The sequence below is a fragment of the Paramormyrops kingsleyae genome, chromosome 18 (assembly GCF_048594095.1).
Source record: "Paramormyrops kingsleyae isolate MSU_618 chromosome 18, PKINGS_0.4, whole genome shotgun sequence".
Taxonomy (NCBI): Eukaryota; Metazoa; Chordata; class Actinopteri; order Osteoglossiformes; family Mormyridae; genus Paramormyrops; species Paramormyrops kingsleyae.
In genome coordinates this window covers 20,287,758-20,431,936 of record NC_132814.1, presented here as the reverse complement: position 1 = coordinate 20,431,936, position 144,179 = coordinate 20,287,758, and the positions used below count along the sequence as shown (strand labels likewise).

At 39.5% G+C, this 144,179-nt stretch overlaps 9 protein-coding genes and 2 long non-coding RNA genes across 12 annotated transcripts in view; 2 read left to right on the top strand and 9 right to left on the bottom strand.

The window, feature by feature from the left end:
• Window positions 1-34,388: 34,388 nt before the first annotated feature.
• LOC111837138 (homeobox protein Hox-A3-like) lies at window positions 34,389-94,131 on the bottom strand. Of its 2 annotated transcripts, none has more exons than XM_072702263.1 (4): window positions 93,661-94,131; window positions 68,307-68,337; window positions 67,241-67,294; window positions 34,389-35,941 (listed from the first exon to the last, which is right to left on the bottom strand). In XM_072702263.1, the coding sequence occupies exons 1-4, from the start codon at window positions 93,751-93,753 to the stop codon at window positions 35,298-35,300; spliced, it is 822 nt and encodes a 273-aa protein (XP_072558364.1). In that variant the 5' UTR covers window positions 93,754-94,131; the 3' UTR covers window positions 34,389-35,297. The 2 variants fall into 2 exon arrangements, with proteins under 2 accessions (XP_072558364.1, XP_072558365.1); XM_072702264.1 differs by lacking the exon at window positions 93,661-94,131 and adding an exon at window positions 79,299-79,518.
• hoxc4a (homeobox C4a) lies at window positions 37,343-63,621 on the bottom strand. The gene is made up of 4 exons (XM_023798975.2): window positions 61,648-63,621; window positions 60,743-61,118; window positions 41,346-41,487; window positions 37,343-41,162 (listed from the first exon to the last, which is right to left on the bottom strand). Exons 1-3 carry the CDS (start codon window positions 62,078-62,080, stop codon window positions 41,421-41,423), a joined length of 876 nt encoding a protein of 291 aa, XP_023654743.1. The 5' UTR covers window positions 62,081-63,621; the 3' UTR covers window positions 37,343-41,162; window positions 41,346-41,420.
• On the top strand, window positions 79,517-102,709 carry LOC111837139 (uncharacterized). The gene is made up of 4 exons (XR_002836581.2): window positions 79,517-79,730; window positions 91,387-91,474; window positions 91,801-93,728; window positions 102,451-102,709. It is a non-coding gene; the product is annotated as an uncharacterized lncRNA (long non-coding RNA).
• On the bottom strand, window positions 82,629-84,625 carry hoxc5a (homeobox C5a). The gene is made up of 2 exons (XM_023798979.2): window positions 83,935-84,625; window positions 82,629-82,893 (listed from the first exon to the last, which is right to left on the bottom strand). Exons 1-2 carry the CDS (start codon window positions 84,473-84,475, stop codon window positions 82,679-82,681), a joined length of 756 nt encoding a protein of 251 aa, XP_023654747.1. The 5' UTR covers window positions 84,476-84,625; the 3' UTR covers window positions 82,629-82,678.
• Window positions 85,609-89,337, bottom strand: hoxc6a (homeobox C6a). The gene is made up of 2 exons (XM_023798981.2): window positions 87,782-89,337; window positions 85,609-87,215 (listed from the first exon to the last, which is right to left on the bottom strand). The coding sequence occupies exons 1-2, from the start codon at window positions 88,170-88,172 to the stop codon at window positions 86,911-86,913; spliced, it is 696 nt and encodes a 231-aa protein (XP_023654749.1). The 5' UTR covers window positions 88,173-89,337; the 3' UTR covers window positions 85,609-86,910.
• Window positions 99,820-104,514, bottom strand: LOC111837136 (homeobox protein Hox-C8a-like). Its single transcript, XM_023798980.2, has 2 exons — window positions 102,814-104,514; window positions 99,820-101,607 (listed from the first exon to the last, which is right to left on the bottom strand). The coding sequence occupies exons 1-2, from the start codon at window positions 103,247-103,249 to the stop codon at window positions 101,303-101,305; spliced, it is 741 nt and encodes a 246-aa protein (XP_023654748.1). The 5' UTR covers window positions 103,250-104,514; the 3' UTR covers window positions 99,820-101,302.
• Window positions 104,515-106,247: 1,733 nt separating this feature from the next.
• Window positions 106,248-108,808, bottom strand: hoxc9a (homeobox C9a). The gene is made up of 2 exons (XM_023798978.2): window positions 108,138-108,808; window positions 106,248-107,029 (listed from the first exon to the last, which is right to left on the bottom strand). The coding sequence occupies exons 1-2, from the start codon at window positions 108,706-108,708 to the stop codon at window positions 106,785-106,787; spliced, it is 816 nt and encodes a 271-aa protein (XP_023654746.1). The 5' UTR covers window positions 108,709-108,808; the 3' UTR covers window positions 106,248-106,784.
• A 139-nt stretch (window positions 108,809-108,947) lies between these two features.
• Window positions 108,948-121,380, top strand: LOC140579594 (uncharacterized). The gene is made up of 2 exons (XR_011983543.1): window positions 108,948-109,039; window positions 120,847-121,380. It is a non-coding gene; the product is annotated as an uncharacterized lncRNA (long non-coding RNA).
• Window positions 117,312-120,710, bottom strand: hoxc10a (homeobox C10a). Its single transcript, XM_023798972.2, is given in 3 exon segments — window positions 117,312-117,975; window positions 119,952-120,669; window positions 120,672-120,710. Coding segments are annotated over 3 exon segments (1,017 nt in total). The 5' UTR covers window positions 120,696-120,710; the 3' UTR covers window positions 117,312-117,700.
• Window positions 121,381-127,214: 5,834 nt separating the features above from the next.
• Window positions 127,215-130,594, bottom strand: hoxc11a (homeobox C11a). The gene is made up of 2 exons (XM_023798973.2): window positions 129,709-130,594; window positions 127,215-128,238 (listed from the first exon to the last, which is right to left on the bottom strand). The coding sequence occupies exons 1-2, from the start codon at window positions 130,394-130,396 to the stop codon at window positions 128,006-128,008; spliced, it is 921 nt and encodes a 306-aa protein (XP_023654741.1). The 5' UTR covers window positions 130,397-130,594; the 3' UTR covers window positions 127,215-128,005.
• An 11,781-nt stretch (window positions 130,595-142,375) lies between these two features.
• The window catches only part of hoxc12a (homeobox C12a), a 3,524-nt gene continuing 1,720 nt past the window's right edge, over window positions 142,376-144,179 (bottom strand). The window contains exon 2 of the mRNA XM_023798788.2: window positions 142,376-144,179. This exon is cut by the window's right edge and continues 214 nt beyond it. Coding sequence (XP_023654556.1) covers window positions 144,155-144,179 — 25 coding nt within the window. The 3' untranslated portion in view covers window positions 142,376-144,154.

Genomic DNA, 144,179 nt, shown 5'->3' with positions numbered 1-144,179 from the left:
AATTGGGGAAATTGCTTCCTGAATTTCAGTGGGTTAAAACTGAAATGATGATTTTGTTCCATGTAATAAATTTTTAAGGGTTTAATACAGTAAGATAATCTTTATCTGCAATGGAGGGAACGATCTCCTTGGAGACATTCTTATATTGGGTGATAAAATAGAACGTTGGGTCTGAGGCTTTTACATTTGACCAGAGGATGGCGTGAGGTGAAAAGACCAGCAGAGGGCGCCGTTCCATTTACTAGCACGTGGTCTGCAGCGACACTTTGACTCCCATGAGCGCTTCAGTGGTGCTCTGGCTGCCGCCCAGCTGTGATTAAATGAATTTTCATTAACTACATTTTCCAACTACTGTCAGATCAGCTGGGACAAATTATCGTGTCCAAATGCTACTCTAATATTTTATACCAGGACAGGTTTGTAGGGTGTCTAGCGTGGCGATTCGTACTTCCGCGTCGATCAGTTCTTATACCATCACTCACACGTCACAGGCAGCTTCTTCCCTCACCAGCCTTCCTCTGTATTTGCTAGACTTCTTTTATTCCGGTGTAAAAGTTTGGCTCAGAATTGTAAGCTCGTGTATAATGTAAAGTATTTCCTGTGACATTTTGATGAAATGGTGTCCTGTGGCTACTGGCACTGGGACAGAGTCGGACGAACACGACATCCAGCCTGATTTCCTCCCCACGTTTCAGCCGCATTGCACCTCTCATCATCTCAGTAATTAAATGTCAAATATGAAAAAAGACAAGCAAGTATGGTGGACAATCCAAGGCAGAACCAGGACTGCTGAGTGCTACATGAAACATACTACATACATGAGCACACGCCTGTCCTTCTGTTTACTGGCACCTCTGTACATGTGCCTGTCTGTCATCTGTAATCCTGGAGGCGGAAATCTATTGACAATAGAAACACTGAATTGACCAAAACTGTTTGACCTCTGGGTGGTGGGGGGGGGTCAAAGGTCAACTGAGTTGCCCTCTTCTCCATATGCTCACTTTGAGATAAACACTTTCACATAGACACATTTTGTCGCTGGCAGGTTTTGATGTGATTTCTCCCTGCTCTCACACACATGAAATAAATGATCTATCTCAGTGATGAAGCAGTTCTTCTAACACATGATCACACTCAGTCTCACTCTGCCTGTTTGCATTGTTGTTCTTGCCCATAGGCTGTCCGACAGCCCAGGTGCCCCCCTGCCCATGGGCAGGCCGGCAGTGTGGGTGTCCCCCTGCCCATGGGCAGGCCGGCAGTGTGGGTATCCCCATAGCCACGGGCAGGCTGGCAGTGTGGGTGCCCAACTGTCCATGGGCACGCCGGCAGTGTGGGTGCCCCCATGTCCACGAGCAGGCTTGCAGTGTGGGTGCCCCCATATCCACGGGCAGGCTGGCAGTGTAAGTGCCCCCATGCCCATGGGATGGCTGGCAGTGTAGGTGCCCCCATAGCCACGGGCAGGCTGGCAGTGTAAGTGCCCCCATGTCCCTGGGCAGGCTGGCAGTGTGGGTGTCCCCATAGCCACGGGTAGGAATGAAAATGTAAATGGTCAGCAGTGCAAGAGATTGACTGTGTCCACGTATTATGAGCCTTGAGTTAAAATGCTGACAATGTTGGAAGATGATGCCGTTGATAATGATTGAACTGGGCTTCGTTCTGTTATTTTTTATGTCTTCCTCCATCTGTGAGACACAGCTCCCTTTTGTCTCTCATTCTCTTCACCTCTCATCCTTCACTGTCTTTGTCCTGCTCCCAGCCATTGACCTTTGACCCCAGTCAGGTTCAGTGGTAGGTCAGCAGAATGGGAGAGTAGGGTGTTCACCGGCTCACTTCCTTGGCCGTTCATACAGCTGCTGCTGCCATGGCAACAGAATTAAAAAAAAACAGACCATGAGATCATCAGGACACCAACCCCAGCTAGTAACCCGGCTGTGTCTGTGCCTTCTGTGGGTGCCTCACTCTCCCGTCCATTTTCTTTATTCCTGTCTGTCTGTGCTCCTCTCTCCTGCCTGTTTTCTTTATTCCTGTCTGTCTGTGTCCCCTCTCCCACCTGTTTTCTTTATTCCTGTCTGTCAGTGTCCCCTCTCCCACCTGTTTTCTTTATTCCTGTCTGTCAGTGTCCCCTCTCCCACCTGTTTTCTTTATTCCTGTCTGTCAGTGTCCCCTCTCCCACCTGTTTTCTTTATTCCTGTCTGTCAGTGTCCCCTCTCCCACCTGTTTTCTTTATTCCTGTCTGTCTGTGTCCCCTCTCCCACCTGTTTTCTTTATTCCTGTCTGTCTGTGTCCCCTTTCCCACCTGTTTTCTTTATTCCTGTCTGTCTGTGTCCCCTCTCCCACCTGTTTTCTTTATTCCTTTCTTTCTCTTCTACCCACTTTCACTCCGTTCTCTCATTTAGTTTCTTCCTCCCTTTTACCCAATAGCTCACCTCCTTTTCTACATCTCTATGAATAACTTTCTAAGGCAGCACACAAGACAATATCTAATTTGCAGTACCAGTCAAAAGTGTAATATATAGCCTCGAGGCAATGAAGTAATACATTTCAAATTTCAAATTGCAATGACCAATAGAAGTGTTCAAAATCTCAACATTTCTTTCAAACTTTAGACTTTTAAAAATGGTCCCCTTTTTCGTCCATGACAGCCTTGCAATCTCTTGGTATTCTTATAACCAGTTTCCAGATGTAACCACCTGGAATGCTTCTCCAACAATCCAAAAGGGGTTTCCACTAGATGTGGGCACAAGCTGGCTACCTTCAGGGGTTAAAGGGTTAACCTCATGGTGCGCTTTGAGTCGTTATCTTGCTAAAAGACGAATTCCAATAGGCGTGTCCAGACTTTTGAGTCGTATTTACGAGTTTTTTTCAGCGTAGACATGTAGACACTGACAAAACAGCCGATGAGTCTGAGGATTATGTTAACAGACACAGTTTTCTGGGACATGCCCCTGTGGGGGGGGGGGTTCAGACTAAATGTTGACATTACAAAAGACCTCCCCTCACTAGCAAAAGAGCACAAGTGTATATTTGTGTGTTAATGTTAATGAAACACGCGTGTATGTATGCATGCTGACAGTCATGCTCTCCTTGTTTACACATATTCCCTGGTTTCCTGTTCTTTGTATCTAATCTTTGGGTTGGTATCTATGTTCCTTCACTCTGGGGTGTAACCACCATGCAACATGGCAAGGGCGTAGATTAGGGTATGGACTGGTGGGACATGTGCCTACCAATATTGTGGGAGTACCGTGTGTATTTTTGGGGTGGTCACTGCAATACGGAGTGGGGGGGGGGGGTTCTCCTTTAATCTTCTCCTGTAATCCGCATACAGACCCATAGGTGGTACCATCAAGAAAAAGCAGAGTAACAAACACAGAAGGGGGGCGGGGGCAGGAGAACAGTGAAAGTGTTTTATGCAACAATAAGAGATATAATAACCATATGATGCGGTGAACAGAGGATCATGTGATGCTGGTGACGTCACCCCCCCCCCCCCGGCAGGGTGACCCAGGGCACTGAAACTCAAAGCCTCATGGTGATTTGGCAGTAGCAGGGGGGGTCCATGTCAGTCACTAAAGTGGATAAATTAGTTATCTGCAGGGTAATGCCACCCACCAGAGTTTCTGAGACCTTGCTGGTCTTGTAGGAAGAGGGCAGTGGTCATGAACTATACAGTTAAGTTACATTTGAATTACTGCTTTTTGAATTAACATCTGCAGTGTTAATGCTACTTTCTCTAACATTATTGTTAATATGGTTGTCTTAGCCCTATCAAATGAAGACATGACTGTATAAGCTATTAGAAGGTCCTCACACAAGCCAATCTCCATGGATAGGCTGTTTGACACAGGCAGTGTTGCCATGTCTCTCAGACACAGGGTGTCTGTTTAACGCAGTGACACGTGCAGCCTCTTTAAACATGTGTGCCTTCCTGCTTCTGTGTCTGCAGGATGTTTTGGAGCAGGACGCCATGTCTGTGCCTCCCTCTAATGACTGCCATCCCTCTCTGTGCCGCGTTATTAATTAGCTCAATGAGCCTTGCCCATAGTCTGGGATGCTGGATTAGAGCATTGGCACACACCACACGTACCTATGGCTGCCCGCCTCACTTCGGCCTGCAAGGGGGTGGGCAATTAAGACCCCACAGAGAGGGCCCCATCTCCACCAGAGTGCAAGGGCGTGGCCTGTGCAGTGGGCGTGGCCATCCTACGTTAGCTGGCCAATCCTAAGCCTCAGGTGAGTTTCGCTTATGGGCCGGCTTGTGAACAGCTGGACTGGGGTCAGAGGTAAGAGTAGGTGGGTGGCTGCCCTGCCAAGCAGCTGCACTTCAAAGGGTTTAAATTCCCACCCACATCAGTCAGTACCCTTACATGCACATTTACATGCTACGGTTATAGCTCCACTAGGCCATATAATCGGACTAATGTTCTTATCCCAGGATTCATGCATGGGAGGGGAATCGATTTATTGACTGAAGTATGTCCGACTCTGCTACAATAGGTGGCGATATGGCTCCTTTCAGCTTGTTAGTATTTGGCTTTTTCCGGTTCACCTATTATGTCACAGACGTAAAAAAAATACTAAAATTGATAATAATGGGTGCATGGACAAATGAAGCAACACAAGCTTTAATTGCGATCTGGTCAGAAGAACAGATACTACAAGATCAGGATGGCAAAACAAGAAATAAAGTATGTTGTATAATATACTATGGCAGCACAGTATTGGCAATTTTTCAAATATTCCAGCTGTTGTAATAAATATTGGGGTATTTATGAAACAAAAAAGGAGTTCAACATAAATTTCTCACGAACCTGTCTAGGAGTGATTTAAACAGCAAGGGTGAAAATGATTACGATTGTCTCGAGGACCGCATGCAGCGCTCATGCAAAAGCAGCAGAGGTAAACTTTAAACTGATTTTTAAACATATACTAGATAATCTTCAAAAGGAATAATCATTTAAATTGCAAAACTTGCTAGGTTTTTTTTCCTATGACAGAGTAAAAATGTTTTAGTGAGACTTAAATTCCCTGCACTATAATAATTGTACCATATTTAAGGTAAGAAAAAGCCTGATCTAAATCTAACTGACTAGCGATGTAAGAATTGGATGTGCATTACATGAAATATTTGTATTAATATCGCACATCATCCTGTCCTACTGCAGCCATTTTTCAAATTCGGTACAAAATACCCTGTTTCGCATTGGGATGTCGTTTGGTGCCGGTACCAATTTTTACGTCAGTGGAAAACGAAAAAATATGGTACCGCCTTGAAGTACCATATTTTTGATACCTTCGTGAAGTACCAAAAGTACGGTACCTGGTGTGGTGGAAAAACGCTCTTTAGTTGAGTGGTGAATTGGACAGCTGGTGGATCTCTGTGGCCGCTACTGTGTGCTTCTCACCTGCTTCATAAACGCAGGTAGAAAGACTTCCTGTCTGAGAGAGCTTGTGCCTTTGTTGGCCTGGGGTCAGTCTGTGAGCTCTTGCTCATCTCCGGGTTTGTCTCTCTGAGAGAGCTTGTGCCTTTGCTGGCCTGGGGTCAGTCTGTGAGCTCTTGCTCATCTCCGGGTTTGTCTCTCTGAGAGAGCTTGTGCCTTTGCTGGCCTGGGGTCAGTCTGTGAGCTCTTGCTCATCTCCGGGTTTGTCTCTCCTAGAGAGCTTGTGCCTTTTCTGCCCTGTTGTCAGTCTGTGAGCCCCTGTGTGTGTGTGTGTGTGTGTGTGTGTTTGTGTCATTTGCGTCCATATTATCAGACACTCAGTGTTTGATTACACAGCCAGTGACCTCACTGTGACCCTGGCTCCGTGTGAGTAAAGGAGGAGTATGGGGGGGGTACATCTTGGTGTTTGTCAGGCTCTGTCAGGGTGCTGATGAATGGGGGGGCCTCTTATTAAAGCAGAATTAGAGCAGAGGGGGCCGATAAATGATGGCGCGCCTGGCTCTGCCACGGGGGCCGGGGAGCCGGATGGTGCACCATCAGTGTCATCAGTCTTTATTACCCCCCCGGGAGCCATGCTGGGGGGGTGCAGCTTGGACCCCAGGACGCATGGCCAGGGTCCCTACGCTGTCCCGTCTCATCCCCCCCACCTCCCCCACCTCCTCCACACTAACCTTCCTCGCTCTCCGCCTCTGCCTCCGTTTTCCTGTCTACAGTCGGGGGGGGTGGACCACAGCCGATTTATCATGGTGAAGTTGCAGAGCACAGCCATGCTCACCAGGCACGGACCAAAGATAGGCTGCTAAGTGGCGGGGGCGGGATGGGGGGGGGGCAGGAGGCGGGGCAGAGCCACAGTATGGGCAGACTGGGGGGGACAGCTGTGCCGCCACAGCCCCCACCCAACAGGGGTGTCACTGGGATACAGATGTGGCCCCTGATGTGGTCGAGCGACGCACTGTGCTAATCTCCTCCGCTCTCTTTCTAATTAGTGGCTTATTTATCGACACGGCAGTTAGCGTCCTGGTTCATCCTCGACTGTCTCCATCTTCATTACTTCATTATAGCAGAGATGCATGGGCTGTAGTCACAGGGCTCCATGGCACCTCCCACTGGCTGCTCCTCCCACCTCTGTCCTCAGCGTCTCCCAGCTGCTGCGCCATGTTGCTCACATCTGCTGTCCTCTCCTCAATGATTCAGACCCACACCCAGCTGTTCGCCAACTGTCCCTTTAAGGAGAGCTCCAGTGTGACCATACTGTTAGTGCAGTGTATTATTCTTCTGTCACTCCTTAGCCGAGTTCTTATACAAAGTAACCACCTCACCAATTCATGCAGCCGGAAATTCTCCAGTAGGAATTCTGATTAAGTGCCATACTGAATACGCCTGGAAATGCAGCCTTTGGCTCACAGGTCTGTGCATGTAATTGCAGTATTATTGCTGGCCCATCAGAAGGATCTGATTTAAAATGACTGGGGTGGGGGGGACGCTGGGGGGGGGTCTGCAGTCCTAGCTAATATGGTTAAATAGCAATAGCTGTACACTATGTGCAAACACCTCCCGGGGGGATGGAGAAGCCTGCTTAACTGTCTACTGGATTTGTGTTGCGCTCTCTCTGTGAGATGGTGGTACTCTATGACATGGTAATACTCTCTGTGAGATGGTGATGGCCGTACTCTCTGTGAGATGGTGATGGCCATACTTTCTGTGAGATGGTGGTACTCTATAACATGGTAATACTCTCTGTGAGATGGTGATGGCCGTACTCTCTGTGAGATGGTGATGGCCATACTCTCTGTGAGATGGTGGTACTCTATGACATGGTAATACTCTCTGTGAGATGGTGATGGTCGTACTCTCTGTGAGATGGTGATGGCCATACTCTCTGTGAGATGGTGGTACTCTATGACATGGTAATACTCTCTGTGAGATGGTGATGACCGCACTCTCTCTGTGAGATGGTGGTACTCTATGACATGGTAATACTCTCTGTGAGATGGTGATGGTGGTACTCTCTGTGAGATGATGATGACTGTACAGTCTGTGAGATGGTGATGGTGGTACTCTATGAGATGGTGATACTCTCTGTGAGATGGTGATGGCGGTACTCTCTGTGAGATGGTGATGTCCATACTCTCTGTAAGATGGTGGTGGCGGTACTCTTCGTGAGATGGTGATGGTGGTGCTCTATGAGATGGTGGTACTCTCTGTGAGATGGTGATGGTGGTGCTCTATGAGATGGTGATGGTGGTACTCTCTGTAAGATGGTGATGGTGGTACTCTGTGAGAGATGGTGATGATGGTACTCACTGTGAGATGGTGATGGGGTTACTCTTTGTGAGATGGTGATGGCGGTACTCTCTGTAAGATGGTGATGGTGGTACTCTCTGTATGATGGAGATGGTGGTACTCTCTGTATGATGGAGATGGTGGTACTCTCTGTATGATGGAGATGGTGGTACTCTGTGAGAGATGGTGATGGTGGTACTCACTGTGAGATGGTGATGGTGGTACTCTCTGTGAGATGGTGATGCCGGTACTCTCTGTGAGATGGTGATACTCTGTGAGAGATGGTGATGATGGTACTCACTGTGAGATGGTGATGATGGTACTCACTGTGAGATGCTGATGGCAGTATACTTTGTGAGAGAGTGATGGTGGTACTCTCTGTGAAAGATAGATGGTGGTACTCTGTGAGATGGTGATGGAAATACTTACTGTGAGATGGAGATAGCGGAATACTTTGTGAGATGGTGATGGTGGTACTCTCTGTATGAGAGAGATAGGGATACCCTCTGTGTGAGAGAGATGGTGGTACTCTGTGTGAGAGAGATAGTGATACTCTCTGTGTGAGAGAAATGGTGGTACTCTCTGTGTGAGAGAGATAGTGATACTCTCTGTGTGAGAGAGATGGTGGAACTCTGTGTGAGAGAGATGGTGATACTCTCTGTGTGAGAGAGATAGTGGTACTCTGTGTGAGAGAGATGATGATACTCTCTGTGTGAGAGAGATGGTGGTACTCTGTGTGAGAGAGATGATGATACTCTCTGTTTGAGAGAGATGGTGGTACTCTGTGTGAGAGAGATGGTGGTACTCTGTGTGAGAGAGATGATGATACTCTCTGTGTGAGAGAGATGGTGGTACTCTGTGTGTGAGAGAGATGGTGGTACTCTCTGTGTGAGAGAGATAGTGATACTCTGTGTGAGAGAGATGGTGGTACTCTGTGTGAGAGAGATGGTGATACTCTGTGTGTGAGAGAGATGGTGGTACTCTGTGTGAGAGAGATGATGATACTCTTTGTGTGAGAGAGATGGTGGTACTCTGTGTGAGAGAGATGATGATACTATCTGTTTGAGAGAGATGGTGGTACTCTGTGTGAGAGAGATGGTGGTACTCTGTGTGAGAGAGATGGTGATACTCTCTGTGTGAGAGAGATAGTGGTACTCTGTGTGAGAGAGATGATGATACTCTCTGTGTGAGAGAGATGGTGATACTCTCTGTGTGAGAGAGATGGTGATACTCTCTGTGTGAGAGAGATAGTGGTACTCTGTGTGAGAGAGATGGTGGTACTCTGTGTGAGAGAGATGATGATATTCTGTGTGAGTGAGATGGTGGTACTCTGTGTGAGAGAGATGGTGATACTCTGTGTGAGAGAGATAGTGGTACTCTGTGTGAGAGAGATGGTGATACTCTCTGTGTGAGAGAGATGGTGGTACTCTGTGTGAGAGAGCTGATGATACTCTCTGTGTGAGAGAGATGGTGGTACTCTCTGTGTGAGAGAGATGGTGATACTCTGTGTGAGAGAGATGGTGGTACTCTGTGTGAGAGAGATGGTGATACTCTCTATGTGAGAGAGATGGTGGTACTCTGTGTGAGAGAGATGGTGGTACTCTGTGTGAGAGAGATAGTGGTAGGCTCTCTTAGACAGTGGTAGTTCTATCCACAGTGCTGTGTGGCAACACAACACACACGTTGTGAAGCGTCTCATGGGGAGGATCTCACATTATCCACTGCCATGGAAACAGTTTTGCAGTACTCAGCACGTGCTCGTGCTCAGGCTCCTTCTGCAAGATTAAACTGGCTGCTGCAGGAAGCTTCGCTAATCGGTGCCACATCCGGCTTCCCTTGGATGATTTCTCACTTGCCTGGCTGGCAGAGCCTCCCAGTCTGCTATCTTCCCAAAACAGCTGCAGACACATCCTTCCAGTGGCTCCCAGCTCTGTCCTCTCCCCTCTCATTGGCTGGAACATGCCATCCGTAGATCAATGCTCCCAATGTATTTATATAAAAAACTTGGCTGTAGAGTTTATTGACTAAACATTAGGGGAGCATTATTCGGTGACAGGGGAGTTATTTACATGGGGGCCAGCCGGAGGTGAGTGGCAGGGACTTACTGGATGATACATAAGCTTGGATGATTTGCCACCGTCTCCCCATACAGGAGCTGTCCTGCATTTGTATGGATGCTTGAAAAAAGCTGTGAATTTATGTATGTAAATCAGTGCTTTTGATAACTTGGAATAGCATTTGGGACCTGTATAAACATCAACATTAGAGCCGTTGCTATGCGATGGCTCGGATCTGTCAAGCGGTATCAGAGTGTGCAAAACATATCAACCTTTATCTTTAAGCTGCAGCATGTAATATAAATATGGATCTGTTTGAGAGATAAATAAAAGGTTCAAGATGTTAAACAGATGGATGTACTTTGTACACTGGCATGCCCTGGACACGCATTCTGACATTATAACTATTACTGAACCTTTATGACCACTCGTTCACAGAGGAAAGTAACCAAAAACTTACAAAACTGACAAAACAAAACAGCACAAAAACAGCATTTGAGAACTTGCATAAGGGGCTTAATTTAGAAAAAATCTTGTTTGCTATAAATGTGGAACTCAACACTGCACTCATGCACACTGCAGTCGTCTTGGACACCGCAGTCATGTACACTGCAGTCACCTTGGACACTGCAGTCATGTACACTGCAGTCACCTTGGACACCGCAGTCTTGGACACCGCAGTCTTGTACACTGCAGTCATCTTGGACACTGCAGTCATGTACACTGCAGTCACCTTGGACACCGCAGTCATGTACACTGCAGTCACCTTGGACACCGCAGTCTTGGACACCGCAGTCTTGTACACTGCAGTCATCTTGGACACTGCAGTCATGTACACTGCAGTCACCTTGGACACCGCAGTCTTGTACACTGCAGTCATCTTGGACACTGCAGTCATGTACACTGCAGTCACCTTGGACACCGCAGTCATGTACACTGCAGTCGTCTTGGACACCGGAGTCATACACACTGCAGTCGTCTAGGACACTGAAGTCATACACACTGCAGTCATCTTGTACACTGCAGTCACCTTGGACACTGCAGTTGTCTCAGACACTGCAGTTGTCTCGGACACTGCAGTCTTCCAGACTTTACAATTATGGCCATCCACAGATTTTCTTGATGGGAAAAACTGAACTCTGGGTCAGTAGCACTCTGAGTTTTTTAAGGGAATAATTTTTCATAATCTGTCAAAAGGCAGAGAGTAATTTAAATGAGCCTGGTACAATCATACAGAGTTTACTAAAGCCACTATCCAGTTTTCATCATATGGAGTCTACTGCATCCAGCATGTAGCAGCCAGCTAGCCTATGGAGTTTACTAAAGCCAGCATGCGGTACCTGGCTACATACAGAGGTTACTAATGTTTGTTTGTGGTATCCAGTTATGGTTGGGGCATGATGAGAGTGTGGCAGGCGCTCAGGCAATCACACACACCTAACTGCTCTGCACCCCCACCCTTCCCAGCTCTCATTATGTCGGCCAGCTGCGCCGGTTCCTGGCTAATTACAGCGGCGCGGACGGCTTCATTCTAAACAGGTACTAAAACCGTCATTAATCTTCCTCACGTCGCTGGCGCTCACGGTCATGTGACTGCCACTGCCTCGGTTTGGAAAATGAGACGGGGGTGGGGGATCCGGTATCCCGAATGGCCGGCTGCAAGGGTCTTTGCGGAGGGCGGCCCAAGGGCTGGGATGACCTGCCGGTGACCTTGCATCACTTGACCCGCAAGTGCTTGAAGGTCACCAGAATATGGAGGTCGTGAGAACAGGAAGACAATGATACAGACCAGCAAAGGCGGGAATAATGGGACCAAAAGCGTACGATTCTGTACGATTCTGATCCATAGAATCCAGGGAGTAACATTATTAATTAATTCCATTTTAATTTACCCCTTAGAATTCCGTGACTTATAATTTCCCATCATTTTAAATGTCTAGCATGTTTTCCATAGTCAACAGGATTATTTCATCTGCAATAAATGTGGAGAATGCTGGAGCGGGACGTGACCCATTTCATCACGAATGTCGCTAAGCAAAACGTTTCCAGCGTGACGCTTTCCTGTCGCGAGCGAGGCTCGACGTCTCTCACTGCGCACGTTCGGTTCCCCGTGTGCGTTTGGCCTGTACATGAAGGGGGGAGATCCGCGTGAACGGTGTAGATCGACGTGTCAGCAGCAGCGATTGTCGTGACATGATTGGGGGGTAAAGTTCACTTCCATGGGGTGACAGAGAAAGAGGAACACAAAGGCAGCCACCTCGGGGGGGGGGGGGCGGGGGCTCACCCCACACCCCTTCTCTCCCCTCCCCTCTATATCCGTCTGCAAGCCTGTCGCTATGGCAACTGGGCACAGGGCTGAAGCGAGAGGGGCTGACATTGTGCGGTGCTGCCGGGTCCGTTTCATACCTATGGTCACGCAGTGGCGGCGAGCCCAAACGACAGAGCTCGGCCCATCCTCACGGCGTGTGCGTGAAGCAAGCTCGTTTATAGATAACACCAAACAGCCGAAACCAAACCATGCTGATTAAAAACACAGACAAAAGCAAATAGATAAAAGCTAATAGTCAGGTCGTCTCTGCTGAAACAGAAATACACTCCCTTTGTCTGAATGGCATGATGACCAGGCGAGATAGATCATGATTTGGGAATGAAGTGTAATGCAATCCTTACGTGGCACCCCGCTCTGCCTTGACATTCTGCTCCATGGTCCTAGCAGAAGGACATGGTGTCTCCTGAGGGTGAACATTGGTCGTCGAGGGGGGGGGTGTTTTGTGGGGTTCAGTCCGAAAGTGCTGATGTCACCCACGGTCTGCTCACTGCCGTCGATAAACCCTGAGAGGACAGTCAAACCTCACGCCATTATCATCCTGATCCTCTATTAGCTGCCATAATAAACTGGGGGGGGGGGGGGAGCTTACCAACCTCACCTAAACCAGACTCCCCAGGTGCCCCCTCCCCCCCCCCCATCCCCTGAGCAAGTCTCCCTCCGCAGCCCGAAGTGCTGAGTACAGCTGTTTGCTTAACACCCCGAAAATCGCTGAGGCTGTAAGATGTCCCCAAACATCTGCTCTCGTTGTGACAAAAAGAGATGGGGGGGGGGGGGGTTCTGTGTCTGTGTGTGTCTGCGTCTGCGCCTGTGCGTGTGCGTGTGCGTGGGTGTGAGCGACACCCTGACAGCCGGCGCTGAAATATGCTAAACAGGATAGCATCAGAGGTGCTGCAATCGCAGGGCCTGGAGACACCAGGCTTCTTACCAGGCAACAAAAACATCCTCTCCAAAGGTTCCACAGAAACTACTGGCAGCATGTGGAAGTAGAATTAAAAATGGTGGGTGAGAGCACTTCAAAAAGCAGGGGGGGGGGGGGGGTGGCGATGGGAGACGGACCCCTGGCCTGTGCTGTCCTCATAAACCTCAACAGCAGACCATCAGAGTTCATATCCATTCTTCAGAGCTGCTGTCAGTCCTGGATCTTAAACAGAGGAAACACTCCAGTGCAAAGGATCGTCACTGTGTAGTCAAAACACTTCTGAAAACAATAGCAGGCCGTGTCTGTTATTTACTCTGAAGTAATTATGCATGTAAACCTAATGGGAGAGAATTCACAGAGAAAGGACCCTCCTTCCAACTGCCTGACAGAAAGATTTTTATAATTAATTGCTTCATGCAAATAAATTATTCATGTCATCTTCTACACTAACATTCAACGGTTTATTAAAGGGTATTTCAGAAAAACAAGATAGTACAGAAAACATGACACAATGGGCTGTGGTCTGATATTCCAGATATTCATAATGTAGCCTTCTTAATCTTACCTGCGGTACAAAAGATAGACAATAAGGCAAAGCAACAATTTTCATTTAAAAAATGATTTGATAATCAGAGATCTAGCAGTTGCACAATGTCTCTACCCGGGCTTAAGTGTTTAGTGATTAGTTTGGGCTTTTATGACACTGAATCACCAACACATTTAAACCTACTTAAAGGTGTTTGATTCCAAATAAAAGAATCACCCATGAAGAATCATTCATTCCGTGGACAGAACACTTAATAAGCAAAATGGATTTCAGTTGTCTTAATTGAATTTTTGTGGTGTTGATTGAATCTGTTTTAGCATGATCGGTTGCCCCTCAATTCATTTGCTTGTAACTAGATGTATATTTCTGTCAGTTACATTATTGTCCGTTGAGTTGTGAAGTTGTTTAATTGTTTTGGGGAGATATGAAACAGAAATATTATACAAGAATGCAGATGCGTAATATACATATATATATATATAATAATTATTATTATTATTAGAAGAAGTAGAAGAAGAAGAAGAAGAAGAAGAAGAAGAAGAAGTAAACAAACACCGTTTATAAATGTAAATGTTTGTAAACACCCAAAACAGAATTGCCCAGCAGGATGTTTATTACTGTAACTTGCTCCTGAGGCATATTGTTTACATTTGCATTACAGGTCCTGCCGTGCAACACACGCCTCCAGAAGTTTCCATTCAGTCCCTCAATACAAGCGCCTTTACCCCGTCGATGCGCCACATCCTGGGCAGCGTGTAACGCAGAAGCGGTGGCCGGCCTGAGGCCAGGAATGGCGGGGGTTCCCCTTGGTGTGCTTCGCCCACAGGGGCTGAAAGTAAATTTTGAGGGGGCCTCATGCTCGTAATCTTATTAACTGGTTACGCTCCCTATCGGTAGCAAACAAAAAGGAGAGCTGAAGCGCGTTATTTAGCTACGCGGCTACGTGCCTGAGCGGCAGGAAATATCGGCAGTTTCACTCGCACGGAGATCCAGAGATCGGCTACAGCCATGGAGGGTCGCTCAGAAACGATTCATTAATAACTGCTAGATGAGCCTCCGGGACAAAACAGATGGAGGCGGGGTTTCAACTTCGGTGAAGTTGACACCTGGCTGACGTGAAGTCAGTGGGTCCCTTTCGGTTGTTATCAGTGTTCAGGGCTGTCTTTTAGTGCAGTTTGGAAGATCAGACTTGTTGTGGAGAACGCTGATGGAGATGCGCTGCGCTGCTGTGCACGCAGCAGCCGCTCAGACCTGCTAACTTAGAACGTGACACTCCCACCGTCGGGTTGGTTTTGTTTTCAATGAAGAGAAATTCATATGTTGTCCTTTCAGCTATTATCATACAATACAGTGAATGTACGACTACATCGGTAAAAAAAAGAAGAAAGAAATACGAAGTTACTTAACTTTCGGTGTCGCAAAATAATTGAAAATAGCATCCAAGAAAAAATATTTCCATCGTATGCATTTTTCGTGTAGCGCCGGTTGCACGCGCCGTTTCCAGGGGGCGCCCCCTGCTATAACCTTCTCTTCGTGACAACTACAGTAGGCTGTCCTTTTCTCTAAAAATGTGTTTTTAAGTTTTTATTCAACATTAAAAATGGTTCAGCCATGACGTATTAGGCCTATAATTTTGTAATGATATTAAAACCCATTAAAGCACAAACAGCTGCATGTAGCATGGTAATAACCTTACCTAGGTGACAAGATCTGAGCATAATGCTTTCTGCTTGATACTGTGGTTTTCATTCAGCACTGTGGGGTGTAACTGAAGATTTGGTTACAGTCGTTAAGTTTAGGACTGAGGAAACTGGTTTAAAGTTTAATGGTCACGCTGCCTGCGGATTTAAATAACAAAAACAGCGCCTTTGCATTACAATTAACTAACACATACGAATGGGTATTTTTCCAGAAAAAAAACTACGATTTTAAGCAAACGGAATCATTGTATAAATAATATATATATGTTGGTTCTATATGTTATATCATCATAATATATAACTTAATATAGTTGCTATAGTGTAGTGACCAGTCATCAACCTACAAAAAGAGGAATAGTAATAAGCAACAAATGAAATACTCCAAAATTCACCACTCTTGGTAATCATTTGGCGTATTAAAAGTGCTACAATCCTTAAAATTAATACAGACTTAATTCTCCGAGGCACTGACCGGGTCAGTTTTGTCCAGGCGTGTTAGGGGTCAAGAGGTGAAAGGTGAAGCGGAGGATAGCAGCATATTTTTCCGCGGTTTGCTTCGTGTGCTCGAGCTTCGTGCGAAAACCTAACGTGCAGTTTAAAGACAATAAGCGCTCACTGGCTGAATTAACTGCAGCCCCGCGTGGATGAAAATGAATGTCAGGCAAATCTGGAACACCTAGATGAGTAGATAAAAAGAGTGATTTTTTTCGTGTTTTTAACGCTTGTAACAACAATAGAGAAGATAAAACTCATTAATATACGTTTCTTATATGCCTTGTCCCATCCACAAAGTGTCAGTTTCTCATTATCACACGTAATGTCCAAACGATTAATTAAGCAAGTTCAAATTATTTAATTTTGCTTCAAGACCCTAAACAGATTCATCATTGTAAAATAGGCCTGCAACAATCTCAACAATTCATGTAGCTCAAATGAAATATAACAAAGAATTACGTATTACGAGAACAGTGCTACCAGACAAAAAAACTTACATGTTGATTTACGGAATAACACGGCAGCTGGGTCAGCAGTTGATTGTTCAACACGCTGAGCGCTCAAAGCGAACTAACAACGCAGCTGTAATTTACACTACTGAATTACACTGTATGATATTGCACTGTATGATAATGCACTGTTATGCACTTGAATTTAAGTCAAGAAACGCAAGCCTATAGTACGGGATATTAAAATAGCTAAAACTGCAATTCAGTATTAGGTATTTATAATATACATTGTGAAAGTAAGAACAAGTATACAACGTGGAATACTATAAACAGTTAATACAATAATAATCTAATTGTTGCCTCGTTACGATATCCTTTATAATGTGGGTAGGCTTGGCACCGAAACCACTATTCGCCATTTTTATTGCAGATATTTCTATTTTTATTATATTAAAATATATTCTATTAAGAACACGTTTCAAAATGAGTATCAGTTAAGCATACAGATATTGTAGGCTTTCTTATCCATATCAAATCATTAATTATTTAGCTACAACTGAAGTCGCCATCTCTCACCGAATAAATAAAACAGTAAATAACACAGGCTTCCGAAGCTCGTATATTTCCTGAAATATTCTAAAAGAACAAAGAAACTAAGAAATCATAGATAGATAGATAGATAGATAGATAGATAGATAGATAGATAGATAGATAGATAGATGACAGGGAGAGTAAAGAATCATCTCAATAACATTTGTTGTTCAACAAATCTATGGAAATATCCTGAAACGAGTATCACGCATATTTTAATTATTCTAAAGATGTATGTTATATAATACACCAGGTTTTCTTTATTTTACCTATATTAAGCTTATTATTATTATTATTATTAATAATAATAATAAATAATATATATAATAAATGTGTTCCCCTACTTCATTTAAAAATGTTCCAGTTTAAATTTTATCGGATTCAATTAGACTTCTTTACTCACTGAATATGTTTAGTGTTTACTCTTTTATACAAAAGTATTTAAAAACGTAAAAAAATGAAACCCCTGGAAATAAAGTTTAATATTTAATCCAGCGGATTTACACAATACACAGCTGTCAGTAATTTTCTGTTTGTTGTTGCTCAACCGTATTCCTACATTGAATCAATCAGATATATTTTATTACGTCTAATTTATTATGAAATTATTTATTGGTTATACAAATCTAGCCATCTTTGCTACTCTACTCTACTATACTATACTATGTTTAGTTGTTTTTTGCCATTGATAATTTATTTTATCTGGTTGTGAGTTTTATTAAAGTGTAGTTGAACACTCTTTCACGTTAACGTGTTGTTCACCCTACTTCTTCGGAAGAATTATGAACCGTCGATAAGTTTTTAATACTGTATCTCCAACACTGTCAATATTTATGACATAAATAAAAAATATATTAAATTAATTTTCGCTTGTAATAATTTTATAAATGAAATATTTTCACCGACGACAACTTATGAACCTGATATTAGAAAGCAGAATCGAAGTTAATTCGACAAGGTGACTTATTCGCAGAGGAAATCGTCGACTGTTACAGCCTATTTATGACAAAGTACCTGTGACTTCAACGGTAATAAACGTTTCCCATCTGGACGTACTGGGTGACATTGCATTCTTCACATATCACCTTCAATTAAAAAAACACATATAAACTCAAAGTTACACATTATCAAAGAAATTCAGATTCCCCAAGCTTTTCTAAAATTACACTGCGAAGAAACTATTTTTTAATCCATCCATACATTTTCTATACTTGCTTGTCCTCAGGAAATCCCTGGCAAAAATGTTCTCTCATGCTTTATTGTGTGATAAGCAAAGAAAACTTCTTGCCAATAACAGACCTATGAAATATGAAAGTGGACAGAAAATGCAACCGCAAACCAATTTAAAATCGCAGAATCCATCTCAAGGTTCAAGGAAACGAGTTAAGACTTATTGACTGCGGGGACACCTTCGCTAACCTCCCGGTGACCCGTCCGGCTCTCTCTTTTGGTTCAGCTGTTCCATTGAAACGGTTTCATTTGCCACTATATGGATGCTCTGTTGTATTTTGTAATTCGATTTCTTTTAGATTAAACTTGTTATTAATTTGAATATTTTTCTGATCTTGGTCACTGATAAATTCAACCTGTATGCGCGTGATGTATTGTCTAACTAAACAAAAGAATCTGCTAAATAAATGCATTATAAAACTATATAAAAATAGCAGATATAAAACAATATCAAAATAAAACACAATCTTTAGTTCTAAATAAAACGACAAGAGCATAATCGTTACAAAGATTTCGGGAATCCGTATGTCTTCATCTGAAAGACTGTTCTACTCTGTTGATCAGAACATAAATATTTCCTCTGACAAGGAGCTGGTGGCGCTGTTCGTTCTCAGTTTTATGTATGTGAGCTGCTCACGGACTCCATGCTCGGTTCTGTTTTAGGCCAACGCGCTGCAGCTTGAACCTAAATTCGCTGCTCTGTATGAAGCAGCGCCTGTCGTCGACCTTATCATCGAAAATAAAGCTGGCTGCCGTGCTGTTGAAAAGGGACTTTGGGCCTAATGAACACGTTTTCTCGTATGGAACTACTTAGCCGCAAAGACATTCGAACTGGAAATATGAGTGGACGCAAGAAAATGTATATAAATTCTCACATAGACAATACAATATGTAAATGTATAGGTTTTGCGAGGGAACGCAAAACTGCAAATAAATAAATTAATAAATCACAGCCCTGTCCCCTTAGGTGCCCCGTATTTTGAGGGACCCACAGCGATCCGTATTCCGTTGGTTCCCTTTTGCTGGCACTGTGGCTCTGGGGGTAGCACTGTTTTTTTACCGCCAGGCTTTTGGGTTCGAATCCCACCTCTGATGTGACGTGCAGTTCATCTTAAGGGTTTTTCCGTAATTTCCCCTCCAGACTCACCGAGACCTTTTATTGGTTGGGATATGAAGGGAAAATTGATTTTCATCGTCAAATGTTTCCAGGAATCCCTCCGTCCATTCATATCAGTAATTTCACTATCCTATTTATCAGTCATGTTTAAATTGAGTTGGATAATCTGATAGGAATATTCTGAACAGGCTTAAGGTGTTTCAGGGATATGGGGATTTTAAGGTAATAGAATTGCTCTATGCTCGAAATATTACTTTTTATAATCAGGTACGCAATTAATGTTAATCGCATAAGTACTGGTGGCTAATGTGGGAGGCAGAGCAGGGAAATGGGCTCACGCTGGACTGTGAATGTAATGTGAGACATGTATGAAGCTTTAAGCACGTACAGCGGCTGCTTTAACCTCGACTCTACCCGCAGTTTTCAGCTGTAACGCAACAGGCGGTGGCAGCGCTAGCTAGTTAGCTCGGCTGGGCGGGGCGCGATGTTAATAAGACCAAGGTCGCAGGTTCATGCCGTACTGGCTGCCCCTTTCCAAAATTTACAAACCAAAAAACAAGTTTCAGTGGAAGCAAGAACGTAATAGTTTAACATAAGCCTACACTAAACCAAAAGGTGAAATCTACCAAGGAGATTCCCCGTAACAAATCAGCACCAGGGCAGAATAAAAGTTGCCCTAATGTTCTTACACTCTGATGTGTGTGTTTTTTTAGGTATAAAAGGCAACGATATGGCGCGATTTATGCAGCGCTGCACATTGAAAATAACATTGTTGTTAAATGAAATTAGCTAGACAAATTTCCTTCTTAATCACGATCTGTCGCGAATATATCCTGGAATTCAGCAATCTTTAGTTGTCTTTCATTCTTATATTGCATTTCACATCTGTTTATAACATCCTCTAAAAGTAATAAATCGTAGCGACAGTGAATCCAACACCTGATGCACGTCTGAGACAGACATGAGCCCAAGGCTGACTGACTTTAAATAAGTTGCTTCAAGGCGTTGAGCATTTGAATTGCCTCCCGTTCTTCTCGAACTGCATAAACGCCTGGTTACAACTTCTGGATTTAGTTACTATTATGTTTGGCATACTACAAGGAAATGTCTCGCAGCCTACGCAGTCATAAGGTGAATCAGTGTCGATTACACTACGCGTTCATTACTTGCCTTGCTGTTGTTTTCATACTTACCTGCTCTAATTCTCACCTCAACTCATTTCCATTCATTTATATTGCCATGAGTGATACTTGTTTCTCTTCCTTAATCTGTCCGTTTGAGAGGGGTAACCCGTCATTGTTTCTTAGCCCATCCTCGGGACACGTGCAAACGAAAGGTTAAGCGTCCTGTGTCCGGTGTGTTACGCTCGGGTGTGACCCGGCTGGATAGCTTGGGTATCTGAAGGTTTCGAAAAGCAGTTCGATTAGTTGGGCTGTCATTGATTTTGTGAGAACGCAGTTCGTATGTGTCCTGGTTCCCTGCCAGGAAGGAGATGAAGGATTGTGGAGAGACAGGACACTATTTCTGGGGAGCCAGCTTCCGTGTTTTGGCTGCCTTCTGACCCCGAGTACACTGGAGGTTCCCCACCGCACATTAAGTATCGGTAGGAATTCCTTCATGGTGTCAACCACCCGATCCCGGTTGCCCAGGCACCATCATGCCATCACTGGGTGGGAATGCGCGCGACTGGGTAATCCGATCCGTGACCGAGGAGGTCACGTGACCCGTCAGCTTCAGCCAATCGCTAACTCCCGTCCTAATGCTGACGGATTGGACGCTTTGATTAACTAATGCGACCAAGTTGTAAAAACTCACTTGAGATTTCAAAGGGAATGAACTCCTAGACATCAAGGAAAGGTTAGTGATGATGATTGTATACTGACACATTACAGTGGTGTTACATTCAAGTAGCATAAGAACCTGTGTTTCAGATGCATGCAAAACTTAAAACTTAAATTATCGCAAATCTCGAAAATGTATACAAAAATATATGGACTTGTCTCCAGGTACAGTGACAGTCGGTAAGTGATTGTGATTTCCTCTAAAAAAAAAAAAGTAGCCAGTGTGCATACCTTTGGGCTGCCATTTTATAAAATTCAACAGTTTGGGCCGAGTATAAATTGCTATATAGGCCTACCACGTTTTTGCGTAATGAATCTGGAGTACTTTGTAACCAGGTTAGTTCGTTTATAATTTCGACATACCTTTGACATTAAAACATTGCTTAAATTAAGCAAATAACCGTATGAGATGACGGCTTGCTGTGCCTATACACAAACGTGCACGAACAAGCACGCACGAATAATTTGTCTTTCGACTTATGACCATTTCAGGTGAATATTTCAAATGTTCTTTTCAGTTAGAAAAGTAAAAACATGATTTGATAAAGTTAAAGATTTGTTTCCGAATTATACGTGAATTTCATGGGCAGTATATCACCCATTATACAGTATATAGTATATATATAAAAATAATATATTTTAATTTTCATCTTAACTTATACCCTACACACGTAGTAATCCACTTATTGTGAATTACATTTACATAAATATATTAGTTAAAGATATGTTCAAGCGACAGAACTTGCTAAAACGGAATTGGGGGGTGTCGATGCGTTTCTTCCTCTTTACATGATTGTAATTATTATTGCAAACAGTAATTATATTGTAGAATTATTTGCCATTGTTTGTGTTTGACAATAAACAGTGCAACAGTTTAACAGTGGTATAGGAAAAATCTCGGTCTGATAATAACTTGTTAAAACGGAATGTTCTTGGTGGATTTAATTTTTTATACACACAAGAGCTTCAAGTAAAGATTGGTACTTCCACCCACTATCTTTGCTAATGGTTTAGCAGGCTTCTATTTAAAGAAGTAGAATTCAGTGTAAATTGAATGGAAAATGTATGTCTTAGTGCAATGCGGCCTACGAAGGTTAGTCGCTATAGCCAAACAGGCCGGTTGGCATTAATGCGTAATAAAGAAACTACATCGCTGTTTGACTCCATAACGCAAACCACCAGTGTCCTGCCAGTGTGTTAATATACTTTTTCAAATTACACATCATTTGTAAGTAATCATTAATTCTCTAAAATTAAGTACCTATTTATAACAATTACATTTTCCTAAACAATTACATAGTAATTACGTAGAGAAATTACATTTCTCCAGTTTCCAGTATTCTAGGATACATGGTTTTCAATGTATACTTTAACTGTACGACCACATTAGGCAACTGTTTTTTAAATAGTGCAGTTGATGAATAAAGTGTATCGTGGGAACTAGTCATACATCTATAGATGCAGTAGATATTTAACACCAAGGCACGTGGTTGTTCTTCTCGTCTCTCCTACGAAAGTGTGACTGCAGCTTACAGCTGGTCTGGATTCAGGCTCCTTCACAGCTCAGCGCCCGTGAGCAACTTATGGTACCTAGTTTTAATGCATTATAACGATAACCGCGTGAGTCGCGGTATTGCCAGTGACAGCAAGGTGAACTTGTTTAGCATATTTAAGTCGCTGTTGCCAAGCTGGACTCGACTTCTGGTTCTCCATCTGTATAAATGCGACATTTATGATTCACTCACGTTAAAATGCAAAGAAAATAAAAAAACACACGTTCATTGCTGGAGACTTTTACTTGTTGTATGTTTGTTATATTTTATTTTAGATTGTGTCGTGTTTTAATGTAATTTTTTTTTCAATTATTATCCATTTTGTTATCCGCCTAAGAATGAGAAAGATTCCCGGTACATTCAGCAAGCAGCAGAATGACCTCATTGTTTTGCTGTTTCAGTGAAAGCCCATTCACCGCGTGCAAAGGCCATGGCGGCGGTTCAGCACGAGGTCAGGTTATAATTAGCCCTCCTGTGCACATTGGTCAGCCGATCCGTTGAGGCCAAGCGAGGGAAGCTGTTTTCACACAACCCAAATATACCCTTTTCACACGGAAATGGAAATATTCAAATGATATCAGACGTACTTCGAATGGGTTTGTTCTTATTAGTTACAAAAGAGGATTATTAAATGTTTTTAGTAGTTTAATTTTGTCCTTTTTAAAGAAATGGATATTAAGTAAGTGCACCAATGCCATTATCGACATGTGACAATACTTACAAATAGGAGAATATACTAAGAAAATGAGTTGGGCCGAGTGTGAACACTATTTTAGACTTCAATTAAAATGAGCCCGACACCAGGAGCAGCGAGACAAGATAAATATTTTTCTCATTTCCGCGATTTATTGATTAATTTCAGAAAGTGGTCGGGATTCTTGAAGTACGTGTACTATTTAAGTATTTCTGTTTTGTAAATTAAAAATTTATCGTTTTTTCCTCCTTTTTCATTTGAAGTTTGTTTTCACATGTAACACTGACTCCCCACAGTGAGTACTGTAATATTAAATCAAAGAAAAATTAATATTAATTTTGATTCGCACGAGTACCTTAAAAATAAAAATGCACTTCATTGAAGTAATGTAAATTAACAGAAAGGAGTGCATTAATAGAAAGCAAATTAGTCCTATTTAAAATGAACTTTTTTGGAAACCGACACCTTCTTTATTAAGTGTATTAAGCGACTAAATGCTAAAAAATTAAATTCTTAATCAATTAATTGGTGTCTTGATTGCGAAAATTACACATTAAAATTATTCTTTAAATATTTACGCAGTTTTTACCACTTAATGTCAATTCACAAAGAAACTGGCTAACCAATTTGAGTCATTCATAGTTATGTTGAGTTATTTGAACAAGAAATTCATAAATATCTCTGATATTTTACTAAACACATGCGCGCGGGGAAATCATTACTGATAATATGTTCAATGTTAATATGTAACATCACTTCGAAGCGGCAATATAACAGGCCCATATATGTTGAAGGCTGTTAATGTTTACATCGATATGTCTTTAATTGTATTTGAGAAATAACTCTGGTCTAATCAGCGATTGCACTGACAGCTACAATAAAGCAAATATTTATAGTTGTTTCTAAGCTTTTAAAACGCATAGGCTTGCCCTCTTCGGAAAAGAATTATCGCGTGTTTTGACTACAAAATAGTAAAAGTGCTGGTTATCGTTCCTTATTTTAAGATGAATTTCAAAGTTTTTTAAAGATGACCCTAGATCTCAGACTAGTGCCCATTTTTAATGTCAGCTGTCGATGACTGTTTTGAACGGCGCCGCGTCTGCCACTCGGCTGGGAGAAAGTCACTAACGTTACTGAAGTCATGTCATATTCTTGGGAAAGTCTGATGTGTATCGAATAGAAACAACAATAACAGTAATAATAATAACAGGAAAATAGTAATAGTAGTAATAAATGTAATGATGATAATAATAATAATAATAATAATAATAATAATAATAAAATTTTGTAAAATGTGTCCAGGATCAGCTTTAAAATACCAAAACCAGCGTCTTCAAAGCCAATCCACATTTTTCACTTCATTGTATGTCGTGCAATACCAACAAAGGCTATTATATTGTACTGTGTTACAGTGCGGTAGGTTTTTATTTTATCATTATACCGTATTCCTTATTTATGATCACCAGTGTCAGTTGCAGATAAAGTTATTTATCTAATGTAATTGTACCGTTGAAACCAAATCTACACACACACACATATATACGTGTGTGTGTGTGTGTGTATGTGTGTGTGTGTATATATATATATATATATATATATATATATATATATATATATATATATATATATATATATATATATATATGCGCATTCCCAAATAAACAAAAGCTGTGTATGGGCTCAGAAATATGGTCCCAGCTGGACGGCTAAATGGGATTCTACATGCAGTTTTGTGCCGAGTGACTGAGCGCGATATATCGCTTCCCTCCGAACATTTGCATGGTGCACGTATCCATCTTCCTGTCAGCTTTGGGGTCGCGTAGGGTTCACTTGCTTGCTTGTTTCTCTCGCTTAAGCTCAATAAATAAATCTCCGTGGCTTTCTGTTTACAGCCTGAATATAAATTCGTTAGCAGTCGATCGCGAGCCCGCATTGGACCATTGAAAATGTTTTTTTTTTCTTTCTTCCTGTAATGACTTGCATCTGGGCGAGGGGCAAATTCTTGGGAGAGAGAACAAGCCCCCCCCGCACTGCTTCTTGGTGTATGCAAATCTCTCACCCGTCAAATTAAATAATTGAAGGAAAGCCTTTAGCCCGAATTAAACCGATACGTAACATTTCTGACTTGTTAAAATATTGCTTATTGCCTTGCGACACGTTGAAGGTTTCTGTGAGCTGCCCGGCTCATAATGATCGCGGACTCTGAATGTTCACCTCACAGCACCGATGGCAACATATGTCTCACCCTAAACGTTTAAAGGGCGCGGAGCGCACACATTAAATAGCGGTAGGTGCGATATTAACAGGCTGACCTCAGAGGAGGTCACCCTTTCCAGCTGGCACCAGTCTGTACTAAACAGCTTGTATCACACCTCCAGACGTACTGGCCAAAACAGAGGATAGCGACCGACCAGGGCTGGTGCTCAGACTGAAGCAAAGGTGGCGTCATTCACTGAAAAAAACAGCCCCCAGCAACAGCATGTTGGGGGCTGTTAACATATTGGCAGAGACTACAGCAGTGGAGCAGGCAGCCTGTTGGGTCCTTTTGTACTTCGTTCAGTGGTCGTTGACACCAGGACCCCGCTCTCTGATGATACTATAAAAATGTTGTAATGGCGCACTGGTGAAGATTAAAAGGGCATATGTCCTTTAAATAGGTCTCGCAGTCTCCGAATCAGAGGCGGGAAACCGTAACAATCGCTTATGTTTGCTGCTTATCCCCGACACGTTGTGGCCACTGTGGGAATGGAGCTACGGGATCGCAATCGCGTTTCCCTCCCTCATCGGGAAAACCCTGAAATGACACCGCCGCCGCTGCCGCGTGGCCTTTACTTAACCCCGAAAGATTTGTTAGTGCTCATTATTTTTTCATCTCTCGACCCCAGGAGCGGCGGGAATGGACTGGCACTGACAGATGACTGTCAGCACCGATGAGGAGCCCCCCCCCCCCACCCCACTCCCGGCTCGCCGCAGTCACGTGACAGGGGTGTGCAGGCTGGGAGCGCTCCTCCCGTTTTACCGTGTCAAGGCGGGAGGGGGGAGACACATGACGAGCGACTCCTCCCCCCATTCTGCTGGCCTGAGCTCCCTCCGTCATACTCTCCAAGCATGCTCCATAAGGACAGGCCTGACCTTCAGCGGAGCCCGCTCCTGTAGGGGGAGCTGCAGGAATTGCCGTGTTTCGCAGAAGTGGTTCAAAACTGACAAATTACTGCCCGAGACCTTAAGTACACCTGTACTGTGTCTCAGTCTCATTTTGTGTGCTCTGTGTCATTCCCAGCAGGCTACTGGGAGCGTGTCCCTCTCTCTAATGACAGAAGGTATGTTAACGGCCCGCACTGGCTGCAAATCAGCAGGTGACGGCGGGCAAGCAGACTGCATGCAGTTTACATTCGGACCAAAACGTTGGCCAGGGAGGCCATGTTTGCTGTAGGGAGGTGATGCCACTGCCGGGCGGAAGGTCGCTGGGTTTTTAAAGGCAGGATCCCTAAGTCCTTTGGTAGTACAGACACAACTCTATTGTCATTGGCCAAGTACAGATAGAAGGCAAGGAAACGTAGTGCAGCATGTAAAAGGTGTGTGAATTACACAAAGTGCAAGATGAGCAGATGACAGGATGGCATTCAGTGGTTGGGGGTCACTGGGGTCGGAAGTGGGGGGGGGGGGGGGCGGTGTCAGGTATGAGTAAAGTGGAAAGTGGGGCTGAGTATAGTTAAATTGGGGGGGGGGGAGGTCCATGTGACAGAAAAACTGAATTGAATTGAAACAGACAAATAAGACTTTTGTATGACCCTGAAATAATTGTATCAATAACATGTCGACAAGCTGTTTAAAATGAAAGTATGGCAGACAGAAGGCAAGCACAACATACTCTGCTGCTGTTCTCAGAATGGAACAGCATCATATTCTATAAGCATGGGCAAGGATTTAGCTGTAATTCTACCATAAGCAAAAGGAACTGAAGATGTTATATTGAGAGGACCCAAGCGATGACCGGACAAGCTGCAGAGCTGTTGGCCTTAATGTGTCCAGGAATACATGTTGACATACATGGTTGTTTTGTTGCTAATGCTTAAATTATGCTGAGAATTTATTGGTCTCTTGAGTACTTGCTTCATGACAAACATGCTACGCATGTATGAGCAAATTCCCCATTCTTATGGCAAAGATGAACCGGGGGGAAATATGATCTCTAATCAGTATATATCTGTTATCAACAGAGCTGTACTTTTTCCCGCTGAACTGGACACAGCCAAAGGAGCGGATCAATTGAGCAGCTAGCCCAGGTCAATCTGCCATTTGTAGCATGTATTGCAAATGTGTCGTCCACAAGACATTTCAAATAAGCAAAAGGAAAATGTTTAAACAACATAATATCAGCCTTAAAATGTTTAATTTTCTTTTTTGCTACATTCATGTTGAATGAAATATTGCATCAAAATAAAGACAGACCTGAAAATTGAAATCTAAATGGGTGACTTTCTGAGATATTGGTATGTTGTATATATGTGCATTGTTCATTTCTATTCATAACATGATATGATACTATGCATTTTATATACAGTACTGTACAAAAGTCTTAAGCAGTCAAAAGAAATGTTTAAAGCTATTTGTCTGGGTAGTAAGTGCACTTTTGATCGGAACAAAAAACACAATTTAGCATTAGAACACATGCAAATTAAGAATAACACAATACAACTAAAAATAATTTCTTCTGTTCTCCAAGAAGTTACTGATGCCTTGTTGGACGGCTAGATGAACACGGCTTCGGTTCCCAAACCTCTTCAGGGGCACCTCAGCCATTCCATGTATTTATTACATTTCACCACCAGCTCACTTTACTTTAAGTATTTTATTTAGTTGAAATAGTCAATGTCGTACTGATTAGCTATAGGAGGCGAGCTAGAGGTCGAGTCAGAAACTACATGGGTGTGTTGGATGGGGGCTGCAAACATTGGGGTGACTTTAGCAGAGGGTTTGAAATGGCGAAGCTGACACACTTTGACAGGCATAATATCGCAGTTTTACACCAACATGAAGGTCATTTAAACATCATTATTATTTTTTGCTGCCTAAGACTTTTACACAATACTGTATGTTTTCCTCTTTTGAATGTACTTCCCCTGATTTTTGTATTATTAATATTATTATTATCATTATACTTGTTGTTGGTAATATTATTATTAGATATATGTTCACCAGCACAGAGCATTTGGAGCCCGGCAGCTTCATCAGTGTCGTCCTTTTTTATTGTCACCGATCACCGTTAACTGTGATGCATTTAAATGCCATTGATCTTGATAATGTGGGGCATTAATATGACAGTAACAGTTGTATGTGATACAGGAAGTCAAATCCGCCAGACTGATTACTCTGTTCAGATGAGTTATCACCCTCCCGCCTGAGTGCAGCTCCTGTGCTGTTCCATCCCATGAAGCTGCCAGATAAATAAAGGCTGTAAAGAGGACACTGAAATGGACATTCAGTCACCATGGTGACAGGAAGGGTAACAGTGGGCATGCAGGTGGACAAACAACAGAGGCAGTGAACACAAACGCATTAAACCAGATTTCAATTTATTTCATTGACCCAACAAACCTGATGCACATTTTCATTCTGAATATTTCCTTTGATTGCTCAATAATGACTGGTAAGTGAGTTAATAAAGGGGAAGAAAAGAGGACGTTGAGTACCCATAAAAATTACAACTTTCCTGTTCTAAATGGGATACAATGTCAGGACTAATGAAATGTGAAGTTATGTCTTTGATATACTGCTTACGTTTCTGTAGCATTTCAGACAGACATACAGAGACAGAGAGTGCCCAGGCAGACATTACTATCACAATACTTACATAAGATTCTGTTTATTTGCCATTTGTACAGGTACTCAGGAATTGTTCAGTCCTCCCATATCCCATCTTACTCTTTGGGACACACAGACACACATACAGATGTGAGAATGAGGCTTGGGGTCTACGCACATGATCAGTTATTTATCTCATATCCAGGACCTCTGGATCAGTTTTCAGCATTGAGGACATTTCCTGAGGGCACAACAATGATACGATTACTCTGGTAACTACAGGACACAAATCAGCGACCGGAGCACTGTTACTCAGAGGAGAAGAGAAACAAAAGTGCCAGAGCATGCAGCTCCATGGTTTCAGCCCTGGGGGGGGGGGAGGTGTATTGTGCATGTGTCATGTATTGTGAACTTGTGAACTTTGCTATCGTTACCATGTGAGCATGCATTGACCCAACAAACCTGATGCACATATTCATTCTGAATAATGATTGGGGCTGAGGGAACCTCGGTACTGGTACTGCCTAACGTCACAGTACACCTCACCTCACACCACCGTACTGCCTCATACCACGGTACACCTCACCCCACGTCACAGTACACTTCTCTGTGGATGGTATAACAAATATAGACAACTTGACTTTGCTACTGTAATGTGCAAGATATGATTTTAAAAAGTGGTAAAACATCACTATTCCCAGCATCTGACTGATAAGTCCTTCACTTTGTAGGATTTCCTCCTCCTGCCAGCACTACCACACTGATTCTGTTGTCTATCCATGTGAGGAAATAGCCCCCCCCCCCACCAAGAGGACACAAACATTTGTACACTTAAGAGTACTTACCAGGACAAGGAGTCTGATTGTGATTGTGCCCCGCAGTATGACTGCAGTATGACTGCAATATGACCACAGTATATCCATATAAAAACTTTCTGTCCTCATTTTGTAAGTGTACTAACTGTTGCCAAAAATGCATATAAGAGCATCCAGATGATTAGATAGATAGATAGATAGAGCATGAGAGTGAGAGTGAGAGTGAGAGAGTATCTTTATTAATCCCCAAGGATACTGCAGCAGTTACAGGCCAAATGCAGCTCAGCTGTAAGCTGATAGCGAGTGGTTTCTCTCAGCATAAACTGCAACATTAATCACTCCCTACACGCCTGTTCTGTGTTCTTCTGATATCCGGTTTGTTAATTAGATAGGGAGGATGAACATATTCGATATTTGCTAAGAATAAGAAAAACGGCATGTCATTACCTTAATCCCACCTTCTTTCCTTCTTTCTATGGTTCGACCTGTAAGTGTTTGAACTAACTCACTCTCAAATGAAATATATTGTTCCAAGAGAGTTGTACAAAAAAACTGATTTAACTGTGTTTTCTGTATACTGCTGTTATATCAGCGGGAACATGAATAGAGAAGCATTACACACACTAATTAAATATCTTTATTATTTACAATATATTATATTAATAAAACTGGTAAAGGCAATGCAGTTATAAATCAAGTGAATACAGTATATACAGTGTGTGTGTGTATTTGTGTGTGTGTGTGTGTATGGATTATGTTTATATTTCATTGTGCGGACCAAATGTTCCCCATAATGTGATAAAAACCCATTATTGATATATTGGCATATTATGTTTGGTTACTTACGGTTAAAGTTAGGGCTGCATAGGGGTTAAGGTCATCATGTTGGGATTAGAGTTTTCTCCATGGAAATGAATAGAGTCCCCACAAAGATATAATTACTAACATGTGTGTGTGTGTGTGTGTGTCTGTGTGTATGTGTGCTGCATTTTTAAATTGTGGTCTAATTGTGGTTCTATAAGCAAAAGGCTTTCTGATGCCAGAGATGGCTGTTACCTCATCCCACAGTTTCTCATGAATCGCAGAATGACCTCCAGACACACACCCATAAACTGAGAAATGACTGAAATAAAAAATTGTGCTGTGGTGTCTTGATTTTTTACACACACACACACACACACACACACGTAGGTATATGTATGTACATGTGTGTAACACACACGTATACAAACAGATCTGTCACTGTAAGCAGGGGAAGGCCTAGAAATTCTGGGCCCTTTGCCAAAATGTTACCTAACGTTACCTGCCCCCCTACCCTGTCCAATTTGACATGTCATTTTACATATTCAAGTGTTGGGACCCCTGAACCTTCCAGACTATCCATACCCCTCAGATGCCCCTGCCTATCAGACACGTTTCATTGACACACCAGCAGTTAAACTGCCTCACTTGCCATGTGCCACATAAACCATTAAACCTTCGGACACTTTCACTGATTTCATTAGGTCGACCTATATCCGAACTGAAATGAAATTCAGAAACTGTAAATCTTTTTACAGTAAAAGGTAATTCTATTATTAATTGTAATAATAGTGTGGAATATATGTATCCTGGGAGCGGCTCGCGCTATAAGTTGTAAAGGGCGCAGTCCGCGCGGTCCCAGGGACATGATTAATGACGCCCTGACACTAATGACGGGATTAGAATGCCGAGGCCAGGCCCAGGGCTCAGCGCGCGTCGGGGGCGCGCGGCGCGGACGCGCGCGGGAATGCTTTGCATTGAAAACGCGCCAGCGATTTGATTGATGTTAATTCAATGACAGTACCAATATACATAACAGCAGCAGCGTGCACCGTCCGCTTAGTGACATCGAGTGAAACCCAGCGTCCTCTCCTCCACGCCCCAAGCCTAATCACTTCTTGGAACATTTAATAGACGAATAGAATATTTTCATCATTATAAAGAGGAAAAGGTGCGTGACGAGACTGAAAAGAGGCACCCTCTCTGATTAAAGATACTGTGGCAAAACCAAACACGTTGTCCAATGTTCCAGCTTTATGCGAACAATACAAAAACGTGCTTTTTCTAAAGATGAAATTAATACAACGTTAGCCAGCCAGTCAGACAGGAGGCGAAAAATAGCCAGCGTGTGTTGGACTGAAGAGAAAGAAAAAAAGAAACACGTTTTGTTGTCTGCTTTAAGGAATGGTGCTGACGAGGCATCGCGGCAGCGAATTGTTACCTCTCAATGGAAATGACTCAATGCGGATTTGCATGTCTGCGTGTAGCGCCTGCAAAACGAGCGCCTCTGTCTCAGCTTCAGTAGAAAAAAAACAATCAGTGTAGACGTGTTCTCTACTATTTAACCAAAAGGCTTTGGAATTGATTTACCGAGCAAAGATTTGATTTTGTTCCGGGAATGGAAATGTAATTGGTTTAAACTGAAGTGATTTTCTACTGTAGAGAGAGGGAGACAGAGGGAGCCGGGGCCGGTTAGGGAGGAGAGTTAATTGACATGCAGAGTACTAAGTAAGAGGTTGGGGGGTTGCAGGGTACAGAAGGCAAGGGTGAGGGGTATCCGAGAGAAGGGCTGCAAGAGAGCGGCAAGACCGACAGCGAAATGTATTATTATTATTATTATTATCCGAAAAATTATAGTGGTGGCCATCAGGCCCGGCAATGCCTCCTCCCGCCCTCAGCGGCCATAACAAGTCAGAACAACATTTCATCTTCGACACAGACAGCACCGAACTTTCACTACGTTACCTGCACATACACCATCCATCCATCCATCCATCCATCCCTTTTCTGTAACCGCTTGTACCATTCAGGGTCGCGGGGGGTCCGGAGCCTCTGCACATACACCAGGTATTCATGTACTTATGTCTATTTACGCAGAATATTCTATTTTCATAGTGTGTACTGTTTGAAATATGTGTATTTGTTTTTTGTGGGTTACTGTCTTTGAACTTTGTTTTACAGTGTTTGTGTATCTGCTCGATGTATGCAAAACAATTCCCCCCTGGGACCAATAAAGTATATATTCAGGCGACTAGAGGGGCAGTGCCCCCCCCCCCCAAAAAAAGGGAAAACTCCGCCGATGGTTACGATAATAACTTGATCTCACAAATGGACTATTTTCAACCAACATTTAACTTTGTTAAATAATCGTCACAGAGAAACAATTCAATATGATCCAGTCGTATATACGCTTTAAGAATAACATTTAGAATCCTTCAATAAGGAAAACTGTTTCCTTTCACAACACGTAGCCTATTACCCAAAACACGGAGTATTTACGCCGATAAGCACGGATACCGTTTCATGGGACTATATTTCGACACGGAAAATAGTTTTCCGTGGTTATGAAAGTAAGCCACATAAGTAAAGTGAGAATTAACGTATTCAGTTTTACTATTCACCGTAAGCAATTTGAGTATTTATGATAAGTACTGAAGGTTTTTAAAAAACCCTGGTCAATCAATCACGGGCATTGCGTCTATAAATGGTCTTTAAGCTGAATATTTCGTTGGTAAAATGGCGCACTGACTCTTACTTGCGGCAAAAGGTTTCTAACCTGCTGGTTCCGGCCTGCTCTGATCCCAGTCGTCCATTAAAGGAGGTAGGAAGGGGCTGCAAGCGGTGCCCTGGCAGCTAAACTGTCACTGCGCCCAGCGGGCTCAGAGCCTGCGGCTCGACCGCTGGAGGAGAGCCCTGTCCGGATGATTTATGTCGGGAAGTGGGCGGGGGAGAAGGGGGGGTGGGACGGAGCAGAAATGCTTTGCTATAAAATAAAACACATTTAAAAAACCAAAATAAGGTTATTTCGTGACCAATGTACTGTCCTTACTGAAATTGTTTTTGTACTGTGATTATGTCGAGTCTATAGATTACGATGTAGCTTCAGTCATTTATCTTATTACTTAATAAAGATTGGGTCGCTTATAATTCATAACTAACATAACATAACAGACCTCTTACAAACGAAAAACATAATGCTGAAATATTTTAATAGTTATATTATGTGGTAATCTATTGGAATTGTATACACAATAGAAGGATGGATGGTTGGATGGATGGGGGCTATTTTTCCATATTGAGAAAAAGCCAGATTGTAAAATTAGAACGTTGCTGGTTTTAACGACATTAGGTGGTCAAATTTATCTAGTTAAAACGTCGTGTGTGAGAAAGACCTTTACATGATCATTTGGTGGATTTTTTCCTGGCTTGTTGTGGCATCCAAATGTATCATTGACTATTAACATAGTGAAGTATTGTTTTAGTTGCAATGAAATCAAGGGCATAGGTTTGGTTTCAGTGTTGTTAGAGACCAAATCAGTCCACAACATTTCCACAATACTCTCAGTGGGTAGTATTGCTGCCTGACACCTCCACTGCTGGGGGTTTGAATGCTGCCTCATCCGGCCTGTGAGTGAGAATATGTAGCTCTGTCTGATTCCCACTGTCCAGGGTCATCAGTTGCAAGATATACTAATATAAAATGGTAATAACAGATAGGGAGTTTTACTCCAAAACAAATCAATTTATTAGTAAAACACATGACAATGAGTTATAATTTATTTAATTTGTATATTATAAATTCGATAATATCAAGTAAAACAGACAAAATGCTAATTGCCTAAAAATGTTATTCTGTTCCATTAAAAATGTCAAAAGCTGCCAAAGATACTCCAAAGATGTCATTTGTATAATAATATATTACATTTGTCATAAAACAGATCTTTAAAAAATCAGGGAAAAAATGGCTCCATGCAAACTCAGCAATCTGCAAATGTTGTAAAGTACTTATGTGTATGTAACATTACTGTACTGTTTTTAAACTGTATCAGGGGTCAACAGCACTAATAGTGAAGGAGTAACAGTGGGAGTAATAGAAGGAGTAACAGAGGGAGTAACAGCACAGGTAATGGAGTGAGTGATGGAGGGAATAGAACAAGGCATTATGGTGGGCATAATGGAGGGGTAATGGAGTGAGCAATAAAAAGAGTGATGATGGAGTAACAATGGGGGTAACGAGAGTAATAGAGTGAATAATGGAAGAAGTAACAGAGGAAATTACAGAGGGAGTAGCAGTGGGGGTAACAGGGAGTAAGAGAGGGAGAAATGGAGGGAGTAACAGAGGGAGTAACAGTGATGGAGGGAGTAACAAAAATAGTACAGTGGTGATAAAGGAGAGAGTAACGGAGGGAGTAACAAAGGGAGTAATGGTGGGAGGTGCCAGAGAGAGGTTAGATACATAGAGAAAATACACATGCTACTTCACATGCCAAAAAGACGGGTTTTATGAGCTAAACCACCCTGCAAGCTGCATGCCAAATACCTCATGATGATGTTGCCATTTTAGGCCTAGTACTAAAGGATGGACAGCATACTTTTATCGGAAAAATTGACCAATCAGGTGAACGAGAGGTCAGAGGTCCTGAAGGTTGCAATAGGCGCTGAGGTCACTCAGGGGGAAGGTGTATGGCTCGCTGGGATGGGCGGAGCTGGTGGCTCCAACTCCCCTCTGCAAGAAGCAGGAAGTGGGTGTGTCTCGTGGAGCGGCTGCGGAGCGGGAGGGTGTGGGATCGCTGTAGCTGCCTGCACTCAGGCCTATAAAGTTAGTCTGAGGATAAGGCTGAATGCTGTTTGGTGGGGAGGGTAACAGAGTGCCTCGCTGTGGGGGAGGAGAGCCAGGGAAGCCCAGGACGTGCCCAGCAGCCGCTCCATAAGCGTGTCCAGGAGATCCATGCTGAAAGGGGCAGACGGTGGGGCTTTGGTGGGCCTTGCCGTTATGGGGACCAAATGAGCCACTGCCATGCAGGGCTTCAGCTGAAGCTTTCCACCGCAAGTCCTTCTTGAACTTCATGCGGCGGTTCTGAAACCAGATCTTCACCTGTCTGTCAGAGAGCCTGAGCAGTGAGGCGATCTCCAGGCGCCGCGGGCGGCAGACGTAACGCGTGAAGTGGAACTCCTTTTCCAGCTCCACCAGCTGGGACTCCGTGAAGGAGGTGCGCATGCTTTTCATCTCCAGACCCTGTCTGCTGCCTCTGGTGGGCACACTGCTGGCATCTCCTGGAAGACAATACAACAATTACTGGTGCAGCGTTGGCAAGACCAGGCATCACATGGCCAAAGAAATGGCCAGAGCGATGGAACAGCAGCAGTCATGGAGCATATAATCACCCATGCATCCATCCATCCATCCATCCATCCACCCATGCATCCATCCATCCATCCATCCACCCATGCATCCATCCATCCATCCATGCATGCATGCATCCATCCATCCAGCCATGCATGCATGCATCCAGCCATGCATGCATGCATCCATCCATCCATCCATCCATTTTCTGTCAGCTTACCCTGGTCAGTGTTGCAGGGATTCAAGTGGCAGTGTTATCATAAGAAGCAGGTCATTGTGGATATGATATACAGGATGTTATATATCTGAGTGTAACATGCAGAGAGATGTTCGTGTTGCATACCTGACAGGTGCTGCAAGCTCTTTTATCTCATGGACATGAAGTTTCTCAAATTCTGCATGAACCAGATTTGCAGCCCCAAAACACAGTGAGAATCTGCATTTTGGGCATTTTTACTGAATTTTCTTTTAATAAATTTAATTTGAGAAACAAACTGTTCTGATTTTCTATTGCAACTTAATTACCTGTCGCCTGCTTTAAAGCAAAGCCATAAGTCTTCAGAAAAAAAGCATATTTTTTAAATAAAATTAAACCCACAACCTCTTCTCTTCCTTTCCTCACACATGGCAAAATGAAGGTCATCTCACACAAAGGGGCAGCTCTGGTTCTCTCATTGTTGACCTTGCTTATATATATAACAGTTTTTTTAATAGGATATCCAAGATTTAAATAAACACTTATAGGAAGTATCCTATTATAGCTTCAGTGGGGCAGTGGGTTTGGACCTATTCAAATGTATCTTGAAGGTATTTAAGAAGTAGCTTTCATATATAGACTTTTTGCAAATAAGTTTCCATTAAGGTTTTGTGAGTTTCTGCCTGACTTTCAAATACCAACAAGGCAGGAAGATCAAGAGCAGCATATTCTTTAGTGACATGACCTTCATTTCAGTGAAACCTTCACATGGAATGAGCTTCAGCTCCACTGTCCTTCCAGGAGCTTCTCTGCCCCTGTACTTCACAGCAGGACCCCCTCATCAGTATCCCTTCTGAATGGATAGATGAAGCATCTCTAACATCTCAAAGTGGTTCTAGACGGTGGCCAAAGAACCATAAACCATAGTGTTCCTTTTATTTGGCAAATGGCAAAGCTGCTGTTTACTAGCGGACATCAGTGCTGACATGGCGAGGTTGCGACGTCTCACGTCTCCATAGCTGGAAATGTGGAAAAAGGTGCTCATGGATATTTGATGTTGGGAAGGTGGAGATTCCAGGGTTTGGTCATAAATACTTTTTGTGCTGCATTTTGGTGTTCTTCGTCCTGCAATGTATTGTCCTGCATTGCACTGCTCTTTGCCTTGCACTGTTTTGTCCTGCATTGCACTGCTCTTTGCCTTGCACTGTTTTGTCCTGCATGGCACTGCTCTTTGCCTTGCACTGTTTTGTCCTGCATTGCACTGCTCTTTGCCTTGCACTGTTTTGTCCTGCATTGCACTGCTCTTTGCCTTGCACTGTTTTGTCCTGCATTGCACTGCTCTTTGCCTTGCACTGTTTTGTCCTGCATTGCACTGCTCTTTGCCTTGCACTGTTTTGTCCTGCATTGCACTGCTCTTTGCCTTGCACTGTTTTGTCCTGCATTGCACTGCTCTTTGCCTTGCACTGTTTTGTCCTGCATTGCACTGCTCTTTGCCTTGCACTGTTTTGTCCTGCATTGCACTGCTCTTTGCCTTGCACTGTTTTGTCCTGCATTGCACTGCTCTTTGCCTTGCACTGTTTTGTCCTGCATTGCACTGCTCTTTGCCTTGCACTGTTTTGTCCTGCATTGCACTGCTCTTTGCCTTGCACTGTTTTGTCCTGCATTGCACTGCTCTTTGCCTTGCACTGTTTTGTCCTGCATTGCACTGCTCTTTGCCTTGCACTGTTTTGTCCTGCATTGCACTGCTCTTTGTCCTGCACTGTCTTGTCCTGCATTGCACTGCTTTTGTATTGAACTATCTTGTCCCGCATTGCACTTTGTCCTGCACTTCACCATTCATTATCCTGCACCGCTTTTGTCCTGCAATGCACTGCTCTTTGTCCTGTAATGTCTTCTGCTGCATTGTACTGCTCTTTCTCCTGTACTGCACTGTTTTTTCCCCTACACTCTCTTGTCCTAAATTGCACTGCACTTTGTCCAGTACTCTCTTGTCCTACATTGCACTGCTCTTTGTCTTGCACTGTCTTGTCCTGCATTGTACTGTTCTTTGTCCTGTACTGTTGTGTCCTGCTTTGCATCACTCTTTGTCCTGCAGTCTTGTCCTGCATCGCACTGCTCTTTGTCCTGCACTGACTTGCACCGCATTATTGTTTGTCCTACATCCCCACCAATGCCCTGCCCTGCACATGTAACAATAAAACTTGACAACGTAACATGAATGGAAGCATGTTTCCAAGAACAATCCGGTGATTAAGCGGGTCATGAACACCCTGATATTCACTGCCCCATGTGAAGCAGCTCAGGATGCAGAGTAACTATGCCCTAACCCCTAAACCTTAACTATAGCCATAACCCCTAACCCCCAAGACCTAACCAACACACAGGACATGTGAGGATTTCCTGTCGTTATTATGGAGGACCACAGCTTCTGTAATAAATTCAGTGTATTGACGGATTTTTACCCAAAACTATATAAATGGTGTATCGTGCTGTCAAAGTTTAAGTTACATGTGATTGGTAATTTCCTGTGAATAACCTCAGATGGTTCAGTTAAATCCCATAAACACAGGTGAATTATATGCCAAAATGGAGCCAGTTAAGGAACTAAATACAAACATATACAATCTTAAAAGTCAGTAATAAACCCTTCAAAGGGAAACCGACACCCATCAGACAGTGTTTCTCTTTTTATAACAAAAAAGAAAGTGATTAAAGGGTGGGTTTTAATGTGTGCTAAACAGAAGCTTTGGTGATGTTACAGAGGAATTTAATCTCCAGTTCAAGGTCCAATACTGCATGATGACTGGGTTTGGTTTGTTCCCATTACACTGTTTAGTTTTACTGTAATTTATACCCCTCAAATCTGTATTGGAGAGACAGTTTTACTAGAAGGATGGGTGGGTGGCTGAATGTAAATCCACAGCCTTTATTGCGCACGGTGGAACCTATGTCTCGGAGGAGGGGGGTAGAACGGCAGGACACACATGCTATTCGTTGCACTGTGGGTAATTTCAAAGACCACAGGCAGGCTCATTGCATGTTTTCGAACTGTGGAAAGAAAGCGGAGTAAACCTGCATAAGAGAACATATACGTGGCCGTCCAAGGGAACAAACTGTCCGACACGTGGACAGATATATTTTTATAACGGAAGCCCGTGCTAACAGGAGAAAGGCACATCTAAAGAAGGGAGACTGAGCCAGCACTGAAAAACTCATTCAAAAGGACTTTAAACAATCGTTAAAAATCGCTAAGATCCGTAAGATGAGTAAAACAATCGGTAACGCTTTACATGAACTGCACCTTCATGACACTTTTATAATGCATTCATAGAACATTTAGTGCACTTTCGTAACATATTCACAATGCATTCATAGAACATTCATAAGCAGCATTTGAAGAAAGAATGTTTTTTATTATTTTATTACTGTTATTGTTAGTGTAGGCTACTAGAAAATGCACGTTGAATACTTGGTTTTACTTTGGATTAAAGCAAAAGTTCTGGGTATTTTGTATGATGCTAGATTCTTACAGAATTCATATAATATGACATCCAAGCCCATAATGTGTGTCAATCAACCTCGTGTTGGGGCTGGAAGTGAACAGCATGTTTTTATAAATGAATAAACTATTCACTGTTATTGTTTTCTATGTGCCTGGTTTTAGTTGAGATCCTAAGGATTTATTTGCATGTATAGCTAGGTTACCATGATATCTGGGATATACAGAGCTGAATGAAAACTGGGCCAACCAAACAATAAGGAAAATTTACAACAGCATCATCCGAAATTTAATCGTAATACGAGTGAAGATGAGCCGGTTAATATGACTTTTAGAAACACCCACCTACGGCACTCGACACAAGATAGATGACTGCGTTTAGTACTCTGAGAGCTCTCTAGTTTGATCGCCTTTCTCCGTCACAATACACTAACAAAATGCTGAAAGAAAACAGCCAAATTACAATAACGTGTTTATCATTAAAACGGAGCAATCCTGCAGAAAACAATGCATTCTGGGCAATATTTATGGGCTACTTGCCGTTTCCCATAAATACAGCAATGTACTCTAATTTAGTACATGGTATTATTACTTAAGTAGATTAAAGTGGGATAACTGTAAAATTAACAGTGAATTACTGCCAGTATTTTACTGTTAATCTATATGACAATTCATTACGGTGTAGTTTTCTAGGATTCGATATTACGGTGAAGCCAAAACACCCGAAGGGGGTAAAAGCGAGGGGCGAAAAAGTTGGATTAAGAACACCTGGCGTATTGCAATTACACTCCAATTCTCCCAATTGTGTTTGGATTTTGTGCAAAGAAAAACGAATTGACTGAATGAATATAGCGTTAAAGACCGCAACGACCCCTTCAACAGATTAAACGAAACACCCTTATTCGCTGCAGTACAACACATTTAACTTGGAAGAATTTAATTTGCAGGAGATGTAACATTGTTCTTCCTGGAGAAGAAGTTGTATAATTTCTCTAAAATGTTGTTTATTTTCTGTATGAGCAGAAGAGAGTAACTGGTCGAGCAAAGAAAAGTCATGGTTAAAAAAAGCAAGAGAAAAAAAAGAAAACAAAATATCCGTATACAAAAGTAAATTAAAAGTTCAGGGCTGTAAAATGAACAAACAAACAGACATACAAATACTTTAGGATATACCTGATTTTTCGAGCGCTTGTTTTGCCATCCGTCGTGTCTCGTTCATCCATGGAAATATCTGTTTATGTATGTAATCAGGGGAAGATCTGCTTATGCCAACTGGTCTGATGCCGCGGTCCGCTGGATGTGAACCGTTCCAAAAAGAACTAATCCGACTCTGCGGGCAGTTCACATCAGGAGACGGGACGCAGGGAGGGGGGCAGAGAGGGAACTCCTGCAGTTCAGGTGTACTGCTGTCGTGCGACACCGGCCTGTCCCTGGAATCCGTCACCAATTTGTCCTCCTGTAGGTGACATTTTTGGAATTGGTTTCCCGCGGATACTGGGAGAAATTGCTGGAAGCCTGAGCCGGATTCTTGGCAACCCAAAGCCCCGAAGGGATCTTTATCTGCCAAATATAAGGGCTCCTGCATATGAACAGATTTATAGATTGTATAATTTTTTTGAGCATAAGACCTGAAATTCACCTTGAGATCACGTGGTGGAGTGTTCAAATGGCCACGGGTGTAAGAGGAGAGTGCTGTAGCAATCCGCGAAACAAATCAATAGGAGGCGGCGGCTCTTCCACTGTGCTGTATTCCGCTTTGAAATGTGAACAAACGTCTTAATCTACAGACAGAAATAAATTACGATGTTACGCAGCACCAAACAATTATCAATGTGCAATCAACAAAAGTGTGTGCGTGTGTGAGGGAGAGAGAGTGAGAGAGAAGGAAGCGACAGTGAGAGACTAAGAGAGAGAGAGAGAGAGAGAGAGAGAGAGAGAGGTGTAGAGAAGCGAGAGAGACTGAAAGAGCGGGAGCGAGCAGAGACGTTCCTGGCCTATTTTCCTTATTTATTCATACTTCGTGGATATTAACACATAACACTATAAGGGAGTTTTGGTGGAAAATCCCGGAATTTGAACACTAGTAACTTCTATTTCCGAGAACGTTTCGGGTAGGTTTTTTTGGTTTTGATTTGTTCTTAACGTTTTTTTGTTTATTTTTAAATACAGATGATTCATTAACATTATTTGACTTCAGGAAACACGAAGAATATTTATATGCTGTAAACATGTTCAAAAGAAACACTTCAGACATCCAGGACGTATATGAATGTTTGTGTTCATACTAATTACAGCAATAAACTACGTACAACATAATTTATTTAAAAGTTTTTGCTTGATGCATTTCACGTTTTACACTATTCGGAAACCAGTACAATATTCCGGGTTTTTTCTTAAAATTTTGTTATAGCGATTTTAATATTTTTGCATTAATGCGCTCAGTATATCCACATATGATTCCCCTTAAATTATTCACAGTATCTGAAGATTGCATTTCTATCTACTTTTTTATTATTTAATTAGCCGAAACAATGGGAGTGGTCAAACAAAGGCTTTGACAAACGTTACCATCCACAGACAATGCGAACATTTCTAAAGATCCCGTCGTTGTTATGATTAACTACCAACATACACTATGCCTTCCGATTAATGACTAAGAGTCGTTATTAATACAGGGAAAAGTTTTCTTTTCCGTACCATATAATTTAGCGAATATTTTTGTATGCAAAACAATAAAACAATGACGATGGGCCAAACAAAGAAACTAGGCAAATTTCAACTGTGAACGATTACAAAATTGAATATAGCAGCAGTGCCACAAAGAAGTTATCACATTCCACTGGATTCATTAAATTGGCGTCGTAACAAAGAAGAATTCGGGTATAAATCGATGTTAATGCGATGTTATGTTCGAGAAAGGCGGTGCGCTTTACGCCTAGGTCGAACAACTACAAAACCTGCTGTGGCAAAGTAACAAACATTTAACCGAACACCGACTTAGGGTTGCATATAGGTATTTCATATAACATAGTCGCAACATATTCACATCATTTTCAAAATGTTACAGGTTAAAACAAATAATGCTAATCGTGTTAAAAAGAATTTAAATCGAACTAATATCTGCCCACATACCGCAGTATTTTACTGAACTCAGGAGAGACGCCAGTGGGAGGGAATTTGATTTTGCGACCAGAATCTGTGAGATTTCAGGAAGGCAATTTTAAAAGTACCCCCCCCCCCTCCCACCAATGTTTGTCTCCAGTCATGATGGATGCTTCAGTGAGGAATGTAAACTCCCCGCGACCCTGCCTCCTCCCCAGATATCGGCCCCGTTTCATTTATCCTCCCAGATCCGCTTCAAAGAGAGGTCCACACCCAATCATTCGGGATTATATTTACACTTATTATATTACAATGACTGTATCATTACGATGAAAAGTTCATCGTTTATACGAGGACCTTCCTAAATTGTCTATAAACTGACCATTCCTCTATACATCACCTGTTTGATAAATCTGTGATTTGCCTTATAAAATGGTCTGGAGGTTTACCTTTTCATTTTATCGTAAAAAAAACCTTTGCCTGTTTGTTTATTTATTTATTTGTGGGAGAAGGTAAACAGCTAGACTGTCATCCGTTTAAGGACCTTAATTCCAGGCTTAACCACCTTAACAAGTGAACGTCCTGGGATGTTTCTAAATAATTGAAAGGTGATGTTCTGCGGGGGCCCGAGAATGTCACGTTGAGCGAGGCTGCTGAAATAGCAAATGGATGGATAAAGACAGACAGTTCCATTTTCTGCTAAGTAAAACAGCGAGACTGTACAACTATCCGAACAAGCTTCAGTTGTAAAACAGTCACTGCATTTGTTCCTCAGTGTTTAAAATCGAGATCGCATCGCTTGTCAAAATTAGGCCGTGTTTCGGAAGACGAATGCGAAAACTTAATGCTAAGTTTAAAAAGACTTGTTGAATTTTCCCTCATTGGTAGGGAATTGTATCACTGTCAGCGTCGAAACTAATATCGGTACAATTACCAATGTCTAATTTCTCTGGGTAAATACCGTAGACTTGCATAATATCCCAGTACTTATAAGCGCCCCGTAACGGCTGGCTTTTATAATCTGCACTGAAACATAAATTAATACATAAATGAACACATTATAATTTTAATTTTTGGAGAAAACTCCGTAAATGTATGTTTGTATGTAGGTTATTTATTAATTTAAATATATCGATAAAATATCCAGGACCGTGTCCGGGATTGGTGTTTGGAAGAGGAGTGGATGGAATCTATGAATTATAAAATGTCAACATTATAAGTGTGTAGAAATTACAACTATTCATGTGAAATTTAAGTAATATTTAAAATTGTTATATTCGCATTTCAGATTGGCAATGGTTTCTTAATATGTCGGTCTTTTCGTCGTTACACGCTAAAAATAACCCGGACAGGAATTTCATGACTGTGTGGCAAGACGACATTTTCGGCTCCTTCAGGAAGACCCAGAAATGTTCCCTGAACTCTGTTTGAACTACGACAGTAGCAATAAATCATTTTTCTCTCGTACAAAAGCGTGCAGTTTGGTCTCAGTGTCAACAATTCCTTCTTTCAGCGCCTTAGGAGATCCGCAGAAGGCATCGATAAAGCGCACAGACAGCAAATGCATGGTCACACACACTAATCTGTGCCCGATACTAAAGCATTCAACTTAAAGTAAAATCTGAGAGATAGTCCTGACTTAAGAACAATTTAGGTTTTTATTTTATTTATTGGACTACAAATTAATAATAATAATAATAATAATAATAATAATAGGCCTATATTTTATTTATAAAGCGCTTTTCAAGATCTCAAAGACTGTAAAATAATACAGTAGGCTAGACATTCCATTGGATTTTTTATGTTACTCTCATTCTGCATTACCGTTTAATACCTATATAATCGCCCCTTACGAGGCACCGAGAGACACCAAGTCAATCCGCAAGGCTCTGATTCCGGCCAGCTGTGCAGACAGAAACTGGAAAGTTACGCGGACCCGCTAATCCGAGAACTTCAACTTCGCGGAGAAACGCTAAATTTTCCGGCGGCATGACAAAACACAATATATTTACAAAGTGGTATTCAACTCACATTTGCACTTACTTAGTGATGCCAAGAAAAAAAACGTAAATGTAACATAGCCCTATACATGCGTAAAACTTAAATATTGACGTTTGAATGTAAACCACGTTCTATGTGTTATTAACGACTGTAGACTAAAAAGTATGAGGTGTCTCAACTTTAAATGGACATTTAAAGCTGTAATTAAATAAAAGTTGGGACCATATCGTGTCTGGAACCTAGACAGTCCAACGGACCTCGAGTACGACTGAGACCATAAAAATGAGAACTGTATCCAAAATAAATAAAATATTTCACATTTTATATTACTATTCGGTTGTAGGTTCGTTATTTCCTTAACTTAAAACCAGAGGATGCATGATCCGAGGAGAAACATTGGTTTATTTATGAACAGAGGTACCGAAACACCGGAAACCGAGAAATGGGCGTGACAGCTGTGACAAAAGCCCTAAATAGTGAATGTCGACTGCAAAAAAAAACAAGGCGATAAAATTTCCTAGGCTCGTCAATATTAAACGTAAACAGAAAACTTCCTCGAGCCTATACCTGTTGAACGCCTAACAACAGATAGTCCACAACTACAGTTAATTGCAGCAGCCCAAAACTGAAATCGGAATCAGTAATAAAGCAAAACCCAAATTAAAGTGAATTAAACTGCAAATTTTATTTAGTGCGGCGTAAAGCGCGTCCCCGGTTTTAATGGGAATTCATGAGTTATTTTGTATTTACATTGTTTGACTAGGTGCCCAACGGAACTTGCCCACGAGCGACTTATTCTAAATAAGCGATCCCATGAAGACATTTCCAGCCCATATTCCTCCCGACCCATCCTTAAGAGGATATTTCGCACTGCAAGGGCGATTGGGGTAAATATATGTTCGCCCTCGCCCAGGGCCGGCCCGCCCTGTAGGCGACGTAGGTGATCGCTTAGCCATTAGATCAGGGACCGCAAAAGGGCGAGCGAAAAAATCAGAAGAAATTCGTGATATTACAGTTATTTTTTACTACCTTTGATATTCCATTACCTTTCTTGTGAAACAAAAGCCACCTTAGTAGCCGCATACTCTGTGTTACTGAAATGTTTTCAATATAAATGAACTGACATTTTTTTTTTTTGCTGCTGTGGGGGTGTGTGGGGGGGATGGGAGTCACAACACCCAGCGTCGGGCCTGTCCTGACCACTGTTAAAGTTAAATACGTTTCCAGCACGATTTACAGCGACTAAACCCGGTCCAGTTCCGAGTCGCTTTAAAGAGATTCGCTTTAGCTTCGGACAAGCGGTTTGTTCCGAAAATACAGTTCATTAACACGAATACAGACAACACAAATTTTGATGAATAACTGCTCGATGTATAATTCGATCCCTCATTAACGTATTACAGCTGTTGGGCAAATTTAAATAGAATAAAGTAATTCATATTTATTGGATGCGCAAAGCATTTAATGAACAAGTGTCAGAGTCTCTTCATAAGTGTAGACCTAAATATTACTAATTATAACTTCCAGTTATACAACATCAGACACAATCTTTAATATAAAATTCAAATTATTAAGAAAAAGAGATCAAATAAGACAGTAAAATTATGTCTTCATTGTTTATGAATAATGTTATTAATGCTACTTGCGTTAAAAATTGGTGACATTTTCGTTTAATCAACACCACACAAATGTAGTGTAAATACGACGTTATATGGGATGAGATTATTTTCGGCGCGTTGTCACGCCTTCTAACCCGCCATCGACCTCGGGGACCCAGTTCAGAGGGACGCAGCCCAGGCGAAGCGGGGGCCGCTTAGGACACCCATCCTACATCTCGCCCCAGTTTTCTATGTGCACCATCTACTGGGAATGTTTTAAGATGGAATAAAGAAACGTACAAGACAACAAATGTATTATTATATTTTTTAGTTTGAATAGTTGAATATTTATTAATTACGACTACAAAAACATGCATAATGTAGCCTATATTTTTGTGTGAAAGTCTGACGTAGCACACTAGGAGGTACTGATTGTGATTATAACCTTCGCCGCATAGACATCCCTTAGACTTTCTTTGTTGACGAGACGATTTATGACCCAAATGAATGTCATTTTAAGGACCGGGGGACACTCACGCCACTTGAAACATATATCAAGATTATGACGGTTATTTCAAATGGCAAATTAAAGATATACATTACTGGTTTCAAACACTGAGACAACGACGTTTATGCCTCCTACTGGAGATCTTAAGAGACTGATTCACTGCTTTGTGGCTTTGGTTAAAAGCGTCATCTAATAAACACATGTAAATGTAGTTATGTCACTGATACCTAAACACAATCAGAAACGTCGAGAGTATGAGTATGGCTACTCTGCTGCGCCATTCAGCCGCTGCTTCTGCGCACGAATTACACAGGAATGCGCCTCCTTACTTATCAAAAGGCGTAATCAAAAGACTCAAGGTGTCATCAACAGGCTGCAACTGACTGAGGCAACTCCAAGCAGCAAACGGCGTAACGATCTTTCCCCTTGTGGGATTCTATCAAACTCTTAGGAGGAACTGTTCAGTTTTAAGGGTAAAATATTTATTTCAATTTTAATGATAAATTACTTATTTCAGTTCCTGATATTTGCTAAGCTATATACTTTAATCAGAAATAAATAAAACATGTAAAAGTGGTAAACCAGCACAGTGTAAACGCAGTAAAATACATCTTTATTAATTTCTAATATATTACATTTTCAGGAGGTGCCTCTAGCAGTGAACACACAACAACAAAACAGGTGCAAAAAAAGACAGCAGTTCTGCGCGTGGAAACACTCAGGCTTAAGAGCGCTTCAGGCTGAAAGCTCCGCAAGTGCTATAGCAATACGAGACGAGGATTAAGAAAAGGCTCACACAAATCAGACGGATCGCGACTCGGACGTGATGGTCCTGTCCGACACGGAAGAGAATCGTTAAGTTTGAACTACGATCTTCAAATGACCAGGAGAGAGTTAAACAGGCCGAATGAGCAGCCAGAGAAACCGCCCTGCATAAACAGATGGGCTCGTGTTAGAAAAGAGGGAATTTAATTACGTTCAATTATAAACTTATCGGAATAAATGACAATGTTCTCATGTACTAATCTGGCAAAAAGCATTGCTCCATTTTCAGCTGTCTTATTATTGCCAAATAAATAAGAGTTAATGAAATAATGGTGTGATTTTGACAACATGCAGTGATTACACTGCATTCTTATGATTCACACACACCTGCTGCTTTTCTGTAAAGGTTCAAATGCCCTGTGCTGCTCACACTGTATGTTACTGAGACAGAATGAGACCTCTTACTGTCATAGCGAGTACAGCTAAAGCCAATCTGCAGAGGCAGATGCAGACATACCAGTAGAGAGGTGAGAGTGAGGCCTGGGGTCAGTACTGGGCATAGCCGATTAGCCCCCCTAACCCTAACCCTAACCCCCCCCCCCCTGTTTTAAGGCAAAGTGAAATTGGCTGGCAAGTTGGCGTCCCCTCAGAAGCTGGTGCCCTATATTGTCGCCTATTGGACTGACCGGCCCTGAGTCAGCCACTTACCCTGGGCCCCTGAAACATTTTTCAGGGGGTTAAGGACCTAGTTTAAGGGCCTAAATGGAGATGCAAATACTCATGTGGAGCATGGGATTGGACACTGTGACCTTCTGTACACCAGCACAGAGTGTTAATCCAGAGAGCCATAAACCACTCCACGCCTGAGCTCTGATATTATATGTACACATTAAGCCTTTAATATCTTAGCAAACACATCCACGCTTCCAGAATTTCTCCTTTTCACATTTTTAATTAAACTTCCGTGATTGTGATACTGTCACTTACATAGTGTGACTATAATCCCCATCGACAGACTTACTATAGAAATATCATTCCATAAAATATATGCCTGTTAAACAAGCAGCACATAATCAACAATAGGAACATTGTAATTTTATTAAGTCATGTTCCATTTGAATACATTAAAGAAAATACAAATAAATCACAAATAATAATGAATATGTAATTAACTCCACTGACTATCTTCTAGAAACTACACACATAACAGACTCTCCGTTATTAACAATACACTCACCTGACTCTCCCCTATTAACTCCACACTCACCTGACTCTCCCCTATTAACACCACACACACCTGACTCTCTCCTATTAACCGCACACTGACATGACTCTCCCTTCACAACCCCGCACTCACATGACTCTCCCTTCACAACCCCACACTCACCTGACTCTCCCCTATTAACCCCACACCCACCTGACTCTCCCCTATTAACCCCACACCCACCTGACTCTCCCCTATTAACCCCACACCCACCTGACTCTGCCCTATTAACCCTACATTCACATGACTCTCCCTTCACAACCCCACACTCACCTGACTCTCCCCTATTAACCCCACACTCACGACTCTCCCCAATTAACCCTACACTCACACGACTCTCCCTTCACAACCCCACACTCTCCTGACTCTCCCCTATTAACCCCACAATCACCTGACTTTCCCTTGTTAACCCCACACTCATCTGACTCTGCCCTATTAACCCCACACCCACCTGACTCTGCCCTAGTAACCCCACAATCACCTGACTTTCCCTTGTTAACCCCACACTCATCTGACTCTCCCCTATTAACCCCACACTGACCTGACTCTGCCCTATTAACCCCACACTCACGACTCTCCCCTATTAAACCCACACTCACGACTCTCCCCTATTAAACCCACACTCCCCTGACTCTCCCCAATTAACCCCACACTCACCTGACTCTCCCCTAGTAACCCCACAATCACCTGACTCTCCCCTATTAACCCCACACTCATCTGACTCTCCCCTATTAACCCCACACCCACCTGACTCTCCCCTATTAACCCCACACCCACCAGACTCTGCCCTATTAACCGCACATTCACATGACTCTCCCTTCACAACCCCACACTCACCTGACTCTCCCCTATTAACCCCACACCCACCAGACTCTGCCCTATTAACCGCACATTCACATGACTCTCCCTTCACAACCCCACACTCATCTGACTCTCCCCTATTAACCCCACACTCATCTGACTCTCCCCTATTAACCCCACACTCACATGACTCTCCCTTCACAACCCCACACTCACATGACTCTCTCTTCACAACCCTACACTCACCTGACTCTCCGCTATTAACCCCACACCCACCTGACTCTCCCCTATTAACCCCACACCCACCAGACTCTGCCCTATTAACCGCACATTCACATGACTCTCCCTTCACAGCCCCACACTCACCTGACTCTCCCCTATTAACCCCACACTCATCTGACTCTCCCCTATTAACCCCACACTCACATGACTCTCCCCAATTAACCCTACACTCTCATGACTCTCCCTTCACAACCCCACACTCCCCTGACTCTCCCCTATTAACCCCACACTCATCTGACTCTCCCCAATTAACCCTACACTCTCATGACTCTCCCTTCACAACCCCACACTCCCCTGACTCTCCCCTATTAACCCCACACTCATCTGACTCTCCCCTATTAACCCTACACTCACATGACTCTCCCTTCACAACCCCACACTCACATGACTCTCCCTTCACAACCCCACACTCACGACTCTCCCTTCACAACCCCACACTCACCTGACTCTCCCCTATTTACCCCACACTCACCTGACCCTCCCCTAGTAACCCCACACTCACACGACTCTTCCTGCACAACCCCACACTCACGTGATTCTCCTCTAACTCCACACTAAGCCCACAGCCTCCCTTCATATCTTTAGTGCTTCTAATTCTAAAATCCCCAAACTCACCTGACTCTCCCCTATTAACCCCACACTCACCTGACTCTCTCCTACTTGCCCCAAACTCACTTGACTTTCCCATTTTGATCTCATACTTATACCTAACTTTCCCTTAGGAACCCCACACTTACCAGACTTTTCACTATTAACCCCACCACTCCCTTGACTCTCCACAGTAGCCTGACACACATCTGACTCTCGATATTAACCCGACATTCATACGATTCTCCCCTACTACCCCCACACACATAATTTTTTTCAAAATAATTTCCTTTTGTTCTTTTTCCAAACTTTTCTTTATCTCATATATTCTTCTCTTGCACTTTTGCCTACATAATTATTCTGAAGGATATTTCTTGCCCACATCCAAAACAAATGTCTTTGTTTCCCTATTTTATCCATTCTTATCCAGTCTAGTTATTTTTTCCTCTTTGTAAATTCATTAATTCTCTGCTCTAAGCTCTCGGGAGACTAAATCCAGTGCACTCTCCCCAACATTCCCTCTAATTTTAAAGCCTCTCATCAATCTTAAAGTAAATGCTTTTTTTCAACAGTCCACTTCTTACTCACCTTCTACCAGAAAGATCAACATTTCTGTAAAGAACAGCCACCTCTTGACCCACACACTGTTTCCTGGCTGTTTTTTAGGGGTCCAAGCAGCATTTGTATTTTTCTGTGTTCATTGTCTGTAAGCTTTAATCCGTCCTTCCGGTCCATGGGTCTTATGAATGTTCTGCATGCATTTTGCAGATGTTTACAATCTGGCCATGGAGCTCACTGGATGGCAGGTCTCCACTGCAATGTTCAAGCACTTCAGGATCAAAGTGAAACCTGCTTATCTCTTAAAATGACCACAATCCAATTAGGTGAGATAGGTAGCTGCCTAGGGTTCCATCTTTTCAGCGGGCTCTGACTTTGCCTGCTGATTTCACATTGTATCACATAGGGGGGTGCCAGTGCTTAACCAGCACTGCCACAACCCAAGTGCATATTTTGTGCGATTATGTGCCCCATAGAAACGCCAGTGCAGCACTGCTCATCACAGTGCCTGTGATCTCCTGGACAGCTGGGGGCCTCGGGTTCCCTACCAAAGCTTCTTGATTGCCCTGCCCACGTGTTTGGTTTTGGTTGCCCCATCTGCAGCCCTTAGGTCCATCTCAACAGCACCCCCCCTCCCCCCACCACTGCATTATAGATAACACACTTCGAAGACGACATGTACTGCCTACATTTATGTTATGAATTCATATTATTAGGGCAGCATTGCAACAGCAACAACAAAAAAACAACAACAACAATAATAATGATGAAAATGACGATGCGTTGCCCACGTAGCCGCATAATCCCAGGCAGCCACACTCGCACACATGGTTCAAAGATTTATGGGAAAGCGACCATCAGCCAATGAGCGGCCGCCGTGTCGCTGGTAAATAGAAGGCTGACCTTTGTTTCAACCCGTCTGCTGTCACTGCTGCAGAGTGTCGCCTTAAGACTACGATGCTCATGCTGAAAACAAAGGTGTCAAAAGAAGAAACGAAACTAAAACCAAAAAAATACACAAACAAGCCCGTCTCTTCATTAATTCACACGCATGAACCTGTGACCTAAAAGATATATCTTTACTTTTTGTATTGTTATAGCACATTTTAAAAACTGCTGCTCAATACGGACTTGTTTTTGCACATTGATAATTGGTTATTTGTATATTATGTTTTAAAATTTGGTTTCTCTTTTATTAAGTAACGCAGTTTGAGGGTAATTTCACACCTGCATAAATCAATAAAGGCTTGTTGGAGTGCAATGTTTGGCACGGATTCTGTTCGGACAGCACAAACTGCTTGGAAAAAATCGTTTCAACGTGAGAGTTTTGTTTATTTTAGTACTTGTACATTATATTTTGCTTTTCCGTATACATTCCCACCAGCAGCCATTTAACATCTTTAAGCAATAGCACATTTCTTGTTGTAATTGTTGTATTACGGTTATAATTATTGTTCATAAACAAAGTCACCTTTGATTATTCACCTTCAAAGCTATTCGGTTTTAGAGTTACCATCACAATTCGGGTGTAGGCCTACCTAGCTAGGAGCTGTATCTTTGTATATGTACATGCAGCACAACATGCTCACCTCACTTCATTAACAAACCCCGGAGACAAACGAGATGCGGTAATTGCTAATCCGATTGGTTAAGCTTTCCAGCAGGCGCTTTGACTCCGACTACGGCCCTTGTACGGATATTTCGCTTCGCGTCCCCTGACATCCTATATACACTGTAAATAAGGCACAGCACGACCGTGGGAGACCCGGAAAATGCCTGCTTCAGGCGCGATGGCGTAGTGTGTTATTTAAATCAATACTTAAACGTTCATCAAAACTAATTTACTTTATGAAGGTATTGAAATGAATTGCATCTTTTATAATAAAGTTATAGTATAAGTCGCAACTTTGTTTAGTATGGCAACCATTATCACAAAACTGAAATTATGGCAGTATAAAATGATTATAATGAAAAAAAAAGTCAAAATCAGATAATTTTGTAATGAGGTGATCTCAGGCTAAAGTTTGCATAGTTAAGGACGACGAAGCGCCGATCAGGACTGCCGGACTTGGAGGAAGCTTGAAATGGCCGGTGAGACGGGCGTTCTCACCCTTACGAACAGCCGATTAACAGGTACAGAAAAGTCTCATGGGACAATTAAAATGTGGTCAGCACTGCTGCACCGCAAGGACCGCCACGTCTATACGGCGTAGTGAAGCCTCTTTCTCTCAATGGTTTTCCGGTGTCGGTCGTGTAACCAAAACAGGTTTTAAGAACAACTGAGGAGAAACTGACAGAGAAACCGAATATAACATATACCACAGGCCGCGTAGAAAAATCGAATTGCAATTTCTTCTTGCTCTAACAAATTAAGGTCGTTCGTAGTCTATTATTTCGAAAAGCGAGGCCGGAGTTTCGATAAGCTTTTCTATTTGATTATCTCACTACTGAGTCCTATCTAGCATGGCTTTCGAAGTTCTACAGCTTTACCAAATTGATATTAATTTCTTTATATAAAACGGAAATATTAGTCCCACATCTAAATAAGTTTAGATTTGCAATATTTTTGTTAAAGTTCTGAACAGCGCAGTGCAGTTTTAAATGAACGGGTTTATAGACAAGCGCGAAGAGACACTTCTTGTCTTACACAAGGGGCCTTTTGATTTTGATTATATTCTAACATCTAAGCTTGGCTCTGAACTCCAGTTTTCTTCAACCATTAGGAATGAAAGACGGGGAAATCCACCTTTCACGAAACCCACATAAATCTTTACCGTATCTCACAGGCAAACGGCTTTTTACATGCGGTTTGCCCCCACATTCACGCAACTTTTCGACTTTGTGTTATGGTGAAAGTTACCTCCATTTATATGTGACATCTGTTTTGCTTACACTTTGATTTATGAGATGGTGAATTTTTATCTAAAATCGGATTACACTTCATAACAAGTAATGCGAAATGAATATTTGTTTAACCTCACAATATTACTAGCTTGTGCTTGTGTAAAAAAAGTTACAAAGTTACTTAGTTTATTGTTAATGCATAGCGAACATGATCATTTAAACACTTATAAAGGTTAAATCTTCGATATGAGCTGTATTAAAACACACGCATACAAACAGACTAAAAACTCCAGGATTGCTGAAAAATGCGAAACCAACAGTGGAGATCTCGGAGAAACAAATAGCTTTGGGTCTAAAAACGACACACGCAACACATACGATGTGAACGTCGCCTCCTTATAAACATTTCAATCTTTTATACTTAAAGTAAAACTATGTGTTATAGCAAATATGAACATGAAATAACATGTGCTGTTCATAATATAAAATATTACAGTTATTAAAGAAGAAAATGTAAGCTGTCTCATACAATGTTCATTAATTATTTCTGATTAAAACGTGTTTCAACTGGCTACCTTACTAGCCTAGCAGAAAACATAAAAATGGCAAGAAAATCATAAAAACATCAAATTGCATTGATCGCCTGTAAGTTTATAGTTTCAAAATGTAAACGCACTTTGAAACAGTAAAAAATCGTAACTTTCTGCATATTTCTGCGTATGTTTTACACAATAGGACACAGCAGTTAAAATACAACTTGTAATGCACATTTCATATTCACGGGAATATATATTTTTATGTAAGAGGCCTAGGTTTTAACGATTGCCAATACATACTTGCAAAAATTACATGAAAAACAGCGTTCAACAAGCGAAATATCACAACTGAATTCAAGGACAATGCCATATTTCCGAAATATTATGTTAATATAAAAACCAAAATCAAAGATTTTGCCAATATTAAACTTAACCAATGCTGTTCAATCAAGTACCTTCGTATTTATTTTGTCCGCATTTATTTTATAAATTTAAACCAATTCCGAATGGTGTTTCTGTTGTTTTATATATGTATTTAGAAGGATGTATATTCCGGACCTGAATGACCAGCCCTCCGACATGATTCCACGCTGCCCTCGTCACTCCAGCTCAGAGCCCTCCCGCCCTATAGGCGACATAGGCGATCGCCTATGGCGCCATTTGATTAAGGGGCGCAAAAACGCGAGTGAAAACAATCAGAAGAAATACCTCTGGTTGCATTCTGTAACTTTACAGGTACTCGTTGAAATTCACTACGTTTCTTGTGAATCAGACGCCAGCTAGCTAGTTAGCAGCCAGAGGCCCCGTGCTACAGACATTTTAAAAAATAAATGAACTGAGAAAATTTGTTTTCTGCTCTTCTGGGGGCTGGGAAGCTCGACAAAGTCTCGCCTATGGAGCGCCAGAATACCCAGGGCTGGCCCTGCTGCAGCCCGACGCTGGCCATCCCTTTTCATTTATTTTACAGCAACGAGCTAATCCTAAATATATGAAAATACGTCTGTTGTCACATTAGACAGCCCTGTTAAAGTATCTGTCAAATACCGGTGAGCATCTGTATATATGAGCAAATTCATAACCTTTGCTTTTGTATCCCTTACTCAAGTTCACATGCACGTTCAAGTGAATTAATTCGTTTGTGAGTGTGCCTGTATTGTGACAAGATAAAGGAAAAATAAAGATTATGTATTATTTTTATATTTTAATATACCGGACCATAATAAAAGCGACTATTAACTTGTGCATTGGTTACGAAACAGCTTGTAAATGGGCATGTTGCCACAGACATCCATGTCGATGATAATATAATTTCGGTGACACGTAATAATGTTCGGGAAAGCGTACAAGTATACTGCACCGTGAGGTCTCTGGAAGTTCACTACATGAAATATACAGTAGATGCTTTTGTATCTGTCTGGGTCTGTGTGTATGAGAAGGAGAGAGAGAGAGAGAGAGAGAGAGAGGAGGGAGGGAGAGATAGGGGGGAAGCTACAGGGAAGCCGTGTTGGTTGTTGTCATTTTCAAAGCCTAATCTCGAAAGTTTAAATGAACCGTTATCATCAGCACTACGTCAAACTCGAAGAAAACTGACTGACCACTTATGCATCTTTAAGGTTTTTGTCTACTGTGTTAAAATAACGATTGCGAGACACTTAAACGATAAAAAAAAAGGTTTCGTCAATATACTAAAATAAATAAAATAAATATTAAATAACATTTCATTAAAAGACAACATTTAATTCATATGTATGTATTTGTGTGTGTGTGTGTGTGTGTGTGTGTGTGTGTGTGTGTGTGGATTAGGTTTATATTACATTGACCAAATGTTCCAATGTAATAAAAACCTGTTATTGACGTTGTGGGGACCATTTTTCAGGTCCCGACAAAGATCTGTGATTGCAATCAAAAAGCTAAAAATGGCAAAAGTCTCGTATTTAGTTTGGTTATTTATGTTTAAGATTAGGGCTGAGTAGGGGTTAAGGTTGTCATGTTGTGATTAGAGTTTTCCCCCATAGAAATGAATGGAGAGTCCCACAAAGATATAATTACAAACCTGTTTGTGTGTGTGTGTTTGTGTGTGCGTGTGTGTGTGTCTGTGTGTGGACTAAATTCTACAAAGTAGAATTTTAATAAATGTATCCAAAGTTCCCTCAGTGAAAGACCGTTAAGCTTTTCTGTCGGAACATTATAAATCCTATTTAGGAAAAACACGATGTCCCTTAGCTAAAATTATTTTTGTAGTCTTCATAGTATTGCACCTTACAAAAGGGAATCTGAGAACCAACTGTCACTCTTAACCAAAGCTTATATCCAGAAATCACCAAGACATAAAGTTAGGTATTGTGGGTTTTTTTTTACGACGCAGAAGCCTGAGTAATAAAAACTAATCGAAGTCTAAAAAGACTGGATGTTGTGCTCGCGGGACACAGCGGGATACACGTAAAAGGTGGATATTAGCGCTTTTGATGATATGATGATGATGGACAGATTTATTTACCACTGAGTTCCCCACTTTTTAGAAATATGCAAATGTTAACTTTTTTACGTAACTTAGCATATGTACATATATAGGATCTTTCCACTCTAGAACTGACTATGAATTAAATATATTACGAATGAGAAGAAGTCCTGCACCTCCCTCTAAAACAGAGTCATGAATGCATCATATACTCACATGTGTCACAAGAGGACAGGGCAGTTTGCACATCACTGTTGTAAATCCTTCAAAATTATAGTATACCCTAGAATGGCTATGGGATTGATTCAAGCGGTGTATCCGAGGTTCACCATGTTCTACTCCTCCGTCTGTCTCTCTCTCCCTCTCTATCTCGGGTCAACGCAGCAACACTTTCCCGTGCCTCCTTTCCCCGGTCATTAATATGGTTAGAAAAAAACACCAAGAACACTGGCGAGGCCCATGCAAAACGGCGAGGGCTCTCACAGAAGATACACGTTGGGAGAATCTGCCAGGTCACGGGGTTGGAAAGGTCGGCCATCTCGGCTGAAATAAACCTAATGGGATAGAAAATGTGACCCTTGCGTGAACTCGGCCTTCTCGTCGTTACCCCCAAACTTCAATAAAGTACCTTTTCAGCTTCGCGCCGTGAAGGCGACAGGGACGAGAAAGAGATGGCGGGACGCTTCGTTTTTGGCGTGCACATCCATTTCTCTGCGCTGTCCAGCTACATAATGGCTGCGGGATGGCGGCCTGGGCCGCTGCTGAACGGCCCCCGAAAGTCACGTCCAAGTCAGGCAGATGCGTGCCGTTATCAGCACGTTATTTCGAAGACAACTTCCCGAACAATTCTTTATTTCAACACGTAATTTTAACCATGGAAATGTGTGGATATAAATATACAAATGTCAAAACCAGAATTTTACAAAGGCGATCACAAATAATTTCAGTCCCGGTCGAAAATGATTAATGGTCCGAAATACCTCAATCCTTTGTGCTTTTCAGCGCCCCACCTAGGACGCCGTTGTGTAATCTTCATTCAAGTCACACAGATTTATAATTTATCAAGCACTGTGAGGTTTTTCGTAGTGTTCGTCTTTGTTTTATTTTCTGCCAAATGTACGTGATTGGTCTTTGGAATCTACAATTCCAACAACAGTTAAAAGCCGCAGGGTTTATTAGTGTGCCGAAGAAATCCATAGTGCTGGGTAGTCGAAATACAGAAATATATTTTGAATAAAAGTTATTCTGTTATCGAAACTGGATTTGTAGAAAAGACGGGTCAAGTAAAACCTCACTATAGAAATAAATTGCTAATATATTTTAGATGTAATGTAATTATTGTGTTATGCCCGGTATTCACCTGCATTGAAGCATTCAGCATTGTTTACTTTCTCAGACGCTTTATGCTTATGTGAGAGAGCGGGATTACATCTTTGGAAGCCTCCAGTCGATGTTTGGATACGCTTATTAGGGATAAAATGACTGTGACGTAGCATCTCCGCATAACAGGCGCCACTTTCAAAAGATGAACTTCTCCGTCGGCTGTAGTTTAAATATTCTACTCCATCACAGTGTGAAGATTGTCCGGTGTGTAAAATCCTATTGTCCGTATTAAAACAATGATTGTATGCGGATTCGGTTTAACAACATTACACTTTGAGTCTTTATAATAACCTTCAGGTTTGCCTAGAGTTATTGGGCTATAATCTCGATACGTTTGTGTGGCGCCAGTCACTACTGTTACGCAATCGTTAAGGGAAATATAATTCTTAAAAATTATATTTAGAATAAGAAATAAGACTTTCTATAATCACCTACAGAAAAAAATAAGAGAACTTGATCTTTCGTTTTATATAGCCGTATACATTCATGGGCATTTCAGGAGATGTATAACAATGTATAATTACATAAACATTGCATTTTGGTTATTAAAGGACGCCTGTGGTTCTTTTAACTAATGGAAACGATAAAATGTAGAAATGTCATAACATTTTACGTAAAATCAGGGGCACAGAATGGCAACGGGCCTAATCATTGTAAGTAGGCTAAAAAGACCAACTCCTCTGTGATGTTTTGCAATTCATTTTGGTGTGGTATCGCTTGCTGCCCCGAAAACAAATTACACAGTGGCGTGAATACTCTTGATCTTAACAACACACAGCATTAATCATGTATGAATTGAGGTTAAAATCTATTTTAGAAAGCGCGTTCAGTTTTGTTGCTATGTCTGGAGCTTGCACTAAAGAATTAAAGCTTAAGGTCTTGAACTAGGCCTCCCCTCTTTACCAGGCACGTAAACTATAATTAATGGCATATTCTAGATACGCGATGGTTATGAATGTAGGTTGTGTAGGAGAGGCAAGCTCTTTGAATTATAATTATGCACACGAAGCGGTGCCAGCGAAAGCCAGTTACTTGCAAGGTAAAATACGTATTTATATTAACAACAACGCAGTTCATGTAATCTAAAAAAAGAAACCCCATCGATACGCAGTTTTTTTGCTTCTACAGCTTCCATACTTCGGAATTGACTTTTTGGTACGTCGTGTAAGGAGAAAGACGTCCACTGCAGTCAAGACCGGAAAGGTAGCCAAATGGGTCTAGTGTTCTAAAAAGGATTATAACTTTACTCAGTGAAGAGACGTAATTCGTTCCAAATATTACTTAATGAAGTTCTACACGGAATGCCACATAAACCAGCGCTGTCACGTTTTCTATAGGCCCAAGATCTAGGGGCGGGTTTAATAACTGATCACAACCCCTTCTGGCACGTAAATCGCTACAGTTTTTTTTAAATCCTGCAAATGTTAATATATCCCTTAAGTGGGACTGTGAGTTTATTTTTTAATCTTAGGCACAAACGGAATATGGCACTGGATAGTGGATCTCCTACAATCACTAGATTGCAACAATTAAAGAGAGTAATTTTTTACATATAAAGCTGCCACCGCCACATCACTTATTAAATTCAACGCCTCTGGATTTCAGGTGGACTCGTGGCAATTCTCCTATGTTTAATGCAATTATAAAACACAAAGATTTGAACCAGTAAAGATAAAATGAAAATCACGTATATGAAACTAATTGACACCCACTGTTTTATTGACCACTATGATTACCACAAATACACTAAAACTTCTTTATTGCATTTCACAACGATCTGCTTAAATCAGCCTAAGTCACAACGTTATCATCACAAAACTAAATAATGAGTTTAGTCTGATTTTCGCAATACGCCAAAAAAACCTCACAGCATTATCAATATTTTCAGATAAACAACTACGTTCAATGTCAGTAGCTTTGTATTTTCTGGTTTTCACATAAAAAACAAATGTCACTCCAGTCTTGTTTGTAAAATGAATTTTACAATTGTGCATTTAATAACCTAGACACGGAGACGACCGAGTTACCCACAACAACATTTTCTTAAAAATGTCCTTCTTTCACCTTCATCCAAAACATGTTTTTTTTTTTTCTTAAAAATCATTCTGGTATTTCAATTTCGAATAAATTAAAACCTGCGTAGCGTAAAAACCATCCTCTGGAATTCGCATTAATCCATGCTATATAACATGCATTTTATATAACTGTGGACTTAAAGGAAGACCTTTTGTTTATTTTTTTCCCCAGATTTTTACGCACAAGAAAACAACGAAGAACCAAAATATATTATATTCTATAAATAATCAGTCTCAATTCTCTCTCTTCTTGAAATAGTTATGTCTTATAACCTTGTAATATCCTCGACACGTTCGGCTCCGGACACCCGGGGGATTTCCTCGGACCCGGCCACGGGGTTAGAAGCTGCAGCAGCCGCGACAACGCCGGCTGATGTGGTTGTGTTGGACCCAGAGGGTACGCCTGTGGAAGATGAGGATCTGACTTTGGTGTTGGGTAGCCTATGGTCTTTTTTCCACTTCATCCTGCGGTTCTGAAACCAAATTTTGATCTGCCGTTCGGAGAGAACCAATGAATGAGCAATCTCGATGCGTCTTCGCCGAGTTAGGTAGCGATTATAGTGGAATTCCTTCTCCAATTCTAAGACCTGCTGGCGTGTATAAGCAGTTCTAGACCGCTTGGGTTCCGCTCCATTGTAATTGGGGTTCACTGGAAAGAGGAGAGGTAGAGAGAAAAAGAGAGGAAGAAAGGGAGTAAGGAGGGAAGGAGGGGTACACCAAAAGCGGCATGAATTGAGATGCGAATGGAAGTGATTGGGAAAGGGTAATGTTACGCCTAGTATATTTAGTTAAATTCACCTAAAATTCGTCACTTGTTTAATGGCTCCATATGGGGGATGGGGGCATTTATGTTGAAAGAGGCTCTAAATTATTTATGCAACATTAAAAATCCGGGATTTTTTTCCGTGTCCATTCTTCCTCTCTCCCCTCTCATACACATACATAACAGGAAAAGCCACATGGCAATACGGCTGCCCGGAGTGGCGCTCTGCTATAAAATTTATGGTGGGTGTAATTACCAACGCAAGTCGTAAATCCGCCTCAATTGTGCCATTTCAAAGGCTTCTCTCCTATCGTGGCAGGGGCTGGTTAGGAGATGTGGGCAAAATAAAGAGAGAGAGAAAGGAGGAGGAGAAGATAGCGCGAGACAGAGGAAGACAGACACACAAGTTTCCTACCGGTGCTGACATGAATTTTCTTCATCCAAGGGTACACTACGGGTTGCTTTGAAGAGGCTGTGCTGTTTGGATGCTCCGGTGTAGCTTGGCTGCAGGCGGTGGACGCAGTCGCTGGGGTAGAGGGGGACGCGGGTAACGGTGGGGGTTCACATGACGCTGCTTGTCCTTTCCCAACAAGCAGGTGCCCGGAATGGGGTAGCCCATGCCCTCGTTGAGTGTCAGGCTCGGGGATATTTGGACAGTTATACTGGCGCTCCTGGTAGCTCCCTCGCGGAGGATACAACTCCTGGTGATGCTGGTAACCAGTGTCCCTCGTGCGATTGTAGTATTCGGGGCTGTGGTCTGGAATGTAGCTGTTTTGCGAATATTCCTCGCAAGGAGGAAATTTCGGATCGATGTAGTTAGAGTCCATCAAATACGAGCTCATGATCATTAATTTCTGGAGTGGAAAATAATTTTTCTAGCTTTGTCGTTTTTCTGCTCCATAAAGCCCTCCTACTAGCGAGCGACCCTGTAAAGTTACTTTTACCACGTGATTGAGCCGCCCAATAGCAGAGGGAGAGGCAGTCCCCGGATAAGGAACCGATGCTCTGTCCAAGTGCGCCCACTCCTTTCGCCATCGTGCGCCTAATTGGCAGTGTATGGGCCTGCGCGTGTCCTGTGAAAGTGGGGCACAGACACTTCAATAATTGGGTTAACATGATGATTCAGAAATTGGTTCAATATAATGGAGTAAATGTACGTCTAGTTAGCTATGCTAAGCTGGACAGGCAGATCACTCAGAGTGGACGCATTGGACAGGTAACGGTAATCTGAGCAATAAAGCATAACATATAAGAAAGGAAAGTAAGTTAATTAAGTCTTGAAACAGAAACAATCACCTTCCTGTGAAGTATTCAGATTAATTGCAATGCACGTTCGATTAGGGTTTTTTTCTTCTGTGTGACATGTATATCAGACAACAGTTAAGGTGCGTGATTCTCCATGTGTATGACTGCATCCCCACATCCCTGCATCTCCAACAAGAATTATTTATTAAAATAATTTCATGTAATGAATCTAACCACATCCTGTTTTTTGACAGCTGAAATTGTGTGTAATTCCGGGGATGTGTAAATCAGTCAATAAGAATAAAAAGAAAAACACATCTATTAGTTACAACATCCAGACGTTTATCGTTTGCAGCGATTACCCGTGCACATACACAAACAGGCATTTATAGACAGAGAGAAGCGTCCATATAAAAGTCGCCACCTTCGTTTATGCGTCCACTGGCCTTTTAAGGGTCTTTAAGTGTAAATGTGATTCATATAAAACTGCCGTAGCCTACATTAAATGAATTGTCTGGAATTTTGCTGAATATTCTTTCATGTTGTTCTATTTTGTTTTGTTTTATTAGCCACGTTTACTTTTACATGGTTTACAAAGCAATGGCGACACCATTGTTTCCTTTAAACTTTGCAACTTCCAACGCTAGTACGGAAACCAGCAAGCGGAGAATAGGGAAGGACCAGTAGCAATGATTTAAATAATCGCTATCATCGCGTCATATTTTATTTCATTACTCATGATGCTAAAACGCCACATGCATTTAGCGGTTTATGGTTTGTTTATTAGAGTCATGCGTTTTGACAATTCCAGTCATTGTGTGAACATTTTCGCATTTTATTATGCCGTAAATGCAGTAAATCAATCACTTTAAAATGATCTTTGGCCTTCACATGATTTACTGGTTGCACGAAGCCTTGCTCATCACGATGTTACCATGAGTAAGATTATCAGTCAGTCTGTCTTTAGTAGTCTACTTTTGTTTCTTTGATGTTTCTTTGTTTACTCTTCAAAATTTTTAATATTGAACAAATATACATAAGCATGTCAATGAACGCCTCTTTACGTTTCTTACACATTTAATGACAAACGGGAAGCATGGATGAGTCGAAGAAGTCTAAGATGAATGAAGAATCGAGTATTGCTTTTGAATCGCCTATATATTCCTGTAGAGGCTCATTTGCGATTAGCAATTGTTCACACAAATTCGGTTCTACAGGGTATACATAGACGACTAATAACAGACGCGCACGTTCCAGATAAACAAAAACTGCTATTTATGAAAGAAATATTTCATGAGAAGGTTATCATGTGGAATAGTGTCCAAAAAATGTCCAACAAAGCTTCAATGAGGTGTTCCGCATATATTATTTAAGCACAATTAATTATTTGAGACTAATTGTTATCAGATACATTTGTAAATTAGGTTATTAGACATGACGGCATCCTTTTTGTTTAATCTGAAAGGCAGATCAATGCTAACTGAAATATGATTTGTCAGACTTATAGGTTATTTGTACAAACAAGACAAACATGAATATTCATTTCATTGTAATATTCTGAGGACTATGGATTTGTGAAATATACTAAATCAATTTAAGAACACATTTAGAATCGCGTGCTATTCCAAACAAAGAAGAGTAGCTGCGTTAGCATGCGGGAGACAGTGTACTTTCTAATATTTATAAAATACAAATTGTTGTAAGTCAAAAGTAACATAAGAGTGAATCCATCTTAATGAAAACTTAACTTATCATCAAAAAAAGAAAGAGACACGAGAAAGCGAAGTGTGCCGTAGTCTTTTTCTTTACTCAGGCTAAGGTCGAATGTTCGTACAAATTACATTTCAGATAAAGACCCGTCATTTCAGGACAGCATCATTCTAACCTCTCCCTTTCTGCTTTCGTTTAGGATAGCTGGCTTATCGATACTGGAGAATTGACATGCCTGGTTGAGGTGTGATTAGGACACAAGCGCACGCGCGTTCACACACACTCGAGGGCGCGCGCACACACACACACACACACTCTCTCTCTCACACACACACGCACGAACAATTTGTGTGACCGTGTATGATACAAAGCTCCCTCTTTCACTTTCAAATTCTATGTAATCCCAATCTTTGGTGTGGCCCCCACAGTATAAATATTCAGCCACGAACGCGGTATACACAAAGCGGTCGCGTGACAGAGGAGATGAAAAATAAGTTTCTATTGTTCCCAGGGGTTTTATTGTGCTAGCCATTACCATACTGACCGCTCGGTAACCTACCGGTTCTCCCGCCAGAATTATCAATCTGGCTCCTGCACAAAATAACGTTAAAGGGCACAAATAACGGATTTTATATTATAATCGATATGTAAACTCAACTTTGTAAAACGCATTTATCCAGTGTTACCAGAAACTGACGTAAAATGACAAACTAACATTATACTTTTGTTTATCAACTCAAAGACTGACAAAAATAATTTGGAATAATAATTTTAACAGTGATTCAAAAAGAAGGTAAATAACCGTGTTTTCAATCAACATAGGCAGTAATGTAATCTTAATGGAGCAGAGACCACAGCGCCGGACAAAACGTTTACTCGAATATCTAGTGCGCATTTGCAAATTTGAAGATGCAATTTTGACTTCTGTGCACCTTTACCAGTCTGAACACGACCCAAGAAGCCCCCACCCCCAGCCAAGCCCACCAGTGTCCTGGACGCATTTTAATAATACTTAGACAGCCTGACCCCCGTTTCACCTCCCGCGTTTGACTTGTTCCAATAGTTCACTGCCAAGGAGTTATTGATGAGGGAACACCAATGAAATCTGTCTCCACACAAATGGCTTTTAGATCTTGCACCTAGTTCAATAACTAGTTATAATGTAGAAATAGAAAAATGAAGCCCCGAGGCGAACTAATTTAATGTTTCATTTGTATGTTAGAAAAATCGTAAAGCTTTTTGTATCGTCTGTATTGCATGCGTTCACACACACATATATATATACATACGTACACACTCTCTCTCGCTCTCACTCCCCCCCCCCCCCCTACACACAAACACAGTCTATTTCCCTTTCCGCACTTCACGGCCTGTATGACTTCTGGAAACGAAATCAGCACGTCCTGAATTGCAGAACAATTTCCAGCGGATATGCGTTGGAAAGATTCCTCTCAGATTTGAATTTCGATTGCCAAAACTCGCCAAAGTCTGATCTCATGACATTTAAACAAAAGCGAATAACAACTCAAGTAGCATCTATAGCAATTTAATAGATAGATAGATAGATAGATAGATAGATAGATGATAGATAAACGTTAACATTATAGCACGTCGTAATCGTCTTTCAAGTTATTTTTACATGTAATTTCTTATCATATATATATATATATATATATATATATATATATATATATATATATATATATATATATACATACATATACTTTTTTTTTCATTCCGTAGGCCTACATATCAAGCGAATTGTGCAAGTGGCAAGTATTAAAACTTCATTCCCTCCACACATGCTTACTGTTTAACAGGCATGCAAATGCCCTTGGACATAAAAGAAACTAATACATTAAACATGCAAAATACAATAGTTATTTAGTGTCAGTGTTTTGTTACTTCACTGAGGCTTCTAAATATTCCTAAAACCTTTAAAGAAATCGCGAAAATGAAGATGAATAAAATGAAAAAATTGTATTACGCTTCTGATTCTTGTGCTAGTTCTGGACGCGCCAGCTGGGATTTGCCCTCGTCTTTCCTTTAAGTTACCGGCCCCTGCTTTTTTGGGTAATGCTGTAATGGTTCTTCAAACCTCCGGAACAAAACCAGCAAGAAGCTGTAGGTCCACGAAATCCTCATTTCGTATTCATTCTTGAAATAATGGATCTCTTTTCTGACATTATACATATTTTATATTTATTTATGTTTGTTTGGGGGTTTCAAGCATGTTTACCTAATTAAAATGTTCTTGCATATTAACCACGCAGCATCTTACAATAATAAGCGCAATAAGTGTAAAGTATTTGATATACTGCCTCGTTTATAGATGAATTTACAAACGAATGTTTTCCGGTTTCAGTGTTGAAATTTAAGTAAACGTCAACATTTCTCGGCAGTGATTGAAACAGCATTAACTGAGAATCGATGCGCGCCGTTTAAATAGTGGAATTAATTTAATTGTAAATTGGATCATGGGGCGCACTATCAACTCCAGAAAAAAATAAAATAAATAAACTTATTCATCTTACTAAAAACTGAAAATGACTTATTTGTTTATATGTGTGTGTGCGTGTTTGTGATTTGATTTTCAGCAGATGGGATTTTTCTACTAAACACCGACGAATAATTTCCTTTAGCTTAATAGCTAACGAGCCAGCTCTCGTTTATGCTAATGCATATTTTTAATCAATATTTAATCAATATTTTGTTTAGTTTGTTCGTTACAGTGAGGCACCGAAAAAATCGAATTGCATACATTTAATGAATGACAGGCGTTTTCTCATATTCCCCCATAAACTGTTAACCTGTGACAAATTATATTTTTATAGCACGATTCTCTGTGTTAGCATCTCCCCAACATCTACCTTTCGATTAATCAACACCGGAGGCTCGACTGCACCTTTACCCTAGATGCTGCTCATACGGTTCCTGAGTACTTTTCGCCTATAGTTAAAGGCTAAATACCACCCACAGCTCCAAGTTTAATGTAGCTTGTTAGCTATGAGGTCATTTCTTTGTAAGTTTTACTCCGGCGAAGTGATACCAACCTGTGTGATTCTCCAGCGCTGCTCTACGGCAGGGCGCACTTCCTACAGGATTTCCTGCAGGTGTTTGGCACCGAAATGGTGGGGATATTTTAGCTCAGCTATATTTTTAAAAATACCAGAAAAAAATTAATGCTTAACCTACACATTGGCTCCTGCAAACAACGGCATTGGGGAGAGGGGAAAGTCAATCGCACCAAAGAAAGTTTCAAACTCCGAGTTGAACAAACACGTCTACATCTACAAACTTTATTTTCATTTAGTAGAATTATATACAGGTTAAACCAATTCATAATCTCGTAACAAATTATATATCCAACATGATGCATTGATAAAATAGAAAGAAAATAACACAAATCAAACAATCCATGTCCTGAGTTAAATCAGGTCTATATAAATTGTTTTAATAGGCGAGGTTACGCTACCTGTAAACCAATATTATAAGACTTTACAGTGCAGGAAGGCACGTTTGGCCGCAGATTGAGATCAGAGCAGCCTCATATGGCTGCCTGACTTCCTCTTCCAGTAATTTCCATGGCTCTTCTTTGTTCGATAGCAAAGGCCAGCACGCCAGCTGCAGCATGATAAGCTGCTGTGACTTAGCTATTAAACGAATTGTCAACAAGAAGTAGCATAGTATAGTGTGTATAATGTGATTCCAATCCAGAGCCAATAGCCGGCCTATTCGCATCATTGGGAAGCTGCGGCCATTTAAGAGAAAATAAAACTATACACATCCCAGAGGTAAATTTGTAGCAAATGATATCAAAACACTCACTATAAAACCATGAAATATATCCCTGCTTTCATTGACTCTCCCGGTTTCATTCTTAAAAACTTGTAAAACAGCAGTAACACAGGCCTTGAGTCATTTCGTTAATCACGAGTACAGTTTGAAAATGAATTTTAAGCCCAGTGCACATTTAATAACACAATAATAAAATTTCCATTTGGTGTAAGTTTATGAGCGTGTTTTGATTATAACGTATTTTTTATGGCGACCAGCTTCAGTAAACCGCTCGAGACAGTGAGGAAGGAGGGACAGGTGCACGGGGCAGCTTCATCTTACCGGTGCCGATAGCAGCCTTGCTGCTCTGCATCTGTTAATAAAAAAAGAACCGAGTTAATTAACTTAAACATGTGCAACAGAAAAGTCGATCAAATCGAACAGATACCACGTGTTTGAGGCCCTGCACTGTCCGGAATATTTGCATTTCTTCTGGGAATCGGATATTTATGCACGAGGAATATCCCGTTAATTGCGTTTCAAAATAGGTCATTTTCACATTTTTATTACAGAAGGGATAATCTGAGGCAGTTATATTGCGGTGGGAAGGCATGGATTAAAAATAATATATTTTAATAAGAACATTTAATAGCAAGCTTATAAACTTTTAACAGTTCATAATGTTACGTAGGAATCCTCCAACATAATTACAGAATCACGTGGCTATTGGCTTCGTAAAGTATTATAGAATCGCGTGTATTTAGGATGATTTCATTCTGTCTTACATGTTATGTGATGGAAAACATTCTATCTTGACAGCTGAGGAAATTAATGTAATTAGTGTATATTGACTATTTCAGGATTATGCGCACTTTAGTTTACACAGGCTTGTTTTTAAATGAAGACATTTATAGATGACATTCTATATGAGCAGAATGTCTAAACTGATAACCTTAAAATGCTTTGAATGTTTAATGGACTCCCAGGCATATTTGCAGTGAGTTCAATGTTTTTTTTTTTAAATATCAGTGATATTTAAAAAGTCTGGTCTGAGGATATATAGTATCTACAGAAACTTTCATCTGATGCCATCATGAAGATGGAGGCTGCAGTCCTGACCTGTGTCTGCACAGTTTGTTGTGGTGTTATGGGGGCAGCGCTGGGGCACAGCGTCTTAGGACATCCTGCCTCTCATCGGAAGGTTGCTAGTCCAAATCCCAGGGACATCGCTGATGGGCCCTGAATCTAGGCTCTCTACTCTCTGACCCTGTCTTCTCAAACTTATGCGTTGCTTTAGATAAAAGCATCTGATAAATGTAAATAATGAATATCAGTGTTGTCCAAGGATACCTGCTGAAATGCCCATAAAGGTGACATTGCAGAGAGTGTCCCTGGGCACCTCTGTATAACCCATCTGAGTGTGCTGATGCCTTAAATCACAGCTTAAGAAGCAGCATGGAAAAATGTATTTCTGGCTATGGACTGTGTCACAACCAGTACTTATTTAATGAAAAAAACGTTTTTATTTGGGATAAACACAAAGATTCACAGTCTCTCACACTTTTTTTTTTTTTACCGCTAACTGGGAATAAAATAGTGCAGCCTGAATGCTCATAAGATCAACAGCTACCGATTCAAAAACTTAAACGGTGGAGGGTGAGGAACAGCACCCCCTATTGGGTGCTTTTTAGGAATTCATTCCAAAGAAGAGAAAGTAAACACCCCACAGCCTTTAAAGCAAACATTCCCTTTCAGGACACGAAATAAAAACGAGTCCAAACTATTTGAATTTAGTGTTTGTTTTTACAGTTTTTTTAGGGCTCTTTGCTATTTAGTTAAGCTATCAGTTGCCTCGTGTGTCACCAACATATCTGTAAGAGCACTTGCGCACAACAGCTACTGCACTTGAATATATTACTTCCATTCCTCTCTCCTTGCTTCCAATGTCTGTCAAATATATTAGAACCGTTCCTCACCTGGTCACCCTTAAACTATCCTGCACCAATAAGGATGTGAATCGAAACCTTGTTACTACTTGTTACATCTTGATAGTAAATATAGTGACTATACTGCAGGTGTAACATGTTGTTCAGCACTTTATAACTGAAAATATTAAATGTTTCTGAAGTTAAGGCAGGTAGACCAAAACAGTGATTGTGTGTGTGAGAATACATGATATTTTATTTAATTAGCAGATGAAGGCAGGAGAAGAGAGGGTAGACATTCCCTGGATTAGGGTGTTGCTCAAGCGCCCAACCAGTAAAATCCCAACCAGCCTTGGGATTTGAACCTATAACCTTTTTATGACCAGCACAGCATCCTGACCCGCTGAGCCACACACTGCCCAAGACAAAATGGCAAAGACACCAAACAACTAGCGGTTTGTAAAATGTTAACTGTTTTGTTCATCGCTTAAAGGAGCTAGCAGGGGACAGACTGGACCAGTGACAGTCACATCCCTCACTTCCATGGCAGCACATTGTCACCCGAAATCCTCACACATTTGCTCTGTTGTCATGGGAGCGAGTTCCCTCATCACAGACTTGTGCGCACTGCCCAGTCTGCAATGCCACCAACCCTATGCTCGCTAGCCTTGTTGCCGTCTAAAATGCATTTTTAGAAAGATTCAAAGATGAATGCTGAACCCAATTATCTGTTTATCAGCAGTACGCCGAGTACGGTCACCTCCATCATAAGTTGCATTTAAACACTCCATCACCTTTATTACTGAAAAGACCTGCACTCGAGAATGACCTGCTCAGGAAACAGGTAATAATCACAATATTTCAGCTGTCCTCCACGCACCCTAAGAAAGAGTCTCTGTGTGAAATGAAAATTAAACAATACTTTAATTTGCTCACATACAGGTACTTTCACATATCCCATCTCATTATCCTTTAAGGCACATTGACACATATACAGTTGAGAGTGAAGCCAGGATTCAAACCCACAACCATCCGATTACAGGCACAGTGCCCTAACCCGCAGACACTATAACAATATCCCAAAGGAACGGCACTGTCAAGAAGAACGATAACATGGCATTTAAATTACCATTGTGGGCAGTTTGGGACTTATTTGTGGTCTACAAATAAAACACAAAGAGCCTCAGAGGTCCGGAAAAGTAGAAGAGGAGGATGAGATTGACGAGCTATAAAATTTCTACACGACTTCATCACCTACTGTACAAGACATATGTGTATTTCGGGCTGTATTGTTTTTAAAACTGCAGCTTCTTTGAGTCCATGCTATACAATCCATTAATTGCATTTTATTTTATTACACACCATCTTTTAAATGCTTCTGGTTATGAATTTCATAACCTAATTCAAAGCTGCAGCAGACGAGATCACACTGACTTGTTTTAACCCGTCACACTACAGCTGATGGTTTGCTAATGGAAGTAAGCAGTAATCAAGAACAAGGAAAAGATCAAGTCAAACTGAATCTGCAAACTGAATAACAATTTTGTCAGCTTTGTTGTTTTATTTACAATTTAAATATCAAATTCTTCAGTTCCTCAGAGTCATAGATGTTTTTATTTACTAAATTTACTGTTTAATTTTCATAGAATGAAAAGTGGTTCATAGCCATTTGGTTAGTAATTAAGAGAGTAATTTTAACAGCTGTACTAAATTTGTTTTAAAAAGCATTACTCTGTGACATATATAAAAATCGCCCAAAGCATTACTCCACAGTGTCTATAAAAAGTCGCCCATGGTGTTACTCTGTGGCATGTGTAAAAATTCTCCCACAGCATTGCTGTGTATAAAATGTCTACTCCACCGTGTGTTAATAAAGTCACCTGCAACATTACGTGCATAGAAAGTCTCCAGTGGTGTTACTCCGCAACGTGTATAAAAAGTCTCAAGTGGTGTTACTGTGCGACGTGTAAAAAAAGTCTCAAGTGGTGTTACTCCGCGACGTACATAAAAAGTCTCCTGTGGTGTTATTCCGCGATGTGCATAAAAAGTCTCCCGTGGTGTTACTCGGTGACATGTTTAAAAAGTCTCAAGTGGTGTTACTCTGCGACGTACATAAAAAGTCTCCTGTGGTGTTACTCCGCAACATGTATAAAAAATCTCCTGTGGTGTTACTCCACAGTGTGTATAAAAAAGTCTCCAATGGTGTTACTCTGCGACGTGTATAAAAAGCCTCCCATGGTGTCACTCCGCGACGTGTATAAAAAGCCTCCCAAGGTGTCACTCCGCGACGTGTATAAAAAGCCTCCCATGGTGTCACTCTGCGACGTGTATAAAAAGCCTCCCATGGTGTTACTCTGCCGTGTGTATAAAAAGTCTCCCATGGTGTTACTCAGCGACGTGTATAAAAAGGCTCCCGTGGTGATACTCCACAGTGTATATGAAAAGTCTCCCATGGTGTTACTCCACAGTGTGTATAAAAAGTCTCCCGTGGTGTTACTCGGCGACGTGTATAAAAAGTCTCCAGTGGTGTTACTCCGCGACGTGTATAAAAAGTCTCCAGTGCTGTTACTCCGCGACGTGTATAAAAAGTCTCCCATGGTGTTACTCCGCCGACGTGTATAAAAGGCCCCCATGGTGTTACTCCGCCGTGTGTATAAAAAGTCTCCCATGGTGTTACTCCACAGTGTGTATGAAAAGTCTCCCATGGTGTTACTCCGCGATGTATGTAAAAAGTCTCCTGTGGAATTATTCGGCGACGTATATAAAAAGTCTCCTGTGGTGTTACTCAGCGACGTGTATAAAAAGTCTCCAGTGGTGTTACCCCGCAACGTGTATAAAAAGTCTCCAGTGGTGTTACTCCACAACGTGCGTAAAAAGTCTCCCATGGTGTTACTCCGCGACGTACATAAAAAGTCTCCAGTGGTGTTACTCCACGATGTGCATAGAAAGTCTCCCGTGGTGTTACTCGGTGACGTGTTTAAAAAGTCTTCCGTGGTGTTACTCCGTGACATGTATAAAAAGTCTCCCATGGTGTTACTCCGCGACGTACATAAAAAGTCTCCAGTGGTGTTACTCCGCGATGTGCATAAAAAGTCTCCAGTGGTGTTACTCGGTGACGTGTTTAAAAAGTCTCCCGTGGTGTTACTCCGCGACGTACATAAAAAGTCTCCAGTGGTGTTACTCCGCGATGTGCATAAACAGTCTCCAGTGGTGTTACTCGGTGACGTGTTTAAAAAGTCTCCCGTGGTGTTACTCCGCGACGTACATAAAAAGTCTCCAGTGGTGTTACTCCGCGATGTGCATAAAAAGTCTCCAGTGGTGTTACTCGGTGACGTGTTTAAAAAGTCTCCCGTGGTGTTACTCCGCGACGTACATAAAAAGTCTCCAGTGGTGTTACTCCGTGATGTGCATAAACAGTCTCCAGTGGTGTTACTCGGTGACGTGTTTAAAAAGTCTCCCGTGGTGTTACTCCGCGACGTACATAAAAAGTCCCCAGTGGTGTTACTCCGCGATGTGCATAAAAAGTCTCCAGTGGTGTTACTCCGCGACGTACATAAAAAGTCTCCAGTGGTGTTACTCAGCAATGTGCATAAAAAGTCTCCCGTGTGTTACTCGGTGACGTGTTTAAAACGTCTCTCGTGGTGTTACTCCGTGACGTGTATTAAAAGTCTCCCATGGTATTATTCTGTGACATGTATAAAAAGTCTCCCATAATGTTACTCCGCGGTGTGTAAACAGTGTATAAAAATTTCCCATAGCACTACTCCTTGTTGCATATAAAAAGTTTAACACTATATTCAGTGGTGTGTATAAAAAATTTCCTGCGGTGTTACTCTATGATGTATCTCTCACGGCGTTACTCCCCTTTGCAACGTGTATAAAAAGTCTCCCATGGCACTACTCTGTGGCATGTGTAAGAGGTTTCCTGCTGCATTACACCATAGTCTGTGGCTGCACCGTGTATAAAAAGTTACCCACATCATTACTCTGTGGCATGTTTGCTTTGCACAGATAAACAAGAAGACCACAGAGGCCATGGAGGTAATGTGTAGGTCTGCAGGCTTCTGTGCTTGTGATTGGAAGGTCATTGCTTCAAATCCCCTCCTCACCAGGATAGTTATATCACCCCAGGGCCCTTGAGCAAAGCCCTTAACCTCCTGAAAAATAGTCCAGCAGTGTGGGATAAATGGCTGACCCTGTGCTCAGACCCCAAGCTTCACTCTCACCTCTATACACAGCAGAATTTGTGAAAAGCATTCCAGAGTACCTGTGCAACTGGAGGATAAAGCCTTTTAGGGTACCGTAATAGCTGTAAAAACAATTGTTTGTAGAGTTCTATTGCAATATTATAAATATATGCATTTATAGACTGATATTTTAAAGGGTAATAATCTGAGCATTTTGTGTCTGTGTAGCTGCTTTCCTGTGATTATCCATGTACCAGTGCTTCCACTCCTCACCTCAAAGTGGCAGAATTATGGCAAACTGGGAATCAGAAACCTGGCAGATATACACTGAGAACTATTTTAAATTCTAAAATGGAACACAGTATACTAGCCTACACTCATGGCACCTGACATGAAGATTACAAAAATATTTATTACTTGCACAATGGTCAATTTTATTTTCTGCAGATTTGCAATACAAATAAGAAGGTTAAAATTCTCTACATGCTTTGGTTAGGATGCATATACACTCACCTAAAGGATTATTAGGAACACCTGTTCAATTTCTCATTAATGCAATTATCTAATCAACCAATCACATGGCAGTTGCTTCAATGCATTTAGGGGTGTGGTCCTGGTCAAGACAATCTCCTGAACGTCAAACTGAAAGTCAGAATGGGAAAGAAAGGTGATTTAAGCAATTTTGAGCGTGGCATGGTTGTTGGTGCCAGACGGGCCGGTCTGAGTATTTCACAATCTGCTCAGTTACTGGGATTTTCACGCACAACCATTTCTAGGGTTTACAAAGAATGGTGTGCAAAGGGAAAAACATCCAGTATGCGGCAGTCCTGTGGGTGAAAATGCCTTGTTGATGCTAGAGGTCAGAGGAGAATGGGCCGACTGATTCAAGCTGATAGAAGAGCAACTTTGACTGAAATAACCACTCGTTACATCCGAGGTATGCAGCAAAGCATTTGTGAAGCCACAACACGCAAAACCTTGAGGCGGATGGGCTGCAACAGCAGAAGACCCCACCGGGTGCCACTCATCTCCACTACAAATAGGAAAAAGAGGCTACAATTTGCACGAGCTCACCAAAATTGGACAGTTGAAGACTGGAAAAATGTTGCCTGGTCTGATTTCTGTTGAGACATTCAAATGGTAGAATCAGAATTTGGCGTAAACAGAATGAGAACATGGATCCATCATGCCTTGTTACCACTGTGCAGGCTGGTGGTGGTGGTGTAATGGTGTAGGGGATGTTTTCTTGGCACACTTTAGGCCCCTTAGTGCCAATTGGGCATCGTTTAAATGCCACGGCCTACCTGAGCATTGTTTCTGACCATGTCCATCCCTTTATGACCACCATGTACCCATCCTCTGATGGCTACTTCCAGCAGGATAATGCACCATGTCACAAAGCTCGAATCATTTCAAATTGGTTTCTTGAACATGACAATGAGTTCACTGTACTACAATGGCCCCCACAGTCACCAGATCTCAACCCAATAGAGCATCTTTGGGATGTGGTGGAACGGGAGCTTCGTGCCCTGGATGTGCATCCCACAAATCTCCATCAACTGCCAGATGCTATCCTATCAATATGGGCCAACATTTCTAAAGAATGCTTTCAGCACCTTGTTGAATGAATACCACGTAGAATTAAGGCAGTTCTGAAGGCGAAAGGGGGTCAAACACCGTATTAGTATGGTGTTCCTAATAATCCTTTAGGTGAGTGTAGTAGTAATGCATACACAACACGATCACATTTAAGACCAACAAATGAAAGCTGCGAGATACTTGATAAGCAGGCTACCTTTGCAAGCTTCATGCCACCTTTGTCAAGTATAGCTTGTCTATTTATATGCCAAATAAACCAGATGTCAAACATACAGACGACAGAACAACTGTTGTAGTAATTACAGTAAGTTAAACAAAAGATTCCATATGATGCACAACTGAGTTGTGATTCAGACACTAAATATTCAGGGAAAATGCAGATGGCATTTAAGCACAAATGTAACCGAATTAACTCGGTTACTACAAGACAGATTGAGGTCTTACAAAGATACTTTCTTGTCGCATACTGTGGTGGTGATGAAGCAGCTTTATGTATGTCTGTAGGTGCCTGGACTCTCATGGAAGATATGCAGTTTCAGACCTTGCCTACAAAACCATCTACTACCTACTATTGTCACCAAACTCCAAAGAAGGTACTTAACATTGAAGTGGGTTCAGAAGAACAATGCGATTCTTGATCTTAAAGGATCAACATGCAAGCTGGAGTTGGAAACAAAAAAATATATTTTAGTGCAAAGGTGAATAACGTAGTTAACAACAAGTGTGCTTTGTCCTGAGAAGACCAGATTAATCCCAAGAAGTGCATCTACTGTCATCACGTGCACAAGGCTCAGACTAGAGCCTTGCTGGGAATGCGGAAAACACATTCAAAGTGGGGCAAAACTACTGAGCCTTCAGATTTACCTAAATGAACACTGTTGCAAATTAAATCATCATTAAACAAGCATTCAGGGCTGAGTGCATCTCTGCTCCGTAGTCAAGACAGTTAGCCACTGACAAGATGGTGAACCAGAGGACCTATGTCCCAGAAAAGGCCAGTCAAACTAGCAACTGTCTAGAATCAGTTGATTATGAGAAACCTCACCAAGGCAGAAAGACTTTGCATAAGCAAATATTATGATGCAAAACACGGATGTATGTGTCATAAATACATTAGGAGTGTGTCAATCATTTTATAGAGTCACCCTTATAAAATACAGTACTGTGCACAACTTTGTCCACAAAGTCACTCTTATAGAGCCGAGTATTACCAAGAATCAATCCACAGAGTCCCCTTATAGTATACAGAATTACCCATGACTATATCCACAGAGACACCCTTACAGCATACAGTATTGTTCCAACTATATCCACAGAGTCCACTATCCACAAAATAAAACTTACAGATCAAAATATTACTATGACTCTATCCAAAGAATCGCCCTTATTCAATGCAGGATTATCCACACCTTTATCCACAGTGTTGCCCTTTACAGAACACAGTACTACCGTAGTATACAATATGACCATTACTGTATTCACCGAGTCACCCTTATAGTATGCAGTATTACCCATGACTCTATTCACAGTCTCTTTATAGAACCGAGTTATACCCTACACTCTATCCACAGTCACCCTTACAGAATACAGTATTGCTCCAACTATATGCACAGTCGACTTTATGGAATTTATGATTACCCACAATTTTATCCAGTGTTGCCCCTTATAGAACACAGTATAACCACGACTGTATTTACAGTCACCCTTACAGAATGCAGTATTACCAAGACTCTATCCACAGAGTAACTCTTTTAAAACAGTACTATGCACAACATAGAGACAACCTTTTAAAATACAATATTGCCCATGACTATTTCCACAGAGTCATCCTTAGAGGGCCCAGTATTACTCCAACTCTGTCCGCAAAATTGCCCTTATAGAATGCAGGATTACCCATGACGTCATCCACAGCATCGCCCTTACGGAAGAAAGTATGACCACAACTCTCTCCACAGAGTCACCATTACAGAATGCAATATTATTCACGACTCTTTCCACAGAGTCTTCCTTAGAGGACCCAGTATTACCGTACACTCTATCCACAAAAGCAACCTTACAAAACACAATATTATTACGACTATCCACAGAAGTATCCACTACTTCATCCACAGTGTCACTCTGTACAGATCACAGTACTACCATAAAACACAGAGTCACCCTTACAGAATGCAGAATTACCACAACTATATCCACACAGTCATCCTTATAGAATGCAGTAGTACGACTCTTTCCACAGAGTCATTACGATACATTTCATACACAGAGTCACTCTTACAGAAGATTCACTGCATAATTCATTTAGCAAAAAAAAGCTCTCATCATATTCGGTAAAATCCTGAATTAAAATAATGTTAGGAAGATGAATACATGGATGAATGGAAAGATGGATGGATATTATGATTTTTTCTAGTACCACAAAGTAAACTGATAAATATGATTCTGATGTTAGTTGTGCTTAAAGAGTAAAATCAGGGGCAGACAAGTTCAAGGAACACAACCAGCAAACAAACCACATCAAAACAACCAGCAAACAAACCACATTCACACAACCAGCAAACAAACCACATTCACACAATCAGCAAACAAACCACATTCAATGAATTTCAGGTGTTTCTTGTCCTGGTTCCTCTGCTCGTCTACTGACTTGGCACCACTAGTGTTCGGCGATTTCTGATACTGCCTATGCTGTAATGGCAGGAGCTCTCACTACTTAACCACTGAACTCAGGCTCATATATGACGATCTCAGCAACTTAACAGCTCCTACATCTAACAACAAAAGCGACAACAACAAAGATGATGACGAAGATACCAACAAAGGCCAGCTCTTACGATTTAGTCACCTTGACGCACAAAAATGTCCAAGTGCTAGGAATATGCATTTTACATTTTATTTACAGGAAAATGTCTACGCACATTAAACATTAAATTGTAAACATCGAATAATCAAAGTATAATTCCACAGAATGCAGTTTACAGTTCTAGATGCAACACATTTCAATCATCTGAAAAGAAATGAAAACGAAAACAAAATTAGTAGACACTATATTTGCTTCATCCGGATATAGGGGCCTCGGTTGCCATGTCAAAACGGCCCGCGAACTACCTCTGACAAGGTATTTAAAGAGAAAGGCAACAGCGAATCCACGTCCACGACGCAAACACTCAGCACAATTCGCTTTGGATAACAGCTAAATAATGGTAATTCATTATAAGGTTACTAAACAAATTCAAGTTGCACAAAACATTGTGCGACTTAAGATTATGACTCGGATTTTTTTTTTTTAAATATCCAATCAAACTAAATAGGCCTAACACTGAAAATTTTAATTTCTTTTTTCTAGAGGCCTTATACCTAACGTATAAGCCTACAGTATAAATGGCGGATCTTTTACAAAATACGTGCTAATTACCACTATTAAAAGAGGAAGCTCAACGATATTTTCAAGTGAGATGTTACAAGTATTTTCATAAGCATTTAATATGGCGTAAATCTCACAACCTTGAACATAAACACATTTTCAAGGAAATTACATTTAATTTCAACGTTAATTTTACCCCAGAGTGTTATAGAGGCCGCTATCCATTTCATTAGAAGCAAGAGAAACAAGATTATGAACTTACTGCGATCATTTGGGATCCATTTATGTGAGCCGAATCGACCAGCCTTCAGAGTCTGACGCGCCGTAATCCCCACTAAACCGCTCGCGCCCTTTCTCCCCCAGATAAGGGGAGCCAGCAGCTGCGACTCCGGACAGTTACGGTTATATATGATGTAAATATATTGAGGGTTTGTCAGCTCTCCCAAACCATAAAACTCACTTTAATGACACCACGTGTTCCCCCTGAGCCACTCGCGATCCCGCTTCAGGCATTTGGAATGAATAACCTTCAAAAGTTCAAAATGCAAGAAAAGAAAGACTGAAAAGGGTTTCCCCATAAAAGCTACACTCTCTTCGCTGTTGAGACCAAAAGTTTGTATGATTGCCGAGAGTTTGTTTTAAGACTGTACTTTTATCAGAGGGGAACTGTAATGTGAGAACGCGATCCGGGAGGGTGAGTCACTTTCCATTTTCCTTTCGAAGGAATAGAATCAAATGAAATGTCATCTGAGTTTAGGATTAATTAATTAATGGCTGGACTGCATGGAGAACATTAATGGATAAACATCTTTCATCAGTGAAAACAATTCAGAAGATTATGGAGAAAGAAAAGTTAAACAGAGAAAATAATAAGCATGAATAATTAATCACTGCGATACCTGTGGCTTTCGGCCACTGTAATGGAAACTTAGAGAATATGTCGGCGTTGTTGGTTTTCCGTTCATGGCCTCCTGCTGTAATGTTATTCTAAAATGTATTATTTTCAAAGTGCTTGCGTCAATACTGACATTAATACTTCACGTAGGGAAAAATCATTAGAGACTTTGTACCATAAAGACTCCTGTCGGTTTTGCTCGAGCAGTACAAAGAGGTACTCAGAAATGTATGTTTTATCGTCTGATTTGATGTATCTTACTACGCGCATTCCAAACTTGAAATCATTTCTCAAAATTCACATTTCTAATGTATCAAAGGAACTTCAACCTATGTAACATTCTCGAGGACCATATTTTGGAGAATGCCATTCTATTTTATATTAGATAATAATGCTACTTAATACTGCAGTATCCAAAATATTTTATCCGTTATATTAAAAAGTTGAGCAATATTCGATGTTGTAGATTTTTTGTATTGTACTACAGAATAGTTTTCCATACTATACAGTAATACTACTTTATTGTACAATAGTGATCATATTGTGATCAAAAGTCATAACAAGTGTGTTTTATTTTTGTCATTCAGAATTACTTGATAGAGTACTTATTTTTTTCGTTAGGTTACTTTTACATTGTAGTCATTCCTATTATTAGGTATTTTATTCAAGATGTATCACTTTGAAACAATATTTTATAAAGCGGATTTACATTTTCGAAGATTATCTTTACGCACAGTTATGACTACTAAAATAATTAGTTTTGTTCCCCTGACACAACTACCATTTTCCCGAATCGTTGAAAACAGGAAGTTGTTGTGCTTATTGCGAAAGGGTGAGACGTTGTTGAGTTTTATCGAGACTATTAAATTTTATGGACGGTTTTCTTTAGGCTGACTGTAAGTCATTCGCTTGGACGTGTGAACAGCCTGAAACGATGCAGCAATACTGTCATACGTTTTCCCATTAAAGTGTTCAACACCAGCAATATGGTTTTCAAACGCTATACTTTGTTATTTTAAAAGTATGACATTCATCAGTAATTATCAGAATAAAAATTCGCGTTAGTTTGGCGAAATGACAACTTTCGTCATTTTCTTGGAAATGAAGGTTGTACTGGGTATATGTGGGTGTATGTAATAATATAATAATAACAGTTACTTGCTACTTGTGGTCGTGCGTGTGTGTGTGTGTGTGTGTGTGTGTGTGTGTGTGTGTGTGTGAACACTCACACCAAGTAGTACTGTGCAATAGGTATAGCTGTATGCTATATTTTCCAATTAAAAAAATAAGAACAATACTAATTGTGAACAAAATGTGAACAAAATATACAGATTACAAATGTAACTCACAATACTGCATATTTTATTTGTAGTATTACACAAATATACAAAATTAAATCAATGTACGATTCCTTCCAGCATGCCTTGTTCTCAGAAAACGGTTCAGGGATGGACATAAGCGAGTGTATATGTAAACAATGCATTATCCCTAACAAATGTGTTCTGTATTTTAAATGTCTCCGTAGTCACACCTTATTTTACAAGTATCTCCAATTCCACAACAGAGAATTTCAGAGCAGAACAAAAAATATAAATAATCCATATAATTATATCGATATATTAGCAATATAGTAATTTCTAAAATAAAAAAAGAACCTTCTATATCGACCCAAGTCAACCTGACATAAAAATTATGTTTATAACATTATAGAATACATGAAATGCGTAGGAAATGGTTGGTCATCTGATAGACCTCATGGTAATGCCAACAGAAGACACAACTGCTTTCATAGGAGAAAAAAAGTTGGTTCAACCCCTTCAAGCGAGAAAACATATTGACCACGACCTGTTATTTTATTAATTAACTAAAACTATGCAAAATGCCCTTGAAAAATAAGAGGTGAGTAAAAAAACTTTATAGACGGGGTTCTGACCAATTACGTCTAGAGAACATCAGAAGATTAAGCATGATTCGATTGACTCCATTGCATTTGTAGCCTGTTTGTGTGCTAGAAATAACTAAGAACAAAGATGGACCCAAAAGCGGCGAATTCAGCAGCTAAATTCTGTTAATTTCACTGTTGTGTCACATTTTCAATGATTCCCATCCGCTTCGTCAGCAGTGCAGTGAATTTCTCTAATGCACCATCCAATATTATTTGACCATTGTATTACACTGGCATGTTATTTGCGATCTCAGTTCATTTAATTGAATTTACACTCTTCTTTATGGCAATTTGTGGAATGAACATTTAAAACGTTTAAACCCTTAGGGGGCTTTGCTAAATATCCTCTGCTGTTATGTTTTATACTTAGGGTTACATATATAAAAATATAGATTGAAAGTTTAATGGATGCCTGAACTCAGAATGTGTTCTTAGTGATCTTATCCATTTCCACTCAGATTCACGAGTAATCTGGGTGTGGCCTCTTACCCCTCCCCCCCCCCCCCCCCCCCCCCACAATACTCACCGCTACTGTGTGCATCAACACATGTAACGTCACAAAATAACAACTGGAATAGTTAAATAATCATGACAACAATAACGGAAGCACACATAAGCTACACATAAAGATATTTTACACATACATATCCAAAACGTGAAAATATCGAATAAGTTACTGCTTTAGGAACGTGTTGAGTGCTGGAAGATTTGGCCTCCTGTTTCATCACCACTTTCGTTTATTCCGTTCGCTCTTCCTATAGGCATTAGAAAGCCAGAAAGCAATCCCCACTGTTTTTTTTTTTTACATTGATTCCTTTACTTTCAGCTTTGAATCCTTCTTCCACTTCATGCGCCGATTCTGGAACCAGATTTTAATCTGCCTCTCATTCAGACAGAGGCTATTGGCGATCTCGATACGCCTACGGCGGGTGAGGTACCGGTTGAAATGGAATTCTTTCTCCAGTTCCAGAGTCTGGTAGCGGGTGTAACTGGTCCGTGACCGTTTACCGTCAGATTCTGAAGTGGTAGAAGAGAAAAGTTTCCTCAACCATGAGATGCAGTCAACCAGACAACAGGAAACTAACTGCACATCCAAAAGCTTTGTGCTTCTAAAATCCTTGTTACATATATGCAGAAAATCCATATATAGACTTAACCACTGTTACATTGTAGCCGATTGACAATTCATATAAATAATTATTTACAGGAATAATGGCCTGATACATCTCATACACACTATATACATTGTTACAATTGCAAACCTTGCAAATGTGACGTGAATCAGTTGAATAGATAAATAAATATTATGTAAAACGGGCTATATAAAACGTTTTACAAGAAATTAATCCATCAGTATTAAAACATTAGGAACAACATTTGTGGAAAAAACTGTGCAACACATCAATGGGCGTTTTAAACTGGAAATCTTGACAGCGAATTTCAGTTTAGTACAGACGACAAGACTTTTAAGAAATAGTAGTAGTAGCAAATAATAATATAGGCTACCTAATAATAATAATAATAATCTTCAGCGTCGCCTCGTGAATGACCTTACAGTGACTGTTCATCTGCACCAGCAGATTTCGAGGTGAAAAGTTCAAATCAAGGGCAGCACGTTCATCCGGCATCGACCAAAAATGTTCTATACTTACCCGCTTGTGGTAAAAAAAAAAAAAAAAGTGCTGGATCGCAATGACAAAAGTTACGTTTTTCACAACACTACTACTACTAAATTACTAACTGCAAAATTCACGTTTAAGGCAACTAAATGTTCTAACATAAATACGTTGTTTGTCGGCTGTTTGCGAGTTTAGTTTCATCCAATTATGCTGTCATAAATTTGAACGTGGATCGCCTCTTCGCCTTAACAGGACAGTTTTACGAGCAACTGATGCCTTTGTCATAAAATTTACGACCCCTAGTTTTATTATTTCCCCCAGTATGGCCTATAAAACTGAAGAAGAAAACCAGGAATGAAGACAGAGGGTAAAACGGGGCTACACAGAAGAAAAGCCACACTTCCTCTTGCCTAAAAAATACGAAAATGTAACACTTTACCGTGACTCATATGCAGCTTTGTCATCCACGGGTATATCTGCGGCTGCTGCTGGCTGCTCTGAGGCTGGCTCGAGTTATTTGCTTGTGTTATTGGCTGGACGGTTTGCATGGTTTCAACTTTAATCTCGTCTGCTCTTGTCTTGCCGCCGGGCTTGTCGCTTAACTCCGTGTCTCCCTCGGTTTTTTGACTGAACAGCCCGAGCCTGGGAGCGCGCTGCCCGTTCGCGCTCACTGCACGCCTAGGGGAGCTTAAAGCCGAACAAGACTGCGGCCGCGGCGGCAGGGCGTCTGGGCTGCCGCGCAGATTCACGCTCATCTCCTCCCGTTTGTGGGAGTTCGAGGAAGCTGCCGGAGTGAAGGATCCGCTGAGATCAAGCCCGCTGTAACAGTAACTGGATGCATGGAGCTCAGAGAGAGATCCATAGCTGCCAAAACCGTGCATGGTGTAGGCAGATGCCTCGTGGGCTTGCTTATAAAACGAGTTGGCTACGTAAGAGCTCATTTTATTTAAGAATAAAAAATGTATAAAAAACAGAAGCATTTAATTTGGGATAACCATGAGTCTATATAAAAGTATAATTTAAAGAATCACGGTAACCGATGATCAGCAAGTAACTGTTATTATTATTTATTATGCTTGATTTGTAGCTCTTTGGAAGTTCAAGGGGCCTTTGTCCTAAAAAAGACCAGGATTTATAGGGGGGGGATCATTTTCTTTTTTTCTTGGTTCGACGTGCACTGCCCAAATATGGGATGTTTTAATAGAATCACGTGCCCGTATTGGCCAGTCATAAATTGTCTTGATCCCCCGAGGAGCTTATTGATGGATGAAAGAAACGTGTCTGATAACTTGGTGGAGGAGACCAAGTCGAGGCGAGTGCGGAGAAAGGTTGGAGTGCGAGCCGAGAGCGTCATCTGGTGTCCAAGATGGGCCAAAACGCGTAGTATCCTACAACCCCTACCGGGAGCTCGGGTTCGGCGATGCTGGGCTACCGCTCGAGGGCAGCGCGGTCACGTAGTCACTGCACAGTTACCCAAGGGGGGAAGGGGCCAAGACATGCGGTTAAAGTATGTCTTCACAACCTCCAACTTGGACTGAGATTTGAAACAATAAATTTGGAGGTGTCCTAAAATATAGACAAGTAGGTAGTTTTAAATGTAGGCCTATTAAAAAAAAGAAAACACTGAAGCAGTACTATTGCAGACGGACGATTGTCAGCTAAAATGACGGCAATCTTAAAACATGAAGGGAATTATTATTATTATTATTATTATTATTATTATTATTATTATTATTATTATTACACCAACACTTGGTGTGTTACACCATTAGCAACAATACACAGAGATGGGGGTCAGCCATTTCGTTTGGCGTTTATTAAGTTTCATCCTTGTGATAAATACATGTGATGATAGATGAATAGTGTTTAAAAAGAAACATTATCGGTTTGCCAAAATAAGGCCATTTCTTTTTTTAAAATTTGCAACATGCTACTTGCTACTTAATCGAAGCGCAACACAGTACTCAGGCATTAAAAACCACCAACCCTTTGCCTCTTATTTAGGCTTTAGAAACATCGTGGTTTGTTTTTAGAAACGATTTTTAAAATGCAAAAATTGCCCTTAGTGTAAAAGAATTGAAAATAATTGAAAAGAACGTTCAGACAGACATGATTTATTGTTTTCATGTTTTTATTGATCCGAATATAGGCTACTAGGAAAGAAAATTATTTTTTTTATTAAAACGTGATGATAAACCTTTGCATATCGTCGAACTGTTCTAACACCCAGACACAACATCTAGTGAATTGCCCCTTAGCGATGTACTTTTTAAAGCATTGTTAATACACCCAAATCATACGTTTGTTACCGATATCATCCGTTTAATTTTATTTTACGCTCAAAGTTCCTTGTTAATTATCTTTAAAATATGTCTTCATGCTAGGTTTTATTAATTTATGCTTCAATAGGCCTACTTTATTTTGAACTGTGTGTAAGTTTTAAAACACGATATGTGTTGTCTTTACGACATATGACTGTTGTTATCGTTGTAATTGTCATGATTACTCCATAAAATAAATTTGTGCAAATATAAATATTTTGCATAGAATGTAATAATGCGCTGTAGACCTATTTCCCTTTCTTGCATTTATACAAAGGTACACCACCGGACAATCGCTGGGATTCTAATGGTTTTATTAATACTGAATAACACCATAAGATTATAATTTAAATTTCTAATAATAAAGGTAGTTTTATTTCTAAATTTTGGCATTAGTAAGAGTGCGATATTGTACTGTATCACATTTTAACTCAGTACAGCATAATTAACGTCTTAAGAGAACCTGAATAATATGGTCTAACTCACGGGTGGGGCGTGTGTTTCATATATACAGACATATGTACAGTTCAGGTAGTATAGACCGTCCCGTGACAAACTTTTCAACATTTGAACAAACTGCATTGTTAACACAATATACGAAAACATGAAATTACTCGTGTTTCACAGGAAATGTAAAGCATTCACGCCTTCATTCTCGGAATGACCATGCGTGTGTTTTTACACACGATGGATTTTCATCAGAAATACAAACCTATTGACAGACACAAGGACATTTATTTACAGACACGTTGGAGCGACAGCGCCATTGTAGTTGAGTAAAATAAAAAGAAAGATTTTTACTAAAATACACGTGAAAACATGTGAAGTAGTCAGCAGTAGAATTATTTCCACAGTAGGAGGGTTTTTTTCAAGGCATATTTTATCAGAATTGAATATAAGTGCAAATGCGTGTGAGAGCTTGTGGGATCAGAGAGAGACAGCGAGAGAGTGGATGACGAAGAGAAAACTCAAAGGGTCATATATATGCATACAACGTCCATGCAGTTACAAGTTATGTATGTACCAAAAATTTTGTCTTAGCGAGTTCAGTTACAGCTACATTAACCGATACGTGGAATACGAAGATCCGGGTTTCAGTCCTTCTTCTTCGCGTCATCTGCCTCCTCTTCAATGTCTTCTTTCTCTGTTTCCTGGGACACCCCAGCTGATATGCTACTCGTTAGAGTAGAGCTTAGGTTACTCTCTTTCTTCCATTTCATGCGGCGATTTTGAAACCAGATTTTGATCTGCCTTTCTGTTAGACAAAGAGCGTTGGCGATTTCAATACGCCGGCGCCTGGTTAGGTATCGATTGAAGTGGAATTCCTTCTCAAGTTCTAGAGTTTGATAACGAGAGTAAATCTGACGCCCTCGTCGCCTGTCTGACCCGTACCCGACGCCTGTAATAAAAAAAAAAGAAATTTAAAGACAGTTAGGTTATTAAGGTCATTTTTCAAACACTCTAATCCCACACATTTAATCCCAATGCCCATAGCAAAAAAAAAATCAAAAAAAAAAAAAACAACAACTCGCATTTCAACCAATGCTGAAATGCTTTTACGTTTCATATAGCTACTTCTGCCGGCTGGGGAAATCGCAGTCTAGTCTTACACTCGTTTCCTAGTAACAGACAGCATTACCCAACCGTACGAACAGGTACTCGTGGTATGTGCTCTAAGTGTAAACATGTTGTAAATCTTTACTACATGTAGCATTTCGAGGAATAGATACAAATTAATTAATTGGTAAAACTGGTTACAGTACTTTCATTTAAAAAATGCATATTTATTGCACGCGTGGTGTAGACCATACTTTAAAGTGGTCTCCTATACAGACAAAAGGACATTTTTAAGGCAGGAAGGCAGCACAAGAGTTAATGGTTTATGGTGCAGTAAAAAAAGTGTGTGGAGCCCATCGTAAAATAGGTCAGTCTGTATAATTTATCTCATTGAATTGTGACACTTACCACTGTGCGAGTTCATTCTCTGCATCCATGGATATATTTGGATATTTCCTTTCTGTTCCTGTGCTGCCGCGCGGACTTGTTCTAAGCTGCAGTCTTGTCCCTGTGTGTTCAGCCCCACGCCGGTCTGCCCGCAGCTGGGAAGCACATCCTTCTCCTGGTAGAACATGTTGGATCCATATTCGTACGCTCCCCGACTTGATCCAAATACAACGTTGTCTTGAGGCGAATAAAAAGGAGAAGAGTATATCCTGTTTTGGGCCACGGCAGCCCCATATGACGAGAAATGTCTGACGGGGTCATAGGTGGTCGAATTTAAGGGCACGTTAGGTATGACTTCTTGACCACCAGCTAAATGGCATGGGAGCGACGGGTTCGCGAAATACGAATTCATACCTCACCTCGCTCCCTCTCTCCCACGTTCACACCCTTTTTCGTTACCTTTGACTCTCACTTCCTTTCTCTGTTTGTTTATCTTACTCTGGCTGTTTCTGTTGACGCCCGTTTTACGATTCCTTTTTGGTTTTTATTTCAGGGCTACAGCAAAGATTCACTGCCCGAATGTTATAGTAAGGGCTTCGCTCCAAGATGGACAATTTGACAGTGTCAGCTGATCACTTTCCTCCAATTGAAAGAGCGGAGTAGGAAGGAAAACGGGAAAAAAAATTTGGGGGGGTTTATATTTTCCTGAAAGTAACCCTTGCATTTTGAATAAAGCCGAATTCACTTAAAGACAGGAACATGTACAGTGAAATACGTAGAGATATACCTATTTTACTTTTAACACGATGATGTTTTACAGCATACATTATCCATAGTTGGATCTAACGTTTAAATAATTATTAATGAACACATAATACCAAAACTAAACCACTTGCGTACTTAAGTATTTGCCTTCGTTATTTACAAGAAAAAAATGTTTTTTCATGCTTAAATTATGAAGAAGGAGGATGAGGCAGCCGAGGTAAAGAAAGGGTATGGCACGGATCCCGGACTGTGTTCAGCCTATACATTACCTGCGAATTACCTTTAAGCTCCTTTTGAAATCAATATCCATTGACTGCTGAATCGCAGATTGTAAATAAGGTATAAATAAAGCTCAGTTGCATATAACTGAGAAAATGTTTGTAACAACTTGCCGTTCGCTGTGCCACGTCTGAAGGACAAAACAAATACGGATTCGCATTTAACACACCGACAACAGGAAATCGATGCACAATTAATATATTTTTAGAATTCTTATCCCCTTTACTCTTTTATTTTCATTATGTAAGAATCAACATTTCGTGGTACTTTATTGAGAAATCTACATTAAAGATGCATTTTGTACAATATATTCGCATAGCTCATCTGCGGTTGCAGACGCGTTAGTCGTAAAATAAAACTATAAAAAGTTATTCGGTTTTGTGCAAGAATACAAACAAATACACATCGCAATTTTTAAATGTAGGCCTATTGCAGAAATATTGTAAGCCAGAAACCTGTAAATGATACAAAGTTAAGTATATTATCATTTCTTTGTCTCTTTGCGCTGCAAAAATTCATGTAAACATTTCGAGCAATAAAAATAATACAGACATGCAAGTGACTGATCACAGAATATTACATGCCAAACACGCGTTTTTCCTCGGAAAAAGACAGCAAAAAACTACAAAAATAACAAAAGACGGACGGTTATTCTTGGCAAATGTTTTTCAAATGATAATTAAAGCTGCTTATTTCTGAGAAATAAAAGACGTAACGTAGTGCACTGCTAAATTTCATATGAAATATAGGCCTAATAGCCGTAGCAAAATAAGCAAAACGCGATATGTTAATATTAAATTGATATTACAACCAGCCGTAAAATAACCATAAAATACCTTTCTGCTGAAAGCCTATAGCCTTTGTGTTGAAATACGTTTCATATCAATTTAAGGGTGCTTATAGTTGCGAGTAAGTTTATAAATACCTATAGTTAATATGAAGCATACAACTTAACGGCGGATGTGGATTGGAAATCGCTGTATGGAAATGCGGTTTGATCTAGAAAGACCGCTGCAGTCAATGGTGTCCAAAACTTGGCCCCAGAATAATATATGCCATATGACAACAACTGTGAAAGAACAAACGGCGTAACTGTGAGGTTAACTAACGCTAAAGTGAGAGGATTAAGTGGTTTGAATCAATGGAATGTACAGCGAAGACTGATGGAGCCAAAATGTGACTGTTATATATATATATGGAATCCGTTACTAACTAATTAATGTATAGATGAATATGGTAATGTGGCTCAATGTCTTTGGCGCGTTTTGTTACTGAGGTCTCCGTACATTTTGGGAGGGATGTGGAATGAGTTTCAAAGAGCAGTCGTATGGAATGCACCAGCGTTCCAAGATTCCTTAGATATTTGAGAGAAGACCCAGGCCAACTCGTCCTTGTTGCTCGTAGGCTAACAAGACGACGTTATAGACGAGTTGTAATTCTGTAAGAAATGTAATAATCGAATATGACAGAAGTCATTAATCACACTTCATAGAGGTGAGCTGAAGGAAGGAAAACAAGAATCTGATACAAAAAAAAAATCCTCAGTGAATGAACAAATCACTAAACGCTAAAAATGTTCGTTTTACTGAATGGTCGAGATGATATTTGTATTAACTGGTGTTGACTTTCAAACCGCTGATGGAATCCCAAGCAAGATGGAACAGATATAGCAATTACTGTAATCTCTGATCTCCAATCTTGTCACTGGGGCCTGGGTTCAATCATACCCATTTTGTAACCTCTGATTTGTTTGAAATAGATACTTCCTGGGGCTAAAAAATTACTTTTAAAGTGTATTCCCCCTCGTTCCCTCCTACACTTCTTAATACTCTTCATACATCTTCTTGGCTTCCTGGCTCTTACCCGATGCGCTTTCATCTAGGCCTCTGAGCGCTTTCAGATCTTTTACAATCTCTCAAATTGGGGATCCCTCATTTATTGCCCTCGCTTGAGTGCTGTTAATGGTGTTGGTGAAAACGACTTATATATACAACCTAAGTGCAAAACAAGCAGAAGAAAGTGAAACGATGAACAAGCTGAAATATGTTTTATTTGGTGATGCAAGGGTAGAATTATATTTGTCTTAATGATATCGTCAGTATGTGAAGTGATGATGAGAATGGTTTCTCTGGAACTACTACTAATTCCCGCCTCGGAAATGTATTTAGAAACTATAGTTATAAAATATAGTCGTAAATATTAATTCAGTTTTCGATGATTACTTACTACGCAAAAGAGCCTTATCATATTTCAGCATGTATTATTTATTAAATTATTTTCATTTTGCGATTTCATATCCGACAGTCAATCGTACGTTTATTTATCTAACGAGCTTGGTATTTAAATGACAAATAAAGTACAAAGTGTGGTAATACCCTGCTGCTTCCTGGTGTGTAACCACACACACGCAAACGCACACGCGCGCGTGCACATATTCATTTGAACGTTACACGATCAAACGCAGTACAACCTATTCTAAAATAATGAGGAAACCAAGCATTAAAATAAACTCGGGATCTGTCTATTACTATTACAGCTGTTCTCTGTTGTATTAACATACAATTTCCTGTTTCTTGCTCCAGGTATACGGGATGTTTTAAAATATATATCCGCCCAGCGCTGATGGCAGTTTATGTGGATTCTGGTTTGAATCTACGAACTACGAAGCAGGTAATAACAGAACTGTCTCTTCGAGCACCACACCACAAAGCACTGTTGCACTTCAAAATTATTTCCAAATTACGCTGTTATTAAAACAAAGTGCTTGTAAAATGCTTAAATGATTAGGATAGGCACCACAATATAAGATATTGCTATAAAATAATTCCAAGTTATTTCGGTGCTGGTCAATTAAATTAAATATACTTGTTCTTTTAAAATACCAATTAAGAATCCAAAGAAATAGAACAGAAAGTAACAAAGGACAGGAAATAATATAATGCTTAATGTGTGCGCCATAGTCAAGGCGTTAAGCTGCGTATGTTTGTGTGTTTTAGGATCTATGAAACATTCTACGATGGCTTCCGCCCGTCTCTGAACATCAGCCTTCGCTATTTAAACTTGGAACAGGGCAGTACGGCAGCTCAATGCATATTCCTTGACGTCTTGCTCTGTATTACGTAAATGCTGATCGAGTTTGTGTTTTTAAACATTTCGATTCCGTTAATTTAACTAAAAGTAATTTATGTCTGGCATTTCTGCATATTGCTGTTAGATTTAAAGGCTGATTCTAATCTTACTTCGAAATTCCTATATGTTAAATTAAAAAGAAAAAACAAAGGATTTTACTCATAGCCAAGGATCAACTGAATTATGGCTGAAAGATACGAGAAAGCACACAGCTGTCAATATCAAACGTTAACGCCACATTTATAACAACTAAAATGTATTCTGAAGTAATGCATTGCAATTGTTTTATTAATTGGATTTGTTTCTGTTAAAAAAACGGCAACATGTTAGTATGCACGTTTTTCAGCATTTCAGAATTTCCACTTGAACTACTTCATTTGCTCACTATTTCAGAAGCTCACTATTCATAATAGCCGTGTGTCGTGCACACATAATAATATAAGCCTATTCGTGAGATGAATCAGAGGAGTCACCTACTCCGCTCTTTCATGAATACTTAATGTGTTTATAGTATAAAGCGGGCACTAGGGGGCGGTGTTGACTTCCGTATCCAGATATGGTATAAATTTGCATTTTAGGTGAAAGCGTACACGTACGTGATAACGTATTAAATAATAAAAAAATAATAAAAAACACGACATTTATGAATTGTGCGGCTTACTTCATATACCCCCTAAATTCAAAGATACACAAAAATGTACGGATGTTTAGCGATGCTGATATGACCGACTGAACAAACAGCAATCGTTTTAGCGGACATAACACTAAGGTCTTACAATCATCAGCATATACATCGAAACATTACAGCATTTTCAGAAAGAAAATAACGTTTCAGTTTTACTCTATTCGCGCCAAGCCACTACACGGTATAGTTTCACAAATCCGAACAATGTTTCGGCTTCTCATCCAGAATGCTCAAAGTAATGTCTATTAAATTTTTACTCTTTATTCTTAAACATCTATAACTGGTAAATTAAATTAATGTTTTTTTTCACAAGTCTGCGTCACCTGGTATGTTACAGTACAGTCCTATTTTCAGAAATATATAGTTTTAGCTTTAATGTCCCTCTTATTCCATAGCAAGTCGTCACACATAATTTCCCGTCACTCTCAGTTTGCTGTTTTAAATTTTTAAGCCAACAACAAAAAGACATTTCTTACGTTTGGTCGTGCTCATGAAATTACAATTATATACAGACGCATATAATTTTAGGTAGGTCATTTTAAAATGTCAGTATCCCTAGCAGCCTTTAAAACAGAAGATACATAGCATATTGGAAACATAAACATCAGACCAACATTTAGCACCCTGACTATAATACTGCCATTATTACTCTTCATTGAGGCCTACAGCTTACTTCACATATTGATATAACCAAATGCTTGCATTACAAGTCTTTGCATTAAGGGTAAAAATGGTACGCGGTTTCTTGAACGTGACAATAAACTCATACTATTGAACTATACACGTACGTGACTTTCAAAATTCCAGGCACGCAATAAAAGAAATTCCAAAGATATGACTCATTCGCTTCGAATCACTTCAGTTTTTCCCTCTACACCATATGGGGTCCCATCTTTGACAGATCTTTTAAAATCTATTACACACAACGGGAAGGTGGGGTGGGAGGAGTAGTTGGAAAAAACCGACTGCAACCGACCTCTCATGGACACGGTCTGTTAGATAAACATCCAAGCCAATGAGGAAGGAAGAATTCGTGTCTTACCCGCGGTCTCTGTGCCGAGCCATTGACGCACTTCTCCTGGTCCAGCAGAAATGCCAGTGGTGGTGAAGGTGAGTTCAGCGGTACATAAAGCATAAAGGCATCCTTTATCTAGCAGGTAATCAAAATGTTCGCGGAAAAACAATTCGAGAGAGTAGTATTTACAACCCGCTGCTCTTTCGGATCCACGTGAGACACAACTAAGCAGTCTCGCCTCTAGGGGTAAATACGAAGCAGAACTGTCATAAAGCTATTGCTGGGTGTTACAAACCGAGTAGCAATCTAGAGAGGGTCCAATACGAAGAACGTTCACGGCAAATCCCTGACCACCAAATAACACAGAAAAGCAATTAAAAATAAGGGCTTTCGTAACCTTTTAGTCGAGTTTCTTTGCTTCCGCTAGCTCTGCAGCCCGACAGAACGTGAGATCCACAGGAAAGACAACAGTATAAAGTTCATGTTCATGGAGGCTGGAGCATGTGACGCGCATCAGCCAATCGCGGAACAGTCTCAGTCGTAAACTTTTATTACTTAGCTGTAAATTTTCGCCCAAACAACTAAGAATGTGTTGCGCACAAATGTCTCTCTCCCTCTATATGTCGATCTCCCGTTACCTCTTTTTTTCCCTCTGCGGTCTTTATTTGAGAATCTTCGTTGGCACACATTATGTTTACCATGCAACTCCAATAAAATGCACGAGGCTACTACATAACTACAGTACAATGATGTTATTACGGTGATTTTTACTTTTGCCTCAGCATCACCCAGTTGGTTACCTAATATTTAAATTTCGATACCAAAAAATATATATATAATAATTACAGGAGTGGTGCTGGTAATAGTAGAATTAGTTTAATCAGTCTTTGTAGCTAGTAGTAACAATTAAGTCAAACCAGTAATTAGTAATTATTTCAACTTCAAACTTCATTTGTACACATGACATTATGGGTGAGAAATAAACCACACAGGAGAATGTTTGTAAGAGCACGGCATCAGCCAGCACTGCAGATATCTCACAACAAAACGGCCCGAACCACATGCAGCCATAACAGAATTTCGCGGCAACATGTGGTAGAAAAATTTAAAGTACTTTCTTTTAACTTTTAAGGATTTTTATTATTTTATTTTTGTTTCAAAATTATTATTTGTATTGTCTAAAACATTTGGATATAATCACCATTAAATAACTACAATGCTTCCTTAAAATATCTTTAAATGAAAACTCGGTCTGTGTAGTTTTTCTTAGTCCCCTGTAAGTATGGTCATATTAAAATGCACAGAGGACATGGATTTATTGTATTGTATGGTACGATTTTTCACGTATGGTCTCAGTTATTGTCACGACGGTCAAATATGCCTTTGCTGCACAATTGCATTACATTTTTAATGAGTTTAATGAGGTTTAGTTCTCTCATCCAAAGGAATTACAATTCAGAATGATTTCATTCTTTCTGTTGTACTATTTGCTGCAATATCAAGAGAATTGATTCCCAATTGTAGATTGTCAAACACTACGGCAATACATATATTTATTTATATGACGAGTAGTCCTTTTATACGATATAGGGTTAAATGTTACATACGTTTATTGAGTCTATTTCCTGGTTTGAGTAAGTTGGACGGGGCATTCGTTTAAAAACGCAACATTTACTGTTATTTAATGTTGATAAGAGTAGATTAAGTGTTGTCAGAAAGGTTATATGAAGAAAATATGATTAAAAAAAATAAAACTCACTCTTCTAAATAGAACAGCATAGCCCTCAAGCGTAAATGTACACTGAAATACAATAAGCAACATAGCAGAAACTCCTAAAATATGGACATGTGAATATGAATATGTTAGTATGTCATCAGTGACCCATACATTCAAATTTCACATTACGCATCTGTCAATTAGGCTACTTATCGAACTCACTCCGTGCGAAGCATCACAATACAAACAAATTACAAATAAATTCATTAGTAAACCAGTAAATAGTGAATGTGAGAGGAAGGTAGGATATTATAAACGAAAACAATCATCTTGTATCTTTTAAGTTACGCGAGTTTTGTATGCTGTATCATCAGGGAGAGAATACCAGTTTTTTCCAGATATTATTATCACGCATATTTTTCATAATTTTACAAATTCCATTATTACGGAATTTGTTTCTAAATCAACGAGGCAACATTTAAACAAGATCTGTATTAATTACGAATTAATTTAATAAGACGTTTTGCAGATAGTCGTTTAAACAGACTCTGAACATATATGACTATTACACATTCATCCAAGAAATTTATTTAATAACATATTATATTATATTATATTATATTATATTATATAAAAAATACATACAATACGCACACGAACTCCAGCAGACTTCGGCCCCAAGGCGTTCGTTGTTTAAAATAATAGGGAAAAAAGATCCGGATACGCAACCGCGGAGTTTACACCGCCAATAAACTTTACTGCTGGTATACTTAAGTCATGACGGGACGTGGTCTCTTTGCGATAGTATAACACCGAACGACAGAAGGCTGGAAAATGCTTCCGGACAATTGTCAGAGCCACAGAAAGTCTCGTTTTATTACTATGTTACCAATAAAGCACTTTCCCCGACGGGACATCTGTAGTAAAATCTCGTTCATAGTAACACACAGACAGAGACTGCCATGGTTCACGTTATAAACTTACATTCACTATTTTTTTTAAACTAACAAAAATATATTTTTTCGTTATGGCCATTAAGCATTTCCATTCCAAACGTTTTCGAAATCAAAATATAAACGTCACCATCAACACCATAATATTATTACTCAACAATTAAATAACAAAACTAATAAAAAAATAATAATTCATCCATACTAACAACAACATTAACGACATCAACAATTAATATTATTGCTGTTGTTGTTTTTGTTATGAGTGTTTCTCTGTTACATTGTAACACTATTATCACGACTACAATTTCATGCATAAACTATGACTGCCTTGAATTTATACAAAATTATGCATGTGCTTAAGTCAAAAAATGTTGCTGGAAAACCCCTGAAATGCAGCTTGTCCGCTGGGCGCTGCGTGACTCAGGCAGGTTAGGCCTCTGTGTCTGTGACTGCAAGGTCACCAGTTCAAATCCCATTGCTATGACTGTCTCGTGGCAGTTGGGCCCTTCATTAAGGCCCTTAACCCTGCAGAAATGCTCCAAGGTGGCTGGATAAGAGGCTGACCCTGTGCTCAGACCCTAAGCATCACCCTGTGTGTGTGAGTATGTCTTAAAGGAGAGCAACCTGGGAAATAATTCTAAAGAATAAATTGTAATTTCATTAGACCCAACGAGTACCATCCCAAAAGACAGTATCAGGATATTAAACAAAACCATACTGAGTCAAGACCCCCCTACAGTCCACATTACTTCTACAACCTGTGCTGTGCTTTTGGTGAAGAATGCCCAAATTTAGTGAAAATGTGGTCTGATATGGAGACTGTAATCTACTATAAACAGAAGACCATCCCAAAAATCTTTATTCTTCAGGATTAAAAAATTCAATCCCAAAGCTACTTTGGGATGATTTAGGAATAATACAGTGAAAGTCTTCTGATACATTTCTGACATTATCTTAGAGTCTGTAATGAGATTTGACATTTTATTCATACAGCTACAAAAATGTCTTACTCATTTGTAACCTACAAAAAAATCAATTATCAACACTTCATAAATAATTGTGTTACTTCTGTATAATAATAATAATAATAATGATAATAATAATAATAATAATAATAATAATAATAATACTTATTATTATTATTATTATTATTATTATTATTATTATTATTATTATATTGGCAAATTCCACCATGGCCATTCGTTCCTGCTTCTAGCCTCTGACATGATTATCTTAATGACTCAAGATGAAAGTATGTAAATTTAGTGAAAAGGAAAGTTTCCTGTTTTTCTGATTATAAAGATAATCTGACTGTAATCCATACAGTCCTGCTTATAGTAATTTCTAAGTATGTCAGAATGTAATTTATTTTGTTACATTGTTATATTGTGGTGAGCCTAGACACACAGCACACAATACAAGGAAGAGGTACATCCAGCATGGGATGTCAATCCATGTATTGGCGTATTAAGTAAGTAAGTAAATAGACAGACAGACAGACAGATAGATAGACAGACAGATAGATAGATAGACAGACAGACAGATAGATAGATAGATAGATAGATAGATAGATAGATAGATAGATAGATAGATAGATAGATAGATAGATAGATAGATAGATATTCCTTGCTATGGACTAGCACCCCGTCATGAATGTACCCGGCCCGTGCCCGATGCTGATTGTTATTGGCTGTAGGTCCTCTCAGGCAGCACTGAGCTGGGGGCTGGGCAGCACCCTGGGTTTGGCACATACACACACATGCGCCAATCAGCAGGAGAAAACCCACGTGACACAGGAGAGCATACAAACGCCACATTTACAGAGCAGAGGTGGGATTTGACACCCTGGGGTTGTGAGGCAACAGTGCTACTCACAAAGCCTCCATACCACCCCCATCGGTATATGTTGTTAATGTGATTTTATCTGAATTATTTATAAATAAAATTCAGTGGTTGGCTTTAGTATCACTTGTGAAGTCTTGGCAATTAAGATTAAAAAACACACATCCGGTATAATCCCAATTCATCAGTGCTCAGTTACATTTAAGGTTTTATATTTTATTCTATTTTTAATCCAAAGCGATTTACAGTAGGGCGAATGGTTACAGATTGAGTGTGCTCCATGGGATTCTGTTTTTAATAAAAAAGTAATGCTACAACAAACATAACATTGGCGGTACGTTATTACTTACATAACTAAAGACATAAGTAAAGCTGAATTTGCTAGAGAAACGTGCTTCTTCTGCATGCATGGAAGTCAAGTATTAACTCAGCGACCATTTCATACTCCGGGAGGGTCATCCGCCCATATGTGAGCGGCACCGTGAATATTTCCTCCTTTTCAATCTAAGGCTACAGAAACGCATTTTGAAATGCACTGTGAATGTCACTATAAATTAACAAAAATAATGCAGCTGTTTGGTCAACTAATGTGCTTAGAAAGTATAATTTGTTTCAGTTGATACATTTTTTAGTTTTTAACACAATGAGTTGATACAACATTACGAAAACAATAAAGAGTTTGATGAAAGCGCACGCTCAATTTAAGTGAAGATCAAGGAACAAGGTGTAACTTTGGGATTATAACATTTATAATGTCGTATTTTAAATGCAATGCAGTATATTATATGGTAGCAGGTGTATATAGCATATAACAGCAAAATATGGGCAGACATCAAAAATCGCTTTTTGATATGATTTGCATAACGCAGAAGTGGATCCAAATGATGACTATTGCCCGTCTTTTAACAATAGGTCGAAAACAAACCTGTTATTTATGTAGTTGACTTCAAAGCTTTGGAGGTGTTAAAACATTAGTCTTTTATTATACTTTGCTAAGATGAATACCCAGGACACTTACAAACACCCTGTAAACATGAATTCTCGTACAATTGGCATGATACGTATCGAAAGAGCTGTCAGTGGCCATGATTTTCTATGAAACGGCATCGGTATTTGTGAACGTGAAGTCGAACTGACCGACTTTTTCCATGAAATTGCAACGTGAAATTGCTTGTTCAGTCTGTGGTAATATTGCCCATTTGTGAATTGGGCGAGATCAACAAACCCTTTTCTGGGAACCTCAGACAGTATCAGCAAAATGCTGGATTCACGAAGCATCTCAGACTCTTTTCAAACAAACCTAAATACTATGACTGTGTTTTTCTTTTTATTAATGAGTTACTGTAAATTGGATAAAGTGGGCGACTCAGCGGAATCTTTTATATTGTGTTCAGAAAATCAACCTTTTCTCGGTATTTTTTCATTGTATTTTTTTTTTCATTTATTCATTAGTGATAAAGAGAAAGTTGGAATGATAAGAAACAAAACTAATTACAATAATTACAAAAAAATAGCAGTTGTGAAGGGCTAACATTGAGAATTTTCTGTGCCGCTGTCTTTTTGGTGCATGCATGCTTTTGTAAGTGTGGTGTCGCGCCTTTAAAACACTGGCCGGAAAATGTTAATCTATCATATACATCATTGTTTGTTTAATGAAATGAATACAACTGAAAATGGGAAGTAATTTATTTATTAGTGTTGTCGCAACAACAATCGTTTGGTAACACAAAACAATAAAAACAACATAAGAAAACAAGCACATTGTTAACAGCTATAAATACCAATACTATCTTGCAGGTTATATCAGTGCAATCTGAAATCTAGCCTAGAACATCGTCACAATGAAGTACCTGACACACCAAATTCAAAGTAGTATTCATGATAATCTACACAGCAATGTGCGCGGTGTCATTAGGCAGTTAAAGTTGTTGGGGGGAAAATGAAACATTTTTAAGCAGCCCGTTCTATTATTATTATTATTATTATTATGATAATTGTTGTTGTTGTTGGTTATGCTGTTATTATTATTATTTTTATTGTTGTTGTTGTTGGTTGTGCTATTATTATTGTTGTTGTTGGTTATGCTGTTGTTATTATTATTATTATTATTATTGTTGTTGTTGTTCTTATTGCATACAATTGGCCTCAATATAAGGAACTCCTGCGCAATATCAGTTGATTTACGGTAGCTGGCTTAAAGCGCACGTTCATCTATTGCTCATGGATCCTACAAAGCAGCTATTGGGCTTCATACTAACAGAGAAAACAAACACTCTGAAATTACTCTCTTAAAAATGTATTGCAATTGTCCCAGTTAGGTAGCATATTTAGGCTGTTTTCAGACGATTGTATTTCCCTTTAAATAAGCTATAAAAAAATGACAATGACATCCCCAGTACTACCGACCACGAATTAAACTCTGTTTAATAAAAAATACCTAATGCGTGTTTGAGCTTACAGAAGACTTTACTAATACGTATCACTTTATACAGGATCACAATGAATGAAGCCTTGTCCGCAACGAAATAATACTTGACAGTCAACTGGGTTTCATTTAATGCATTTCAGAAATATATGTAGGGCCTAAGTTTTATACTTTAGATGCTGGGTTTGAATTTAGTTTCAGAATTTGGTTCTCCTATTTTATGCTAATTTGAAACTTAGCCCAGTTCTATTTGGTCTTAATTGATTCTAAGAATTAAGCATATGATTTAACTACAACAATACGTGCTTCTTAGGTAATCATATTTAATTAATTTATTTAAATTTTCTTCGCTCTGACCGATTTAGAAGCAAGACATATTCATAATTCACGTCCGTTGTTCACCGGCCCAACGTTCTGTTGCCAACAGAATATATATGCATATATATTTTAAAAAGAAAACATAGATATTTTCTTGCATTTTCTTAAACAGAAAACGTTGGTTTTATTTCAAAACCAGATGAGCTATTCTACTGCGTCTACTGCATGTTTATTCCCATCATGAAGATAGGCCAGAAGGAAGAAGTGCTTTTGACAGTTTGTAGGATTTTCTCACTTATTGACTCAATAAAACTGTAGTCATAAAGTTTATATCGTCGGCCTTTCCTGTTCATCGTCCCATTCACACAGTGTTTTTTTCTTTCGGAGTCGTATAGTCGTAAAAAGGCCATTAAATTACTCCTTGGTCTCTGCTTCCTCTACCGGTTCCTTCTCTTCTCCTTCATCCACTTCGCCGTCCTCGTTCGCATCCTCTTCGGCCTCTGTTCTCTGGCCTGGAAACTTATCTTTGTTATTTTCCTTCTTCCACTTCATCCGTCGATTCTGAAACCAAATCTTTACCTGTCTCTCAGTTAAGCCGAGGGCATGGGACACCTCAATCCGTCGTTTGCGTGTCAGGTAAGGGTTGAAAAGGAACTCCTTCTCCAGTTCCAACGTCTGATATCGACTGTAGGTCTGTCGTCCGCTGCGCCTTCCAGGTGCTTTAAAGTGAAAGATGTATTTGTGCGTTTACAATTGTGAGGTGAAACATATTCATGAGCAGGTTATGTGAGATGCATATTAACGTATAATGTATGTTCCGCGGCACAGTACTTAATGGCCGCTTATAATTTTCAACAACAGCGACAGGGAAACAGTTATTAACGAATGAAATGGACAGATTGCAGCTTCAATAAACAAGGAAAATGTAAACGCATACGTCACGAAAATTAACGTGTAACGTAAACATACAAACGCAAGCACCCAGTGCTTAAAACAGTCTAATTGAATATTTGGGCTATGCGCTGACTGTTGTGGTTTTGTGGGATTATAGGCAAACTTAAGGCGATATGGTGGCGAGATGTAATTTTACTCAGTCATTTGCAATTTTTTTTTTTTTCAATGAGTGTTTATATCATAGCGGTTTCATTTAACAGAGACTTTAATTATCAAGCCTAAACTCGACTAGGGCTTCTTACACGTCTTTCACCAAGAATGACCTTCTATGGGATGAATGAACGGATGTATGATATAGATTTTCTATGCAGAATGCGTGGCCGTATTCTTTATCTGCTAGAAGACAAAGAAACGAATTCTGTCTAAAATAAGAATCTCACGGCCAGGTTCAATCATTATGAAATCGGTTGTTAGATTTCACAATCGGCAGGCTTTCGACTGCTTCATATTCGTGTGTTTAATCTCTAAAAACTGGCAGTGCCCAGCAAGGCATAAGAAAAGGAAGCTTTTAAAATATAAGGCATTTAAAGTGTTCTAATTTAACCATAACCTGAAATGCAGTTGCCCATTTAACGTTACCCTGCTTCGTTTCCTCTTTGTCTTTGCAGGGGTGTTCCTACAACCCAGACTAACTACCGAAAACCACGCTGTTGCCAGATGAATGGACCTCACTTTTCCACTGTGAAAGTGATACAGGAGATCTGGATGGAAACATCAATTAAAATAGAAATTTAGGCTACTGGTGACTAAAGATCACCAGTGTTTTGTTCCGATAGTGTTTTATTTATTCGGAAAAGCTAAATTTGAATTCCAAATGTTCAACGTGTTTTAACAAAGAAAATATGGTTAAAGAGATTTAACAAACGACCCAATGACTACGTTTCTTTTCGCCGCCGCTATTTTTCCTATATGTCTTTATCTCACACAACACAGATGGACAGGAGAAAACAATAACACAAAAGAATTCTAACCGTGGGGTCTCATCCAAGGAAACATGAGACTGGGAGACGAGTTTTGATTTAAGTGGCCTTGTCCTTCTCCGGGGTTACTGCCATTAGACGATTTACAGTCTGGGTATTGCGTTAAGCTCGCCTCTTGCTGGGTTCCATAAAGTGATTGCCTCGGAAGGGCTTCGTATCCATAAAATTTCGTGGCGTCTCCGTGGCAAGCTAAAGCACAGGGATTCTGTTGGTATCCGGTGCTGGAGATTCCCGATGTCCCGTGGTGGAAAAAATCCTGGACGTGATGGGGAGGGTGTTGAAAAGCCGGTGTTGGCGCTCCGGGTCCGTACACCAGTGTGTGGCCACGGGTGACGCTTTGAGGGAACCGGCAGTCGTAGTAAGTTGGCTCCAGCGTTTCGCCGCCTTTGTACTTGGAGAAAAGAGGGTTAACGAAATAGGAACTCATGTTCTGTTTGCATTAAAAGAGGCTGGTATGTCTTTCCGGTAGTAAATTTATTTTAAAGTTATTTCCCAAATTTCACACACACCAAAGACACATCAACCGGAGCCAGAAGGCAAATCGCTGGTTGTTTAGACAATCTCAGATGACTGCCTGTTTTCACTCTCTCTCTTCTCTCACGCGAGCCTCCCTGTGTCTCCTTATTCACTGTTTGCGGTCTTAGAACCGACACACGGCGTGCTGGGTTGATGTGTGTTACGGTCAGAGCTGGCTAGCTCCGGCGGCAGAGTCACACGCGCTCAGTTTTTTTTTTTCTGCTCCCTACCCAACCACCCTTCACTACATTGACCCCCGCCTCCGCTCGTCTCTACACCAACCTTCATCTGCCCCCCCCTGGCTTCTTGCACACTAGTGTAGTAAGGCATCTACCTTCAAAAACACGGCAGTTATAGTATGCGGGAGAAGTGAAAATACATTAATACAAATTCAAAAACGGCGTTGAATACACACATACACCCACAAAGAATGAATGAATAAAAAATTGCAGTCGACTATCAGGTTTAAAAAATAATTAACGTCAATTTACTCCAGGAGCTGAGTAAAACATGCAGGTATGCATTGTCCTACACCGTCCGTACACCTGCCGTTGCTGACCCGAGTCTGTTGAGTTGCGCGAAAGAGTAGTAAATCAGGAGTGAGGAGTTAATAAAAGTACAGATTACATCCCTCGTTACTTCAATTGACACGTTAATGTTCCCGTGTTTTATTTAGCTACGCCTGATGTAGGCCGCGGCCTAACTGACTCGTATGAGTTCTCTGGCGGTACTGACGATTTTTACACATCATCGTGAAATACGAGAGAAGGCCCACTAAAATTTATAGACATCAATGGATATCCAGGTTGGATATTAAAACAATACATAATCTAGCAATAACAAAATCCTTAGTGTTTTAAACATCATATGTGCATACGTATTTTATTTAAACAATTTATAGCATACTATTCATTTAGAATATTGGCACAATTGTTTATTAGAGGTTTGTCCACTATAAAAGTTATGCAGAACTTATTGGAATGAAATATATAATTAGGAACATGGTGGGTAAAGAAGACTAAATCGTTTCCAAAATTATATTTTACAATCCAACCACAACGGTATTATACATAGTATTTAACTGCAATATTACTGAATCTACGTTATGGTCTAGGTTATTTTTTTTTTTTGTGAAACGGTCTTTATGACTTCTTACGCATTGAATAATTATCGGAATAAATAATGTAATCTAAACATTCAAAATCAAACCATAGTTAGACTACCACGGGAAATTACGTGGTTGTGTTGCAACTCGATCATGCACATTACCAATGTGAACAATTGTAGTTAAAACAATATAACAACATATATTTTTAAAACTCGTTGGATGCCGTAAAATGCCCGTAAGACATTAAAGCAGTAAATTATGGAAGAATTTCAGCTACGCAGGCAGGGCGATTTGAAATCTGTGAGCCAATAGCGACATCTAGTGCTTCTGCAAAAATCTAGCTGGCGAGTTTTGGATTCTGAAATGGTAAGAAAACAATAGAAACTGATTCCACACCCACCGCTTCTTATCGAGGTATGGCTATTTCGATTTACAAGCTTTATTGGTGCAGTTCATACATTTAAATAAAAATAATAACATTAACTAACAAGTTAAACGCATTATTTGGCATATAGGTTCAGATTTAATTATGTCGGACTTTCTGTTGAATTAACACAACCCACTTTAGAATCATCTTGCAGTACTGCATCCGGTTGAGCGGTTTTAAACGCGCAAAGAGCAATTATGGCCTTTCAAGTTTACTGCTTCTTTCCTCCACGGAAGTATGCAGCCCTCTGAACACCGTTTTCAGAATGAAAGTGCATTGAAACTCCCGATATTTTTAGCGGGGCTACAGACAAAACAATCTCAATAACTCCCTTTGAAGCAGTTGGCCATCGACGTCCATTAAAGCCATAAAGCAATTTAAGCCAGACGTCTAGCCAGTTCGCAGGACTCTCTTTTGTTTGGTTACATTTGAAACAAACACCGCGAGCCCAACCAGGGCTGTAAAACCTGCATTTTTGTCCTGAGCTGCGGAAATATCGCACTGGATTGCGCCTTAAAAGATCTGTATCCTGTCAGTTTTGTTTACCACCACAAAGGGCTATTTTATCTTAGACATACTGTTTCACATAACACCTAAGTCCTAAGGCATGCAAAGGAGCGACTCTTTTTCGTTTTTATTTTCTTAATTGCGACGCTACCCCTATATATGATAAGTAGCATTAAGTGTAGGTGTAATCGGAATATCTTAGCGACAATATTAATGTGTCTGTGTGCAACCTATATAATATATATCTGTATATTTATATATAAATACTTCATACAATTTAAGAATTAAATAATGCCATTTTGGGAATTGTCGGTTAAATACAACAATGAGCAGGCTTGAATAGCATCCATTGAAAATACGTAGGCCTACACATATGAATAATATTAATTGTCAGTTTCAATACAATAAAAATGAGTGGTAAAATCTTAATGTATGCATCTTTCTACAGCTATATTATTCTGGATTTTTCGCTTACGCAGATTTCATTAAAATAATATTCCCTGATACCCGTCCCACGTGACTAACAGCAGATCAGAATAAACTACTTCAATTACCTCTGCTCAGAAGACGATCGCAAATATGAAATTCATTTAAAAATTGTAGGCAGTTTTGTTCTTAGATACATGCTGCCTCAATGTAAAAATTACGAGTGGTCCTTATACTGGATCTCTAGCTCAATGGAATTCTTACCAAAATTCATACACCACGTTTTCCCCCTCATACAGTCATCATCCACCTTCAAAGGTCCCAGATATTTGGATTTTAATTAGGACACCTTTGCGTGTCATATTATCCTTAACTTTCGTTTTTCAATTAGGCCTATGCCATGAAAGCCAGCTAACGCTTTGTAAGGAAGACCATCAAACGTGCAAGGTGATATTGTATATATTTCAATGTAGCTACATTCTACAACAGGTTATAACTTTACGGATTTGAAGTAATGTAAAAATACACGAATAAGTACATCAAAACTATTATAATACCACACAAATACATACACAGACACGTTGATATCTTTTTTGACATATGAAGAACGTCATAAGTTACAAAGTAAAATAAAAAAAATTCAAGTACTTTCGCTGTTCACTAGTAAATAGGCCTATTTCAGTCATTGTCCTTTTAAGTACAATTCCGCCATCAAAGGAACTTAATCGCCTCAACACAACTGTGGTGTTATTCTAAGGAACACTAAATATTAAACAATGTCGCATGATGGACAGTATCCAAAAAAGAGAATATAATAAAACATCATAAAATGTTTCGCAAACTAAAAATCAAACTAATTTTCACAAAATGGCCTAACGCTTTCTGTCTGTGCTGTTTTCTCGGGAGTTGTAGGGTAAATTGCTCAATCTGAATTCCAATTCTTGTTTATGTTTCCCATTTATGTTGATCAGTTGCACACTACTGTCCTTTGCTGTCGCTCTTTTCTTTGTTCATTTTCTTCATTTTCATCCGTCGATTCTGGAACCATATTTTAACCTGTCGCTCCGTCAGGTTTAGGACTCGCGCAACCTCATATCGACGGTCCCTTGTAAGGTACATATTGAACAAGAACTCCTTTTCAAGCTCCAAAGTTTGATATTTGGTGTAAGGACATCGCTTCTTCCGTGTGGAGCGCGCGTGGATCCAATTCGCCACAGGGTTATCTGAAAACCGAATAACAAAAATACTTACTGTTTTGAAGACCAGTAATTACTGAAAATTTTACCATGTCATATGGGAAGTGATGCGATATGACATACATGATTGGGTCTCTTAACAGAATATGCCCCTTTTTAATAGTTAATTTAAATATGTGTCGTCAAATACAGTCTATGTATGTATTTTTATAATAATTGGAATAAATTGATCATTTGGAGCGATTTGCTTTTTAAGACCGCTGAGTGCTTAAGAGGAATGTTGTCGTAAAATTGTGAATGCGCCCCTTCATTTTATAGGCCCATAAACGGACGGAAGCTCCTTTCGCTTTCTGCATGAAGTCAGAAAATCACACACTGACTGCCGAAATTCCCAAGTCGTGTTCTGGAGAATTGTTTTGCTCATTCTGTGCTAACATGATGTATATTTAAGAAAATATTACAGTCATATTTAATGGACGTAATATGCGCACGTGACGGTGTCATTTTTATAGTCTGTTACTTTATCAAATATACCATTCTTCAGACAACGTAATAAAATATATATTCCTCCCATGACAAAAGTATATCTGCTATATTAGGCATAGAGTTGAATAAGGAATGTAGGCCTATTATTACCTTATCATACTTGTTCATTTCTTCGTCAGTAACCATTTAAATTAAGTCGATAATACAAATTTTAAATAAATTAGGCCTAATACATCCACGCTTTATCCTTGACTGCGAATAATAATGATATTAATAATAAAAATAATATAGCTATAACGAAGATATTGCAAAACATAAAAGAAACAAAACAAAGAAACAGTGATAAGTATGGTATATAGTAAACAAGACGATTTGTGTAACCCCACCTTGTCATTAAATTGCCCCTTTTTTGAGTACGCAGTTTTTATAACCCGTCTCCTACTTTACAACCTTAAACAGCCGTGATTTGTCCCGTTCAGTAGTAACCCCGTGTGAGGAAGGATTTCAGCAGTAATTAAACGCTTTTAAAAATGATACTAAGGAAGATCATTTCTTTTTTTATGAAGAATGACAGTCAACCTCCAAATAAATGCAATAGCAATTATATAAGAAGCACGGCTTCAATACCATGCAGTAAACTTCAACTTACTTGGATCTAATTCGGACTTGTCGTCTTTGTGCTTGTCTGGAGCCAAAACCTCGGATTCCGGAGAAGGGACGTTCTGCGGCGTCTTATCACGAATTTCAGAAGAAGAGCTGTACAGATAATCCGAATATCCGCGTCCATTGGATCCCAAGCATTCACCGACTCTGCGCTCCGGGAAGGCGTCAGGTTTCAGCCCGTAGTGTCTGCTGTTTGCTGGATAGCCTGGGAAGGACACGGTACCAGAGACCGGCTCCAGCCAGGAGCGTATATATCTGGAATCCGTTCCTAAGTGAGGCTGGTGGGTGTATGGGTGATAGACCACTGAGGACTGTGAGTGAACTGGGGCCCAAGACGTGGTAAAAACGGAAGGTTTAGGGGTAAAGCTGCAGGAAGGAAAATCGGCACACTCCGGTACTATGGGCGTCGGACGGGAGCCGGAGGAAAGCGATCCAGCAGTGGAGAATCGAGTCGCCAGGACCTCGTCGTTTTCATGGTTTATCAAGGAATCCACATAATAATTACTTATGGGACCAGTGGTCGACATGACGAACCTCCCCGTCTCTTTTACATGCATCCGATTATTATATGGAGTGTATGTGTACTTTTTTATCTGCCCATTGAACAATCAAGCCAGGTAATTATTTCTACAAGTCTTTCTAGCTGCCATTGGTTGTTTGTACCACACGTGATTATAGTTACCCCCCTCCCTCCCCAAAACTGCTTGTTGGATCAATGCGCCATCCTTTTCTGGAATAGCAATGCACTTCGGGAATTCAGATCTATAATTTAGCGCTGTACTATTACGTGGCAGAACTTTAATATTAAAATGATACATAACCTTCCCCGGTGTTTAATAATAAAACAGAAACACCATAGAGATCCGTATCACCGTATCGCAGAAAGAGGTACGTTGGCAGCCACCTATACGGACTATTTGCTGATGTAATTAGTTTGTCTCCATAGAAAACTATTGCGCTCAACTGAGCAAAATGCGCATTTTCCGAGCTGTAATAAATATAAAAAGTTAAACCGGTTAAAATGTGATTTTGTTCTGCAGTTTCTCAGCCTTTTTGTTTTAAAAGGTTCTTCTGAAAAACAGCGGGTGGTTTTATACAAAGGTCTTATGGACAGCAAAACAAGGTTACATGCCTTATTGAAATAATCTGTCTTGTAAACCGATGTTTAAAAATCGGAAAGGTGGGAATAGTAACTCGCTTGAAAACTTGCCTGCTGAAGTGGCTATATTCTGCAAGTGGTCTCGCATTGGTTTTATGTCTCCCAATAAATTTTTATGGGACCATTTGATTGTTCATAAACGTGTCGTTAATAACAACTGAAGTCGAGTTGGTGCTATAGTATAAAATCAACACAATACTTGTGGAACACGTCTGTCATCAACTGGAAAACACGTGAAAGGGAAAATAACAGGAATGAACTGAGTTTAAAATTTATATTAGACGAACACAGTGGAGAGAAAGATGCACGCGGTGAACAATGAGGATGTATTATTACCGGGACACTTACTGAATGCAGGAAAAATCGGAAAGAATAGTCAACGATTCAGTTTTAAATTGAAGAATCGCTTCAGTCTTGGATTAAGCATTTTTGACGCTGAGTATCTATAGTAGGTCTAAGTATGAATGAAACTAGGACAGCTTTAGGACCTCAGTCCCTGGGCCTATCTGAGCACGTTCAAACCGATGAAAAACTCAAGCGCATGTGTTGAATTACATTTCCCAGGAAAGTGTGTATGTGATTGTGCACTTGTATTATGTGTGCTGACATTTTAGATGTAAGCCTGGGTTTTCTGGTGCGTTGCACGCCATGATAATGCGGAGAACATAATGCAGCCTCGCGGTTAATTCAAATAGGAGTTGAATGTCATATATACGGCAGTCTTAAGATGTGGAATTTACTACAAGCTTACATTTATTAATTTTGATTGTTAAATGTTATACAGCTTAACAGTAACTGTACTGAACGGGCTGCTGCACTGTATACTAGCCAACTTAAGCAGGTATATCAAATCTACTAAAATTTCTTGCAGTTGTCAAAAGAGGCAGTAGGAACCTATTGGACCCACTTTCGTGGAGTTATTGTCGGTTCCAGGCCGGCCTTTCCGCCTGCTTGGTGGCATTGAAGCTTATTTATTAACCGTACTCGGTAGGAGACAATCCGATAAATTAATAAAAGTATTTTCTGAGAATGTCTGCGCTCTGCATTTCCGGTATGATTATTTTAGTTTGTTAAGGCAACAGGCACATCGCTTTCCTGCACCAAAAGCATTCTGCACGCATGAATGTACTTAATGTCCGCACTTCTGCAATTAAATAGATCTAAAGTTAAGTAAAATACTCCATCAATGCGCAATGGTATCATGGCAAATACTACGCTCTGCTGCTGTTACTTTTCTTTGAACGATATTTTTGTTAATGGTTTGGTGTTGAATTAGAAAAAGGAAAATGATTTTTCTCATTTAACAAATGTTGCCCTGTCAATCAATTGGAAGACATAGCCCTTTGACATATTTCTGTAGTGTAAAATGTTTTTAACCATAACTACAATTATGAAGTTTTAAAAATTTGACGTTATGACGATGGCTACTGCTTTTCTTTCATATTCAAAATCTGTGGATGGAATCACGAATTTTCTGCAAAATATGTTGTGATTTATATGCCATAATGCTCATGGTTCGTTAGTAGTGAGGTTGCAAATGAAGGAGACGATGATTTAGCGCTCTGATGGAACGCCCCCGTAGTTTTTAAATGAAGTAAATCCATTAAAATCATTTTGACACTTCACTGGTTGCTATCAAAAACAGAGTCAAGTTCATTTATGCTTTTGCATCCGGAAAGCAGACGAAATAAATACAACAGGCTGGCACTGAAACTTTAATTAACGTTTCCGTAAAATACTCCATCCGCAGTGGGTTCACTTCGGCATAGGCTGCATATCTATTCCATGTGGCTTCGTTGTGTTGATAGGCTTTGGAATTAAGTAGGCTACGTAGAACGGGGTTTATGTGTCATTTTGTGAGCTGTGAAAGCGTAAATGGAAACCATTATATTAAGCGGATTTATTTATTAAAAAGAAACCCATTCTCCATGTCACCGATGGAGATTTTTTCATTATTATTATTATTATTATTATTATTATTATTATTATTATTATTAGTAGTAGTATTATTTACCTTAAATAGCAATAAAGCGATCTTACGAATTAGGGTAAATTTTGGTGCTCTTGAGCATGATTTTCTAATATGTGCTTACTGTCTGTATAATAATTAGTTTATTGCTGACTCTATTTAGATAAATGCCGTATTGAACAGGAGATTTTGTAGCCTGCCTATAAGACACAACTTCAGAAACGTCGGAAATTGCTGAAACGATGCGACTACATTTTTGAAATTGATACTGCGTGTGCATCTATCACCTGGTGAAAAGTTACTCGCTATGTATAGAAACGCTAGCCCTACACATGTATGTGAACACCAGTACATACCAGTCCATAGTTAAATTAAATGCTGGATGTGCTGGAAGTGCTAATTCGACTTTACAATACAGTAACACTTACATTTGAAGTGTAGACATAAAACATAACGTCAGACAAATAATTATATCAATGTGTGCGACGCTGTGCTAGAATAATAACGTTTATATTTAAGATATTTTTTCAAACGCTACGAACCTTGACTTGCTGGGGAACTCAGGGATTAAGGCCATAGGTTACCTGAAGCTACACCATTAATTGAAGCTCAAAAAAAAGAGACTAAGCCGCGACAATTTGTAGCCTTTACAAGGAGCAAACCTACATGCAGGTCTGCAGCTTTCCTCTGTTTTGAACTTGCTCTTGTATTTGTCAGGAAGCACTTAAACATTTTGAGATCGGAAGAAGTATTTTAAATGTACAGTTTTCGCATTAGGATACATTTGAACTGGTATTTTAGTAACATATTGTTCAAATAACGAATTCTTAGTGACTATTAACGACTTATTATGTGAAATGTTGTCATCTTCATTTATGTAGAATATACAAACTTGTATCTAACCAGTTGCTTAGACATGTAATTATTGTCATTGTATCACTGGTAATACTGGTAATAATAATAAAATATTATGCATTTGTGTAAGAATTCAAATTAGCACCTTTGCGAATGGTGTTATCAGAAATAGACATATTTATGTTACCGATAAGGAATATTTCGTAAATGCTCATTTCTACTTCAATTGCGCATTTTGATTTAGCTGAATTATATTGCGCATCACTGCCACCTACGTGCCATATCTTAAATTAGCACTTAAATACTAGCTATCTACGTCTTCACGTCACGTGATACACCTTACAATATTATTATATATTCCTTTAAATCAGGGAGTATAAATGTAAGCTGAATGTTGCACTGTTTATAAACTGGCGACCCTATCAGTGGCTTAGGTGTCCTACAATTGTATGAATATTACACTGTGACGTACACAAACTGTAAGTTAAGCTCTTTTCCCTTTTTTGGTAAACTCCGTGAGGTATACTGTTCCTAGTGTCAATTCTCCATTATCCTTGTATTTATTTGCCAAACTACTTTTATTGACAGTATTTCTGAAGTGTGATTTCTCTGTAAAAAAAAGGCACACATATTAAGTCCTATTAAATTTTTAGGCCTATTAAAATTATAAATAAATAAATAAATCAGTAAAGTACTTTCGGCATTAAGTATTTCGCGTCATACGACCGCCCATCGAATGCAACAAGGTAACAAACATTATTAGAGTTATACTATGTAATTGTTAATATATAAAAGGATGCAAATAAGAGTCGACAACACTATCACCGCATCTCTGTCAGTGTTTGTCGATTTCGCCTGTTGAATTTGTTGCTGGAATGTGGAAATAAACTATAAGTTTCATTTAAAAACTATGAGGACACCATATTGCAATGTGGACTAGTAACAACATTATTTTATGCGTGAGAAAGATTTTGTGTATTAATCGGTGTCTCCATTTCGTAGAAAAATGCCGATAATGAAATGCTTATTGTATATCCTGAATAAGAACATCCATCGATATCTGTCGTTGTATTTTATTAATGCTTGAGGTAGAAAGGTGTTTTGCTTATTTTAAACATGTTCAGTCGCATTTTTTCGTATTGTTATTAAAAATATGTAAAATTTACAAAGATGTAAATTGAAATGGCTGGACATTAAGGAGAATAACTGGTGCATCGAGAAGCAAATAATGCTTCTATTTCAAATAAGTTACTCCAGTGCCTTATATTTCATGTGCTGTGGTAAGTTCAGTACGTACTGATAGCGTCACGTCAGAAACGTCTGCAATACAGCACTTAAAATCTAACGCCACAGCAATGTGGTGCAAATGCTCATAAATGGCATGGCTAATTAGCAATTTTTTAAAAGGAAAGAAAATAAGTAAAACGTAACAGAAGGAGCACATAACTAACACAAAACCATAAGTAAACATTAACACCGCTCAACAATATATTGGACTTTGCTGTTAACACTTGGTTAATTTTAGCAGGTCGAGAAAGAAAACTGAAAGGAAGTGTCGCGACCGAATTTGCACATATATTTAAATAATTCATTTTAAAACATATCAACTAGTCATAATATTTAATAATCTTCAAAACGGGCTACAATCGATCACCATTTCCCTAACTGCTTGCTCATGTGAGGGTAGAGCTGCATATATTTCTTAATTCGTCATTTTTATTTTGTCAGTCTGACGATTGTTGTACGGCTGATGAATTATAGTGAGTGCTTATGGAAATGCGTTAGGACACGTACAGAACTGTGAAAATACAAAACCTTCGAGAGTGCAGGCGGGCTGGTAGCCGAAAAAGCTAACGCCGTTGTCGTCTCGCTGTAACTTGCACCTTTCAGTATAGTGCTGATAATTAAAAATCAATTTAAGTAAATATTTAGGGGAAATTCATCCATTTGAAATATTGCGACTTAAACAATATATGATGAAATCGTCACATGGTAGTTTGAATGATAGTAACGCAGGGTATAAGTTAGGTATATATTAATTTCCTATAAATGTATATATCATGTATTGAAATAGGAATGCACTAGTCTAGCTAGTTTACCTGTGTCGCCGGATGCAGGCAACCATCAAAGAAACACTGCAGTGACGACCTGGTTATTCTTCTAGTGTTGCTGCTAATCGTTCTGGAGCAACTGCTGCTAACAAAACTTTTGCATTAATCTTTACTTATATTCATCCGTACGATACACCTCTAGCGCAACAAGCGTGCAAGCGTGAATAGTGGAATGGTTTGCAGTTTTATTCAGACCCGTTCATTTCTTTTAGATCTCGGTAGGTAATTATTACCGGTGATATAAAATGTGGGAAACAGCCGCGGAGTAGAATCCGCCTGTCTTCCTCCGGATGCTCCGTGTTATCTGGCGGGGGCGGGAGTCATCTCGCGTGCTGTAAACCCTTTGTTAGTAAGGCATTCTGGCGCGAATTACTATTCACTCCAGCTGAATGAAAGTGACTTTGGATTCCAGACCGCTGTCCCCTTTAGTCGCGCCAAGGCAAGGGAGGGGGTTCCGCGGCAGCAATCGAAATGAAGGGGAAACAGATACATGCCCTCCGGTAATGGTCAAATGAACCGGGATTGTATTTCATAAAGAAGAACAAAAATGAGCAGGTCCAACTGCAATTCAACATAATACATTAACTTACAATTACGGACAAAGAACTTCTTTTCCCGATTTTCCATCGTTCCCCACTGTCTGTCATGTATTTATATGACAGTACATATACAGCCATGCCCAAATATGTATGTATTTACAATCCTTATAGAACGCGTAACCTTCGCAAGTTATTAGTAAAAATTACAAGTAAACTACAATGATTAATTACAGATTGATAAATTAAATATATTATTACTTAATTGGAGGAATATTTCAGAGTTTTGCACCCTGCTTTTGATAGTGAAGAATGCGGACCACGATTTTATTGGTTAAATGAGAAAGGCCCAGGTGTATCAAAACATATTATAATAATATCGAACAAGAAGAATATTTAGATTATCTGCCTGATTCCTCTGGAAAAAAGATAAAAAAGATTCGTTTTATAGCATCCCCACTTAGGCCTATACCGTTTTTAGGCGTATTCTAATATCGTGAACATACTATATTAGTAATACAGTTCAGTACGACGAAGAAGTAGAACACCGTTAAACACCATAAGAACTTTTAAACCACATAGCCTATTATATAAGTTAATATTTTAATCTTTAGTTTTAAAGAATCCATGAATTTATTGAGTTGCCTAACAGAGTTCCAGAAACATCGAATGGCCTTTAGTAATTCATCAACTTATTCAGCAAAAACATGAATTAGGCATCGAAATAAAAGTGTTGCACTTTTGCCGTGATCTTTTAGTACGCTCAATACTGTTGCAAAGGGGACTGGATTGGATGTTCTAGATTGCGTCATTTTGAAACTAATGTTGTCATTTCAGGACGTTAGCCTGTCACACTGTTTTGAATCACTTTGGTAATTGAGGTTTGTCGGTGGATTGCTGCCCAGTGTTTCAATCATCACAATAATCATGCACCATTTTCACCCCACAATTACAATGCATATAGATCCACTCGAAACTTACCATGCAGGTAACGATGAGCAATGGCAGCCGCAGCTGTTTATAAACTCTGGGTACTCGCTAGACGTCGCACTTCTGCTTTTAAATCCAATAATCCAACGTATACGTTGCACCCTTTCAATTGTCCATATTCTTAACTAAGGTACAATGTAACTTTTTAGACAGTACAATTCCACATGCATAATACCACTGAAACACTTGTGCAGTACGAAACACAGAATGAAAACCTCTTTGGCGTTTACAATTGACGAGGATGCAAAGGAGAGAAAAATAAAATTCAACAATAGCTCAGCTCATTTCCAGTCTTATGTGACAACATTAATAGAACACAAACAATCAACAGAAATTGTCGCCCTTGATGAAGACGAACTGACGTAATCAAGGCAGTTTCTTGTTGCCGAGCCAGCAAGCCAATCCCAACAACATGAAACTACCTAAACCACGCATCAGCTGTGCGGGGCTCTTAGTGAGCTCGGAAAGACACTACAGACACTAGAAAGACACTAGCACCAGGTATTAATGCTTAAATTAACAATTTTTGTGTTAAAAAAGCAGCCAAGGCGATCAATGATGCGCGAGTATGCCACGATCCTATGCCGCTTTCGTACTGCATGCGCATTACCGAAAACGACAGCATAATGTGATCTAGTAATATTCTTCAAAACACAATTTGGACCAAAACGTTCACTGTTGACAGGACCGATGTACTTCAACCAAACATCAAATAATAAACTTCTCACAATTCCGCTAAACCCCTCAGTTTTAGTTTTACACATCAAGTATTAAATAATCAGGGACTGAATATGTCTTTTATTTTTGTTTAGCAGCATTCTTTACAGCATTAAGTAAAACGATAGAATGATGGAAACAATAATTATCATCATGGAACAATAATAAACTCTGGTCATTCCATACGAGTCGCAGATATGAAACCGACAATCTCTACCTGAAGAGCACACGCAAGACTCACGCTATTTTTCGGGAAACAAATCATAGGAAAGAATCTCCTGGTTTGGTTCAAATAAAACAATTTCGAAATTTTAAAATGCTGTGTCCTACCTTGAGGTCGACGAAAGACAAGTCGCATTCTTTTCATGAGGTGAATTTCATTTTTATAATTTTCCATTCATTCTTATTCACGCGTGTGTTTTGACTATTCCGACCAAACCGCCACTGTTTCCTTAAAGGAAAAACCTCCGGGCGCGTGACTTCAGCACGTTGCCTCCTTGCCGCCTTTCTGTCTTCACTCTGCAGATTATTCCTGCTCCGCTCACCTTTCAATGCATCTTTATACCAGCAGCACATTATATTTGCAGATCATAAAATCCCCCCCCAGCGCTTTCCAGGACCGTCCTGACATTACAATTTTATGACCTTGACTTACTGTGGTCACCTGGATAATATTTAAATCAACGTTATGGTCTCCCACTTACATTAAAACTGCCATGATCCCTTTCTTTGTCATTCTCTCTTTCCTTGGCGAGAACTAGCATACCAGATTTTCCAGAAAAATATTATTTCTTTGCAAAAAAAATTCCCAATCAGATTTTCTCAATTTCCTGTTTTATTTTTGGTCTCACGTAATACTCATACAGAGAGGAAAAGGATATCCATGCAAACTTTGCTATATACAATAAATATGACAGATAACATAGACAGATCATGTTAAACAGGCAGACAATACCTTTCAACAAATCAAACATGCATATAAACATACAAAAGGTTACAATTCAGATGCTCTAAACACTACGGAATATATATATATATATATATATATATATATATATATATATATATATATATATATATATATATATATAAACAGACACACATATATATACACTTGACAAAATGCTACGAGATATATAGACATATATATTCTAAATGATGTGGTATTTCCACAGCTGTCCATCAAAGATTTCAGTCTTTATCCACGGAAGCTCAGGTGTAGTAGGTCGGCGTCAGCTCTCGCGCGCGGCTCTCTCTGTTCAGCTTCTTCAGCTTCATCCTCCGATTCTGGAACCAGATCTTGACCTGACGGTCGGTGAGGTTGATGCTCCTACTGATCTCCAGGCGGCGCTCGCGAGTCAAATACATGTTAAACAAGAATTCCTTCTCGAGTTCCAGCGTCTGGTGCTTTGTATAGGGACATCTTTTCTTTCGACCACTTTTAGCTGTCAGCCAGTTTCCAGGTGTCTTGTCGACTTTACGGTCTTCTGCAAAATAGGAATTATTCAAAATGTAAACAGGTTATTAATATAGAGCATACCTAAGCATCAGCGACTGATTTCACCCGTTAATGAGCACGTATGCACGTTTTAGTTGCTCCATTGTTGTTCATTTCCTCAATTATCAGATTAATGAACCCTCATAGTAATTCATTAATGTATTTGTTGGTACTATGAAGCGAGCCGCGTGCTGCCTTGCTTTCTCTCCAGTCTTCCTTACGATGGATAAATGCAACTTTAAATGGCGCAACGGTTAATGTAATGTGCTAATCGTCATAGATAATGCTCACAGTGTACCGTATCTGGAGCCGTGTTAATTCTATGTATTTTTATATAATACAGAAGTGAATTTATCTTAGGCGCTGAACTATCAAACTGCACTAGTTTTTCCACATTTAAAGATGGAAACGCGACTTATATAAAAATAAATGCAGAAGCCTTGAAGCTTAATCCCTAAATTATTATAATTTAACCTCACTAAAAAGCATTCATAATAATTAAGAAAATACCTAGTTGAAACAGGCGAAATCCGCAGAACGAAATATCGCAGGTAAATACTTACACAATCATCAATTTACATCTCAAGGACATATAGTCACTTATTTCACAAACACTGGCATTATAATACAATAAAGGTGTAATTTTTTTCTGCTATTAAATTTAAATAAAATACCATTTATGGGGATCACATTGGATAATGCTACTTATCTCCGAAACATTAAATTGAAAAGAAATTTCAGATGCCTTTCAACAAAGGTATATATATATATATATATATATATATACATACAATAATATAGTAGTATAATACTCTGTTAGGACAATAACTACTTGGTTAAAGTGTAAAAAGAATTTATTTAATTTTCTACACATAAACTTTAATAGAGAGGCATACACTGATGTGATGAGTTGAATACAATGGCACGCGAATTCAAATTAAAATGACGGTAATTAATTTTGCATTTTAAATATCAATTTTAATCATTAATGCATGAACTATTTTTGTCCCATTATAAATTCGCTTCCAGTTCTATTTGCCAGTATTCGGCCGTTAGTGTTTTATGTGTAAGTACATAGTTTACCACTTAGTGGTGTTCGAACAAGACCCATGACATGCCGATGTTAGGGTCGGTCGCATTTTAAGAAAAATGTAAAGCAGCATTTGGAAGTACGGTGCTTATCCGTGGGGCGGAATGACTGAAACACAAAAAAAAGACTTCTCTGGATATAAATGCCATAGCCCTATTAACATTCCGTTTGTTAAAATCAAATAAATATTTAGAAACCATGCTAAGCACGAAAATTTTAATAATAAAATGTATCCTTTCAAGGGTTCATATTCACCGCGTATGTGGAAAAGCCTCTGTAGCAGCTGGCTCAAATGCATGAAAATCTTTCATGGTGCAGTAACGAATCACACAGACACTTCATTCTTAGAGGATTTCTGCAGCCAAACCATTACATTTTATTGCACCGTTGTATATCAGCACAACTGAGTTTCTAGCGTGAGGACAAACAGAACAATGTTTTAGGCTGCACAACAATTTGGAGAAATTTCTATAATGAATTTTTTATATATTGAAATATAAATGCAGCCACAGCACGACGAATAAAAACAGGAAGGGTATCAATACCGTAAGTCTGTCTGAAATCCAGCAAACATTTTTTTTAACACAACACCGCATTTCATCGTCACCCTAAAGCCATTGCCAATACCATTGCAATATATTGTGTATTTTGTATTTTCGTGTTGTACAATGAGACAATGAGGTTAACGAAAAATGCTTATATTTAACCAGTCCGTCTCAGCCTTGGGTGGAAGTCAGATATAGCAATTAAACGTATTGTTTTTAATTTAAGCAGTGAAATCGCAGTCTGTTGGCATGTTGTCTGCTTCATGGGTATTTGCAACCTATTGTGCTTCTGTATCTTACGTGTCACGGGCGTCGTGTTATAAGGTTTACCTTTCATTTCGCTTTCGGAATTATCCGTACTACTGTCCGTACTAAAAATACTTTCCTCTTTCTCCGGCTGTTTTTTAGCTGAACGACGATCTTCAGGGTTTATCCGCTCAACCGACAAGCGTTCTTTAGATTTTCTGGCATTCATTAACAGTTCGGGTAACGGTATTTCAGCAGAAGTTGTCATGTCTGCAGCTGACGCAAATCCTGAATCGAAATCATTTCCATCTTGTGAGTTCTCGGCCGTGTATATCTGGTGTAGATTGAGAAAGTCAGATGCAGATTGTGCAGCCTGATCACAGCTTGACCGGTTGCTGTTGTCGCCCAGTCTTGTGTAGATAGCCGGTTCTGTTGTTTCCTTATTCCTGGCAATGTCATCCCGGTACACGCGACTAATGGCCTCTTCCTTGACAAAATCCACTGGAAAAGTGCAGGAGATCAGGGGTCGGGCAACAGGTTGTTCAATACAAGTTTTTGGTTCTGTCCCCCATGTGTCCAACGGTGTCAGGTAGGGTGTCTGATGGTATATGCTCAACGGTAGAGTTGTTTGTGGAAGCTCATCTCCTTTGGTGACAGGTGAAGAAACAATTCCACAATTTCGCATAATCGAAAAGCTACACTCAGTACCCGTTTGCATGTACATCTCAGGGTGTTCGAGATAGCCCTCGCTTCTGCACGTGAAGGATCCTCCCACCAAGTTGTCCACTAAGAGAGAGCCACTATAGGCACGTTGCTGGGGCACGACATTTCATTTTGTTAATTCGCAATCCAAGTTTTTTCTAAGATTACTACAGTAAGCTGACATCTTTTTTGGGGGTGGGGGGGGGGGGGGCAAGAAAATACTAGCAACTTAATTACGGATGCACAGTATATTGCCACGTGATTTTTCCACCAATAGAAATTTGGAAGTGGCCTTGATTCTTCAGACAGAATTGACGTCATCGAGGTCAAGTTGGCGAGCTAGCGAGACCTCGCATGGACCAATGGCGCCATCTAGCCAGCGTCATGAGGTAAAGACACCCACAGCAGCAAGAGAACAAAGAGGAATCCATGCAAGTCTAGTGACGCTGCCGGTTCCTATGGTCCTTGCGGCTTGGGGAAGACAAATCAGCTTTTAATTACAGAATCAAGCTATAGTTCCAGAATCTAAACCAACTGAGGAATTCCACCGATACATAAAGCAGGAAGCACCGTATCAACGCTGAAATCTTCGAATTGTTTCATATGTCCCGTGTAAGGTTCTAATCCCATGTCATAAGATTACTGAAAGTTTATTATTATAATTATTATTATTAGTAGTATTTGGTTATTATTATTATTATTAATGTTGTTGTTGTTGCTGTTTTTTTTTTGCTTTTTTTTGCTGTTGTTTACAATATAAACGATAGGCCGATACGTACAAAATAAACACAGAATCCATTCATATGTTGAACTAATTACTGTGTGTATTTTATTTTCTGCCTTTGTTGTGTTTTCCTATCCTGGGGGATTGGTGACATTGTCCTCTTAGAGGAAAAAAGGATGAAAGCTTGCAGTGTATTTCATATAGTAGCTCATAAGTTTAAGTTCCACGTTTTTTTTTATCTTTTACTTCGACATAATGGTCGTATACGGTGGTTTTCTGTTTATCAGACAAATTATCGAGGAAATAAAAATAAGGAACTATATTATGAATTATTTGATTAGAAGAACGCAATATAGCGTATACAAAATAATACAATACAAATACCTTTAACCTGCTTATTATGTTACATTTATACAGTAAATAAACGTTAACTTACTCCCGGGGTTAAAACACATTTTTTGATAGTTTTGCATATTTTTCTACTGAATTAACGGAATTATGCAGACATCGAGTTAAATAACTGTTCTGAAAACACGCAGAACTTCCTCAAAGCCGCTAGTGAAGTTTTATTTTCCTGCACGCGAAAGAAATACGATAAGCCATGACTAATGCGTAAGAATCGAAGAATCCTATAAACTAAATATTCCCTCAGTCCCAATCATATGGAATAAATGCTTTCTATATTAGGCCTATATTTTCGGAAGATTTTTTTTTTTTAATGCAAACTCCTATTCTTCTTCCCCTGTAACTTATTTAAGATGAAGTTGCCACTGGTTAAGCGATTGACAAAACACTACTGCGAAGCAGAATAAAAAAAATGTTTTAGGCTTAAGAAAGCAAAACTGTTTTAAGTTCAACTTTTGCGTCGCTGTTTTGGTCTAAAGATTTCAGTGACCACCGAAATGCGTCTCATTTTCAGTGGCGCCGACAAAGGGGTCACTGTCAACGACTAGGCCTCGAGAAGGTTGGTTTTGCTCGAAGACGTTGCTGTGATTGGTCTACACGGCTGTTTGTCAGCAGCTTCAGCAAAACGACAGCTTTTCGATTCTAAACAATTCTAAGCCACGGTATGAAAAAATATTGCTTTTAACTTTGATATCATTTCAAATTGATTTTCGAAAGCGTAAACGATTAAAAAAATGTAATTAAATAAAAGACGCGTGTGTAAACACACACACACACACACACACATATACATATCTATCTATATACTGTATATATGTGCGTGTATATATATATATACACGCACACACACGCATATACACACAAACACACACACACACACACATATATAGTGTGTGTGTGTAGATAGATACATAGATAGGCATGTATATATATGTGTGTTATTTGTAATCCTATTATTTCCTGGGATTAAGGTCAACCAGAGCAGTACTTTTATTACATTTATATATTATATTATATTGTAGTGTGTCTTTTATTGTTAACAAATTTTGCATTAACCGAAACAGATTTTTTGTGTATGTTTCTGGAGGTTTTGCCGATTTATTTTATTACGCTGACGTCATTGCGTGTATCTGCGTTTCAGACCAAGAGGAAATTAGTTAATGAGACCCCAATAAACTCGACCCATAGCAATACCTAAAAAGACCTCATTTATGGAAACGTTTGCTCTTTGTCATAATACGCACATGGGTTTGTTTTTTCTTATTCGGCGTATTTTTTCAAATTATAAACAAATAGGACCGCTAAACGCCTCCCTCTTTAAGATAGCTGGGGGCCTGCTCATGACCTCATAATTTCATTGGTTTTGTGTATTGCTGCAACAGCACTGTTAAGATAACAACGTTCACCTGATGTTATGTACAGCATTCTAATATTTAACATTTGTTTATTCATATGCGTGTGTTCCTGCGCCCTGTATGTCTATACGGTGAGATGTCACGGTGATGGCTTTTAAAATCTCCGTGCACTGTTCTTACAGTGCTTACAGTGATACTTCCGTAGAGCCGCATAGCTTTGTGTGTCTGTATTTACTGCGGTTCCCCGTAGATATAATTACACCACAACTCAGGAAAATTTGATACTCCATAAAAGACCCAGGGATACAATCTGCGTATGTAATTGCAAACTTGCATGTAAGACCGTGTTGGATTGATCTTGCAGTGTCGGTTATGGGGAAAAAAATAGACTATATGAGATTCAAGACGTGGGGAATAAGCAACCAGAGATGGATTCCGGCGGAGAACTTCAGCGAGAATATTCATATATCTCCGGGCTGATCGCTCTCAGCCTTTCGTCGGCTCCTACGGATAATTACACTGCCGTAGCGTCCGGCTTAAACGGCCGTAAGGAAAACAACAAACAAACAATAGGCTAAACAGAAAGGGGCACAACCTTAAAGTGTTCTGCAGCCATAAATACGGCCAAAAAAATGTGAAAATGTTTAATACTATAGTTTTATGCTCTTTCTCACACAACAATTGATATATTTTGCGTAATATCAAAATATAAAAACGTCAGAATACTATATCAAATATTAAAGCGCATCGCAAAACATACCGAAAAATAATCTATTTAAGCAAAAATCTTAAGTACCTCTGACCAAAATTCGACACACAGGGAAATGGATGCCGGGAGTTCCCAGTTATGTGTGTGAAGTGAGTTTCTATTTTAAGAATCGCTGTTAGACAACGGCCGAACAGGCAGCTTTTAACGTGTGACTAAACTATTATCCCGTACGCTTATATATATATATATATATATATATATATATATATATATATATATATATATATATATATATATATATATATATATAAGATTTCAGTTTCAAAATGTAGATTTACTGCATACCATTTGATCAGGAGCATTAAATCACAAGGATCGTTATTTCTTTCACATTTATTGTTTAATTAAACCGGGAAATATACAATGCAAGACGTCATAGAAATAGAAATTACTTCACAGTGATAACAAATGGAATTTAAAATGTGCCCTACTTTTAAATATTGTTGATTGTTTTTTTTTTAATAAAGACCTTTTCAAAATGTCTGACTGATACGTGTTACTATGGGCGTCGTTAGGTCCGATCACTAGGGGCTGTAGCCCCTATTATTTTAAGCCGAGCCTCGCGTATTTTAGCCCCGATGCCAGTCTTCCTTCGAAAATAAATAAGTCAAGATCCAGGTAAACTTGACTTAACCCCTGATCGTTTCAATCGCTTCAAACTCCCCTGCGTGTTCCACCTTTAACTTACTGCAGCGAAAGCATAGCGACAATCTTCCAGCTTTACGGCTGGTTGTTTATACCTCATTTGAGGTCGAGAATAATACAGAAGAAGACGAAGAAGACCTCTACCACCTCGACAACAAGAACAACATCTGCAATAAGACTTCCACACCACCTCAACAACAACAATAATAACAACAAGAATAAAAATGATAACAACAATAATGATAATAACAATAACAATAAAAACAATAATAATAATAAGAAGAAGAATAAACGACATTATATTAAATTTAAACATCGTGTAATGTTAAGAAAAACGACGTTAACTGGGTTTTGATTCATTTGCATTAACCTTCATCAATAAATTAAGTTGGTTGAGCTGAAAAGAGCTTTATTGGGCCTATCTGTATTTCTAATGAAAGTTGCCTTTATCTATATGTGGAATTAAAACATGCTACTACAAATAATTTAAAGTAGTACATGGAAAACAAAGCAACGCCTATGGCGGTTTATTTAATATAAAATGTTTACCTTGCGTCTCCGAGATAATCCTCGCATACCAGTCAAAGAGTCAAAACGGAGCTTAACATAATAAATTACAACACGACTCAAACCCAAAAGTTCGTTTGTCAACTTGTTTGTGTTTCTGTTCTCTTTGACAATACGAGCAATATGATAAAATGGCATTAAAAGTCCAGACGTGTTTCTTCAAGTGTGCCAACATCACCTTCAGTTGGATTGCTGTTGGATTGTTTTAGGTCTTCCCGCCATCATTTCCTTGTCTACGTCAGATGTCTCACTTCCTTGGTATGGCGTTACCTTTATATTTCCACATTAGCGAATAAAACCCGAATATGCTTTGTGTTCACAAGCAGCGATCAGTTGACCATTCGCTTAAACGTGTCACTGTCACGTCTTAACCCAGAGTGGGTCTTCAGAATTTGTTGATTACGCTGGTTGCGTAATGGATTTAACACACTGTATAAACAGAACCAGAGAGCGAATACTAGATCGACAGTGCCCCCGCTGTCTGGTAAGCAGCGCGACAACCGTTACGGTTGGAGGACGGTGACGACGGGATGGGAAAGGAGAATCCGATAAGTCAAGTACGTCATCAGCCCAGGGCCAAGGTCCTCGGTGGGTGTGACAGGCAATGTATGCTAGCCTTGATCGCTGGCCATGCGTCTCCCTCCGATCTCTTGCCCTTCCTAGCCACGCCACACGCACGCATCCCTAAAAGCATGCCCCCCTTCCCCTCACTCGCTTTTCATGAAGTTTGTGTGGATGTAGATACACAACATAGTGACAAATACGAATGCAGACCGTTGACTTTCCTCTCCTGTCGTTTAAAACGCCAAGTATCCTGTACAAACATGCGAAACGGAATGAAACGGAGCCACTTGTAAAATCACATGCCAATATCATATTAAATTTTCCATGCGTGAAAATATTACATTTTACTGGGATAATAAAGTGTTTTACAGAGCGCGTTAAATCGCTCCGTACAACACGCGAAGTACCTGCTGACGTTTAATATTAAGGTCAGCAGGAACGGGTTGCTGCATTTCCAGACATCGCAGCCTTTCATTAAATCTCAGTTCCTCGTCATATTTCTGAAGAAAGCTTCGCCGCCTTGTGGCACACGGATAAAGGCGACGCTCTATACATTAGCCATGCTCAAAGGCAAAAAGTAGTTTCTTCCGCTTTTCTTTACCCAGCATAAATACACAACATATGCCGACCCTCTAAAGCAAAAAATCACTGCACTGTATTTTGTGAATCTATATTTCCGTCTGTAATGCTATACCGTTCAAAATTAAAATATCCCCCATCCCCCACCACACCCCAACACACACACCCCTTCCTTATTCGGCTCATTCCTCCGTCATTCTCCAGCAGCGCAGTTAAGCTCCACGTGGTCAATAAAGTAGGGTTTATAGGCAATTTTAGTGAATCGGAGTGGATGGAGAACTTTGAACTAGCCTGAGTTTGAAGATGAGGAAGTCATTCATGAGGCTGGGGCTGCATGGGACGAAAGTAAAAAAGGTGGAAACTGAGCTGTGGGGGGGCTAGTTGAACGTGGGTATACTGGTGCTTATGCTTGTGTATTTTTTACGGACAGACAGTCTTATTTGTTTACTATTTACAGCGGAAGTGAATGTCACTCTATGAACAGACGGTGCAATTAAGAAGGAAAATAGCTATTTAGTGGCTCTGCCTTTATGGCAGTGTCTAGACGACCATTGGAAAACCTATTTAGTGACCCTAAAACGTTTTCTCCTCCACAAGTCTCAAGGAGAGCGGCTTTGCGCATGCACAATAAGAATTCAGTCTGCATAGTCCACACCCTTCCCCCAACACGCAGACCTAGAAACGTTTGTAATCATAATAAACTGTCATCTTTTTCATCTAATTTATTTAGCGGAGTGAAACAGGTATTTATAGTTACATTCATAATTTCCCACTCAAACAATCAATTACCAGTCACGCATTCCACCTTATTGTGGGCAATTTTGATGATATGCAATTGTGTGCACAACTTCTCAGGATTCGTACAAAACTCAAATCGTCAGAATAGAGATTTTTCCTTACAAACCCGGCGAATGCATGTCTTCACATATCGCTATGTTAAGCGGATATATAGTCTTTATTTATTTTATATTTAAGTACGTCTCCAGTGGTGCGCGGCGTCTGTCAATATGTTCATGCTTAACAATAAAGGTAACAAATCAGATTTTCAGATTTCTTTTATTTTAAGTTATTTCCACAGTATGTGTACCATAGGTGGATTCTTCGTCCCGTATTGCAAGTCAAGAAAACATCAAGCATTGTTTTAGGGGTTATAGGAAAACTACCAGTTTTGAAGGGAAACCCGTCAGCATAAAATATGTATTTACATTCAATATAGAGACTGTGCATATTGCGTAGTATTTTTTATATATTGGACAATAAACTGTAGACGTCCAAGTGAAAACCAAGCAAGAAGAAAATATAAAATTGCAAACAAAATATTTGGCTTTGTAACTGTATTTTGGAACATTTCATATTACGCAATAATAGGAAATACGCAACAACACAAAAAAAAACAAACAAACCGAGAACAGCATGACTATATGACAGACCGCATTGATTAAATCGGTGTGTGTGTGTGTGTATATATATATATATATATACACACACACACCGATGTGTATACACATGTACACAAAAACGTTAACCACATTCAATGCAATGTTAATCGTTCTTTTCTGTTATTGAATATAAAACAGTCCTTTACATTTGTTGTTTTTTTTGGGTTCGTAATGGTTAAAAGGGTTTTTCTGTCGTCGTAGCACAAGATTTACCCAATGATAACAAATTGTTGTACTAAGTGAAATGGTCTCATTTAAAAGTATCTTTATATTTTTGTTAGAAAGAATGATTTCAATAACAATGCACAAAGAAAATGTGCTGAAACAACACAGTTTCTGAATTACGTAAAATTATTATTTTCACCATCTGCTGTGGCTTATTGTTCACTTCACAATAAAGGATTTCCAGAAAAATACTGCAATCGATCTCTACTCAGTTTCTTCTCTTTCATTCTGCGGTTCTGGAACCAAATTTTGACCTGTCGGTCGGTGAGATTCAGCATTCTGGACAACTGAAGTCGCTTTTCTTTGTTAATGTAAACGTTAAAGAAAAATTCCCGCTCCAGTTCTCGAATCTGAAACTTTGAGTATGGACATCTCTTCTTTCTCGTCCGAGGAGTACCTTGGAGGAAAGAAATAGAAAATGCAAAATCAATAACGTGTAGCTGTGATAGTTTTCCTCACCGAGATCGACTGTTATATTCTACTCAACTGATGGGCAGATATGGAGGAGCCAGTTTAACTGTGGCCACAGTTACATTGAAACAATATAAGGTAACTAAGCTCTCGCCTTAACATCACCGAATTTTCTGTATATTCATTTGTTGTATTTGTTTGGCTTCAATTTTCTTAAAGCCACAAATTCCAGGTTTTCTTCAGATATGAATTAATTAATAAACAGATTTATTTAGTACAAATAATCAAATGTTACGTAGTTATCGACATTGTGTTTACGCCAAGGGAAATACTACGTACTTAAAGTCGCCCAAGCTTTTTAAATGATCATAATTCCAAATAAACATTAAGTGCATTAAACGTCAAATTATAAATAAGTTATGGAACAAATATGAAACTGAAGAGAAGTAGAAAATAGAGAGTTATTGTACAGATCAACGACATAGTTGAAATTATGCAAAAAAACGTTCTCATACGTTTCTGTGGTGATATTTGGCCTAAGATCAGTTGAAAAAAATCGCTTATTTTGAAAATGAAACAAGATTTACATTGCTAAACAATTTTTAAGCAGAACAAGCTTAAAAAAGATCAGACTGATCAGGCTGCGTACAATGTTAACTACAAAAAACACAATAATTAAATATCCTCCTGGAATAGGTCTATGTGCTTTTAATCTATGTATCCTTTTTATACATCTATTTATTTTTCTACACATATCACACTGTTCTGTCGTGTAGCATCACATACACAGCCACCCTCGCTATTTATGAAATACGTAAACTGCTAGGCTGTTATGCCGGAAAAAAAGATGGACACAGACGGGAAGTCAGACAAGCAAGGAGATAGATAGACAGATAGATAGATAGATAGATAGATAGATAGATAGATAGATAGATAGATAGATAGATAGATAGATACGCATCAACTTATGACAAGCATGAACTTAAAAGTCAAGCAATACAGCAGTGGAAGACGTGTTGTAGGCTACTGATTCTTGCTGTCTCAAATTTTAATTTCCACCATCGCGCTCTGTATCATGCGTTTGGTAGTTTGCATACAAGTGTTACAAGAAAATTCACAGGACGCCAACAGCACTGTTCTGCTCAATTGATTTTTACTCTCGGCAGTCCACGTAGAGAATCCCTTAAAATGCCGACGCAAGTTCATGATCAAAGTTAGCATTTGTCACAATAGTGCGCTCTTAAAATTTCACAGACTCTATGATAGCTACGCCTGTGTATAACATCCCCGTTTTTCAAAGCGCCTTCCCATCGTAAAAATTCTTCTCGTTGGAAGAAAGAGCTTTGTAGGTAATAATAAAATCCTTTGAATGCTTATAAAACTCCACATAAAATCTGACCGACAAAACACCGGGCTAGTCCCTTAACCTTTCCCCATTTACAGCTTCGGTACCTACTAGAGTGAGTGTTCTTGTTTGCGCTGCCGTCCTTCGTCCCCGAAGAAGCACATGAGCCCGAAGTAGTGCGCTCTTCCTCATCCTCCGGCTCCTTTTCCGGGTCTGCAGCGCCGGAGAGCGTGGAGGGCTGCAGGGGCTCCGTTTCCAACTTGTGCGCCTCGTTCTTTTGCAAGCAGTTATCTTGCTGGCTGTCCGTACTGCAGTACGCGCTCTCGAAAAAACGGTCGAAACCTTGAGGGAGTACGTTGTTTTTACCAACTGCGGAGTAAAAACCTGTAGGGGGATGATTGGAGCTGGGATGGTGATGGTGGTGATGGCTGTAGACACTTTCGTTTTTCATAAACATTTCTGTCATGGTGGATGGCGGAAGACAGTCCCTATGCACCAAGTCTTCTCCTGTGTAGCAGGATGCATAATTGCTCCTATGGTGCCATTTACTGGAGGGGTCCAAGCCATATGAAACGTCCCGTACCGGCTGTACTTGAGATAGATTTGTGGAATAAGGGTAGGTGATTTGCCGCGTTGGGGCCTGTGGTAGAAACGAGGAGACCGCAGAAAATTCAGGGACGTAATAGGTACAGCTCGGGAGGTAGATATTTGAAGCGCAGCCGGTTCTGTCCCCAAATTCGGAAGTCCTGTCTTTGCGCGTCTGGGAGCAGAAGTTGCCCAGATTCACAGAGTTAAACATCTTTCTCTCGTTCGATAGATGTTTTGGATTCGCACTGTAGAAGGAGAGAATTTGGGAAGGCGAGATGACGCGCTATCCGTCTAAGTCGCCCGAGACACGTGATCGAAAGTAGATATTGTCATATATCAATTTGGAAACACTTAGATGCGTAGGAGTGGTTCGCATAGGTACGATTTAGGAGGTTCAAAGGATTAGTTTGAAACATGGCACGAGTATAATGAAAACCAAAAGCGCATTTCGAATAGATTCACCGCACCGTTGTGGCGTATAGGACTCAAACCGTTTTCTAAACAAGAATTCACTTAATGCGTATGTTATGTAGCATTGCACTCTAATGCTGTAGAGGTAAGATTTATTATTATTATTATTATTATTATTATTAGTAGTAGTAGTAGTAGTAGTAGTAGTAGTAGTAGTAGTGTTATTACTATTAGTATTATTATTGCTACTGCTACTACTACTAGTACAGCCATGGCCAATTATATTATTGTTAGTTCTGCTGCTATATTCATCTGGTGTCGTCGCTACTCATTACACGTTAATCGTATTCTTTTATTTATTCTGCAGTATAATATTTGATGCAATTAGCGTCATACGTTGTTCTTGTCCAGAATACAATTCCCCATAATAAGTCCCTATAAGTCCCAATAAAGTCATCCTTATTGATAAGTGCTCATGTTAACTCCACTTTCAGGTCGGGGGAAAAAGGAGGATACAAAATTCACTGCTCGTTTTTACACTCTGTTTTCAGGAGATACAAGTATATCATATCATCATTCACCTTATCTGGTTTGCGTGCAATGAATTGTATTATGTCAAGTTCATTTAAACTCGCGTAATCAAAAAGGAAATAATTGTCTTCACTGGTATGATGCCCAAATGAGTTATATTTCCTGAGACCATTATTTTTTTTTTGTTTAGTAGAAAGTTCATTTTCTACTCTACGAATCATAGCCTCCCCAACCCCAGTATCTGAAATAATCTGCACTGCTGTAGTTCAGAAATGCATTAAGTGCGAATTTTTTTATTTTATGTTTATTTTTAATCCCTATATCTCTTATTCAAATGAAGATTGAGGAGCGCATTTCATAAAATTGTAAAATGTAATGGAAATACCAATAAGAAAATAAGTTTATATGACATTTAAACTCTATATAAAATTCCCCAATAATTCCTGTCTACCCCCCCTAACCCCACCCCACTCCACCAACCACTGCCACCAGCACCACCAGCACCACCATCAAGAACGTTCCTGGAAGTTTACAGGTTACATTTATAAGAAAGCTTTGTAATATATCTGGAAATGAGTTTAACAGTTTAGAAAGACTGCTTAATACGCAGCTTCGGTCAGGTTTGTAAAGAATGAAGACACAGGACAGCATGAGCAGCACGAGAAAGAAAACACGGAGACAGAGGAGGGAAATAAAGACGTAGATAAACGTCACATATGAAGATTATTCACGGTTTACATATACATAAAGATGAATTTAATGTCTCGAATGGAAATCATATACGGGCTTGCATAAATAAAAATGCATTTAAAAGTCACGTACAAAAATTATTCACGGATTATACAGAAATGCAGATTTATTCAGCCTTCGCGCTTGTTCGTTATAGGATGCAATATTTGCACCTCGAAGTTGTATTTTGTGAGCCATAACAACGTTGACCGTATTTTGTGTTATTAGTCTGATGTCTAATTAGCTTATATGTCTACAAAACCAGCTATTCGTCATTATCCTAGTGCAGGAAATCATTAATCGAACTAGGCTTATTTTACATCTGTAATATTATATCCCTGTTAATAATCTAGTTTATAAAATAAAATTAAGCTGAAATTCACCATACACACTTTGCTACTCTGATAAAACTTATTACATTAAATACTGGCCCCATATTCATATACGTTAATTGCGTTGTTTGTACACATATATCCAAGGGGGTTTCTAGCTATTGAAAAGACCAGGTTTCAAGTTTACCTGGGGCCTGACTTTTTTTTTGAAGGAAGACTGGCACCGGGACTAAAATACTCAGGGTTTAAAATACTCAGGAGTATAGACCCGAGTGATCGGACCTAATGGTGCCCATGCATATATTTTCATATTTGGAATTCTTTAGAGTTTTAATTGATGCTTAAAGATTTCAAAACATTGTAACAAACCTATTTTAAAAGCTCACTGTGCTACCTTTGGGGTAAACCTTTTATTACGGTATTAAACAATCTTGTTTGTTGCGACCAAGTGAATCAAAACGCTTGGAAGTGCTTATAGGACCTATGCATTTATTTCTATGGGTTTCACATGAAAATACTGCGGAGCAGAAAATCAGCTCAAGCAGTATATGTAGTGCAGCATTGTAATAAATCTGTGTATATGTTTAAATATACGCATATCCAGTTCCCAGTCATGATAAACATATAGTATTTGCCAAGAATTGTTACAGATGGTTCATATAAATTGTAATTTTGCTGTAAAATCGCAGGGAATGATGATTGATATTATTTTATAGAATTGCGCGCAGAAATGTAACCAGTTTATTAATACGGGCCTTTTTATATAATAAGAGACTAACAAGCTGCAGGCGATTCTGGAGCGTTTCGCGAAAGCGGCGCGAAACTGTTAGCTTCTCTAAATCCTCCTTTCAGCAGACAGAATCTTGTATACAAACACATACACAATGCAGACAGTTATCCCGACGCGGCACTTGAATTTGACCACTAAAATCCTTTGGATACTGTCATAAAACCCTGACTGACCACAGTGTAGCCACGAGTTTTTTTTTTTTTGTTGTTGTTGTTTTTAAATAACAAAGAGGTAATCCACACATCAAAAACCAACAAATAAACGAACAAATATATATATATATTTGATTATTTTTTGAAGGAGTGTACTTAAAATCACGATTTCCTCAAGTAGCCTACATAACGTATCAAAATAGATTTAATATACTGGAGCACCACTTAAAGTATGAAATATCTTTTTTAGACACCAAATCGGGCAGGACACACGTAAATGCGTATCTTTTGTACTTCCGCGTGAGCTCGCGAGTCCTGGATTAAGTGGGGATTTGTCCAACGTAATACTGCAAATGAAGTATTTGATGACGCAAACACCATGTTATTTTGGCAATTTAATTGTTGTAGTTAAAATAAGTACATCTAGTAAAAAAACAATGCAATTATTTTATAGAATATTGCTAGTCAGTGTAACATTGTCACAGTATAACATTAGACATGCTGCAATATCAATTTGAAATAACTCTCTTCGAATCCATTCATTTAAAAAACGAAGGACAGTGATTTCAGAGAAAATTGAGAAACTTGTCTTTTTAATGTCAGAACAATTAAATTCCATAACGCTTAACTGAATATAAAAAGTGAAAAATAAAAGCAAACAGGCTCTAAAACTGATTTGCCCTTTTTTTATTTTTTTCAAATGATTAAAAGGAGTAAAGCTCTGATTTAATGAAAAGGTAAGATGGCTGCAATGCAAGTATTGTTAAATGCCCATGTTTATTTTGATACCAGATCTATTTATTTTTATTGTATAATTTTCTAATGTAGAAAATGTATTCTATACATGTGTGTCTGTCTGTGTGTATAGGAAATATATCTTAAATTATATGTCACTAATAAAACTTAGATTTTATTTGAAAGTAAATATTACTTTACGGATTAATCGTCTTGCCTTTATTTATTATAAACAATCAATATTAGTAGTGGGGACTTAGAGGTATCAGGTAAACAAAATGTCTTGGTTATTTACTTGTCATGTTATTAACAGGTGATACATGTCACTAAATGAGCTATTAGCTGATTCTTGTTTTCATGGAGTAAAAGGTTCACTGAGGCGAGCAGTAGGACCCTGAGGTGCGGAGCAACGCCCTGTTGCCTCGGTATGAGACCTCACTTCCCCTCGCGGAGCTATGCTGTCTCACATGTATGTAGCTGGATAAACTAACAGTGAATTTAAGCTCATGAAGCGGTGTATAAGATAAAAGCACATGCAGCCTTTCAAAGTCATCTGTGACCTACATGGACATCTGTGACCTACATGGACATCTGTGACCTACATGGATAGCACTGCGCAGATTCCATTTTTGATTTGCAAAAGGAAACATTTAAGTAGGCAGCAAGCTTGTGATTTGAATCGATGCAATGGCCATATGACCCATACAAATACTGCAGTTGCTATACTACAAGTATGCTCAGTATATCAGTTATTTATCGTTTAATTTCCGTAGTGTTTGTGGAACATCACATAGAGCAAGCCTACAGTTTCCAAGTAAATCGGCCGGAAACAAGTGGTAAATGTGGGAAACATTTGCAATAACATTATTGTCCCCTGATGCCCCAGATAAATTTAATTGGATGTAAGATGGGCTGTTAAATTCAGTTGTATGAGCTGTGAAGAGTTTCAAGCAACAACAAAAGGCCCTTGGTTTTACTGAGGTCGCTAAGAATGCACCTACGCTCGCCAAGCGTGAAAGTCCAGAGTGTGTGTGTGTGTGTGGGGGGGGGGTGGGGGGTGGAAGAGGCCTGGGGCGGGGCCTATTGCACTGGATTCTGCATGGTGCCTGTGTCGACACATCTTTTGGCTGTGTGTGTATTTTTACTTCTCAATGCACATTATAAAAGTCACTTCTGAACTCAACAATTGCAATGAATAGATGTCAGGCTTGAAACTTGAGTCAGTTTTCAAAGAGAAACTTGCATGATAAGGCCAGTAGCAGGACACTAAACTGAAATATGTAACCATGAGTATGTTAACAAGCACAAAGAGCAGCACTGCAGCCAAGGCACAGCCTGAATAAAGAATGTGATTATAGAAATATGTATTTATTCACTACTGTAGGTTGAAACAAATAAAATTTGCTGCATGCCTTTTTACTTCATATTTTAACTGTTCAGCATTTTCTGGCTACTTTGCAATAGCTCAACATAATCAATATAGAGGAAAAAAGCAGTGAGTGGGTTTTCTTTACAAAGTGGAGAAAAGAGCTAACAAGCAATTTGTTTCTATCAAATTGATTAGTATATTTCACTGAGATATATGCATATATATATATATATATTATGGTATATTCTTTGTATTTTGTTATACACTTTTTATAATGACAAACGTGAAAAACACATTTATGAGAAGTCACAAGATGTCTGAGAATCTTATGTCACGTGGATAATACCCCCAGTGTTGCATGAATTGTTGGATTGTGCCAAATAAAACATCTTCATGGAAAATGTCACTAAAAGTTTCAGTCATTGCTTGTACTTGCCCTTTTGGTTGTGAGATCCACAATGTTCAGCTCTGTGCATGTGCACGTGTTTGTGTGTGTAAAATGTTTTCAGATTTTAGCTCTTCAACATTAACCCATATTGTATGAAATCCAGAAGTACAAGGCTAAGGTAATTGTCAGATGAAATTGTTTAATTGAGAAATACCGTTATATTAGATATTCCCCTGAACAAATGGAACTTATTTTTTTAAGCAAACAGGCCAGTCCTATGACCAGGATTAAGGGTCAGGTTTGAGCAGACAGAATACCAGGGCCCCCACCGAGTGTAACATTGACAATGACCATTAGTTTAGGCAATCTAGTCCGGCACATTCAACACAAAAGGTACCTTGAAAGATAGACAGTTCAAAATAGATTCACTGCAGTCCGCAGATTCCTCCCGTTTGGGTTAGAGTACACAACATCAGATAATCAGATACTGGAAATTCCCACGGTGTATATAACTATACAGTGTTGTATCCATTAATTTTAATAAGACGTGGATCAGTGTTTAACAAATAACCCTGCTGTTGCTGCATTGTATTTTCCTGGGATAAATAACAAGATTCAGATGGAGAACTTAGCAGATTGATTAGACCGAAACGATTTTAGCAGGTTGAGTTTGTAACACGCTGCGCGTTTTGAGCGATTAGTAATACCAAAAATTGAGGAATCTTTCTGGTTTTAACAGAAGTTAACATGTTTCTCTGTGTATTCATGAATTCTATACCTGATATATACCTAATACCTGAACATTCTGTGATGTACTTCCAAGTCCTAAAGCAAATTTTAAACGTACTTCGATTGCAAAACCAACGCAGCGTATAAAACTAAACAGCTGGAAGGAGCGACAGCAATGTTTTTTGTACGGACTGTTCTTTATTTTACATTAATTGTCGCTCTTAAGTTAGTATGTTATTTTATTGCTTAATATCTTTGATTAACTGGCAAAGCGGGCGCGCGCGCACACACACACACACACACACACATATATATATAATATACATTTATACATATTATACATATATACAGAATAAACCAAAATGCATGAAACAAACGGTTGTTTAATCAAAACAGTTTACCAAATTCAAGTATGTTTTATTTATTTTTTATTAATTTCCTATCCTTTCAGCAGCAAGTCATCTTTATTATGCCTGTGAAACTAGGAAAGAATACCCAATATATACCAAGTATAACCCAATATATACCAAGAACAGATGCATTATCCACTACAAAACTATACTAGTCCAAAGCCTGAATTATCGCACAGCTTAAGTTTATGAACTGAGTTTTCTTGTAAATCCAACAAGATCAGCAGCATTTTTATTTGATACACATAAAAACTTACGTACACTGACGCCTTTATAATTAATTTTCAAGTTTGTATTGATGAAACAGTATAGCAGTACAGTAAGACATATATAGACAACTGCTCTGCGCTCGTTTCAATTTTCTGTTTTCTTACTTTTTCCAGTATCTACTAAAGCAGTCGTCCGACGGTAGTCTTTTGCATATGCGTAAAGCCATATATCAGAATGTATTAAGACAATGCAGAAACTGAGTGCAGAGTAAATTCATAGTATTTACAAGTGTCTCAGATGTGCATATAGGGGCGCTTAATTTCTCTTTTCGAATATAACGTTAACAACAAAACGAAATAATGAAATAATGTGAAAGATATTTTAAAAAACTTAAATGCTGAAAAATAAATAATAAAAGAAAATATCAGTTTTGCAAGTTGTTTCGGGATGTTTTCTAATTGTTATGACGTGCGCAAAGCAATGCATTGGAGTCCCGATTAGGTTGTTCCTTTAACTCCGGGAACAGGATCAGGAATTCAGGAATCAAGATTACCATAAGATCAGCTGATAAAACGGTTATTGAAGCGGAAGAGTGAAATGATGGTTCCAAGCACGAATGACGAAAAATGTCTTAGAAGGCAGCAGCGACCTTTTCAGGACACAACTTGAAGCTCGTAGTTTAAATACGTGGCGCTACGTAAGTGCCACTGACGCATACGCCGTCTTCGGCATGTTTGATAAATACCAGGCCTTTAAATGCACAAAAACAGTGAATCGAGGCAGTGTTACCCTATAATCTGTATATTAGCGTGAACAATTATATCATATGGAATAATATGGTCAGTCCTTACCAAATGTCCTTTGTTTCCCATAGGACTCTGTCGCACTAAGGAATTCGGTTTGCTCGAGGCGCTCTGTCTATAGGTTCTTTTATTTTCTCTGCACCTCGAGGCACGATCGTATTTTAGGTGTTGGAGGGTTTTGAAGTCTCCACAGCCTATCGCTACGCTAATATTATATATGTTATTATAACGAAAGGCATTTGTTAATTCTGTGGTGCATTAAACTAGCCAACCAACCAACACCACCACAAAGCCGCATTAATTCTTTGAAAAAAACATATAGACAAATAATTCCAATAATAGTTCTCGAGAAACCATTACTGTATTCTATGCCGATTAAGCGCAATTTTAAATGCTTTTTTTAATCTTTCAATGAAAACGACAATGGCTTTCTGTAGTTCCGTCGACATTGGGCCTACTAGACGCCATATACGGGGCAGTCTACGTACTAACTTGACCTTCAATTTGTATGCTGTTCCCGCCCACACAGACAGTAGCAAACTGGGCTGGGGGGTTGGGGTTTACGCAGGGCGGCTCCTTCTCAGTCTTAACAAAGAGTATGCGAAATATTCTTGTATAATTTAAAATAAAATAGTCAAGTACGAAATACATACAGAAATGTGTGTCGTAGAAGATGCTATACAAATATGAAGCAATTCGCCTAGTGTCAAGCCGAAAGATTCGTCCCGTTTCTGTGTATATTTTATATATGTTTTGTTTACAATTCGTTTCCAGTCCTTCCAGATTGTACTGCCGTTTTCTTTTGCATTATGTATACTAACCCTGCGGCTCCAAACCCAAACAGGCTACATGGCGTTTAAGCAAAATGTACAAACTGTGCAAAAATGAAATAGAAATCAACACCACGTATATACTACTGAAGGGGTGTTACAGGAGGTCAGTCTGTCGCGTCGTGAGTATTGCATGTATTAGTTGAAATCAATACACAATTTCACTTTTTACTTTAGCCCCTAATAGCATTTTTTGACGACTTCACGGTTAATACCTTTGCAGAAAACGTGAAGTTCAACTCTGCCGACTTTATGTCTGCTACGTTTGCTGGACTGTTTTGTACATAGCGAAATGCTGCGTCAGGCGACGTTGGAAGTAAAATATTATCCATTACCACAATCAATATTATTCTGTTATATGCTTATAATTCACATAAAACTTACAAAATTTGTATGTGTAAATAATATTAATTTTGGCATCGATTATGTTTATATATTGATAGTATAAGACGGATTTAAAAATTCGCTGTAATTGCGTGGGTTACTCAATATCTATGGAAAAATACTAGAAGCAGCGTGGAGCTTGTGAATTAATTATTATTTTGTTACAGTTCAACTTATATAATAGAAAAATATTCTTGACCTAAAGTTTGGTTATTTTATTGAATAATATTGTAAACGTCTGAGTAGGTTATTCATACCTGGAGTGCACCTATAACTTGAATATAAAGATTTAATACAATACAAATAAAAAGAGAACATACTATTTGTAGCATACACCATTATATACCGGAAATAAACAGCGTGTAAGCGCTAAAAGATGTCCGTGTGGATGAAATTACCGAATGCACACAGACACGAGAGGACAGACAAAGTGGACCTTCGAAAATCGAGAAACATCCAACATGATTGTCGAAACGATCGAGTAATTAATCACCTTCATACGTAGTGCAATTACCGTCCAGTTCAGCCTTAATATAATGTGCATCCGCGCTTCCCGCTTCACATCTTGTTTCATGCATGATTTGCTCATGCTTAACACACAGCTGTAGGTACACGTGAGTAGCTTAATAAATATAATATTTTTTCTAAAAATCTAAAGCTGAATTGTTGGAACAGGTGCACACATGTTTGACAACGTAATGCAGAAAAGCAATTATATGTTGTCAGTGCCAAATCTGCATTTTCCACTTTATGTCAGTAGATAATACATAGGGCAACCCTGCAAGCCGTCTTCCGGTACCCCAAATCAGCTGTAACAAGCTACTCGCTAATTTAAAGCTGTATTTGCCTCCCTGGAATGTCAAAATAACATACAGTGCAGTATTCCTATTTCCCTGCTCTGTGCCACAAATTGCTGCTGTGGTGCATGATGACCAATGGCCCAGCACACCACAAGGTCCGCGCGCAGCACAGACTGCAGCTGGCTGACATTTGTGCGACAGCGACAAGCGCAATAAACGCAGCGCTACTGTCTCAAAGTCTCATATGCAGCGCTTAAAAACTTTCCTTATAGCATGTTTGTATCCGATTTTATGAAAAGTTCTCAGAGATTCTCTGGCTACTCGTATCCATTAGTGTATGGTGTGTGTGTGTGTGTGTGTGTGTGTGTCTGTGTCTGTGTGGTATGTGTGTGTGTGCATGCGTGCGTGTGTGTTATATACATTTGCATAGTTATATACATGCGGAATTTGTTTTAATGAATACTTAGGAGAAACACGCATATGATATTGATATGCGATTTGAAATATTTTATTTTAGTTCACTCCGAAATGTTACCCAGCTGTTTTATAATATAATATAACATATGCAGAAATCAGCATATTTGCGAAATATCTTTGTAAGTAAAAGTATTTTGCGAGAGGTTTGCGCAAGTCCACTGAACAATAAAGACTGGCGCTTCTGTGTAACTCATTTGTTTCTATCGAAAATTTTCACTTAAAATGTATATAATAACTTTAAAAACATTACGAAATTAAAACAGAAAATGACAATGATAATGATATACGGGAATGATATTATACCAGAAAAGAGCTAGCAGCTCAACTGTTAATACAGTATCGTTAAATTTTTACATTTATATAAAAAATAATAGGCCATAGAGCTACTCATACTGTATTCCGACAAACGATTTAAATCCCCTTCTTAATTATTACATTTTGGAACTTTTCATCTTCGTGCTGTAGTTACGACAACTCAAAAAGTAAAAAATTAATAACCTTAAAGAGACGTGACAACACCATACAAAATTTATACATATTACACCAATATCAACCTCATTCTATATGGAAAACTCTTACAGCAAAATAATTTCATATATTTAGTGATGCTCTCTTGTTGTATATTACAGATATTATATGATTTGGTCTTTTATTTTGAAACATGTCACACGTTTAAGTGGCTTGTTGTGTCAAGACATGTTAATGATTAGGGCCCTAAAGTTTTACCAATTTCATCCGGACCAAGTTCGATAAAAAGTCAGACAATTAATGGAAATGTTGTTAGAAATATGTTTCTAAAACTAGAATAACATCTAAAGGAAATTTTATACACTCGAAAAGTACTATCTTCAATAATTAAATTTTTTTAAAAATTATTAGAATGTTTTAGAAAATCTTGGGAAACAACCAACCGAGAAACATAGGAAAGACATTTTTCATTTGTCTTGTGACAAATTTCAGACATATTTATTGATATGACCCTGCAAATGGCGTGAGTGACGTAATGATGATTTCAAGAATGAAGACATTGTCAATTAATTGTCAGTAATAGTGGTACGGTGATAACCGTTTATAACACAACAGCTGAACATTTACCCATAAACCATGTTTTTCGCCAGCTACTGTAAGATGTGGTATCTGGAGAGGAAGTGCAATAATTACAGTACATGGAAATTGATCAAATTAAGCAAACTATGTGGACGGCAGACGGTAGGCTACATATTTTTCAGTTACATGGGGTGTTGTTGTTGTGCGCCTTAACTTGTTTGAGCGCATTAGCTTTCGACATAAATAGACCGATCAAAATGATTTTCGTACTTCTATCCAGTCACGTTCTAATCATCGATGGGCAAAGTCGCCCTAGGTTGCGGTCAGCCCTTGTTCACAGAACCAAATAAACGACAGCGTGTTCATATCTGTCATATCCAATCTCAAAACACTTGTAGCAATTTAGCTGTACTGAATAACAGGCGGTTTGGATAATTGAAGGACTTAACAAGAAAAATAATTGAAGTGAATCGTAAAATGGAGACCACTTATATTCAAAACGTATCCTCAGACCAGAAAATGCGGTTTTCATCATCGGCAAATCCTAAATCCTAATAGTAAGACACATTAATTGAGTGACCACTTCTACCAGTTTACGAATGCCTCACTTACGCACCGCTGTAAATATATTCTTACACCGAAAGTTATGCACAAATCATTGCAATATTTTTCGTTAGAATCCCATAATATATGACATTCCCTATCTATAGGGCCATTGGTAGATAACACCTCCATTTCAGAAACATGTTTTACATGAAAATAATCCAAATTGTACTGGAGGGGTAATTTTTTTCTGAGGATTTGCTCTTAAAGATGAAATAACATAACAACATAAATTAGATATTCATATTTCCTCTTGCTTTTACTTTACCAAGTTCTATCCTGTGTCCTGTTACTGTTTGTCCCATGTCTTGTTACCCTGTTTATTACTGCAGGCAGCACGCGAGTGAGAATCTCATTGTACGCAGCAGTTGTACTAATGACAATAAACCTTTTGAGTTTGAAATTGAAATGAATACCTTCTTTTCTGTACTATACAGGCTCACACTTTTAAAACACGGACTATGTGGAAAACCACGGTTTTATTTACACAGTAGCACAAGCATGCATATTTAGAGCCTCAATGAACAAATGTAATTTAATTTCACGTCTACCCAACTTAACTGTCAATATATTACTGTAGTAGCAGCAGTAGAAATATAATTATAAAATATTAATTTAAATTAATTAAATTGTCGTTGAAGAGTTTATTTATAAGGTGGTCAACAAGATATGTACATTAATGAATATGTGCATGGGTGTGTGTTTATAATTGTTCATACCTTTACAACAGAATACACAAGATACATTGCTATAAGGATTCTTGGAGACACAGATATATATACTGGAAAAAATCAGAAATTAGCGCTATCCACTTGTCACGTAGAACATACCATTAAAAAAAATTGCATGTAGAAATTCAGAACAGACGATATACATTTTAATGCAATCACATTTACGGAATAGTTAATCAAAAAAGAATGTAAATGAAGAACACAGTTCATTAAAATAACCGACAAGTTTCGTTAAAAACGTCTGTATATTTAACACTATATAAGATGCAATTGAGAGTAACAGATATTTTGGATTTATTATAAAACTCGTAGAATATTAGACTTTGCATGCGTTATATTAAAAGCGATGCGATTTAAGAACCACCCTGGTGTCAGAGTGACCTTTCGCATAATTGAATATTTAGCAATTATTAAATGCAGTTATCAGTTACGTTTCATTGGAGGCTAGTACATGTTAATTGTTATTTTACCCAATTCAGATTTCTGTTTCACGCCACAAACGTTTGATTGACGCGTATTGTACAACAGGTTATTTTATATTTCTACGTAATTAAACTAGGGCAAAATTACACGTGTGGGCAGCAGACAGACGAACGAGAAAAGTATTTTCTTACAACTGCAACATTCCATTACAGTTTACGGGGGGGGGACTCGGACTCAGAGTTAATACTGAACTTGAATACTGAACATGGACACCATTCTACTCCTTCGCCCAATATCTAAATCTCAGTTGAAAACTTCGAGGGCGATCAAGCGTATCTTACCTACATTGCCTGTTTTCAAAAGTTTACAGAAGCGTGTTTATATAACATACAGGCCAATAAAATGTCGGGTTTGGGGTTCTGAGTCTTGCTGAATTAGTGAGTCAGAGAGCTGGAGCGCACTCATCCTGTCCTTGACCATGAACATCCCCATAGCACGTGGTGCTAATTGTGGCGTGGATACAAGCGTTTTATTGTACTTCCCTGTGTCTCTCTGCTCCAACTTTTGTGTTGGAATTGAAAATCACTGCAAATGATCTTCCTTCGTACCGACCGATAAAAAGAAAGCATTTTCTTCCCTCGTTACTTATTTTATCTACTTCTCCCGTCATTAATCCCATTTTCTGAAGCTGCTTCATTTGCGTTTACAAAGCATTTTTCAGAAATATCGAGAGTGATGGCTTTTATGGACATAAATAAATGGGAAACGCCATTCTTACGGCGAATCATGGTTGTATTGACAATAGAACTAGCAATAATCTAATTCATGATTATGGAAGTGTGGAAGCATTTTGTACTCTGGCATTTTAACTCAGATTGTGTCAGAGCAGTCGCCTATGCCTCTAGTCGCAAATATATTGTTTTCGGCAAACCATACTAACAAAAAATCATAGCAAAACAGACACTGATATATCCATGAAAATAGTGTAAGCTTTCCAATAAAGAAACCAAACAGAATTCTAAGTGTCGTAAATCAAAAATGGATTGGTGTCCCGATATATGATTAAATGCTGAGTAAGGTGTATTCTAAAAGAATGACAGAGCTTGCTCT

Coding starts and splice junctions, on each gene's coding strand:
- hoxc4a (XM_023798975.2), bottom strand. CDS start 62,080: ATGATCATGAGCTCGTATTTGATGGACTCTAACTACATCGATCCGAAA. Junction 61,119..61,647: donor GAAAATTCATGTCAGCACCG/GTAGGAAACTTG, acceptor TCCTCTTTCCAG/TGAACCCCAATTACAATGGA. Junction 41,488..60,742: donor CGTGTCGAGGATATTACAAG/GTTATAAGACAT, acceptor TTCTGTCTGTAG/ATTAAGACGTTTGTTCACAT.
- hoxc5a (XM_023798979.2), bottom strand. CDS start 84,475: ATGCTTCTGTTTTTTATACATTTTTTATTCTTAAATAAAATGAGCTCT. Junction 82,894..83,934: donor AAAGCTGCATATGAGTCACG/GTAAAGTGTTAC, acceptor CTACCACTTCAG/AATCTGACGGTAAACGGTCA.
- hoxc6a (XM_023798981.2), bottom strand. CDS start 88,172: ATGAATTCGTATTTCGCGAACCCGTCGCTCCCATGCCATTTAGCTGGT. Junction 87,216..87,781: donor GAGAATGAACTCGCACAGTG/GTAAGTGTCACA, acceptor TTTTTATTACAG/GCGTCGGGTACGGGTCAGAC.
- LOC111837138 (XM_072702263.1), bottom strand. CDS start 93,753: ATGCTTTATGTACCGCTGAACTCACCTTCACCACCACTGGCATTTCTG. Junction 68,338..93,660: donor GCTCGGCACAGAGACCGCGG/GTAAGACACGAA, acceptor TTTTATTAACAG/ATGCAGAGCAGCAAGGCTGC. Junction 67,295..68,306: donor CAAGGCTGCTATCGGCACCG/GTAAGATGAAGC, acceptor AAACACCTGCAG/GAAATCCTGTAGGAAGTGCG.
- LOC111837136 (XM_023798980.2), bottom strand. CDS start 103,249: ATGAGTTCCTATTTCGTTAACCCTCTTTTCTCCAAGTACAAAGGCGGC. Junction 101,608..102,813: donor TCCTTGGATGAGACCCCACG/GTTAGAATTCTT, acceptor TTCACTTTAAAG/CACCTGGAAGGCGCAGCGGA.
- hoxc9a (XM_023798978.2), bottom strand. CDS start 108,708: ATGCATGTAAAAGAGACGGGGAGGTTCGTCATGTCGACCACTGGTCCC. Junction 107,030..108,137: donor CAAGTCCGAATTAGATCCAA/GTAAGTTGAAGT, acceptor TTCGGTTTTCAG/ATAACCCTGTGGCGAATTGG.
- hoxc11a (XM_023798973.2), bottom strand. CDS start 130,396: ATGTTTAACTCTGTGAATCTGGGCAACTTCTGCTCCCAGACGCGCAAA. Junction 128,239..129,708: donor AAACAAGAACACTCACTCTA/GTAGGTACCGAA, acceptor CTTTCCTCCAAG/GTACTCCTCGGACGAGAAAG.